The 123,626-nt window shown below is 30.0% G+C and overlaps 3 protein-coding genes across 5 annotated transcripts; 1 reads left to right on the top strand and 2 right to left on the bottom strand.

Moving 5' to 3' along the window:
• Nucleotides 1-2,701: 2,701 nt before the first annotated feature.
• On the bottom strand, nucleotides 2,702-31,995 carry LOC142323783 (CUE domain-containing protein 1). 2 transcript variants are annotated; one of them, XM_075363987.1, is made up of 7 exons: nucleotides 31,771-31,995; nucleotides 31,012-31,243; nucleotides 30,262-30,521; nucleotides 21,011-21,278; nucleotides 17,359-17,464; nucleotides 12,361-12,456; nucleotides 2,702-9,200 (listed from the first exon to the last, which is right to left on the bottom strand). In XM_075363987.1, exons 2-7 carry the CDS (start codon nucleotides 31,105-31,107, stop codon nucleotides 9,058-9,060), a joined length of 969 nt encoding a protein of 322 aa, XP_075220102.1. In that variant the 5' UTR covers nucleotides 31,108-31,243; nucleotides 31,771-31,995; the 3' UTR covers nucleotides 2,702-9,057. The 2 variants fall into 2 exon arrangements, with proteins under 2 accessions (XP_075220102.1, XP_075220103.1); XM_075363988.1 differs by lacking the exon at nucleotides 31,771-31,995 and adding an exon at nucleotides 31,486-31,672.
• A 508-nt stretch (nucleotides 31,996-32,503) lies between these two features.
• LOC142323782 (uncharacterized) lies at nucleotides 32,504-53,454 on the top strand. The gene is made up of 6 exons (XM_075363986.1): nucleotides 32,504-32,722; nucleotides 33,208-33,484; nucleotides 34,992-35,131; nucleotides 38,622-38,921; nucleotides 43,481-43,604; nucleotides 47,512-53,454. The coding sequence occupies exons 1-6, from the start codon at nucleotides 32,640-32,642 to the stop codon at nucleotides 47,659-47,661; spliced, it is 1,074 nt and encodes a 357-aa protein (XP_075220101.1). The 5' UTR covers nucleotides 32,504-32,639; the 3' UTR covers nucleotides 47,662-53,454.
• A 12,928-nt stretch (nucleotides 53,455-66,382) lies between these two features.
• Rnb (BTB/POZ domain-containing protein Rnb) lies at nucleotides 66,383-117,185 on the bottom strand. 2 transcript variants are annotated; one of them, XM_075363985.1, is made up of 10 exons: nucleotides 116,580-117,185; nucleotides 107,601-107,818; nucleotides 105,897-106,083; nucleotides 97,705-97,885; nucleotides 95,269-95,447; nucleotides 93,527-94,012; nucleotides 90,146-90,375; nucleotides 81,861-82,109; nucleotides 68,878-69,200; nucleotides 66,389-66,794 (listed from the first exon to the last, which is right to left on the bottom strand). In XM_075363985.1, the coding sequence occupies exons 1-10, from the start codon at nucleotides 116,850-116,852 to the stop codon at nucleotides 66,766-66,768; spliced, it is 2,355 nt and encodes a 784-aa protein (XP_075220100.1). In that variant the 5' UTR covers nucleotides 116,853-117,185; the 3' UTR covers nucleotides 66,389-66,765. The 2 variants fall into 2 exon arrangements, with proteins under 2 accessions (XP_075220099.1, XP_075220100.1); XM_075363984.1 differs by having other exon boundaries at nucleotides 66,383-69,200.
• Between the last annotated feature and the right edge of the window lie 6,441 nt (nucleotides 117,186-123,626).

Genomic DNA, 123,626 nt, shown 5'->3' with positions numbered 1-123,626 from the left:
ATATTTCTGGATTTATTAGTATGAATTGCAATCAGATTATAGCCTATCAGGCCTCTGATTACTTACCTCTTTTGAATAGCCCCCACTGAAATTGGATTAGTACATTACAACAAGATTATTCCAAAACTGACTTCAATTTTGTGGTAATAAAAAAAAAAACCCCTTAAATATATATAAGTTACTTAATTATCTACATTACTTCTCCAATACAATCCCTACCCACATTTAAGAACTTAGGATATGATGATAGCTTTAGCAGACTTCTGTCTGAGGAAATGTGTCACCAAGGTGCTGAGTAAAAATACTTGATATAGAGATGTTAATGTTAAGCTCGAGTTGTTGGGAGATGGTTGAACATTTTCTGTTTTAACTACTCAAGTAAGGCCGTCTATAAACTGTGGAATAAGGTCTTGCAAAAAACACTGACAGCAACCTTCTTTAGATTAACCTGTGAAGCTTCTTCAAAATTTCAAAAAAATTTAACTTCTAAGTTTTATAAATTTTGTGATAAAATCCCTTGCAGTTCCAAATTATTGTTATAATTTTTCAGTTAGATAGAGGCTACTTGAATTTTTTTGTTTTGTCGCCCTTCTGAATTTTTGTTTTTCATTTTTCATAATGCTGTCACTTATGAGGGCTATTTTTTTTCAAGGTCCGATCGGTTTCGAAATAAAAACCCGCGCAAAAATTGGATGAACCTTTGCGCATATGTGTTGCGCATATGTGTTGCGCAGTGTCTTTAGTTTGGCCGTCAATCATGTCGCGTCACTTCGTTTAGTTCTGAACACGCAGCTAGCACGTCAACATGTCTACAACAATAGCATCTCCCGCCAAGTGTGAAGTGCGTGCAGTAATTCGATTTCTTCAAGCTAGGGGTGTAATGCAGCTGAAATTCATCAACGAATAAGTAATGTGTACAGTGAAACTTCAATGAGTGACAGCAAAGTGCGACAATGGTGCAGGAACTTTAAAGCAGGACGTACAAATGTTCATGATGCAGGCGGTCAGGGAAGGAAGTGAGTGTCAACCGATGATCTTGTTGAGCGAGTGGATGAGGCAATTTGAGAAAATCGTCGGTTCACAATTTCTGTATTGAGTGATTCATTTCCTGAAATTTCAAGGTCAGCTCTCTACACCATTGTGATTGACAGACTTCAGTACCACAAAGTGTGTGTGAGATGGGTTCCCAAGATGCTGTCCGACCATCACAAAACAATGAGAATAGCAGCCTCCCTAACGTTTCTCCTCCGCTACCATAATGAAGGAGAAGATTTTTTGAAGAAAATTGTCACAGGGGACGGATACATGGGTCCACTTCAAAACTGAAGAAACAAAAGAACAATCCAAACAGTGGATGCATTCTTATTCTCCCAGTAAACCAAAGAAGTTCAAGCAAACCTTCTCCAACAGAAAGTGTATGACTACTATATTCTGGGACTGGAATGGAGTTCCCTTGGTGGAATTCATGGAATGTGGCATGCCCATCACTGCAGCCCCATACTGCGTGACTCTGCAATGTCTACGAAGGGCAATTCAGAATAAGTGGAGAGGAATGTTGTCATCAGGCATTGTCTTTCTCCATGACAATGCTCGGCCGCACATTGCAGCTGTAACAAAGAAGCTCCTACAGCGTTTTCGTTAGGAAGTGTTTGATCACCCACCAGACAGCCCGGACTTGGCTCCATCCGATTTTCACCTTTGCCCACATGAAACGCTGGCTAGGAGGACAGCATTTTGGCACAGACATCGAGCTGCAGACCAGTGTAGAAACATGGCTGAAAACACAGGTGGCTCCATTCTATGACGAGGGTATTGGAAAGTTGGTACCACGCTACAACAAATGTCTAAATCGGAGTAGCAACTATGTAGAGAAATAGTGTAACTATGTAAGTACTTGTTACAAATAAAAAATTTTTTATTTTCACTGTGGTTTTAATTTTGTGACCGATCGGACCTTGAAAAATAAATAACCCTCCTATAATAACAATAAAAACAGTGCAAGTATCAATTGACTTGATGATACATGCTTGTAAAAATCAAATCAGCTCACATACTTCACAGTCAGGAGGAATGTGACAATGACAGGATCCATATCTTATCAACCAGTATTTTACCACCACTGAATAGAATGGAGTAAATGGAAGTGTGGATACTGTAGGTAGCTTGTCTGCATCTTAAAGTAGTGAGACATCAGTTTATTTTAAATAGCTACTAAGAAGTCCTTGTATTTTATGACCAAAGGTGCTTGTTAAATTGATAAAATTTCCCTTCCTATACAGAATATTTTTTTTTTTAATCTTTCTATTTATATATCTACACCATGTAAACTATAAACATTAGGCTGAATTTCAATGCTTCCTTCTGTTAGTACCTTATTCCATAGGGCAGCCCCCAATTCTGATGTTATTTTATATGTCATAAAGCTACAGTTATTATAAATGTTAGAAAGAGATTGATTTTCATTACTTATGATATAGGAAAATTTTAACACCTCTATAATTATTAAAATTTCATGAAATTATTCTAAAATGTATATTAATTTACAAAAAATGATATGATTGGTAGCAGATCAGTGTCAATTGTCAGAAATAATTTATCAGCATCTTTCCTATAAAATAAAATTCCTCTTTACTTATGATACTTTCAGATCAATTAAGAAACTGAGTAAAAAAAAAAAATATATGTAATTAAAATCACAACAGGTTGGTACAAAAAAAATGTATTTCTTTATAATGGAAAGATAACACATGGATGACCTATATTAGGAATTAAATTCAGGTACAATTGATAAAATATAACATCCTGAGTACTAAATCAATTAATTTTTACAGTTTCAATAAAAAGTGTATATTCTTATATTAATAAATAATAATTATTTTACACAAAAATCATAGATGTAAATTATAATTATTTAGAAATATCTTAATAAATATCATAAAAACAAATTATACATCAATGTGCTAAATCAAAGCAATACTTTAAAAATATAATAAATAATATAAAGATTATATAATCAAAGTAACTATATATATTATCCCAAATACATTTACCATTAATGATGAGAGATAAATCTATGTACTATGTGAAAAATGCAAAGCCTGATAAAAATTCAAGACTAGAACTTTCTGGATGAAGGCAGAGATGCCAGCATTCCATCATGACGGTCAGAGAATTTGCATATATATACATGCATATTCTCTGTGTATAGCACAGAGAATACACACACAACTATCACTTACAAATTTAGACTTTTATGATTATTACCAGCAAAAATTTAATTGTTAGCTTCAGCTAACAATACTGTGTTAAGGATAGTTGTTCTAAGAATGAGTAAGACCAACTACTGCAAGTTAGGTTACAAGTGGTTATAAGACAGCATAATTACAATAAATCCTAAAATGTTTTCTTTATGTAAAAAAAAAACACAGTTCATACTTTAACGTAAAATCTCAGTTCCTATTAATCTTGAAAAAAAAAATTGTAAAATGTAAATATCATAAATAAAAATGTGGGGTGAAAATCATTATCCAATGAATGATTTATCTTGACCAACATGTATGTTCAAAATATTTTTTAATACGTTATTAAACGCATTGTGGAACACTGACTCAAATAATTTTATACAGTTAGTAATCTGAATCTATTTCTTTAAAGTAAATATAAATACTTATTTAGTTCCTCACGTTTAATTGGATTAACACCTGCAAAAGTCAATAGATGTGAGGCCTGGTGATTTTGATGGTATTTCTATGAAATCCTGTTGTACACCAAAGTGTTCATTTATGAATTCATGCACAGTAATGTTGGAAATACAAATTTTTTAAATTCATTTGTAATTGATTAACAGTAAAATAACCCAGCAGTGCCAGCCAGATATTTCTGTCCTATGAATGTTACCTTCAAATATTCTTTTCTGGATAACAGAAAGTACAATACTGGACTGCATAATTTAAAGGTTGCTTCATCAAAATAAAAAAATTTTGAGGATTTTGTTCAACTTAATTTAACACTTATTTGAAACGATACACTATGGTAGTATCATACACACAAAAGACTATACAATAACCACAGTAGGTAACGTTTAAATTTTTGTTTCTGTAGACTTTTTTAAACTGAATGTATGAACTTGCTTATTCGATAGTAAGTCTCCTTATTGGTTGTTTTTTTTTTAACTTTGAATAACTGCCTGTAAAACTGTTAATTTGTTTTCCTCACTTATTTTGTTTTACCTTGTTCTTAAGCAGCCTATAACAGAATCATATTTTTCAAAATGCTTGCTTAAGTTGTGGAGTGCCTGACAAGTTGGAGGAACTGACTGAAAGTGTTTAGTCTACTTGTTAATTATTACATTAAAATCATTTAAGTACAAAGTTAAAACAAAATTCTTCTTATGTTAACATTTTACAATGAATTACAACAGAACATATAAACTGCAAATGCATTGTAATAAGTTGTTGTAATGGGATGCAACATATTCTAATCATAAATTTAATTAGTAAAAATGTACAAGCAAAAATAATATAAAAAATACAATTTAATAACAATTTTAAAGGACTCCAGTTTTAACATTTCAGGGAAAAATCTTTGATATATAATGTTAAAATGTTTTTATGTCTTATGTTGATATACATAAGACAAACACAATGTCATAAATTTACATAAGTATGTCATTTTTTCAATTTTTTTTACTTACAATGGGTGAACAGGAACCAGGGATATACTGATTTAAATAGAAATAAGTTGATTAATACTAATTAAAAGATGGATGCGTAATTCAATTTGAATTCCGGTGAATCTTTGCATTTATAATTCAATGTTTATTCTCATCCTCATCATAAAAAAATAATTAATCAATTTATAATGAGTTGAATAAATAAATACCAGATAGTAAAAGTATTATAACATTTCAATAAGTACTTGACCAAAATTTCTATATTGATTGTTTATTTAACAAAAATCATCTGTTTATTTATAAATTATTAATAATTACTTCTATTTTTCACTAACACTAATAGCTAATCTACCAAATCATGAACCTGGATAAAACCTAGAGCAGAATTTAAATTTATGATAAATTTAAAAAAAAACATGATCATACCCACTTTCTTATTACATGCACATAAGTTTTTAATGAAAGTCCATAAGAACTGTACTGTACTAATGTTAAGAGGGTAATCAGAAAGTGTAATGATATGTGTATGTGTGTGTATTTGTTAGTCATCTACATATCCAGCAGAAAGAGGGGGGGGGGGGTATTACCAAGCTGTTTGGATAATATAGTACAAGAATGCTTTGACAATATTTTTTATAAATGCTTTAACATAGCTACAGCTAACCTATTCTTAGATTTGTTTAATTTCATATAAACAAATTTGTTTACAAGTAAAATTAAAATACCTAACCTGTTATGGTATTTTATTTTATTTTTTAACAAATAAAACAACTGTGTTTCTGATAATTAATTTTTAAATAAATAAAAATATATTTTAAACAATAATCAAATAAATATAAAAAAGTTATAATAAGCGTGAATTAATCACAATTAAACAGAATGGAATGCAACAAACTGTTAACTGAGAAAACTAAATGAAAGTAGCACAATATTTACAATGAAAGAAATTCCCTTTCATAGTCCATGAACATAAGGAAAAACAAGAATTCATTCAACTGCATCATAAAATGTGATATCATCTCATAATTAATATATATTAAATAACTTAACATAAAAATCTAATGGACCTTTTCTTCCAATGGCCTTTCACAGCTTATTGGTTCCTTACCCAGTAGAGTATCTGATATTATTGTTGCCAACAGCACCATACTTAAGAATATTAGGTGTGTAATTGAATAATACATTTCAGTTTTGTTATATTTGTTCATTAAACTCCTCTTTTTTATTGTTAATTTTAACTTGGGCCACTGCAAGGGTTGTTGTTTAGACTTTTACGAAATCTATGTTTCATCACCAGTTATGATGCAGGTAAATAATCTGTCTTCCTCTCTCTCTCTCGCTCTCTCTCGATCCAAATGTGCATATGTAGATGTCATCCTCTGATTTTTGTGAATTTCCTGGCCAAAACTTTCCTGGGCCTATCTTGCACACAGTTTATAATAGCCTAGTCTTGAAGAAACCAATCTGTACGCTGTACTCCACAAAATTTATAGAAATTTTGTTGCAAGAACACTAATTGTAAAGAATCAGAATTTCAAACTTTTGTATTTAGTTGTTAATAAAAACCATCTTTTTAAACATTAGGCCTTCTATGCATCTCTTTATTGTGAAGAAATAACATACTGAACTCATGACACCACTGCCTTATCTTTCTTTTACTCACAGCTGTAAGCTCATAAATTTCACACAGTTTATATTGAATTCCAATTTTAACTGGATTTTAAAACAGATGGGATTGTTTATTATCAAAACCATCATTAATTACTGCCAATGGTAAATAAATCAACAACAGATTGCTGAAAAGATGCTAGATAATTAAGCTACTGTGTATGTGATTGTCTTATAGCCAACCACTTTTTATAATTAACTCGTCCTAAATTTTTGAAAAAAGCTTCATAATTGGACCAAAAAGTGGTAGAAAGGCTTATAAGGAAAATATAGAGCATAATAAATAACTTTATTTATTTCATGTTACTTTATTTTACTTTTAAGTTTAAAAATTCTCAAATAAATCATCATATAATGTAAAAAATCAAGAAAAATATATTCATATATCTATTAAAAGGCTAAACTCAATAAGCATCAAGGTTAAGGATTCTTTTTTATACCTACTAGAAAGGAAATGGAGCCTATATAAAAGTCCATAAGTAGAACCATCACACTTAACTAAAGATTTATCAAGGATGTAGTAACTATGGTCCCCACAGTCACATAATGAATCCATTTGGCATGTAACCAAAATCCACAGAACATCTTAAGGAAGAAAGGACCAAGGTTAAGGGAACAGATATTAAGTATGAAAACAACTGTTTACCAAAAACAGAATTATAAGACAAGCCAAAGAAACACACCTAAAAGCGAAATTCCTTCAGAAGCAATATCCAGTCTGCCCAGAACTGATCAAAAGACCTGGGCTATCTCTATGTAGGATAAAAAAAATAAATTTTCCTTCTAATACTAAACAGCTACCTGAAAATATCCTCAAGCTTTTGTAAGAAAAAACCCTCACCCATTCCAAGCAATTACGAGATGTGTAGAAGTATCCAACTTAACCAAAAGCCATTCAACCAGATTCCCTCTGAAGAGAAAATCAAGATTAATGTGAAAGTACTACTCCATTATCTCAGTGAATGGTTAACTCAACTTTTATTAATCCTCTACTGGTTTTAAGAAAGGATTTGGCTCTAAAAATACCACCAAACCCCTTTTCTTAACAAATTAATTTGCAATTTTTTATTAAAAAAATAAAATAAATCTTACAATAATTTTATTTATCATTTAAAATAAAAAATAAAAATAAACATAGTTTAATGTAAATAAACTTTATAAAGATGTTATAAATAGAAATGTAACTAATAAATAAAATACTGACAAACACAGAATAGCACATTACAAATTAAGGATGCATAATGTCTAACTGGTACAAATTTGTGAACAATCAGTGACGTAACATGGCTGTATTGCAAAAACCTAAGCTCAGATGTGACTGCTAATTTAACACCTCAAAGCTGTGATTAACTAAGAAACCAATATCTATATTAAATTCTGGGTTTGAATTCCAGTCAGGTTTGGCATATTTTGCATTCTACAAAATTCATGTGTCACAAGCAAATGTAATCAAACAGTTATCCTGTAGTTGTTAAATTAAAATAGATTAAAGGAGATTTTTTATTTTAATCAACAAAAGACAAAGATAGGATTAAGAGAAAAAACACAAAATTACAACAAAAAAAAACTGAACTTAAACTGAAACGAATCAAAATGGGAATGAAAAGAATAAAAATAAACTGAGACAAATAAAAATACTGTTGTACAAGCCAACTAATATTCTGATAGCAATCGAATAGCTTTGAAAATATGAACAATTTATCTACTTTGGTTACATCATTACTAAGATACCTTTAATGATGTATGTTAGTTTGAACTTTTGCCACAATGCTACATAAGATACACAACTGGTGAGAATGTGATCAACCATTACATGAGTTCCTAGTTAGCATACTGGAGCATACCCAAAAGTCATGAGAAATCAATGTTTTAATTTAATGTTAACTACGAGTAACTAACAAAGGATTATTTCTTACATTATATTGTCTTAAATATACGAATAATTTTTTTTTAATAGCCAGTCACTCGCAACAATGAAAATAAAATAAAAAAACTTAACTTAAAAGTTGCTAAAAACTAAAAAAAAATACAATTGTTCTAATTCCTTTTTAAATGGTGCTGATTTCTAAAATGAATTTTTTTTAATATAATTTTTTAAGTTTTTATTGCAATTTTTATAATGATTGAATGAACAATTTTAAAAGAATGAATATCTTTTAAGTTTATTTTATTAAGATATTCAGTTTCTATACCTTTTTAAGGACTTGAAATGCTAAAATATAATGCTCTTTAATTTGGGAGAATTCAATAATGTCTGGAACTATAAAAGAATACCAGCCTTCAGAATATTCTGAATACTACACATAAAATAATTTCCAAAACCATTAACACTTAATTAGAATATAAATTTGAAATACAAACAATACACATTTCCCAAATTCCATTAATTTTTCCTTCTGTTCAAAGACCATAAATAACAAAACAAATACAATAATTATTATCTTCCTGCAGATTGTACAACTTATGGTTAATAGATCCAATAATAAAAAAATATAACAGTATAACAATAACAATAATAACATATAACAACAATAACAAAAAGTAATAATAATATACAGTTACTATAAACAAAATGATAGCTGAATATTTATACAAGTACATACATAATTCATAATATGCAAACATATATATATACACACAATGATAATAAATAATAAAGACTAGGTTAGGTTAAGTTATTGAGTTACATACTGTTGGGTGCAATATATGACTAGCAACTAAGTACCATCACTATCTTCTTCTTGTAATAAAAGATTATCCCTTGATGGTGCAGGACCTTGTGTTAAAATCTGTTTAGCTGAAGAACGTTTTTTACGACCAGTAAAAACTCTTGCCAATTGTGAAAATTTCTTACGTGACACTGAAAACAAATATAAATATCACAAACTCCTCAAATACTGGATGTTAATGACAGAATGAATGTTACAGAAATATAATATAATAGATGTAATATTACTGGAAAGAAAAACTAAGGATGGAATGGCATAAATTTTAGAACATTAAGATAAGCAATTATGACTACATGACAAGAATAAAAACGCAAAATATGCATATTTATGTAATTTAATGACAATATCAAAGTACAGTAGACAGACATTTAAAAATAAATTAATAAAAGGAGAAAGAATATAAAAAATCATAGTAATGAATAGAGGAACAAAAGGTTAATTCATAACAATGATTACACATGAAGTGGAAGTAACAAATTACAGAAAATTTCTCTAATGCAATAATTAACACTTTGAAGAAAATATTCCTGAAATATATACATCTTAGGTAAATAGTTATATTAGGATTTTTAGATAAAATATAACTGAGCATCTTGGCATCATGGACATCACAAAGATTATTCAGCGGCATCATAGTCACAAACAAAGATAAACTCTTATTTTATACAAGTTATTGTGACATAGCTTCTTAACATTTCAATTATGCACACAGTATAAATTTTATGTTCTGAGATCAGTATTTCTTCCTTTCTAGTTTCACATTTTTATCCTTTAGTAGCAATAATAATATGACTTCAAATTTAATATTTTATCTGGAAAATTCATATTATAAGCATTCAATTGTTAATTTGTACCCCATTCTTCTTAACACAGATGCTCCTTATGTTCAGAAACATATTTCTAAACATGTCTGCAGGGTTGATATACCAGCCAATTGCATATTTCGTGATCGTTCTGAAATACTCCAGCTTTATTATGTTTTAAATATTCCAGGGAATTCCAGCATTGTATACAAAACCCAGTTTAGCAGATTATCTTCATCCAGCTTAGTAACAGAAAAATACAGAAAATAGAGAACTATAAAAAATTATTTATTTATTTAGATTTCTGATGTAATTTAGATGTACTATTTACTGTCTTCTTTGGCAAAATAGTTCAAGCTTCAGTAGAAATATCAGTAGTAACATTCTAATTCAGTTCAACAAGCATTAAAATAGCACAAAAACACATTGAAATCATTTCAGTGAGTTAAAATTTTTATATTTAAAAAAAAAAATTGTTTCTCTAACTTATCATATAAATGAAGTTCATTAATTTGGTATAAAAATGAACTTTATTATATGAATAAAGTCATATTTATTATTAAATACAATTTTTATTTTAATTTATGTGCAGTTTAAGACTTGTACACATTTATATTTTATACTATACAATGACAAATATTTTGATTCTTTATACATACATATTAACTAACTGTATGTGGGTATTTTACCCATAATAAACTATTATATAAAATGAAAATACGTGTAAATGGGTCAGTAATATAAATACCTCACAGAACAAAACTTAGGTCTTGGCTTAACTTAAAAACAGCAGAACATTTGATCACTTAAAGGAAGCTTTCATTAAAAGAGAAATCTCTTTAATTAAATCTGTTACGCTAAAGGGTAACAATAATAATTTAAATTGGGAGTAGAATAGAATATAGCAACATTGTGCAATCTGAAAACTGCTACACTTGGAGCATTACAGTAATAGTTTCTTACAAAATCAACAGACATGAATTTAGGCTAAAATATCAATAATCAACATAATTTTAAAAAGTGATTTGTATAAGTAACTAATTATTGTACAGGGTCATTCACAGGAACCGGATGTTTTTGAAGTGGGTTGTACTCGGGCGTTCGTGGTGGGAGGGGCACGTGGCTGGTGTCTGACGTTTCCTTTGTTCATAGCATTTACATTTTAGTCGTTGAGATGGAGCCGTGGACGCTAGACCAATGCCTGTACGCATATGACAGTTTTGTGCGAGATGCCGAATCCGTAACTGCTGTTCAGCGAGATTTCCGCCGTCAGTTTAATATCCATCGTAATGCAAGTGTCCCTTCTCATAACACAATATTGCGATGGGTAAACAACCTTCGAACAAGTGGTTCAATATTGAAGAAAAACCAACCGGGTCCCTGATGAACTGCTAGCATTCAGGAGAACATCGAACGAGTAAGGGAAGCCATTGTCAGAAGCCCACGCCGCTCTATTCAGAGGCATTCAGCAGCGCTTCAAATGAGCACAAGTACGGTAAGATGAATTCTGCATACAGACCTGCATTTCCATCCTTACAAGACAGCCGTCGTGCAGCAGTTAAACGAGCAAGATTTCACGCAGCGATTACAATTTTGTCGACAAATGCTTACCATTTTAGAAGAAAATGAAAATTTATTATTGTTAATGAGTGACGAAGCCCATTTTCATCTGAATGGCTTCGTCAAAAAACAGAATTGCTGGTATTGGGCAGAAAGAAACCCACATCAGCTTCATGAGAGACCACTTCATAGCCCAAAGGTGACGGTCTGGTGTGGAATAGGAAAGGTTGGTGTTATTGGACCATATTTTTTTGAAGAAAATGACGCTGCCGTAACTGTAACAGCTGATCGTTACATTGGGATGTTGAATAAGTTTTTCATCCCTGAGTTACGAAACCGGGGAATCGATTTTCAAAGTGTGTTATTCCAGCAGGATGGAGCTACAGACCACACAGCGAGGGCAACAATGGCCGTTCTCCATAACTTGTTTCCGGGACAGATCGTTTCCAGATTCGGCGACATTCCTTGGCCCCCCTCGGCCCCCCGACTTAAGTAGTTGTGATTTTTTTCTGTGGGGGTTTCTGAAATCGCGTGTACAGCAATAAACCGCGTACATTGGAGGACCTAAAGATCGCAATTCGTCATCACGTCACCCAGATTGATGTAGACATGCTGCAAAGAATTGAGGCCAGTTACCGTGAAAGGCTACAACAATGTATTGCCCAAAATGGACATCACTTGCCAGACATAATTTTTCGTTCATGAGTAAGTAACAAATGCTTTGATTTAACAAGTGTTTCAGTACCAATAAAACTTTTTTAAAGTAAATATTCAATTTTTTATGATTATTTTAAAAACATCCGGTTCCCGTGAATGACCCTGTATAAGTAATTTGGTTGTAATAGTTGGATGTAATTGATATGTATTGGAGAGTAATGTAGAAACAATATTACTTAAAATTAAAAAAAATAATAAACAGCAATCTTACTTTTTCCCATATTTCTTAGTCTTTCTTTAAATACAGCATCATCATCCGTAGATCTGCTCTGTGGAAAACTTGACAATCTTTCTTCAGGTGGACTGTCTACAAAAATAATTAATTTCAAGAATCTTGTTGCAAATGTAGATTTAGTAATTCATACAATACATATATCTATTGTTTATGAAAGAAAAATGTTACAATGAAAAAGTAATATTTTCTTTTTAAAATTATATAGCCATTAATTAAACCCTAACTACCAAAGTATACTTTTAATAGAGAAATAAAAAATTATTAATAATAATGAATCTTGTAGAATCATACATAAATATCAGCATAAATATAATAACAAAAAATGAAAAACTACAATAACTTTCACAATAGTCTTTAAATATGTACTGCATGGAAAGTAAAAAAAGACAATTGTAAAACTAGATCTTTTAAGAATGAATTAAGTAAATTATACGAGGTGTGTTCAAAAAGTAACAAGAATTTTTGTTTTGGAAAAATTTTTTTTTATTAATCTAAAATTAATGTTATCCCCTTCAAAATAGTCCCCCATTAGATATTATATGCTTATGCCAGCACCTTTTCCAATCCCCGAAACTCAAATCTTTGGAACAGTGTTTAGCTCTTTCAGCTATTTGCTTTTACTCCCATCTATGCTTGTAAAATGACGCCCCTTTAAGGTTCTCTTTCTTTATTTTTGGGAATAGCAAAAAGTCATATGGGGTCATGTCTGGTGAATATGGCGGCTGGGGTATCATTACAGTGTTGTTTTTGGCTAAAAATTAACGAACAAGCAATAAAGTGTAAAGGAGGCACATTATTGTGGTGCAAAATCCATGAATTGTTTTGCCACAAATCTGGGCGCTTTTTTCAGATTGCTTCACGCAAACGATGTTGAACGTGTAGGTAATACTCCTTGTTGATCATCTGACCTTGTGGCAAGAACTCATAATGCACTATGCCGTTAAAATCAAAGAACACATTGAAACGTTCACATTCAATCGTACTTGTTGAGATTTTTTGTCTTGGTGATACAGAATGCCTTCACTGGGACGATTAAGCCTTAGTTTAGACATCATATCCATAAACCCATGTTTCATCACCTATTATGACATGTTTCAGTAGTTCTGCATCACTGCTGACTTCATTTACCAACTCCTGAGCAACTTCCATTTGCCACTGTTTTTGTTCAAAATTCAACAATTTTGGAACAAATTTTGCTGTCACATGTTTCATACCCAAAACACCCAAAAAAATTTCATGGCATGAGCCAATTGATATCCCAACATCATCAGCGACTTCTCTGATTGTAATTTGGCAATCATTCATAATCATTTCTTTCATTTTCTCCACGTTTTCATCAGCTGTTGATGTGCTGGGGCAATCATCATCTTCAATGTCTTCACGACCTTCTTGGAAACGCTTTTACCACTCATAAACCCTTGCTTTACTCACAGCAGACTCACCAAAAATAATATTTAACAGTTTTAAAAGATTGCTACCTACACTTTATTTCATTCTTATAGCAAAATTTAATACAAATTCTCTCATCCATTATTTATACAAATAAAAAATCGCCATTTGTATCAAAACACATGTTATCCTTTTGACAGCTGACAACAGACTAAACATCCAATATGGCTAAAAATGTACAGATACTTTTCAGACATGTTTACCAATACAACAACAAAAAAAAATCCCAAGAATCGGATTAATACAACCCGCAAAATTTAAAAATTCTCATTACTTTTTGAACACACCTCATATATGAATACTATTTTTAGAAAGTAAAGAACAAACATAATACATAGTGCTGATACAGGTGATTTCTCCTGAGTACAAAATTAATTAATTACTTATTGTATTAGATCACTGCAAACCAAGTTTTATGATTTGCAAACACACTGTTACTGTTTTCCTGAACATTTAAAATGTGAGAAAGAAATATAAGATGCTATCAAATATGAAATTTAGTTTGATATAATAATTAAGAACAAGAACAATTTAACGTCCTCAGATTTTGTCTTTCCAATATGAGACTGTGATATCTTGGGTTTAGAAAGAATTGTTGGGTTCCTTGACAACTATCTCATTAAGATAAAATATATAGAAATGGGAGCAATCCTGACATTTCTCAATCAACATAAGTGAGAGATTATGGAGTTTTTATTTATATTGTTATTGATTATGAAATATTAATCTGTTATAAAACTATTGAATAAAAATGTTAATTAATACAGCGAAATGCATTTTCTTTGGCACTGATTAAAATCAAGCATATTCTGAGCACATGGAAAGTAATAGCAAGTACATACTCAATGACTTGCTACTTACTTGGCAAAGTAAAGTCATAATCAATTAACACTTACTGTAAAACAGCAACTAACAAAAAAATGACATGGCCTATTGTAAAGCAACATTATTTTGTTAATAATACAGCAGTTTCCCTACACTTGGCTATAAAAAACTTGTTGGAGATATTTGAAAATAAAATTTTAACCATACTTCCAGTAATTTTTATTTACTGCCTAAATTAAAGAAATCTAACACCACAGCTGGATCGTAGGCAATGATAAGGTCAAAAATGCTGTTACTGAACTGCTGACAAAACTAGTGAAAATTTGTAAAATTTTGGAACAGTCATCTAGCAATGTAGCATTTTTATATTTAAATGATGAAACGAAAAATAAAGAGTTTCTTAAGTACCAAATGAATATTTAAAAAGTTATTATTTATTTTTAATTTATCAAATCCAACTTCTTTATTTCAGAATGAACCTCATCATTACATTTTCATCACTTAAGAAATAAATTATTAATTCAATAAAACTATGTTTTAATAGTTTACTAATTTTAAATTAATGAAATAATTCCAGCTGTTTTATTTAGGGTGTTCGATTTATGTGTAATGCTTGGAAACTTTATAATTTAAATATTATATTATGAAAGAATAGAATTTTTAAATTAAAATAGATACAACATAAACTTAGCCTATCACTCATACATTTCTAACTAAACCAATCAACAGCAGTATGATCATCCCTTTTATGTGAACATAATTGCTGTAGTTAATGAGTGTCCAGATAGACAGTGTTTACTGTACTCAAGTAAATATCTAAAATTGTATCTGACAGAGCTGAAATATGCGCAGAAAAAGTATAAATTTTAAAGTGAAATAAAAATTATCTTTCTCTGATTAGTACGGTATAGGCTAACTTTTTTAAAACTCCATTTTATAAATAAATAATTCATTTGCAGTTATAAACAAACTAAATAGGTAGATTAAATATAATTAAATGTAAAATTATCTTGCTGTTTAAATGTAAAAAAAAATGAAATTGATGAAAATTAGAAGATTTAGTTACAAGAAAAAAAAAGCTGATAACAAAGTTGTAATACTTTCCTGGTGTTGGTTATTTATTCTTATATAATGGTAAAATAATTATACATGAAAAAATTATTCGAAGATTTCTTTTTTTTTGGCATGACGGCCAATTTATGATTAGATGAAAAAAAAATTAAGAAGATGAAGTTTCATTGTAAAATTATTATTATATGTTTAAACAAAAAAAGTTTTGAAAAATTAAAAAAAATACCAATATTTTTAAATTTTGATCGGCTCCCCAACTCCCAATATATTGTCCCCAAATTATTATTTTTTGCGTGCTTGCACTATTACTAAGCTTAGGAAGACATTAAAAAAATTTGGTTAAAAAAATTTACAAAATAAAAAGATAGCATTTGCAATTTTTGAGGAAGGGGGAATTTTGGGGTAATTTTTTTTTAAAAAAGGTATGATAAACATGTACACATTTACTGAGCTTAATATGAAGTGGGGTTATGTTTGCCAAATTAACCCCCAAAAAAAGCCCCTCTACCCACTGGAGATATTGACCCAACAATTTTATCAACAAACTGGCTCGTATACAGAAGTCTCTTAACAAGATTTCATCAAAATTGGTATATCCAGTCAAAAGTTAAGTATCAACACACATACATAAGAACATACCTCCTTATTTGTTTCTTGGGGTTCCTGGGTCACAAAAAGTCAAGAAATGCAAAAAACCCCATATCCCATTTTTTGACTGATTATCATACTTTCCTTCTTGCACCATAGTTATAGAGCTATGATGCTGGGAAATTAAAAAAAAAAAAAAAAAATAGTAAATAAATTTTATAAATAAGTAAATGACAAAATAAGGTATTTAATACAAAACAGTTCTGTACAGTGTTTATCTAAAAGCCATAAACACAAGCCTAACACATTATATAGTTCCACTTAGTGATTTAGTTTGTAAACTGTAGTACAGTTTACAAATAAAAATATTAGTTTACAAGAGCAACACGTTTCATAAAAAAATTAGGTTGATTTCCCCCACATGTTTATATTATATGTCAAAATTAGCAATGGTGGCAAAGGGATCACCACCCAGACCAAAAAAACTCGCATGTTGAAGTCAAAAGTGAAATGCATGCTTATATGCTTTTTCTATTCCAAAGACATTGTTCATAAAGAGTGGGTGCCTCCTGGACAAACAGTTAATCAATATTTTTACAAAGCCTTTGAAAATGAGTGCTCCATGTCTGTTCAAACATTGGTACAAGTTGGATTCTTCATCACAATAATGTGCCATATCATACTGTATTGTCGGTAATACAGTTTTTAACCTCAAAACACATTTCAGTACTACCACAGCCACCTTATTCACCAGATTTCACCCCAAGTGACTTTTTTATTCCCAAGAGTCAAATTGGTGGTCAAAAGACACCATTTTTAAACAGCAAAAGATGTCTAAAATGCTGTGACATGGGTCTTAGACAACATTCCAGAAATTTTACCAGCAGTGGCAGAAGCATTGGAGTAAGTGTGGGCAAGTAAAAGTGAACTACTTTGAAGGAGATTACACTTCAGCTGACTAAAAACTTAAAAATTTTTATCACATCAGTCTCATTACTTTATTGTTGCATATTGTATACATTATAAGCTAAAATTACTTACCTTTATCAAGCATCAATAGAAAATCTTTATTCCATCTAAGTTCAGCCATAAATTCTTCATTTTGTAAAAATAATGCAATTCTTTCATCTTCAAGCTCACCTTCAGTCTGAAACAGTATCATAAAATATTGCGTAAATAATAAAATGATAGTGAAATTGCTGTAAGATAACTTTGGTTTATCCCATGACTATTTCCGTAACTTTTACACACATGCCAATTAAAAACTGCACAAAGTTTTATGAAAACTAGAACACATAATATAGTGGTAGCAAGAACACTATGTCTAAAAATCACGCAATTCAGTAGTACCATCATATATTTAGTGGTGGGGAGAGGGATACACTGACTACTTCTGGAAATAAAATGGGCATGCGATATACATATTTATTATTTCTATCTTTAGATAACATAACACATTTTCATAAACTTGGAAGATTTTTAATACCACTGGAATTTTTATTTAATTACTAAAACCAAATATTAAATGTTATCATACATATTTTTATATAAAAAATTTGTTCTTGTTTTGTTGTTTATTAGGTGGCATAACTGAAATGAGTCATAAGCAGCCTAATATAAGTCCCTTCATTAATAAATGTGAAGTTCTGATGAATAACCAGCATCCCATGCTGCATTATTAAGGAAAATAAGAAAAGGATTTTTTTTTTGTTATCTGCCTCAATAAGCTTTATGTATACATTTCCAATTAACTTGCTAGACCTAATTGGTATTCAGTAAAAGTGACACTTTCTGTTCATCACAGAGGCAAAGTGAACATTATTACTCTCAGAAAAAGAAAATCTGGCATTTTTAGGGTATCTCAGATGTTCTGGATGAAGCACACTCTAAAGAATGATTGGGACAAATAGTAGATAAAACAACCAATTCTTATACTTACATATTTGAATATAAATAATAAAACGTATTATAAAAACAGAAACATATGCAATTATATTTTTAATTAATAAACAAATAATAATACCTCTCCCAAACAGTAAATATGGCAAAAGTACAAATAACTTTATAAACATCCTGGGAGAAATAAATATAAACAATGTAAGAAAAATATCCGCCAAATAAAACATCTGCACAAATGACAACCAGTATCAAATAAAGGCAAGAAACATAAATATTTAAAATTATACTTTTAATTAATTTGTAATAAAAAAATCTTGTTTAAAGATGCAGAAATCTCTATGAAAGTACTCAATGGAGATTGTAAAAAAGAAAAGCTCTAAATTAAAAAATTGAAAATTAATTTTAACAAAATAATTTATAATAATAATAATAAATAATATTCTAATGCTAGAATGCAATTTGTTAAACTACTTAATTAAAAGAGTTAAAACATAACATTTACATCTGTAAGACTTTTTAAAAAAACTTACACTCTTGTAGGCTTGTTCAAAATAAAATCTTTGCAGTTCTCTTTTTTTCCATCTTCTTCGAATTCGGAATAAATTCCAAAAACATCTAAACCACATTTTTTTATATGATGCTTAGATGTCTATTTTATATATACAATGTACAAAGTATTTTAAACCAATCATTCATAATTAATTTTTAATACATAATTAATTACATACCTTAACACAAAAATACGTAACAAAATATATAAATAAAAATAACTTGTTCAACTATCTTCTAATTTTATTGAAGTGGTAAAGTCACTTATTTAAAAAAAATGAAATGAGTTATGTTAATATGAATAAACTCAAAATTCACTTTGTTTCTTTTGTTTTCGTTAAATAACATAAAACACAGATCACAAAAAAATTAATTGATTTAAAATTAATAGAACTGAAAGTTAAAAATTACTTTCCTGTTTAAAATTAGTAACATTATATATATATATATATATGTCATATTTCCACATATTAAATATTTGCTCTATATATTTAATAAATCTTATATCTATAACACTAAAATTACATCACATAAAAAAATTGCAGTTTTATAACAGCATTTCTTCTATTAAGTTATTTCATCTACAAAGAATAATGGTATTTGAAATTTTTCACCATGCACATTTTTTAATCTAAATTAAATTACAAGGATAACTTTTTTATAGTAAATCTGCATTTACTCTGCAACCAATTTCAGAGCTTAGTATTTAGTCTGTCATCTTCAAGCAATAATACTAATAATTACAAAACATTAAAAAAGTATATTATGCAGTATTAACACTTAGTATTCAATCTACATTAAATAATATTAACTACGCTGACATCATTATAAAAAATACAGTAAAAAATTACAGAGAAAACCATTACAATTACAGCATTTAACATTCATACAGTATAAGTAAAAACAAAGGTTTTGTGAGATAGATTATTTAAGCCAGTAATGTACAGAAACAATGAAATACATATGCAAGTTAAATTATGAGCAATTTTGTTAGTAAAATTATTTTACTCCTTTTGACTAGTTTTTATGCTGATATATATGTCTATTTCAGTATATTTAAAAGTGTATATTTTTAAATGTAAAATAAACTTTTAAAAACAATAAATGTAATTAATAAAACAAAATAAAAGAATAAAACAAATACTAGTGCTCTGAAACCTGCAACAGAATAAGAATGGAAGCTCCATATAAGATAATTATTCTTATTCATTTAATCAATAAACCAAATTTAACAATGATTAAGAATAAACATTCAGGGGTAATAAATCACAAATACCATTGTTCTTGGGAAAAATTTAAAACAGCAATTTTTATAAATGTAATGTTAAGTTACTGTTGTAAACAAGATAAATATTTATTTAAATAATGTATAATAATGATCACTTTATATGCAGAAGCATGAAAAAAACAGAAACAGCTATATTAAGACACTTCTGCTTTCATTAAAAAAAAAGTAGCAACTATTTTAAATTCATAGATATCACAACGAACATTGTAGAATTAGAATTAAACGATACATTTAGTCAATAATTTTTCTTTTTATAAAAATTTAGTTATATTCTTAAAATCTATATAATTTTTCCTCTTTTAATGAATTTAAACAGAATCTAGAAAAGACTGACATGTTAACAAAAAATAACAAAAGAAACCGTATTTTCAAAATAACAAAACATTTACAGTACACTTTACAATCTATCATTCCTACTCACTAAAAAATGTAAGGCTTAGATAGTAATTTTCCATTTCGATTTTCAATCTAATTTATGTGAAATTTATACAATTAGATTTGAACAAGCTGGCACAAGAAAAAAACAAACTAAAACTTCTCACTAAACTCGTACAATTGTTCTTTATAAAAATCAAATTTACAATAAATAAATATCTAAAATGTTGGTAAAAAGCAGTAAAATTAACATTAATTTTTTTAATTCTTTTCATGTAACAAACACAAAAACAAACTTTAAGTAAGATGTTATAATAAAACAAAAGTTAAAAACGCACATAACAATAATATGAGTACTCATCGCTCAATAATTAACATCACAAATAGTATAACATCACGAAACTAAAACTGGAAAAAAATGTATCTCATACAAATATCTTAATTAAGGTCAGTGAACTAATTTTAATTCAGGGTTGGCCTTTAAATAGTAATCTAAAATTTTACAGTAGTAGCTAGAATGAGTCACTAATATAAGTTAATAAAAATAAAACACGATGAGTAAAGGTCAATGAATGTACTGACCTGTGGTTTATTGAGACCAGCAACATAGGAAGGGGAACATGTTGTAGGTGTCAAACGTAAAAAATCATCTGGTAAAGGCCCTAACAGAGGGGGAACCCATCCTCTTCGTTGTCTTAATGGTGTTGAGTTATTAACATCACTAATTCCAGTGGCTACACTTGAAATTGATGATGTACCATTATCAACTGCTATTGTTACACCAGTTTCTGGAACCGAAATAGGTGATCCTGCTGTGTTATCTTTCAATCTCAAATTACCATCATCAACTCTGTGACAAAAAAAATTAATATTTGAATATCATTAAAAATGATTAGAAAAAAGCTTTTTAATAATTTACTGGTTTGTAAATAAATAAATAATATTAATAAAAGTTCTTTACTGAAGCTACTCTAAAAAAAAAGTGTTCAAACTGATTTTAAAACAAGTGATAACATAATACACTTGTTAAATAAATTATTAAAAATACATTATAAATTTATTTGTCGATACATTTTTATAAATAAATTCTGAAAAAATACTTGTAGTTTAAATAGGCATGGTTAAACCATCATTACAGTCATACATATGGTATAATATGTAATAATTTTGCTTAAGCAGTTTTCCCAGCAGCTTTGAATCATATCTCTTTTAAATACTTCCATGCAGTTCCATAAAATTTAATTTTGAAATAAAAAACATTTTCATTTAGGAGAAATAACATTTCATTTCAAGCAGGTAATCTGCTTATACATGAATCCAAGAGGTAAGTAGAAGCACTGTAATTATAATGAAAGAAGAGGAAGAGATCATTGATTTCTGATGGCAGGAACTCAAGGAGGCAATGGCTACAGGCTATCACAAATATAAAATATTAAAAACAATTTTTCCAAACCAGCATGTATCCAAGATCACTCACATAATATACAGAAAAATAGTTAATATCTTGTTCAAAAAATTTCAATTAAAATACTCTTAACTATACCTCGTATTTATTTATTAATTTATAGGTGGTCACTTTTCTTTCTATTTCAAGCATCAGTCTGCTCTGCCAAAACTAAAATTTTCTGCAGTGAGCTAACTCCATTTTCAAATTTCCCAATAATTCTAATACTAGTCACGCAAATGTGTAAATCATTTGATACCTGCTTCATGAGAATCATTGCAGTGCCATTTATAAACTATACTATAGTGTAATTGTACCACATAAACAGTATTTATATAAATATAAAAAGTCACATGATTTTTTAATTTAATTATTATTTTGAAGGATATTCTGAAAGTTTTAAGAATTTCAAGTTCTTCAATGGGGGCTGTAAGTTATCATAACATAAATTTAACATGTAAGCTCAATAAATAAATGTTATGCCCTCCAGGTACAACTTGTAAATCAAAGAGGTATACATGTACAGAGTATTTCAAAAGAAAAGGGAAAAAAATTTCAGGACATGTTCTAAAAGTGAAAACAAAAAAAAGCTAATATAAACATGGGTCCAGAAAAAGCTCTGTTTTTGAGTTATTATAGCTTGTAAAAAATTTCACCCTGATTTCTGCTCCAAGGGTAAAATAATGCCATATTGAAACCCTGAAACTTAAATTAGGAGGTAAATTTAATGGTATGCGTAGTTTCTGATCTGAAAAATTGAATAAAGCATTTCCCAGAATTGTAACTCTAGTAACATTTGAGAAAAGTATTATAAATTACAAAAAATTGGTATTGCAAAACAATTTTTAGGTTTAATTGTTGAACTTTTAATAAAGTTTAAATTTCTCTTGAAAAGAAAATCAAGAATTTGATTTTAACTAAAAATAAACAGACTGAAACTTGGCAGTCTGTTTATAATTTTAATTTAATTTTATTATAATTTTAAACTGAAACAACAATCATTTAAATATTTGAAACTAATTAAAAACAAAACAAATCATTAAAAATAAAAAAAATGAATAAATAAGATGACATGGTTTAATGATATTATTTAAATTTCATTATATGTTAAAAATATTATGAACAAAAGCTTAGTTTTAGCAAACAATTTTGAAAAATAAATTAAGAAATTTTTATTTTCCAAGTGGCCAGCATTAAGCAGATCAACATCTGGAATTTGTGCATTGCATTTGAATGCTTTCAAAATTGAAGAAAAAGATTGTGTTTTACAACTTTAATCTTTTATTAAATATAATAATTTTCTACAATATTATTATTAGAAAATATATTTTAAATAGTTCTGGGATCATTTTTTATTGAATAATAAAAATTATTTTCCGGTAAAAATCATATAAAACAAACTAATAATTTGCCTACTGTAATTAAGAATTTCAGTATGGCTGGCTTCATTTTATCCTTGGACCAGAAATCAGGGCAACACCTTTTGTCTTTGTTTTTCTCCGTAAAACTGACACAGCTGATAATGGGTACAAACTACACTTTTCCTTTAGTTTTATGGGAAAGGCAAAGATAGTATGAAAATAAAATCAATCTTTGGGCATAAATTAACAAGAAATAAAAACAACCAATAAACACATCAAAACAGCACGTGCAATAAATAAATCTTTTATTCTGATAGTACATAATATTTACGTCATATCAGGAAAAGGCAAAATTAATTATAAGACAAAAGACAGATGGTTAAAGTCCATATTAATTATTAAAAATATTAAGACGTGAAATAATGTTAAGGTAAATAATAAATAAATAAAAATATAAAAAATAACTACAAAATAATTCACAATTCAGAAAGACATTTTTTCAAAAAAATGCAGACTATTTTTGAAAATTATTTGAACACATATTTATGTACAGGTTCAAGATGAGAAAATTCAAATTTAAAAAAAATCTTTAATTAATATTATTTAAAAATTCATCAACAGAGTAATATTGTTTCTATAAAAGAAACTCTTTTAAATTTTATTTCAAATAAATTGTAGAGTAGAATTTTTAATGGTTCAGTAATTTATTAAAAATGACAACATAAACATAATAAGGCCCTTTCTCATATGCCAAAGTATAATGCTGAGTTACATGAAAACAGTTCTGCTGTCTGGTTTGCTAGAGGTGGATATCATTAATTTTTTTTAAGAATAAGAGTCTAATCTGTTTAGAAAAAAACTGCACATTCAAAAATACAAACACAGGGGTTTATTTAAGCTAACATATTTAAGTTTTTAAATATCTCAACACAGTTCATACTAATGGTTCAAATAATGATCTAACAGCCTATTTTTGAAACTTTAAAACTCAATTCTTATTTTTGAGGAAGCCCCAAGAGATGATATTGAACTTTAGACAGAAATATATTGAAGTATAATAAATATCTAAAAATGATGACAGGTTTGGTGTTTTATTAAGATACTTCAAAGTAAAACAATTCAGTGCGATTTTGTTGCAAATGCAATCAATTTGATCATCCCAAAGAGCAGTAGTTACCTAATAAAGCACCCAGAAACTTCACTTCATGGGCAACAGAAACACTATTGTTATCATTAATGGGAATACTGCCCACAGAATTAGCAGTTTTATGTCTACTTCAGAAGTACAATAAATGATTTATCCATATTTAAAGTTAGATGGTTACAATCAGTCCAATGAATAATTTTTTTGTATTGCTATCATAGAATTTTCAACTCCTTTTAAATAATTATCTTCAGATATAGGTACAGTTGTGTGATATAACGAGCGTTTCAAAAAAGATGCATCCCTAAGATTAAGAAGGTAGAAGTCATGCATAGGTACATGTCAGTTGCCAACACCGTTCAAGGTTAGCAGCTTGTAATAGTTGAAATGTCCTTCTTATATACTAGTGCTATACCAGAATAAATTCTTCTCTATTGTGTTAAGTGTCATTTTTCAAGAACGGATGTGTGTTTATTATTGAGACTTATTGCACAAACAAATAAAAGGCTAGTTTTAGATAAAATTTCACAATTCTTCAGTTAGTAATAAGTTGAAAATATTGTGTTTGATTAATAAATTTCATGAGACTGAAATTTACTATTTTTATTTCTTTTCATCAGAAAAGCACAGGTAAATCATCACTGATAACAGCAGAAGTTCTGGAAGATGTGAAAGAATGTTTGACTTGCTCACCCAGAAAACCGCTCAGAAAATTATCTTCACAGGCTGGACGATCACTACCTACAGCTTTCAGGGCTACTAAAAAAAGATAATTGCATGCTTATTGCATCAGTATCGTTTAAGAATTGAAAGAAGTAGACTATGGAAAATGCATATAGTACTGCAGTTGGTTTTGTTCTCTTGATGACAATGGTACTGAAATTTTGGATTGTGTTTATTTCAGCGACAAGGTATGGTTTCACTTGGATGGCTATGTTAACAACTAAAACTGCCAAATATGGAGCGCTGAAAATCCTCATGTTTGTAATGAACAACCATTACACATATGTAAAATTAGTGTTTAATTTGCAATCTCCTGGAGTCGTGTAATAGGGCCTATATTTTTTGACAATCTGCAGATGGTGTAGTTTAACTCAACTTAATCAAACAGTTTACTGCCATGTTAGATTTACAGGAACACAAATGTTAGTTCTAGCAGGATAACGCAACATGTGCTATGAAACACTGGATATGTTAGGAAGTTTTTGGCCTCCAAGATCCCCAGATCTTAAACCAGCAGACCTTTCCTTTGGGGATATTTAAAAAGTGTAGTTTTTAAAAACAATCCTCATACACTTGATGAATTAAAGGCTAACAATGAAAGTGATATTTCAAACATTACTGAGCAAATATTATAAAAAGTGGCTGCAAATGTAATGAAATGTACAAACCTGAATCAGGATCATAGAAAATCATTTTGAACATTTATTGTAAAGTTATTAAAGGTAATTTGATATTGTTGTATAAATATTTTATTAACATTAATTTTTTGTAATAAATTCACGTTGTCAAAAATGGGGTTGCGTCCTTTTTGAAACACTTATTATAATAACATACACATGAATTTATATAATAAGCTTAATATTATTGGTGGACTGAGTTATTAAATACTGTAATATTAGGTAAAGTTGTTATGAATTAGTTAAGACAACTTATCAGATTTCATTTGTAATGACGGGTAATGATAAAATTTGATGCTAATGATAAAACCAGATATTTTTTATTAATTATACAGAGTGATTTTTTAGTCCTGTTACCCAATTGTTAATGTTTGGTAATTTTTTTCTAAGAAAGGAAAATTTTGTTTTGTGACACGAAGTTGGTAGCGCTACTCAACCGATAGATACAGCAGTGTGACTTGATTCTCCTTGAGCTGTGTAAACTTTTGTGCCGTTTCTGGTCGTGTAATGAACAGAATGTCTTTTAACATAGAACAACGAGTTTTCATTCTTGAACAATATTTTGCTACGAAATCATACGCGAGTGTAAAAGAATCATTTCAAATTAAATTTATTGGTGTTTCATTGCCAGAAAAAATGTCAATTTCTAGGCTAGCAAACCGATTTCGAGAGACAGGTAGTGTTTGCAACAGAAAACATAGTGGTTGACCAACTCGCTTGACAGATGACATTTTAGAGAATGTGAAAACAAGATTGCTCAATTCTCCACACAAAAGTTTACGAAAACTTTCCACGCAAGTTGGTTTGTCATATTCGAGTGTTCAGAAAGCTGCTAAAAAATTGAAATTTTATCCGTATCGCGTACAATTAGTCCAAGAGTTTCAGCCTCCAGATATAAACAAGCGATTGCAATATTGCTGTTGGTTTAGGTCTCTCGTAAATGATAACGGAATCAAATTATTAAACATAGTGTTATTTAGTGATGAAGCTTAGATCCATCTCGATGGTTATGTGAACAGTCAAAACTGTCGAATTTGGGTGGTTGAAAATCCTAACGCTTTACAAGACAAATCTTTGCATCCTGAAAAAATTGGTGTATGGTGTGCGATACCTCGTATAGTCGGACCCATATTCTTCGAATAGACAGTAAATGGTGAAGTATACAGGAATATTGTGCGCCAATTTGTTTCTCTCCTGGAACCTCAAGAACGGTATTGCTGGTTTCAGCAAGATGGCACTACATGCCACACGTCTCGAGAAACCATGGATTTTCTGCAAGAGTTCTTTGATGATTGAACAATAAGCAAGGGCTTATGGCCTCCAATGTCCCAAGACCTCACATCTCCTGACTACTTTTTGTGGGGCTATTTTAAGTCCGAGGCCTTCAAAAACAATCCTCACACTTCTGATGAACTTAAAGTCAATATTACAGACTTAATCACGAATATTTCCAATGCAACTCTTAAAAAAGCTTTCTGCTAATATGCTGAAAAGAGTCCGTGCATGTATAACCACAAGGGGTGGGCATTTTGAGCATATTCTTTAACAATTATGTAAGTAATAGCTTTTTACTAAATCTCTTTTGTAAGTAACAAATACATTTTTTATTCCACCTAAATTTCCCTTTCTTAAATTACATTTAAAATTGGGTAACAGGCTAAAAAATAACTCTGTATTTCATAACTGATGATGAATCCATGGATTTGACAACCTGATTATATAAATTATGTTCACAGGTGGTTTTTATTAATTGTAAATTATGGAGTACAGACAATATTATCTATTAGAAAATTCAAAGTCATGTAATTTTTCATAACGAGTGCTACCTATGAAATTAATATTAAAAGCATTAAATTAATTTAATTTAAAATTAAATTAATAATTTTAAAATTAATTAATTAAAACTATTTTAATTAATTCAAATTTATTAATTTAATGTTTTTAATATTTATTTCACAGATAGCACTCGCTATGAAAACTATGAAAAGTTGTACAACAATACAATTTTTATTTAAACATTTATATTTCAATAATTTATCTGATAAATGAAATATTAAAATAAAATAAAAAATTTCATTTACAGGATCTGTATAGCTACTTCTCAAAGAATATGATTCAGTTGGCAAATTAAAATATTACTTCACAATAAATACTGTAAAAAACAACATGCTCTGAATTTAATTTAATTTTTTGATGGGTGAAATACATAACTGTCATAATCGCCTACAAAAGATGTTTTAAACAATAAAACATCGCAACCAATGTGGATTTAGAGATCTACAGGTGATATAATAATAATTTTATATATAAAAGCAAAAATGAGTGTAGAGTACCTTCTCATATAAATAATAAAAACAGAATTACCATTGGCAACTAGCATCAAACAATGAAATAATTATAATCTTATCTTAATCATTCATTGTATTAATCTTAAAAGAAACATTCAGATTGACAGCATTTTCAATTTAATTGAACATCAGTAGAATTAAATTCTAATTCATATGTAAAAATATAAGAAATGTACAAAATAAAAAAATGCCACACTCAACCATGAATGAACTTTGTACAGACAAGATCTTTATTGATTTTGCTTCATATCCAAAGTGGAATTCTAAAATTTTAGCATTTAACCTTTTTTCATCATTGAGTTAACAGAAATGCTTCTAAAAATACATACAGGTCATATCAGTAAAGAAGGACAATTTAATAGCTTAGTTATTCATTTGACATTTGGGTGAAGCTTCATCATGTTTTCTGGATTAAATTGTTTTTATAAAAATGGTGACTCTACAACAGCTATATGAAGATTATTTGGCAATAGGTTCAATATTCCAAAAGGTTTGAAGAAACTGTGACCACATTAAATTTAAAACAAAAGGAGCAGTGTTAGAATACCAGAAAACATTGATAGAGTTCGAACTACTATAACATAGAGTCTAAAATATTCAATGATTAAATGTGTATTAGCATTGAATATCAGGAAACACTGTTCCGCTGAACTTTACATAAGGACTTGTTCTCTCTCCAATAAAATTCAAAAAGTTCAGGAATTAAAAATTACTGATTTGGTTACTTGCATGAATTTTTGTCAAGAAATGTAGCAGCATTTGGATGGTGATGAAAACTTAATCTACCATATGCTTGTCAAATGAAGCTCAATTTCAGCCGAATGGCTAAATGAATAAGCGGAATAATCTAAAAGTCATAGTGTGGTGTACACTTTTGTCATCTGGTAATATTAGATCATTCTCTTTTAAGACAATTGAGGAAATTCTACAACCATTGTAGCATTGGTCACAACATTTTTGAGACAAGAATTAGTTGGCTTTCCACAAATTATGTAGTTCCAGCAAGATGGTGCTATAGTCATACTACTCATGTGTCAATTACCGCTTTAAGAGAACTCTTTCTGAACACTGTTTCTCAATTATCGTAACATAATTCCTGATTTATCAGCATGTCACTTTTTCCTTTGGAGTTTGTTCAAGAGCAAGGTGTACGTCGAGCGACTGCAAATATTAGTAGAACTAAAATTAAAAATTCAAGAGGTTGTATGCGTTGCACCTACCATATTAAAATAAGTAATGGAAATATTTCGATTAAGACTACAAAAATGCATAGTTTACAATGGTTGTCTCACCTGTTAAGTGTTACTTTTAAAAAATAAAATGTCTCTAACAGAAAACTATAGAGAAACATTCAGCTTAAAATAAAAAGTTATTAAAGACAGTAGTTTAAAATTTACCCGCTTCACTAATGTAACTTTATTAATGAGCAGAGCAAGAAAAATGAAATGATAATCAAGAAATTGCCAAATTTCACTTGCATTGAACATAAGACTAGCAGATTCTGAAGCTAAATAAACATAATTTTTTTTCAAATTACTAAAAACAAAGAAAACTTGAGCATTCATTTTTTTTCTATTAATTATTACAAAAAATAGCTGCTTTCGTCTCACTGAATAAACTAACAATTTAATTTTAATATACTAAACAAGGACTACAAAACACTATTATTTACAATACAGCTTTTGTATTTAGTTATAATAGGCTGGTTTAAAAGGAAATGAAATAACTACTATTTATTCATTTAAAACAATTTAAATTAAAATAATCACTGTATCAACACTACAAGCAATAAAATGTGTATTCGATGAAATATTAATTTTTAAGAGATAACAGTATGCATGTATATAGTAATAATCTAGTAAAACAGAGTAGTAGGTCAGTAGTAACCACAATGAAATATTATTATGATTTCTTATGTACTAATATCATAAACATAAACAGTAGAAATATATTAACATCAATGTCATTTATTGTAGTGATAATTATGAATATGCCTTAATATAAAGAATCAAAGATATTCATTTTAACAAAAATAAAAAATAAAATAGTTAATTGGGTGTGCCCTGAATTTTTATAATGGACTATAAAAATTAATAATAGACTATAATAACATTAATAAGTATAAATCATAAATACATTTTTGGAGAAGCAGAAGGTGAAGATATTTTAGAAGAAGGTGCGGGTAACTGTTTAACAGTAGTAGTTGAAATCATATTTGTCGACTGCTGATGTACAGACAAAGCATCAATGTCATCTTGACCATCATGTATCAATTGTTGATCACTATCAATAATATCAAGCTGATGTCTTATTTTATCATTCTCATTATCGGTAGTCATCGATAGCAACTGATCAATAGTCGCATCAACAGCACCCTGATTTGATCTCAGTACAGCCTAAAACAAACATAACTAAATCAAAATATCAATCATAATGTATATTTGCTGGGTTGCCAAAATCAAAATTAAGAAAGCCAATATGATAATAAAACAAATAAATAAATTTATATTATTCTTATGAATATTCTGGAAGTCCAGATATCATGCAGCTTTCTAGAGTTGGGGCTTCTAGGCAGCCATATTCCTTTTTGGTGATGTATGAATGATGTACAGTCTTGTAGACTCAGGCTGATCATACCTGAAACGTTTGGTTAACTGAAACCCACCACCAGTATCCATGATACAGTATTCAAATGAAAATAAAAGCAACTTCTTTATTAAGATTCAAACTTGAGAACTCTCAACTTCAAAGTCAGCTGATTAATAACAATGAATTTTAGACTAAACCCAGCAGGTTAATTTGTAACAAAATTATGAGTATTAATAAACTGATGTAATTAAAAGATAACAAATCATACACTGTTATTAATAATATTAAAAATATTACCTCAATAACATCATCATCCATGGCAGGAAACATTGTTTTAAAGTCAGCCATTGCCTGATGGAATTCTAATTGTGTTGTTTGCTGAACAGTTGCCATTTTTCTTAGAATTTATACCATAAATAACTTTTAAAATTGATATTTACTCCATTAAGAATTATTTATTTAAGTATATCATACTGCATTGGCAATGAGCAGAATCCATATTCTTCTTAGTTACATGTTTTATAACAACCTAGAATTAAATACAAATGATAAATTCTATATAAATATTACAGGTTTTATTTAAACAAATAATGTTTGGCACTATGAAGAACAAATTAATTTCTTTTAAAGACAAGTTCAATACATCAACTGCAATAACTCACAGAAAACTAATAAGACTTACTCAGTTTAATTACTCCTTAATGCTAAAAGAAAAGTGAATTCATTTTTATACTAACTAAAAAGACTACATATGAAAAGTTAACAACTTACTTTTTTCAAATTTGAGGATATGTAATTATGACTGACAAAAATGTATAATACACTTAATTATATAATTAAAACAAAAAAATCAGGTAGTATTAAGTGTTCATTAAAGCATAACAAATCACCGGAAAATGAAGAACATACGGTCAATTATTAATTACTAAGGGTCATAAATGAATCGAGGGAAATCTAACTTAACTTAGTATATATAAATAAAAAAAAAAAATTATTTGATATAAAACATGTAGTTTCAGGTAAAATTACTCTATAAAAATAGCAGAAAATGTATACCTATCACTGACAACTAAAACGTTGAAGTGAAGCCGTACAACAAAAATAAGAGGTAACATTAACATTTGTAATTAATAAAATAAATATTTCAATGAAACTTAATCACATATATTTAATGGTTTACATAAGACAATATTAAGTACAAATCAGAATAAAAATTATATGACAATTTTAATGCATTCAACCGGCTGCGAAATAATCACCCTACAACCTCCACTAATCACATAACAGCTGATCTAGACAAGCTAAACTAGATTTCAGGGTGCTAGTCAAGTTCTCTAGAAAGTAATGAGAATAATGAGAAAGCGCTCATCCGATAAGTGAAAGAATTACTAAGCTTCCTAACGAAATGTAGACTGTGCTACAGTTACAAAATATGCACATTTATTGGGTTTAATAACCAATTTTTATGGAAAATATTGGGATAGATGATTTTTTTGAAGTCATTTCAGTCTAGAAATATATTTTAAGCGGGTGTTTTGTGTTATATTTTATATAAACATAAGATGTCATATGTACCAAACAAATGTATTCTTGTAACGACAAAAAACAGTATTTTGCCATTTAATTTTTAAATTTAATTATTTTGAGATAATAATTTTGTTACATGTAAACACAAAAAAATTACTGATCAAAAACCAAGTCTACGGCTTTATCTAATTCATAAAGCAGTACAGGTTTATAGCGGCTCAAATCAGTATTAGAAAAATTGACTGTTTCAGGATCATATGTTGTATGTTTGGGTTCGAGGAGCGAGGCGTGGGGATTATTGTAGTTGGTGTTAATGTTATTGATGCGTGTTGTGTATCGGTTTTTTAAATGATTTGTGCGTTTAGTTGGAAAGTTGTGATCATATTTTTACTTGAATAATGTCAAATAACGAAGGATCTCATTTATGTGTTTTATGTAATAATAAATTAGAGTCAAAAGAAGCGTTAAAAGAACACTTCAGGTTTGTATTAGCTTGAATGTTTGAAATAAATTATCTTAAGTAATAAACTAAAAGGGTTATGTTAAGTTTAAATTGCGAAGCCTGTTGAAGTAAATTCTGTAGTTTACCTAAAAATCTTTGCTATTTTTTTAATAATTATCGATAATCCTTATATAAATTACAAAAAAAAACTAACGCTTCAATTGTTAATTGCTCGTCATTTAACTTTGATTATTATGTTTTCTTACAAAGTTCACGCTTTCAGAAACTGATGTACTGCCAATAATTTTCAAGCAATGAGAAACTCCCTAACATGACTAATTATGTTTCAAATGGTTTTACTTTATTTTTGGGATAATGTAACAATTGCTTTTTTGGTATATATTTTACTTTGTTTGGTATGAATCTAAAGCTACATATTTGGTCTTGTGAAACTGTTGATGTTCATTATATTCCTTTATATCACCGATATGTGATAAAAAGCTAATGATATATTATTGTTTTAGGAAACATGCTAATAATGAAATAGATGCTAAGGGGCATCCACGTGGTAAAAAGTTAGAATTACCATTGCAAACACCATCATCTAGTCAAAATCAGCAGGGAAAAGGAACATATGTAAAAGGCAGTGCTTCCAAATTTGTTAATGGTGACATAATATGTGATGTCTGTGGTGAATCATTCAAGTGTAATACATTAGCAATACAACATAAATTTAGAAAACATCCTAATAGTGGAATTAAACATTATTGCCCACAATGTGGCATGCAATTCCCTTTAAAGGTATGTATTGTTTTTATGTAGACGCTACAAGTAATATTGTGTAGTGGATTTATAAGTTGATAATATATATATTTTTTAATTTTCATAGTGAAATCTTTTTTATTTACAATTTATGCTACCTATATTTTTAGTGTGGGGAATGTTTGATAAGTCTGCAAAAAAAAGGCAGTTTTCAGAATTTTTTTTTATTTCTCATCACAATCTCCTTTCAATCTTACATACTTAGTCCAACAGTGGCTATGGTTTTTGATCCCATCCTTGCAGTATGATTATTGATATATTAAAAATAGATTGATTATTTAGCAATAACTTTGTAATTTTGAATAATACTCTTTCCATCAAGCCATTTCATCATGCAAGGAAGCTGATAATACTCCAAAAGTCCTAAATCTGGCAAGTAGGGAAACGTAAAAGAATTTTAGTGTTGTAAAATTCAAATAGTATTGTTACAATTGCATAAAAGTGAGCTTGTGCATTAGCTTGTAGAAAATAAACTGTCTTTTTCATCAAATGTAGTTAGTTGTGTTTTCTTCATTTAGAAATTTCAGTAAAGATGCATAATATTGTTACCCAGTGTTTGTTTTACCCTTCTCAGAAAGTCAATGAAGATTTTGCCATGAGCTTTCCAAGACTGGCCATCACCTTTTTCTGCTGATGGAACAGTTTTTTTAATTCTTTGTTATAAGTTCTCCGACTATAACCCAGTGTTCCTTGGTTGCAGGTTATTAGTATCCAAACTTCATCAGTTGTTATAAAACTACAAAAATTTCTCTTGGGTGCATTGAAACTGCCCAAACTATTCTGATTAATGTTTACTCATTTATGTTTTTGAAATTTTGAGTAAATGTGGTACCAATCGTATGGATAGTTTTGCATTTGTGAATATTTGCGCAAAATATAATGCAGCCCATTCATTTAAGATGCTTATTGTCTTAGCAATCTCATGTTGTTTAAATTTTCTAACCTCTATCACCACATCGTGGATTTTTTCAATATTCTCTGCAGATGTAACCTCAACAGGTGGTCTGGAACATTCACTGTCATTGTGCTCACATGAACACTGGAAACAACCAAACCACTTGTTCTAATTAATGGAGCCGATTCACTATAATTTTTATATCGTATGGCTTTAGTTTCTTATGTGATTTTGCCTTTAATCAAGAAGTAATGTTTGATGACTATTTAAAATTCTCTTTTATCCATTTTTCACAAATCATAATACTTGATGTATTTAAACTACTGCTAACAACAGAATTATGAATTTATCTAATTGAAACTTTGTGTATGCTCCTAGCAGAAATGCAGGAAACTAAGAATCTGTTACGAGTGCCATTTCTTGATTTTGCATGGACTTATCAAACATGTCATACTTAATGTAATAAAGTTTGTTGAAAATTAAACTTATAACTGATTTGTTCCTAGTACTTTTCTAACAAAAATATATAGTTTTTAGTAAAGTTTGATTTTTATTTACTCTTATATTAATTTTTCTGTATTGTTATTTTAGATTCATAGGGATAATCATTTAGATGGGCATAAAATACCAGATGATCAGATACCAGATATTCAACATCCGTGCGTTGTATGTGACGTCCAGTTTTATAATAGAGGAGCTTATGAATATCATTATAAATCTGTTCATAAAAGGTAAGTTGCTATTATTATAAATATTATAGCCTATTTGGTATGTTTTCAAAAATTTTAAAGTTTATTGGAAATAGAATACATGGTTTTCTGTGAAGTATTCAAAGTTTATTTGTCTACAAATGTGTTGTGCGTAACATTTGCATGATAAAACAATTAACCTGTAAATACTATTATACTTCATTTCTTCGGTTTATAATTCTATTATTTTGTACTTATGATGATAATTTATATAATAATAATATAATTTCTGTCTATTGAAAGTTGTTTTAATGTTCTGTTTTATTAGCAATTTCTCTTCTGATAATATATATATATACGTATTTATTATGTTTATGTTTCTAAAATCAATTCTTTCAAGACTTCTGCACTAATAATTTAAATATATAATATAAATCAACTTAATCCACTCAAGTACAGAAATAAGAAAACTCTTATTTTTATTTATCTTTATTTCTAAATAAAAAATAAGCTAAGAGTTTTATTATTTCTGTACTTGGATGGATTAAGTTGATTTATATTGTCTGTGCGTGTGTGTGTGTGTGCGTGCATGCATGCATGCACACACACATACACACATACACACACACACACACACATATATAATAAATTCAGCATTCAAATTTTTTTGATAATAGCTTAACTGCTATGATAATAATGGTAGTCATAGCAGTATGATATTTTTCTCATAATGTACAAATAGGATACTAAAGTTGAAAAAATAAATACTTAATATGCATTGTGAAAGAAAAATCTTGTTTTCAAAGAATTATATCGTATATAACAAATTGTTTTTGATAAAATTATTAAAATTTCATGTTTTTTAAAAAAGTAAGTATATCTTGATCTTTAAGCTCATTTTTGGCTTGTTGCAAAAAGATTGAATTTATATTAGATTGATTTTTCTGTATTGTAAGTTGCAATTGATTTGAAAAAGGATTAAAAAATACGGCATTTTTAAATACATAATTTTCCATAATACCTGTAAGTTTTCTTGTAAAAGTTCTATGTAAAAACTAAGTATTTTCAGATGTTTGGTATCAGTTTATGGCTATTTAAAAAAAAAACTATTTTGGCTCTATGAATATAGGAATTGATTTTTGCCCCAAACCAAGTGTTCTAACAACACATTAAAAGTTTCATTATTTCAATTAGCAGCATTTAGAAGGATTGGAAAAAACAATTTCTATAAAAAGGCTGGGATTCTTGACTATGTATTGCATTCTTTATTTACATGAATTCATTTCACTTGTTTCTAAGAGGTAGTCAATTTTCCTAACCATTTAATGGAAATTCTTCTTTTGATAATAATTCTTTTTCATGCTATTTTTAATTGATATTATCAAACTATTTACTTATCCATAATAATGTTTATAAAACACATAGTATATTAAAAAAAAAACCTTATTTTGCTGAGCAAAAGTAGAAATTTCTTTTTACCTATTTCTGAAAAAAAAAAAAAAAATATCTAATTGACGGATAACTCTAAAAAAATATTCTTCTTTCATGACTCATACAACATTAAAGTTTTCTCAGAAAATACTCAGCAAAAAGCCAATCAAAACTACCCAGTGCAGTTTAAAGTGTATTTTTATTTTACATTTTTTTAAAATAAATTGTGTGTAATAAATTAACCATAAAACAAACTGATTTGTGTTTTGTATGATTTGTATGAATTGATATTTGAACATAGAATTAAATATTAAATAAAATATTTTGTGTCAGTGTGGGGGGTGAACAGTATAGTAATTCCACTAAGAAAATAATTAGCTAGCACACCATTTATGGGCCCCATTCTATATCAGCAACTTGTATTGAATTGATTTTTACAATACAGTACTTTTTCCCTGTTTACAATGGTTAATTTATCAGTTATTTTAAAAGTTTTGTTTATACCATAACTTCCCACTGAATGGTTATTAAAATTATTATTTTCTTATTCACCATTTATTTGAAGCATGTTATTATTAAACTTCAAAATCATTGATATGTAAATAGTGTAACATTGTTAAAATTGTTACCAAAGTATTAAAAATATTTCTATTAATATAACTGAAATTTTCTATATCTGGAAGTTTTTTATGCTTTTTAATTTTTGATTATGAAAATTTCTGTTTGAGTTACATGCATTAGCATTGTCTAATTAAATAATATTAACAATTATTAAAATCCACCTTACCAGCACATGGAAATATCTTCTAGATCTTTCAGGTTGCTTGAAAGCCATCATCAGGAGTTAAATTATCAAAATATACTACTTCGAGTATACTGTTAGGACCGGACAATCATGACTGTTTACACATTTTAACATCGATTTTTACTTCCTTGTAAAAGGGAGTATTGTGATCACGAAAAATTTCAGATTTCAACAGAAATATCCATTTTGACTAGTTTCGGCATGACATCTGTACGTTTGTATGTGTTTATGTATGTACGTACGTACCTTGCATAACCCAAAAACGATTAACCGTAGTATGTTGAAATTTTGGATTTAGGACTGTTATAACATTTAGTTGTGCACCTCTTCTTTTGATTGCAATCGACTGAACCAAATTTGTCCAAAAAAGCCCAAAATAAAAACAAATCTGAACTTTGGACTTTTTCTTAACTGTAATTAGCTCTCACTGTGAGGTTTTCAGCAATATATCATAAGTGATACTTATCTTCATTGGTTCCAGAGTTTATAGCCAAATGAAATTTTAATTAATGAAATATTTAGATCTATAGGGGAAGGCACATCGGTTCGAATGAGTCTTTATCTCCTTTTTTATTTTTTTACAATAAATAATTATTCAATAATAACAATAAAAAAATAAAAATAAAAAATATGAAAAAAATCAAAGTTATTAGTGAAATAAAAATTTTATGTACTTTTAGAAATATGTATGTGTAATTTAATAGGCAATTATTACATATATGTATATATAATAGAGTTAGTGAAACAACTGATTATCTAATATTAATTGAAAATTATAATTTAGAATCATATTATTTTTGGATTTGCTAGTTTAATTTTATCTAAATTAAAGTTAACTACAGAATGACTGAAAAATAGGCCTTCACAAGAACAACATGTACTGAAGCATATGTGTCCAATCTGTAATAAATTGCAAAGAGTTCTTATCTTTTAGTTCATTACTCCTTTGATATTGTTGGACAATATTCTTCGTAAGTCATGAAAGTAAGTCATTTGGTGTCCACATCAGATTTTTAATTTTTGACTTCGATTTGATATTTTAACTAATGATGATGTCTTTCAAGTAAGCCGAAAGATCTAGAGGATATTTCAATGTGCTGTTAATGTTATTTCAATGTGGTGGATTTTATTAATTGTTAATTTATTTAATTAATTAACATATCAGCAGTACCAAGTTTGAGAAATTAATTAGCATTGTCATAAATATTTAAATTAGTATTTCTTTACTTGTAATATACTCATGAACTTCATTTAAAGGTTAAATTTTTTAATATTTTGCTTGTATTACTTTTTTAGGATTGTCTCTCTTTTTAAGCCAATAGTTACACCACCGCCCAGTAAAAAGATACGTATTAATAATGCTGGTGAACCACAGTCAGTATTTTATTGCCATTTGTGTGGAATTGAGTATATAGTCAAGTTTAATTTACAAAAACATTTAGAACGGCAACACAGTGTAGATGAACGAGATGGTAAACCCAATGATTTATTTAAATGTACAACTTGTGATGCTTTATTTTATAATGAAAAGGCATATAAAAACCATAATATGTATCACAAACCTGATGATTTATATGTTACCAGTGAAGAGCAGAGGTATTTATTTTTTTGTTATTCTTTTTACTTTATAGATTATATTTTTTTTATAGATTACTGAAATAAGCCTTGCACTTTTCTTTTGGTAATTATTATAGTTGTTTATTAAGGAAAATATTTTAAACTGCAAACTTAGCTATGATAAAAAATATTAATATATAATTATTGATAAACTGATACAGCACTTATACGAATAATTTAATAACTTTGATGTTAAAAATATGAGAGATAGGGAGAAGTTTGAATGTTATGAAATTGATTCATTTTGACCAATTGATTATGCTGCTACAGTAAACTCCATGTTTTTAAACCACTAATAGGATCAGATTGTTTTATTTAATCAAATTGGAAGTACAAATTTATTTACATAACACAGCACAAGAAATGTTCCTATACTGGAATATTTTTGTTTTATTATTACAATTTTGAGAAGTTTTGTTTAAAAAAGTGAGAAAATAACAAACTATTTAGTTACTGTTCTGTGTGTAACTGATAAATTTATTATCAGTGCACATGTCACAATAATGAGCTGTTTCCCAAGAATTAGGACCCAGGCAAAACTTTTAACTAGTAAAGTACGTGAAGCAAATGATAATCTGAATAATAAATGAGGAAATGAAGAAAAACAAATAGTATAGTAAAGAAACATCTTTTTTTTTAGTTGAAAAAAAGGAGCTTGTAGGAAGGAATTAATATTATTTATTTTTAAAAACTACTTTAAAAAGAAATTTACATTGCAGGAATAGAGGATGTTGTGATAACTGATATTTTGGAAGTTAAAGAAGATAATAAAAGAGTTTCAGTAGAATACCGTATTTATTCAAGTACCCCCTGCACTTTTTTTATTGGAATTGGAGAGAAAAAATAACGGTGCAGGGCTTACTTGAAACGTAGCCTTTAGCAGGATAATTTATGTAAAGTAAACGTTTTCTTAGAAGTACCTAAATTCAATCACATAAATATAGTTACATTAGGCTTTCGTTTATCAATACTGGATGCTGCTTATACAGAATACATCCTTAATTATTAACATCCTGTTCATATTATCGATGGGAACGAAGTTACCATATTTTTATAAAACTGATTCATTCTGTACAGGCTGTATCCGGTTCTAATGACACTACAGTTACAGTATCAGTTACACCATCTTACTGGTGTAAGAAGAAACAACTTCTGGTGAAAGGCACTGGTAATAAAAGGGCTTTTCGTGGCTTAAAACCAAAATACACAGACATAGAAAAAAAATTGTATGACTGTGTTATGGAAAAAAGGAAATGCGGTCATGACAGAAATGTGTCATTTATATGCTCGTGAAATCGCTAAATCATTGAATAAAGTTGATTTTAAAGCAAGCCATGGATGGATAACACGATATTTTGCACAAAATGATTTGTCAATAAGATGAAAGACGACCATTTCTCAACGACTTCCAGACGCTTATGAACAAAAAATATTACATTTTCATAAATACATAATAAATCTTAGAAAAGATAAAGAGTATTTGCCTTCTCAAATAGGAAACGGTGATCAAACCCCCATATATTTTGAAATGCCACTTGACAAATCCGTAAACAAAAAAAGATGAAAAAGGTTTTACGATTCGCACTGGTGATAATGAAAAACAAAGGTGTACTGTTATGCTTTGCGTTACTTCTGATGCATCAGAAGTAAAAACTCTTCCTACCGTACAGGTAAATGGAGTTATTATCAGAGCACAGGAATCAGGTTGGATGGACGAAACCTTAATTTTAGATTGGATCAGGTGTGTATGGCAAAAACGATCAGGAGATTTACTTAATTAAAAAAAATACCGGTATGCTAGTAATGGATAGTTATCGGGGGCATACAACTGATAAAGTGAAAGACATTTTAAAAAAGGTTATGACGGACCAAGTAATAATTCCAGGCGGATTGACATCCCTATTGCAACCACTAGATGTCTGCATTAATAAACCGTTCAAATCTGCATTAAAACAACTGTACAGTAAATGGATGGCTGATGAAAATTTCTTTCTCATGCCTATAGGAAGAATTAAACGCCCAGATTTTAACCGGATTTGTGTTTATATAAAAGATGCTTGGGAAGGTATTTCCATGGAATTAGTAAGGAAAATTTTTTAAAAATGCGGAATATCTAATGAACTTGATGGTAGTGAAGACCTTTGGCAGAGCGATGTGGAGACTACCGGTAACTCTTCTACAGACATTGACAGTGACAGTGATTAATTAAAAATAAAATCCTATATTAAAAAGTATATTGAAATGATCGTTTTACTGGCCTACTGATTCTGAACTAAGCTAGTACTTAAGTAACTAATTATTAATGTAATATTAATATTGTAATTTAAATGAACAAATTAAATGCTTTACTTTCTGAATATTTTTGTATTTACGTATTTTTTTATCATATCTGTTACACTTTAAAATACCAGTATATACTCAATTTTTTTTTTAGATTTTCGGTCTGGAAAATCACGGTGCAGGGCTTATTCGGGGGCGGAGGGTAGTCGAATAAATACGGTACTTACTATCATCTAATTTTACTTACTGCTCTGTCATAGTATTTATTTGAAGTTTTAACAGAAGAAATTTAGAATAATAAGTAAAATGTTGATGGTGGTGAGGATGATGAACCAGAAATGTTTTTACTAATGGTACCAATTTTAAAGGAAGTACATTCTCTGTTTTATATTGCAATTTATACGGAGTGAACTGTTCTTGCATTTAAAAGTGAGGGCATTCTTAAAATTTCAGTTTAGATTTCTATTTCTTTACTTAATTAAAAGCTTAAGAAAGTTATTTATGGTCATGAAACTGCTCAGATTGATCTTATATTACAGGAGCTAATTGGCTTAGCTTCATGGGTTGGGGGTTACAAATTATATATGCAAATGTTTTTTCCTTTCTGGATGACCCTTGTATGTAATGTGGTCACATCATGAAAAATTTCATGCTACTGGAAGCATGGTAGTAAGTAGTATGCTTCTCTCTGATAAACAGTTTTTGATTTAAAAAAAAATATATACACAAAAAATGATAGGTTTCAGCTAGATGCTGCTAGAAGAGTAGTAAATTATTTAATAGATCTGTACAGGGTGAGTACAAAACAAGAGTAGTACAAAATATGATTTAATCATCTATCAATGAATTACAAATAGCAATATCAGAAAAACTGTTTAATAGAATAAACTGCAACTGATATTCAAGTTGGCACTCCTGACAGAAAATCCGCTGTTAAAAAAGAATTTCCATTATAACATCTTTTGTCTATTTAAATGTTTCAGCTCTTGAGGCATATACTGTGGAAAAAGAATAGTGTGATATGATAAAAATTTCATTTTCTGAAGGTGTAAAACCCCTGAAATTTACTCTTGGATGTTAAACCAGTATGGTGAAAAGTGTATTAACCTTGCAAAAGTGTTTTTAAGTGAATTGAACAATTTAAATTCGGCAGAACAAGTATCACCAATTTTCAGTGTAGCAATTACCAGTGAAAGTTTCGATTTACACTTAACAAAATTGCATTTATGATCTTATTCTCAAAGAGCAGATGCATAAAAATTTAGAGAATTCTTGAAACTGTAGTGCTGGTATTGGCACTTTGAATCTATTATCCATAAAAAGGTGAATTATTGCAAAAGACTTTCAAGGTGGGTTTCAAGACAATTGACTCAAAATCAGGCATCCTAATTCACATTTGTATGAAACTTAAATGAAAGTTTTAGTAGAAAGTAGTGGTTTTTTAGGTTGCATAAACTTGTGATGAAATTTATTTATTATTTTGAACTGGCATCCAAGCATCAGATTATGGAATAGAAACGTCTGCCTTCACCTACCAAAACAAATTAAAAACCTACTCATCAGTACATAAAGTGATACTATCAGTGTTTTGGGGCTATAGTTGCCCAATCTATTGCAATTATTTGGAAGACCAATGTAAATTCAATATTTAGTAATATATTGTGAATACTAGAAGATAAAGTGAAACCTGCATTTAGGAGGAAACATCATAATTTTCTCTCAAAATGTAAAATTCTTCTGCTTGAAATGACTGCCCCATACTCTCAAAAGACATGGGAAATTCAAAAGTTGGGTTGGGAGATGTTTCCACACCCAACTTATAGTCCCAATCTTTTAACATCAAATTTGTTTTTATTTGGTCCTTTCAAAGAGTTTTTATGTGGCACTAAGTTTGGCAACTGTGAACAAGTCAAGAATGAGTTGGACACAGAGATGAAAATTTTTTACTACTGGAATAAGAAAGCTTAAAGACAAATGCTGAAATGTAGTCGAGAATTGTACTGAAAAATATTTTTTGTTTCATTATCATTGAATAAATAATAATTTTTTTATAGTCATTTGTATTTTTAATTATTAAACAACCCTCATACTCCGTATCACTGATGGTAATCGATATAGGATTCCTAGTTTAATCATAGTAAGTCCAATTTTAAAAAAAACATTCATGTTTAGATTAATATAAACTTATAGTGATTTTTATTATGTTGTATTTAATAATATTTTTAATTATAAATTTTATTAATATTGTTTTATTTTAGGTTGCAGACAGTGAGAAGAGTTGACCAAGATTTTGATATACGTAGAGTTCAGACTGCAGCAGAAAAATACATACCAATCTATAGGTGTAAGAGAAAAGTTCGGCCTCCTGCAAATTATAAACCGGTACAATTGTTATTTTATTAGTTATTGAATTATTTCTTTACTAATAAAAATCAAATTAAGCAAAATATTTATTGTTTTTTTAGCACTTAAGGAATAATATAATACAGAAATGCTTTCTCTCCGACAGGGAATCTTATTCTTTAAGACTTTGGGGGTTGGTGTCCCCATGGACCTAGCCTCTGCAGTTTTTCTTCCCACTACACACTGAGCTGCAGAACACTTTATATACACACTACACAATTTACAGCATATACCCTTACATAACTACATTACAACATTCTACACAATTTCTTCTTACACGTACACTCAGTAATGTTGTTACACCTTACGAAGCGCAACTATAACCTGAGGTGGAAACTATCATGCTAATGGGTGAATGGCTCTACATAATGAGCCTCAAACAATATCCTCTGGGCATCGGGGCGAACCCAGTTGTATTTAGCTCTAGCTCCAGTTCGCGCGAGCTCTGCTGGAGTGGTTCGTTATATTGCTGGTACTTGTGGGACCAAAATTTCAGTTCCAAAAATAAATCCTATGGCAGTTGGTGGTTCATCTGTAAAAACCACCGATTTTAGTCTACTGAAAAGACCTCGGTCAGCTTTGTCTGACAAGGATAATATTACTGCAGAAGAGAATATACTGAATTCTAATGAATTAAATCTAAAATATATGAATATTCATTATGTTATTCTTCGGAATAATCAGGAGGGTGGCTTCTTCCAAAAGGTCTTGCCTTTCCTGATTAACAAATGTGTAACCGTTTCTATTGGTTCTCTGAAGAACATCAGAAAACTACGAGACGGAACGATTCTGATATAAACTTTTAATGATGAGCAGTTGCAGCAATATGGGCGGCGTAAACATAAGTGCAATATGCCACAAGACACTAAATACCAGCAGGGGAGTAATTTTTTGCCGCGACCTTCTGGAGATTGATATAAATGAAATTGCTGATGAACTTTGTAACAAGGAAGTTGTGGAGGTGAAAACAATAAAGAAATGGCAGATCAGAGTGGAAGATATATTCCACTTATATCCTTCCCTTATATTAATTTTTAATCTTCCAGTACCACCAGAGAAGATTAAAGTGGGTTATCTGTCGGTTCTGGTGTGACCTTTTATCCCCAACCCACGAAGATGTTTCCAATGTCAAGGGTACGGTCATACCACAACTTCTTGTTCAAAGACTGCAATTTGTGCTTGATGTGCGAAAGAAGGTCACAACGTCACCAACTGCCAGGAAGAAGAAAAATATGCTAAGTGTGGTGGAACACATTTAGCTTGAGCTCAAGATTGCCCAACTTTTAAAGAAGAGAAGGCAATCATTAAAATATGTACTGAGCAAAAGATTTCTTTCCCAGCCGCCTGAAGAGAATGTAAAGATACTTAGCTCTCAGAACCTAATTAAACCAGATAATTTACAGGAGATAAAGCTCCTGTAAATTCAGGCAACCAACAGTGCAGATCCTGCAGTGAGCTGAAAAAGCTTGTTCAGGTGTTATCTGATCAGGTTGCTTCACTTCTGTAACTATTTCTGAGTTAATGAAGATGAATAAGAAGTCTGTAGTTACAGGTAGTGAAACTAACACTAGTGGAATCCTTCTGAAAGTTCCTGTCCCTAAAGTTTTTTATTTGTGAACAGGAGTAAATAAACTGGTGGTAAGCTCCCTGTTAAGAGAGTCCACATAACCATCTCCTCTGGGATGTCTGCAGCTTCCCATTTTTCAAAATCTCCCCCTCCAATACCACATCTACTGGAGGATATGGTAGAGAAACCGCCCGATCCCAGGACATCAGAGGTTTTTAAAACAAAAAATTTGAATCACTTACAACTAATTTTTTCATATATATTTATCTGTATTTCTATATCTAACTACCTTTATGAGCAATATTCAGTGGAACGTTAGAGGTCTTCGGTCCCGCATTGAAGATATTAGAATGTTGATGTGCACACATGAACCATTAATAATGTGCTTACAAGAAATGCATCTATTACAACAAGATGCGGTAACACTCTGAGACTATACTTGTGAGAGATACAATTGTTTTATAGTTAGTAGAGAGAGCAGTGGTGTTGCTATTTCTGTGCGGCATGAGATGTCAGCTACAAGGCTAACACTAGCTACCCTCATTCCTGCTGTAGCTGTAAAAATCTGAGTCCCCTTTAAATTGCATATCTGCAATTTCTATCTCTCCCTGAACTCTGAGTTCAGTGCTCTATAAATATAAAATCTCCTCATACAAATCCCATCGCCATCGTTAATAGTAGGAGACTTCAATGACCACCATATTTCTTGGGACTCATCTTTCTGCTCCTCTCAAGGAAATATAATGACCAGAGTGAGACGAGACTTGGACCTTTGTTTGCTGAATGATGGGTCATACACATTCATGTCCTCAATGTCTGGTACACTGTCAAACATCGACCTCTCCTTATGCTCATCAAATTTACTCCTTCGACTTAATTGGTCTTCTTGTGACGACCTTCATGGCAGTGACCACAGGCCAATTATTATAGCTTTTGGTGTCGACCGCAAGGTGAGTTAAAAGGCCATGGAGATGGATTGTTGAAAAAGCAGATTGAATTGGTTACCATAAAGCCTTCCCACCACAATGTGACAATGATGCAGAAGCGCTTGACTAACTTACCTCTTTTACGTCTCTGATACTTGAGAATGCTAATAGATATATCCCACAAACTTCAGGAAATCCAAGACGTCTTTCCGTTCCGTGGTGGATGATTGCTGAAACGCTCTTAGCAATCGACAACAAGCACTGTGCAAATTTAACCTCAGACCTACAAATGAAAATTTAGATTTGTACCGTAAGGCTAGAGCATTATGTCATCGGTTATGCTTGGATGCTAGGAGGAAGTCATGGAGGAAATACATGGATACCATCTCACGTACTACTTCCACATTTGCTGTGTGGGAAAAAGTCCATACAATCTGTGGATCATCAGTCCGTTCTTGGATTGATTCATGAAGGAGAACTCCTTACATCACCTTCTACAGTGGCAAGTATTTTGGCAGATTGTTTCTATTCAGTGTCCCTCACCTCATCATACAATAACTCTTTATTTAATTGGTTGCAAAGTTTTTTCTGTAAATTTTTGAAATTTACTTTCATGACAAAGACTTTTCTAACTACAGTGTGTTTTTAACAGCATTATAAAATATTATTTTCTATTGTACTGAATCATTTTTTTTTTTAGATATGATTTTTTCATTTTCTTGAAGTATAAGGTTTAAAATAATCTGTTTCTTATATAATTGCTGTCAACTTTTAACATTGCTGTCTTATCATAACGTTATAACTGGTGTCTCAAAATGAGTTAGCTAAAGTAAATATTTATCGCATTTGATGAAAATTATGTGTTGATAAAGTTAGAGTAGTTATAAGTATGGATTGCAGTCCATTTGTTACAAAAATACAGTAAATTTTACATTATGGTTTTTAGTGACTAACATGGAAATAATAGTAATAATAATATTTTATTATTTACACACAAAAAGGTTTTGAATACCTTGCCTACTAGAAGAAGAAGTTTCACCCAGTGTGTAAATATTTCACGGTAATATCAGTTTTATCAATTGTATTAGGTTTTTTGGAATGTTTTTGTGAGCTTTGCAGGAAAAAAATAAGGCCCATATATAGCTTAATAGATGGTATTAGTTTGAAGTATGAAGAAAAGTTATTTTGATGTTTGCGATCATAACAATTACGAATACTTAGAATAAATTGGTTAAAATAAATATCTTATTTTAGTTAGTTTGTTTAAAATGTTGTTGTTGAAGTTATTCCTGTGCAGTGATTTTCTGTTCATTAGTTAACAGAAATTGTCAAGGCTGTATACATATTTATTAGAATACATGAGTAAATGTTATTTATTTACTTTTAATTTCAGGTTAAAAAGCCAAAGGAAGACACATCTGATGAGGAACTTTCACCACCATCTGGTTATGATTCGAGTAGTGATGATTCAGATATTGAAAATAATAAAACAAAAAATAAAAGTCCAACAGCAGCTGCTCCAACGACCGCTGCTAGTTCATGACCTCAGAATTATGCAATATTTTTATATTAATACTTTAAACATAATGAGTATATGTATGTGTGAATGGATATGTGTCTATTTAGTTAGTTAGTTATTTATTTAAATGTAAAAATTAGAAAACTTGATGCCATATTCTTATTTATTTTTTAAGTTACATTATAAAGTAGCTCATTTTATGGTTGCAGATATTTTTTATGGATAGTAGAAGGCATGTTGATTTTATTCTAACAGATCTATTCATGTAATTAATTACTGGATTCAATTAATAAAAATTATTAAAATATAAAGGCTTTTCCCCCTATATTAGTGTGCTACTCCTCTTGTACTATATCTATGTGCATTCTGACCTTTACTTTTTTCCATTTAACTGATTCAAATAATAAATAATCAGTTAGTGCCCTAGAAATGTTAAGATTATTATATATATTAATTGCTGACCAAATTGGTGAGCTGTTAACCATTTAATGACATCATTAGCCAGTTAGTTGCTTTTTGTTATTGCTGTACCTCATTCAAAGCAGTTACTTTTAACTGGGTTTGAATCCCTAGGCACATTGATTATTAATGTTTAAGTCACTGTCTAAACATGATCAGCTGGAGATTGCATAGGTGTTACAAAAATGTTCTTCATAACTTTCTTTTTTACAAGTGAATAATAACTCTGTTTTTATCATTGATAAGGTTTAATGTCTCTGGTTAGGATGCCATTATACTCTGGCACACTCATTATGGATACGATCTATATCCATGGAACCTAAAGTAGGAAGAAGGACTGAGAGTAGAACAATTGGGTAGTGAATGATAAACAAATATTTTTATTGAGGCCTTAACATAAGCCTCAATGACCAATTTTTAACTGACTTCAAAAAAGGAATTTATATATTTGACCTGTATATATTTTTTTATGTTTGTTTGTGTATAACTTTTTTCCTATTAATCCGATCAAAATAAATCTTGAAATTGATGCAGCTGCTTATCATGATGATACCATGTTGTTAAAAAATATTTTTTAGACACAAAAAATGGTCTGAAAATTGACAAAAATCGATTTTTTCCATCCAGCAGGTAGATAGGGAATATCAGAATCCTGATATTCTATAAGAGTATGCGTCATGTTTGATGATGTTATATGGACTTCTGTAGGGCAGGTAATGCGAGTTTCTGCACAAGATGTGTAGCACCATTAAAACCCCTTACCAGTGAATATTAACCATTAACCACTTACTTTGACGGGATATTCCGACATAGCCAATGTGCATGATTAGGGCCTTTGTCAGAATATTCTGATGTTAGAATACTGAACCTTTTGTCTGGTTTTAATTCATTCTCTGTCATAATATTGTCATTTTACATACATTTGTTTTAGTAGTACTCTGCAATGATAGATAACGCTAGTTGTTAGTTTTAATTCAGTGTAAAGTGAGAATTTTCAAGTGTATTTGATTGTAATCAGCTGACCCATCTGTAATTATGAGTTGTTTATTTACGGTGTTCGATGTAGTCAGACTGTGAGCATTATATTTCTTATATCACAAAATTCTTTAAATATATCAGTATGCAAATGTATAATTATGTAAATATTTTTTGTGTAGGTAAAATTATAAAATTAATTGCATAAATATTTTGTATATATGTTTGACTGAAATTCTGTGAATATTGTGTGTGTGCACGCGCGTGTATGTGCATGCACACGTGTGTGTAATAAAATATATTTTGCATGCAAAAAAATTGTTTTTAAATTACAGATTATGTCATTTCATTATTAATCAAAATACATACATTAAACAAAAAAAAAAAAAACAAAAATAGACCAAGATGACATTAATTTCTGGATAAAAAAATAAACCAGTAAGGGGTTAATAAAATCATAAAAAATTGAGATATCTCATTTTAAACCTTTCAGATATATTTTATACATAATACAGACAATATACATTATATATAATACACAGTATCAGTAGGAATCTTATAATTCTATATACATGCATCACATTACATGGTCTTGATGTCGGTTCCATTTCTTTTTAAAATAATTATTGGGTTGGCAAGAAAGTAATTTCAGTTTTGTAGTGTGAAATAAAATTCAATTTTGTTTTTATAAAAAATAAAATATATTTTCCATTTTATCTGATAACCTTTTGTCACCTTTCTGACAACTTCATGATTCCACGCTCATAGAACTTCTGATCCTTATCAGCAAAAAACTGAACCAAGTGCGATCTCAGGTCATCATCATTAGTGAAAGTTTAACCATTCAAACAGTTTTGTGAACTATAAATAAATGGTAATCTGATTGTGTAAGATATGGGGAATGAGACATCACTTCTCAACCAAGCTCTAATAATATTCCATTAGTTACCAAAGATGTGTGAGATCTTGCATTATCTTAAGATTGCATTATTATAAGATTCTTTTGCGACTTGCCAGTTCTGGTTATTTTTCTTTGATTTCTTCCAGTTTCATTAGTTGTTTACAGTAAACATCTGAACTAATTGTTTGGTTCCTTGGAAGCAGCTTAAAAAACACATCTTTGTAATCCTACCAAATATACAGCGTGATGTTATTTTTATTATATTTCTATGTTGCATGACCAAGATCTTGCAACAGACTTTTCAATAAAGTCAGTTGATGAAATTATAATGAAGTCAGCCATCAGGGTAAAAAACAAAAGTAAACCTAGAAAGACTTTGATAAGTAGTGGTCTTATTAAGTCAACAAAAATAAAAGAAAGATTGTATAAAAAATGGAAAAATAACCCTAATAATAAAAAAAATTGAAAGATAGATGTAAAATGTATAAAACTAAACTATATAAACTACTTAGAATTGTTACATTTAATTACGAAAAAAATAATTAAAAAAATTGTTAGTGATTCTAGAAAAATATAGAAATTTTTAACAATAAAATTTGAAGGCCAAAAAAAACTAGAGCTGAAATAAATGTTATAATTAATAATAAAAACCACAATGTACATATATGATGAATAATAATGACTATCTAATTATTTTGGAAGTGTTGGTGAAGAAATTTCAAGCAAAATTTATAAGAACTCATCAGTCATCTAACTGAAAGTCAAAAAATGTTAACATATAGTATATTTTTAAAACCAGTACCTGCCAGTGAGATATTAAACACTTTTATAATTAAAAAATACATATGGAGTAATAGATAGTACAAATGCAAATGTATGGAAGTTGATTTTGCTATATATTGTTGAACCCCTAATGTATATAAATAAATTATAGCTGAAGTAACTCCTGTTTTTAAATCTAGAAATTATAAACTAGCAACTAATTACAGATCAGTCTTCTTAGTCTCTAATTTCACTAAAAGTTTTTAAAAACTATTGCTTGGTTGAATTGTTAAATATGTTGGATAAAAACAACATATTTTCTAATTTGCAATTTGGCTTCAGTAGAGAAACTCCTATAGGAATTGAAGCTACAAATGCAAAAATAGTACAGTATGTATTAAAAATTGAGATGGGAAAAAGTCTGTTGCTGCTGTGTTTATTGATCTTGCTAAGGCTTTTGACACAGTAAATCATTCGCTTTTACTTAAATTGATAAACTGGAAATAGAGGAGTTACTTTAAAAATGATAAAAGAGTATTAAAAATAAAAAAATACTAAAAGTGAGGTAATTATTACATTGAACATTGGAGTACCACAGAGTACTATGCTAGGATCACTGTTATTTATTATGTAAATAAATGACAATTTTAGTTGAAACTCGGATGATGATTCCACAATTATTTCCTGTGGAGATACACAGCAGTATTATGCTCATTTAACTGGAATAATGTAAAATATAAGTTACAACATCTCTTAAATAATATAAAAAATTGATTAGATTCGAATATGCTGTCTTTAAATGTAGATAAGACAGTTTGCATAACTTTTTCCGCTCTCCATGATCTTTTACCCATAGATTTTGAAAATAAAACTTAATAATGAAACTGTTAAAAGGGTTGAAAATACAAAGTATTAAGGCGTATTTTAATCAATATCTTAGAGGGATTTTCAAATCGTAATTTATTACAGAAGACAAATATGTATTATATAGCCTATATATTTTTATAATATTATATTTATTTTTATGTGTATATTTTTAGCCTATATATTATATAGGCTAAAAAAGATAATTAATAAAATAGTTTATGGTCATACACAAACTTTACTTAGCATTCATACAGTGTAATTGCATGGAAAAGTGCGAACAAATGACTTAAAAATTTTGTCATGTACACATCAAAATGATAAAAATAATAACTGAAATGAATACTGCCAGTAGGATTATTCCTTTAAATCTTAAACAAAAATATGCACTGAATCTTGTACCTACAAAATATTTAAGTTACAAGATGTAAATTTTACTGTTACCTAAAGTCTCTACTGAAAAAGCAACAAAAAAAAAACATTTGTACATGTCTGTTATATGTCATAAACTTCTGACTTATAAAACTTTGATATCAAGAATTGTTTAAAAAAATTTAGAAATTTGGTTCACAATAAATAAGGTATTGAAGAATAGTTTTCTTTTGTAAATTGGTAATAGATAATTCTCACATCCAACAATAACTATATAATGAACTAGAAAATCTAATTTTTATAATTTACTTATGTAGGTTAAGTATTAATCTAAGTCATTAATTGTTAAGTTACTAGAATTGTTTATGATGTTATTAAGTTTTTTATACATCAAGCTGTGTACAGATGCCCATGTGCATCTCTGCAGGATAAATATGAATGTAACTTTTTATGTATGTATATTATCTTTTATATATTTATGACCTGATTTAATAAATAAATAAAATAAAAATCAGCTTTAAATGCGGCTTGAGGTTCATCACATTTGAACTATCATTTTAAATTGATGTTATTGTAGATGATCCATCTTTCATCACCAGTGATAATTCATTTCAAAAAGGTTCGATTTCAGTGTATTTGAAATGCATATCACAAGTATTGATTCTTTGTGTTAAGTGAATCTCTTTAGTTCATGCAGAACCCAAATATCCAGCTTCTTAATGAATTCAAGACATTCGGTCCGATTTTCAATTGTTGTGTGTGATGCATTTAACCTCTCTTCAATCTCTTGCACTGTTATATGATAATCTGATTTAATTATGGCTTTGATTTGGTCTTTTACAACTTCAGTGGGTCAACCAAGACATTGGTCATCTTTGAGTGAAAAATCTCTAGAATGGAATTTTCTAAACAAATTTTGATGTGTGCATTCTGTTAGGCAATCAACACCATAAACTTCACTTACATCTTTGTGAGCCTCGCGCTTTCTTGTCTTACAGTAATAAAAAATAAAATGTGTTGAAAATGTTTGTTTTTGCACTCCATGTTAAAATTGACCATAAACTAACAGGTGCAAATAAAATAAAGTATCCTAAAAGTGAATGCCAAAAGAAAATATCAAAACATTAACAGAAGTTCCTTAAAACAAACATGAAGCTATGTATTTGTGAAAACTGAAATTACTTTCTTGCCAACCTCGATACAACAGTGCTACTTTTTTTATGCAAATTTTTACTCAATTTAAATTTCTTTTTTATTGAGATTATTCTATTTAGTGGTTTGTTAAGATTAAAATTTACCTTTGCGACTTGTAAAAACTTCTCAAAAATAATTTTTGAAATTTTATGCATGTGCTCTGCCTTTATCTGATTAATTTTTTTGTAACCAAACTGATTTTTTCACAATTTTTTTGTTGACTATATATTTACTGAAAATGTAAATTGTGAACCAAAAAAAATTCTACTTTTTTTGTTAATAATAATGAATTGTTTCCATAATTTGAGCTAATGTATTGTTTTAACTGATTTAAATACATTTATTATAATATAATAAGTGAATTTTATAATTGTGATTAATCACATTCATCTTTCTCATACACATAATTGCGTAAATGTTATTAAGTAATAAGATATTTTACAATATTCAGTATTTTTATTATTATAATTAGTAAATTGTGAATTACTTGAACATATATCTATGTGTACACATTGTAATCTTTATTAGTTTACGGAGCTACTTAAATATCCTTGATATAAGATTCCAAACCGTCTTGTATTATGTGTGAATTGTAAGAAATTAAAACTAAAAATGCAAAGCATTTATATCTTGAATCTATAAAATTGTTTCAACACTTAAGACCTGTGCAATTCTTAAACACAAAGTTATGGTTAAGAATGTGTTTTTCTTAGATTCCATAACTGAATGGTCATAGGTATCTCCATACACGTTGCTCCCAAAAGTAATATGAATACTCTTAATAATGTTAAGATTCAATGACAGATCTTATTAGTAAAGAAGAAATATGAAATAGTTTTATCCTCTATTGCTCTTTTCACTGTGACAGTTATAGTATATATATATATTAATATATATTACTTCTGTCTATTATAGGTACTGGCTTAATAGTAAACATCATTTATCGTAGAGAAAGGAATTCTGACCATTGCTTTCTATACAGTGTTAAGAAAGATTGAGACCAAATAATGTTAAGCAACAAATTAATGTTACATCTTTTTCTATTGTAAAACATTGTACGATATTAGATTGCTTCTACTCTATAAGAAATGTTTCATCTAATAGTAGATGAAAACTTTTGATGTGCATTAGGTTTGGTTTGGTGAGGAAGACAAACATCTAAGTGGATAACTTCATTCCTTATTTTCCCTTGTTAAGGGCTGATTTTAAATGCTTAATAGCTCTGAAGATGGTTATGCTGTTTTAGGAGTGCCATATGTAAAATTATATTTTTCTCTTACAGGCAAATGCTAAGGATATAAAGTGGATTTGATTTAAAACATTAGTACTTGATATTTTATCATGATTGTTATATTTTATTATATTTATATGTTTTAAGTATAAGAGTGTGCAAATTTTGGACTACTCAATGTTGTAGAATTTATGTAAGAATATCTGTGCCAATAACTTATCGGGTTCCGATAATTCATTGGTTTTTGTTGTGATAAGTAGTTACCATTCCAAGAATTCACTGCGACCTGTTCATGTCTCCTACTGTTAAAAATACGTACTGTACTGTTTAAGTTGAGTCTGCATGTAGTAATGTTGATCCCAGCTGTTGGCTACAAACTGATTTGCCTGCAACAAGTTGACTCTTGCACTTACTTCTCTAGCTGTAGAGCCCGAATTCACTAAGTTTTCTTCTGTTTCTAGAAGAATGTGGTTCACCAACTAAAGAGATTTCATATTTTTCATAATTCCCATATCCAATGATTGGATGAGGCTCATTGTATTGGGTGGTAAAAATTCAGTAGTAATGTTTTTTAAACAATTTGGTCGAGGATGAGCAGCACAATTGTCAATCAGTGGTATGATTTTTCTTAATTTTTTCTGCAACTCGTCATCCCACTCTGAAAAGATTGCACTTGTCATCCAAGCAGTTTTATTGGAAACGTAATGTACCAGCAAACTGTCCATTCTAAGCCGCTTAAAACAATGAGACTTGGCAGCCTTCTCAGTTACAAGTTTTTGTTTGTCACTTCTTAATATATTAAAACAACAAAGCACTGTAGTACGGTCCATAGATTTTTTTGGATCCAGACAAGACTTCATGTTTGTAGCACAAAGACCCATCTGGTGTAGCAAGATAATACAGTCCTGTTTTGTCTGCATTGTAAATGTCGGCAGAAAAATTCTGGAGAATTTCAGGGAGTTTGATAGATTTCCATGAAGCAGCATTTTTTGTATCGTCACTCAGTTCTTCACCATGAACCTTCTTGTATTTTATCTGATATCTTGTTTTCCAAAAAGATAACAAACCATCCGTTGCTTTAAATTCGTTATGATTAAACTTTTTAGCAAAATCTTCTGCCTTGTCTTTAAGCATTGGACCACTGATATTAACACCTTGCGAAGTTACAGTGGCGAACCATTTATTCAGAGCTTCCTCAACAAGTGGGTCCTTTTCATCATGTTTTCTTTTCTGATATGTTCCATGATCTTTTAAAGCTCATTCTTGGCATATTTTATCTTCTTGGAACATGATGCCAAGCTATTGTACTTTTTGGTACATCAGTTAGTTCTAATAGTTTTTGCTGGCTTAAGTTAGGTGAATATGTTTTTATTTTGTCAAGAAGCTAGCGTTATTCGTTCACTCAATGTCATATCATTAGGCAGAATTTTAACTCACAATTTTAATTAACTGTTAACAGGTAGATTATCAACAAAAATTGACAGTTTAAAGACATTGATACAGATATGCATAATGTGTTATAGACCTACACATAAAAATGTCAACAAAATGTTTGAAATGACTGGAAATAAAAAAAAATCAAAATCTATGACTGCAGATAACAAAACAATCAGACAGTAATAAAAATGTGTGGTACAGTACACCCTTTGTTGGCAAAATTAAATTATTCACACTCGTGACGTAAAAAACTAAAGAAAACTAAAGAGAAGCATGGAAATATGAACATTCAGCGTACACAATATGAAAGACAAGTGACAGCTAACCATAAATTGCAAAGGAGCTAGTGCTTTCAGCAGCTATGACTCACTGAAAATTGTAGAAACCATAATTTAGAAAGATTAGTTAAACATTAATCACATGCAGGTGATATCATGTGCAACTACAAACTCCTTTGTTATGATAATTATGTTTGTTATTTGTTATGAGTAATGGACTGAAGCATTATTACTGCAGTTTATCTGTTGGAATGTTTACTGCCTCTATCATACACCATTACCTAGCTGCATAATTCTCAGAACCACAAATTTTGTTGTTCACCGTTGGCCTGTGTATTCATTGTTAATTAGAACTATACATCAGATATTGGCTCGAATAAACGGCATTACAGACCGAATAAATTAAGCACTTATCAGTGTAAAATCTCATTTGTTTTTGTTCTTTAAAGAACTATCCCAAAAATCCGGCTTCCCAATTATCCAGTATCGGATATTAAAAAAAAAAATTAAGTATGGTAATCCATCCATAAAGGCTGTTTTGAACTATTCCGTACCATCATCAGCTACTTAAAAAATTGGCAAAAATGTATACTAAAAAATGTGTTCTAGAAATGCATACTTGAACAAGGTTGCAAGATTGTAGCCAGTATTTTTTTCTTTTAAAGAGATACACAAACTTGTATTATGGATTAGTTAAATAAAACCACAATTTTACTACATTCTAATCAGTTTTATCAGCTAATTTAATGATCAGATGGAAAATATTCACTTTCAAGAAAACTAGTTATGTTAATATAAAACTTTTAATACAGTATTTTAATTATTACACGACTGCCCAAAAAGGAGTGTAATGCATTTAGGGTGTATGTATGTGTTTCACCATAGCAGCTTAACAGCTGAACCAATTTAGATGTATGACCCTGCATTGGAATCCTTACTTTACTGGTAGTGTCACAGGCTATATAAATATGTATGCATACACGTGTGTGTGTGTGTGTTTAAAAATCATCTAATTTTTGACAAACAGGTTGTCTAATGATTAAGTTCTCACCTGGTCTTGCATCAGTAAGAAACTTCTGTCCTTTGATGAAAACTTTTAAATGTAGTCAGTGGGCTCTGAATAGTAATTATCCTATATTAAAGAGTGGGAGTGTCATAGGCTGTATAAGTATATGTTTAAGTGTAAACAATTTGAAAAAAGATTATGCTATGTACAAAATTGTCACCACATGCTCTTTAATTATCCTATATTAAAGAGCAATGTTCTTTTTTGGCAGTTGTGTTTTTAATATTTATCTCTTGTTTTAATCAGTATGTAATCAAGCTTTTCAATTTAGAAAAGATGTTAATTAAATATGCCTCTACTGTTATTTTTGTATTACACCTCACAATGCAGTTTGATTTCTTTTTCCCTTTTTCTTTGTGTCCATGCTTCACAAACATAAATAAGGTCATTCCATTTGTAAAACTTCACAAGATACTTCCTCAAATCTAACTCTGTCTCACTAAATAATAATTTTTTTTCCTATTAAGTAGATTTTTAGCCATTACTATTCTAGTTTGCAGTTTGCAGTTCTCACTTTGCAGTTTTTCAACATCATGCCTGAAAATACCTGAATTAATTACTTGATCAATTTTTCATTCTTTTATGAAGAAATTAATCAGTTTATTGTCTAATATCCAAATTAATTTTGGTTTCTTAACATTCCATATTCTGTTACGCCTTACAAATTTAAAATCATTGTTGAATATTCTGTGCTGCTTCTGAAAACACCTTGTTGTTACCTGCATGTTTTATACAGTTTATTTTCCTTTCTGCAGTGCTCATCCTTTCATCCCTTTTTTGAGTATTTAATCATTTCTTCCTATACTCATATTAAACAAGGATAGGGGATAAGCAGCACCCTAGCCTTACTCTTCCTAAGTCAAACCATTCAGTTCATTCCCAATTTACTTAACTGTATTTGGATTTGGGTATAATTCTGTAATTTATGTCCTATTATTCCAATACACTGTTTGGCTTTTTAATTTCTTTCTTTAATAATGTGTTTATTTATATATTTTCCTACTATAAATTTTTTATTTGTCTTTTTATTTATTGATATATGTTATTTATATATCTTATGGTAGTTTCAGTTGTTTTCTTCTAGTATCATGGTACGGGTTTGCTATTTGTCAATCACTACAGTTTTAGTAACAGAGATTTTGATTATAAAATGTATATTAGAATAATGAAATATCTGAATATGATATAATTGGTAGCATAATGTAACTGTAATAATAATAAACAAGCATAATGATAATAATATCTATTATTATTATTAGTTACCAGATTAATTTTTTATTTCAATATTAAAAAATGTTTACATATTGTAATGTATGTTTCAATTTTCACTGTCATAATATTATTACATGTATTGTTTAATGTTTTCAATTTAATGATGTAAAAATAAATTTAATGATGTCACCATTAAATAAAATGATGTCACCATTAAATAAAACATTTGATATGTTTTTGTGTATGTAATTATAATTCTTTTAACTTTCTCCAGCTATATTCATTTACTAATGATTCTATTTACAATCACTTAATAATGAATCACATGTTCATGTTTTTTACATTATATGATATTTATAATTTACATATGTAACTCTGGGAAACCAGTCACAATATTTAATAATAGCACTTTGTTGTGCTAACTTATTTATAGATTTTTCTGGGTTGGTAGAAATTTTTTGAATACTGGCTACATAATATTATTACATGTATTGTTTAATGTTTTCAATTTAATGATGTAAAAATAAATTTAATGATGATTTATTTAATGATGTCACCATTAAATAAAATGATGTCACCATTAAATAAAACATTTGATATGTTTTTGTGTATGTAATTATAATTCTTTTAACTTTCTCCAGCTATATTCATTTACTAATGATTCTATTTACAATCACTTAATAATGAATCACATGTTCATGTGATTTACATTATATGATATTTATAATTTACATATGTAACTCTGGGAAACCAGTCACAATATTTAATAATAGCACTTTGTTGTGCTAACTTATTTATAGATTTTTCTGGGTTGGTAGAAATTTTTTGAATACTGGCTATAGCCTCTGGAGTGCTAACAGAAGGTCGGTCTCCTATTTCATTTTGCATTTAAAACCATTACAGTTGTACTCCATTTTTTAACCAAACATAGTGTATGCTACTCTTTGCTGGGATACTGGCATTCACAAATTTTTCTTCAAATAATTGACATGTTTCTTGAAAGGATCCAAAATTTATATAAGCTTCCTCCACTACAGCAACCTTTTCCTCAATCAAAATATTTTAGAAAAACATAACTGCAAAGAGCAAAACTATACTAAAGCAAGAACATTTTACAACTGACAATAGTAGTAATACACACAACCAATAGTGGTACTAGTAGTGACAGTGGCAGTAGCAATGTTAAAGGTGACTTCAAATTGCAGTTTGAACTGGCTTGGTTCAGTTTTAAGTTGTGTGGGGTGGGCAGGAAGTCTCTTTACATTAGTAAATTCAGTTTAATTGGGCTCTACTGCTGCCAACTGTCATAGCTGATATTGCTCACTGCTGCTGGAAAAGGTGGGATCGTTTGGTATGTTCATTTGTGGTGGGATGACCTTAATTGTAGTCAAGTATTGAACGATGGCAGATACGAGTGCATTCACTCATATCTGCCATGTTAGTGTGTGTGTGTGTATCTGCAAACATCCACACACTGGTAAAACATTGGAGAACATCTTAAATGACTTGTTTCTGCATTTTGGGAAATTGTCACCATCATAGCAAATGTGTGCAAACCATCTCATTCAAGCTGAGAAGTGGGCTCCTGTGAAGTGTTCACTGATCACCAATGAAATCAACATGCAAACATTCTGCAAAGTTAGACATTCCAAGACTGACAACATGAGACCATATGCAGAAGGTCTTGAAAATTAAATGTTTTTGTCCAGCCACAGTTGCGTGACAATGACCTTGACTGACTTGTTTATGCATGTTAGTTATTGCTTGAAAGCTTTGCGAGAGCAAACGATAAAAAGAATGTCATGTTCTCTGAGTGCGATTTATTGAAGTTCTTGTAACTAAAATGCTTTTTTCTGGGCATTAGGCAATTCTCACTTTTTTGAGGAAATCGAACGAACACAATCTGCATATGTTACGATTTGGGCTGGGATGACAGTTGAATATCTTGCTTATTTTTTTTTTTTGATGGTGCAGTTAATAAACAAATGCTTCCAGAATTAACAGCAAAAAGAATCGCTGACATTACATTTCAGCAAGACAGTGCTTCAACGCATTTTGCTTTGAATGTCTGTAGATGCCTCAATGAAATTTTTCCAAATCACTGGATTGGTCAAGAGATTTACCAGCTCCATTTTCTTGGCCAGTAAAAAGCCCTAACCTCACCATACCTGACAATGCACTCTGGGGTTTTGTAAAAGAATAGATCTGAAAACACAGATACGTCACCAACGAACAGCTTCAAGATGTTTGATCAGCATTTGAAATGGTCACTTCTGATATGCTGTTGCAAATGAACAACTAGACATGGAGGTGCATACAGCTGTGTTTTGAACATGGTGGAACTCATACACACATTTTAGATACGTAGAAAGTAAGCTGCATCTATCCTAATAATTTCATAACTAGTGTAAAGGGACTTCCCACCCACCCACCCAGTATATTTATCATACTTGCAGTATAACTTTCTTCAACCACATTAAATGTGGTCTGCTAGGAAAATGAAAATCCAGATAATCTGGAAAAGTGATTATCTACCAAGATTACAATATAAAGTGTAAGATATAGTAACTTATTTGAAATTATTTTCAATGAATTTATAAATAATAACACCATTTACTCACAATTACATGATAGGTCTATGATCTTTAGCTTTTAATTCTAAAGGTCAAAAATAAAAATTAAATTTTCTGATTTTAATATACAGAATTTATTGTGTGCAGTTCAGAATATTATATCAACTGAAATTTAAATATTACAAAAGAAATGAAAAATTCTGAAGTTAAAGAAGTATGTTTTTAAAATATCATGATTTCAATAACTAAGGTGTTCAGATGTAAACGGGATTTTGGATGGTGTGGCAGCTGGATAAATGGGGTTTTATAAATACATAAAAACTAAGGAAACCACTTCATGTTCTCAATTTTTTTTTGGGGCTGTTGATACATCTCGTGCCACACTGCCTACAGCCATCAATTATGGCACCTAACGTACACATACATAACATCTTATATTTTTGCGTTGAAATTACTCAGGAAAATAAAATATCAGGTAATATTAAAATGAAAATGTACTGTAGAACAATGATAAGAACAGCTGTACCGTGTGGAAATGTGAAATAAAGCAGTTGTCCACTTAAAATAGTAAGGGGTATATACGCCCCTACCATATAAAACAAATCTGAACAATATGGTTGCCCTACCATTGAAAATGAATTTGAAGAATATGGTATAATGGAGAATTTATCACATTCAGGAAAATTAACTGGTTTGATTAGGCCATGTTTTAAGAATGGATTCATAGACTTCAGAAGCATATATTGAGTGGAGATATAGGTAGGGCAAGGTAAAGGTTACTAGAAGAGAGAACTGTCAAGATGAAGAGAAAATTTGAAGCAAATCTTCATGACTCACTGTAGCACCAGAGTGATTAATATAACCACAAATATATATTTAAAACCTTCCCCTGCTATACTGACATTGTTTTACAGAAAAATAACATTTTCTCTCCCATACATTGAGATATCAGTAAGAGTTTTTATTCTCATAGTAATGTTTACTACGCAGCAAGTCAGAGAAAAGGTTTAAGATGAAAGGCTGAATACAATTTGCATTTTGGTTGGACTAATTGAAACTGAAAGTGAAATTGCATATAGCAACAGAAAACCACTTCATTACCATCTCCAATAAACATGGTATGTAATGCTCTTTATTCTTGAAAACAGCTATGCCATTTTTGTAATGACTCATGTTAGTTATCTATTACAATCATGGTACTTAAAAAAACTTAGAATTAAAGTTATTAAAAAATTATATAAATTTGGTTTGCCAAAACATAATTTTAAAATTCAGCTTTTTTCAGGAACCAAATAGTTAAATTTCAATACTATTGATATTTTGAAAGCTTATTTATGAATAACAGAATGATAACCAAAGAAATACATAATAATGATTAGAATAGGAAATATGGGTAAAATTAATTAATTAAATTTCAATAAATTTTCATATTACTTTCTATTACAATTATACATATACACATAAAATACACAATATGCACAAATTTTTTACATAATATATTTTTACATAAATCACAATTAATTTATTTAAAAAAATTGTTTTATTTTTTTAAACTAAATCATAATTTTAAACCATGCAGTTGTACCATATAGCTGTATCATATTTTGATTAATTTTGACGACTAAATCTGAAATAGTTAGATAAAAATTGAGCAATCATCTTGCTGGAGCTAGAAAATACTTTTTTCATTCAGTTTACTATTACTACATCATGTATTTTATTTTATAAAATAAAAAAAGAAAAGCAATTTTTAAAAAAAGAACTCTAATATTAAAAAAATATATATACAGTCCTAGATGAGAATGTACACTTATCACAAAAAGCCTGAAGTATCCCAATAAAAACATATTCAAAATTAAAGGATACGAACTAATAAAATGCCAATAGTTGGACAAGTTTAGTACATTAGTTCAGATACAATAAACCCACCAGGTTGGTCTAGTGGTTAACGCGTCTTCCCAAATCAGCTGATTTGGAAGTCGAGAGTTACAGCGTACAAGTCCTAGTAAAGCCAGATATTTTTACATGGATTTGAATACTAGATCGTGGATACCGGTGTTCTTTGGTGGTTGGCATCGTCGTTTTTTGCAAACCCAACATTTATTGCAAAAATAATGTTTTTACTATTTTTATTGTTTTAAAAGTTAACTCTTGTAATTCCGAATTCAATGAGTGGTTACACAAGAAAATTGGTTTATTCATTGCTGAAATATTGTAATTTGTTTACAAATAGACTCTTCAGGTAACTGTTATTATTTTGGCTTCTAAGAACTTTTTCATGTCCATTTCAAGAGGAATCTATTCTTCAAGAATTGTACTTTCAAATGGTGAAATGTTTTAGACCAAAAATTAATGTAAAACTTGTTTAAACTTCTTTGAAAAATAGTGTTCTCACGCAGCAGTCATGGAGGAGGAAGCAGTTTGCGGCAGTTGTGCACAAATAAAGCAAAGCCAAATTTGTAACTTCAAATTGGCAGTGTGAAAAAAATTGCTCTCTCTCTCTGCTTCCCCCTCCACAACTACTGCATGAGCACGCTCATTTTTCAAAGAAGTTTAAACAAGTTCTACATTAATTTTTGGTCTAAATCTTTTTACCATATGAAAGTACACGTCTTGAAGAATAGACTGCACTTGAAAAGGACATGAAAAAGTTCTTATAAGCCAAAATAATTACAGTTGTCTGAAGTCTTTTTATAAACAAATTACAATATCGCTGCAACGAATAAACCAATTTTCTTGTGTAACCACTCATTGAATTTGGAATTCCAAAAGCTAACTTTTAAAACAATAAAAGAAGTAAAAAGGCCATTTTTGCAATAAATATTGGGCCTTGCAAAAGATGGCCAGTTTAATGGTTTTTCGGCTTTTTTGTAGTAACTAACAAAATTCAACGTTTAAGCACTTAAATTATAGGTACTGCAAATGCTCACAACCTTTATTGAGAACTTTTTTCACCAAGGAGTTTACCTTGGCCTACAAAACTGAAAACCGATTTCCATCACCTTCAAATGCCGCCCTCAAACTATACTTACCCTAATCTACAACCCCACGTAACTTCCTTAAATTCTGCTAATTTTCCTCAAAAATAGACTAAAATTAAAGAGTCTGAATCAATTTATTCTCACAATTAACATTTCTTAAACTGTAGCAACTTGAGGAACTGTACTCATTTATTTGAAAGTTACCATCCAAAACAACTACATATTTTTAACAATCACAACTACAAAGTGTTATTTGAATTTCATTGTAGTACTGAAATTTAGGTTAATAACTGATATTTATGTCGACTTAAATCATGTATGTAACTAAAAGCATATGCATATGTACACATATTTCATTTTTTGTATAGCATTTGAAAAATTTCTCAGTAAGATAAATATGGTTTAACATGACATTGTTTTCAAAAACTGAAGCACATGGACTTGTAGATAATATTCAAGTATGGGGCAGTTCAATGTTATCAGAAAGGCAAAATATGTGAATGTTTGCCTCATTATATGCCTACAGGACTTCAACTGAAATGTGGATATGATGAACAATTTTGTTACATTTGAACAGTGATTAGCTGTTTCGTATGTATGACATTACTTGTGCATATTATAATGTTTAAAATTAATTCAGATATGATCCTTTTATGTTTATATTTGCAGTGTCTAAATTATGGTTAATTGGTATATTTGTTTATATGAGAAAACTGGCAATTTGTTATTGAAGTATGCTTTTACATGTTCACCAATTCTTTGAAACTGCATCCTGTTTGCCCAATGTAGAACTTGTTGAAATTTCTATAAATTCAAAAATCCTAGAACAGTTTCAGGACACAGATATTAAACTTTTAATAAACAAATTATATTTAAAATTATTTTTTAACGGTTTTTCGTCTTTTTTGCAGTAACTAACAAAATTTAACATTTAAGGGCTTAAATTATAAGTACTGCAAATGCCAATAATTTTTATTCAGAACGTTTTTGCCTAAGAAGTTTACCTTGGCCTACAAAATTTAAAAACCAATTTTAACCACCTTTGAATGGCTAGTGAAACTTTTGTCCAGTTGCATATAAACAAGTTATACTTAACCCTAACTTACAACCCCAAGTACTTCCCTAAGCTACTAATTTTCTTAAAAAATAAACCTTTTTCCCCCATTGACTAGACTATATGGATTTAACATATAATTGCTGAAAGTAAATTCCAATCATTGACGGTACATGGTTCAAGAACTTACCAATAATTTAAAAAAAAGACCTGTACCTGAATTATACTTATAAAATTAAGGGAGATGGCCTAGTAACTGACAGAAATTATAAATATTTGTTTTTTCATCTACTTTGAGTTCTGTTTCATTATATTGGGTAGTTAATTTATTCACTCACACACACCATTCATACTTATAAAATTAAGGGAGATGGCCTAGTAACTGACAGAAATTATAAATATTTGTTTTTTCATCTACTTTGAGTTCTGTTTCATTATATTGGGTAGTTAATTTATTCACTCACACACACCATTCATTATATTAGTACTGTTACAAACTTGAGATATCCTAAAAACTTGTAAACTTAAACACAACTTAAAAATATATCTGATTAATGCTATAATAGAAACTAGGAGGAAACTAGTTACATATCATATATCAATCTTTTACAATTAGAACATTATAATTATAAATATTATCTTAAATTATTTTTCATAAAAGAATTTACAATCCTGTATGAAAAATTTTCAATTCATTATGCATCATTTTTAAAGCTATGTCATTAAATACATCATTTGATACAGCATATTTGTATTCCAAATCTTGAAAACAAATAAAATATACATGAAACAGTAAGTGTGCACAATATAGAATTAACACGTGTGAAATGTGCTGGATAATCTCATAAAATCATAACATAAATTCTTAAGACACAAAACAAAGGAAGAAATGGTGCCTAACATACATAAAATAGAATTAGCAGAATATTAACATTGAATAATTACATGCTGTGTGTGAAATAAGCAGTTAACATAGTTAATCACGACTTTATGTGATTATCAATATCAACACTGTAATATAAAAAATAATAGCTTGTTAATCAGCAGTAAGAAATTTACGCAACAGTTTCAGCTTTTGTACAAAGGTAAAACTTTTAAAATAACAAACATTTAATTAAAATTTATCAAAATTTTTCTTGCAATATTAGAAAATATCATTGTATTTTAATAGTTGTAATAATGGAGGAGCACTACTGTATACATGATTATACAATACAGTATTACCTTATACAGTTAGTTATATTTAGATTGAATTTTATTTACATAATTACCTATAAGAAATTAAGTTGCAAACAAAAATTATCAAAGCTAACCATTAGAAATCGTTAACAATAAATTTTACATGTGAATATTCTTCCGAAACTTGGAAAAAATTTAAATGAGCAAATTATTAAAAACAAAATGTTTTAAATAAGATAAATGCATAAGATGCATTTCTTTCAGATTTATTAAAGAAAAGAAAACTACAAAGTAATAGTTAAACGAATTTAAGAAATTTACAATCATTTTGTAAAATAAGTTAAAAAAATAATAAATGCAGGTTAAATAAACTAATAAAACAATTAGGTCCCATAAAAGCATCTGCCACATTTTATTAAAACTGCAAATTTTGTAATTAAACAATCTTTAAAAAAAATCCATCACAACTTTCAACATGTGTAAAAAATGGAAAAATGACAGCTTGACTGCAAGTAAAATACTTAACTGTAATGTGTCATCTTTGCATTTACAAGTCAGCACCATGAACAACACTGATTATCATATCTCTATCAAGTCATAATTGCTTTCTTGACCTGTCCTGTAAATTTAAGATAATTTCCCTTTTCTGATTAAAATAATTCCATTCAATCGTCTCATTACATTAACACAGAAATGTTAATACTCAAAAGATGTACAACAAATAGTCACTGTAAACTTTAACAAAAATTTAAGTGAAACATTAAAGTAATACTTTATTAAATCTGAAATTATTTCCATTCATTAACCATAAATATAAAATACAACAAATTTCAAAAATTTTACAATAACTAGTAGTAAACTTATATATATTTTAACATTTCTTTAAATGACATACATAATGAAAAAAAAAATCTCATAAACTAATCATTATTTTGAGAAGTATTTTGTAGAATTAATAATAGCAACATAAACAAGTAAATTTTAGAGAATGATTTTTTCTTTTTTTTCTGGTATTGAACAAGATCAGTCTTACTTAACAATGGCAAAAGTAAATTAATGACTGCCATCGTTAATAATACTTTTGGTAGTAACGACTATGTTAAAAAGCAATATGCATATATTATTTGGATATTCTATAATTTTGGTTTTGCCACCTTAAAAACTGTAATAAAAAAAATCACACACAATCCAAAAAGCAAATTATGAGTATACTACACATTGAAAATTATGAAATTACATTAGTAATTGTTATTTTCAGGCTGCAGTAAGCTGAAAATAACTAAAACTATAGATGTAATTGTTATTTTCAGGCTGCAGTAAGCTGAAAATAACTAAAACTATAGATGTAAAGGTTTTTATAATATATTTCACCCTCATTAGATCAGTAATTAGATGAAAGTAAAAAAAAAGTAATAAAAGAATTAGGTGAATTTCGGAAAATATATAAACAATATTTATGCTACCCAACTTTTCAAAACTAAAAAAAAGAAGGATTTTCTACTCAACATAAAAAAATAAAATTCCACACTTCTAAACCATTTTTTTTAATACTGGTTTTTATGTTTTTAATCGTTTAATATGAACTAGTAACAAATTTCAAGATTGTCAAAAAATTCAAACTACTCAGTCTTCAATACGAAACAAAAATAAAATAAATATTATTTGAAAAATTAAATAAACCTTTGTAATCTAGAAAATTATAAAAAGTCAGATGGAAGCCAGAAATTCATCCCGTAGCATAATTTTATTCATTAAAACACTTCTCTTTCTAAAAAGGAAAATCTTTAAAAATAAAAATGTTAATCTTAATCTACAGAAGAAGTATGATAATGGATATGAGAAGAGAGAGAGACTGATCAGTACTAACCCTGATGAGAATGTAAACTCCATACTCAGATGTTTCTACATCTGGAACAGTAATGGTCAGATGGTCAATAATCATAGCAACTTTTGAACACAACTTTAAAGATATAAAAATGAAGTTAATTACTTTTTAAAGATTTTTGAAAATTTTTCAAGAAAATTAGTAAAATTTTTCAAGAAAAGGAATCGGTAATTATAAACCTTTTTTCATAATTTTCTTTTAAAAACAACAATAGTAAAAAAAATATTTTAAAAATCTAAATAGGTAAAAATAAAATTTTAATAAATATATTATATTTTTATAATTTTTAATAAATATGCATAAGACCTTACATAACTTTTCATAACAAATGTTAAAACTGAAGATTAATATTTATATGCTTATACTGATTTCCATGACTTAATTTTCATTTCACGACAAATTGCAGATTCAATCAAATTGATCATTTCTTTAATAAACATATCTTTATATTCACAATCCATCATTGAAATAACTGCTTTCCTTAGCTGTTTACGAGTAATTTTCGAAGTAAAAATATATTTAATAACATCATTAGATATCTTTTCACCGAATGGTAATTTACATTCTTTGGCCCACTTAAAGATAATATGACAATTTTTATAATTTAATACATAATTCATGGTGTATAATAATATATCATCTTTTAATTTACTAACTAAATATCTATCAGAAATCGAAACTAATTCTAATAAAACATTAACATCATCAGGTAAAATACATTCACAATACGTATCAATTAATTTAACAAAATGTTGTAAACACTTCTCTGATACATCGCAAATTTTAACTTCATTCTGTTCTGATTCTTTAAAATTACCTGTCAACATGGCTTCAAAAACAGGTGAATTATTACATAATGATGTTTTATTTGCTGGAACAATTGAACCATCATCTAAACTAAACACAATCGATGATTCTTTACGCAATTTTCCAATATCACAACCAATACATCGATCAGTTGAATCTGCAATCGTTTCTTCTTGAGGATTTTCATATTTTAAATTTATAAACAATATTTTTAAACCATATGCAATATCTTCAACTGACTGTGATGTTAATTCCTTATAATTTAACAGCTTTTCAACAATTGTATCCATTGCTTTATATCTAAAAAGTAGTTTGAGAAGCAAGTTTGCATTCCTGAAACATAAAATCAAAAAGCTTTAGCTTAGATAACAAGTTCAGATAGCTATATACAAGTGGAGTCAATAGCTAGCCACTGTCACAGGTATTTAGAATGCTTATGCCAGCCACATGCTCACAAATTTGAAATGCAAAGGTCTAAGCATTTTATCACCCACAAATGGTTACTGAAATAAACATGCCAAGCTCACATACTTCACATTTTATACATTTAAGAATTCATGTTAATAATTCCATTCAGTTTAAAATACTAAATTGGCATCATGTATTTTTATTAGCTCTGATTTTAGCTTTGTACAGTAAGTAGGCTTGGTTGTGAAATAATACAAAAATTTAAGTAATACCATGAACTTACTAAGCAGTAAAAAAAAAACAGTATTTGCTATGACACATTTACAGCCAGCTGATGAAAATGAAAGTCAAAAGAAATGGTTAAACAAGCCAATGTTAAAGTAAAACCTATTCACCTATTTCACAAATTGATTGTTTTACCTTCTTAAATTCTTTCTGAAAACTACTATGTATCGCCTGAATATTTTCACAATAAATTTTTTGTGTTTATCATAATTTTTTACACAACCACCAATTCTTCATACATTGTCATTTTTAAATTATGCTTCATGTAATCTTTACTGCACAATTTCTATAAACATGGATGACATCTATAAAGTCCCGTCATACATTCTTTAATCCAATATCACATATCCATAATTGAAATTATATTTAGTATTGTTAAATACTACAAATTATATATTGAAAATATAAAATAATGAAACACGAAAAAGTAATACATTAGTATCTCCAAAAAGCACACACAATTTTCAAAATGTTATTGAAGATAATAATTGAATTTCAATTCAATAATTGAAAATAATAATCAGCATGATTAAAAATGATGGAAAAGACCATAAGAAGACATAAAAAAATAAAATGTGAGCAACTTTTAAAATAAGGAAGGATTTTTTATTCTCAATATTAAAAAATTCCACATTTTCATATTTTATTAATTTTTCATCAAAAAAACACTTTCTTTATATTTAAGTCAAATAAACTTTATTAGATCATCAATAAAATGAAAAAGATTAACAATAAATCTATAGAGAATTTAACTTTGAGAAAAGTGATGCAGATAAAAGTAAATGGAACTAATACATAAATTATATTCCTTTATTAGACAGTGCTATTAACTGAACAGAATTAGCAAAGAACTTCAATAGTAAGGTCATTCTACTCTAATTCAAAGAAGGTATACCTTTTACAGTACTAAACAAAAATCACACCTCTTGAAGGGTTTATTCATTGTGGGTTGATAATTTCAATCATACTCATGCACGTTGATTGGAATGATCTACCTAGTACTTGATCAATCTCTCCTTCCAGCCTTCTCCTTTTTTCATCTATTTATTCTGGAGAAGCTGTGAGCTTAGTCTGTGGAACAACACTTTCTACTGATAATACTGAAAACTATCCTTGCAGCAATAAAATTTAATCAAAAAACAGCTTCTATATTGCTAAACATACTTTTTTATACAAGAGAACTATTCAAATCAACAAATTAAAATGTAGCATTCATTTTATGCACACGAATTGTAAAAAAAAATCTAAGAAGGATTTGACAATGTGCAAGTATATTTTTTATTATATGTGTTATTTTTAATAAGAAGATTTAGTGTTGTTCAGATGTTTCTGAATGCAATAACTTTTTTTTTGTACAAAACCTAAATTTTTTTTAATTTTTAATATTATAAACTCCCAATTATCTGGGTGTGGGGATGGATTCACAAATAACCAAAATCATGGATAAACCATAAAATGTGTAAAAATGTATAGATTAACTTTTATATAAACACAAATAACTACAATAATGTATTTATGCACTTAATATTGATTTTATTTAATTTCAATTTACTAAGGAAATAAAAAATGAAATTAAAAATTTCTTTAATAAATAAAATAATATGACCAAAAATTAAATCTAACAAATAGAATTAGTGGAGATGTATTTGAAAAACACAAATTTCACATGACTATTTAAAATTGCCCATTTAAAAAAATTACATATTAAAATCTGTTTAAATAATTCTGTTAATAAATTTGTTTATTTTCTTTCTTTCTTTGCAGGTCTTCAGATAAACAAAAATGTCATATTATTCAATGCTCTACTATGCAGCATATTGGGCTGACTAGCCTCTACAACCATCAGTTTCATTTTTGATAAGTTTGCTTTAGTCCCACGACTTATTAATAATTTAATTTCCATTAGGAACTCATCATTCAATTTGTATTTAAACATTCATCGATATTTTCAGTAGTAACTTCCTTCATCATCACCTGAAACTCCATTTACTATTTACAGTTGAATAACCTTTGACTTTGTTTAAATATATCTTCATTCATAAGCAGATCACTGACCTCACTGCTATTCAGTAAAACCTTTTTCACTAATTTAATCATTGCAACAGCTTAAATGATTCCATAATTATAATAAAATAATATTGTTAACTATATGTAATGAGCAGTATAATTTTTATAATTTTTTTTTATGTTTCTGAAACAAATTTCAGCAGTACAATGAGGGGCAGCACACCTTTATAGAAGAAACTTATAGAAGAAATTGGTTAATGTCTGCATTGAAGGGGTCACATGTTAGGCAATAAACATTTTTTTTTTAAATTGATAGAAATGTTGAGAGGAAGTGTGTAGTCAATGATAAAATGCCTTTTTCTGGTAGACAAAATGTTTTCTGAGTAATTAGTTTTACGTTACTGGCTTAACAATGGACTATATTCTACATTAGCCTACTTTTGAATATGATTTTAGGCATATTTTTCATGCAAAACACTAGTGGCAATATCCAAGTGCTTTTTTCATCCTCCTCACCAGATAAACTATAAACCAATTAAAAATCTACCCATATAATTGGGGAAAGCCAACCAAACATATTACCAAGTAAATAATACAAGGGAGTTGGACACAAAAATGAAAGTAAGATTGTATCAAATTTCATATTGAATGGAAATGAAAGTTGACCAGTATAAAACAAACACATTAGCTGAGTAATAGCTGGAGAGATGATGAATAATAGAAGAATAATGGGAATAAACAACAGTGGGAGTCTGAATAAGGAGTAAATAATTCAAGAACTATTCAATGGAAGAAAAACTTTAGAAAGCAGGTAGGATGTCTTAATAGTTTATGGATGCAAGAACAGAAAGGAAAAATAGCATGGCAAAGAGTAACTTATAAAAGCAGAACAGAACTTTTGGGCTGCTGATGAAGAAAATGTATTGAGGAGATAAATACTTTCATGAATGATAGAATAGGAGTAAACGACTTGAAATCTCTAAAATTGAAAATTATAAAAGGGGGAAATAAAGAAAAAAGGATAAGTAAAAGTTTATTGTACATCAAAGTTTCTGTAAAATTGTGTATTCATAAATGTTACATCGTAAAAAAATATACACAATATCAATAAATATGATTTATTTTAACAAGGAACAATAAAAAGGATTAGCCTTATTAAAATACTAAAAACATATATCTATTTTGATACTTTGGGTACTGTACTCCAGCCTAGAACTTGTTAATCCTTGATTTATCCTTTCCCAGGCAAGTAAACTGCTATACTGGCTGAATCTACCAGTTGGGAAACCTGTTTCCTATCCAGGAGTTGGCCAAAGAATGTGAATAATGGATGAGGTACCTCTTTGGTAAAGCTAAGATTCTTACTAAGACAAACTTCTAAACAGCCTACATTATAAAGGGCAGAAAATATGACAACTATTAAGTTTCTGGAAGCCTGAGAAAAACTCAATCACAATTGTGATTAATAACAAAATTTGTTCTACACGATTCATCATTTCACTTTATTTTGAAAACGACTGAATATAATGAATTAAGAAATACAAAAGACAGTAGTAGGTTTACCATTTATGTATATAATGTGAAACACCATACACATACAGCAAAATTTTCATTTTAACATTCTTTTAAAAAATAACATAGCTATATCTATTATAACAGAAATAAAAAGTTTTGAAACTTGTGTATATGTATACACATGGTAACTGTGTGTGTGTGTGTGTTTTAAATTCAAATAATTCATTACATAATGACCACTGTGCTAATAGAATTTAATATTAAATGAAATTTAAACACCAAAACAGAGAAAGTGAAACCCCAGAATACACCAATGCATTAATCACTATTATAAGAAATATTTGTCTAAGTTTACTTTGAGTATGAGAATAAATTGTTATTCACAAACAGAAGGTTTACCAGTGGAAACATCTACATCTGTCATTATGTCTGAATTATTTATACAAGATTTTGAAAATAAAATAGTTAATGGTATAGTAAATACGTACACCAAATACTATTATGGGTAAGATGTGTAGATGATATTTTAGCCATATATAACCCAACTATAAATAATGAACCATCATTATCATTTTAAATAAATTTATAATTAGAATAAAAATTTAAAAATTACATACAAAACAGGCTATTTAGGACTATTCATTTTCAAGAAACAAAAATAAAACTCAATAAAAGAAATTATTTATAAAAAAAAAAATAAATAAATAAAAAATACCATGTTAATTATACAAAAATTCAAGAGCAGGAAAATAACACAAAACATTAACAATAGTTTTTACCTAAAATACAATTATACAAATAAAATAAAATAAAAAATTACTAACATATTTTATAAAAATAAATACAGTAGATGCCGCTTATTATCATTCCTTTTGTACATAACAGAAGTGAGTCAATAAAGCATCTGATTCAATTAAGCTTTGAAGGTCATTTTCCTATACTCACAAACATAACCTAATTTTATATAAAAAGGTCATAAAATATAATGTATGTAGTTTAATGACCTAACGCATTAGGTACAGTATTTAGTTAGATAACATGATACATTAAAACAAATTAACACTGAAAAACAAAAAGAAAAAATTATCTTTACTGTCATGTGTTTTTGTTTTAGTCAGTTCTATATAAATGAGTTCTAGAAAAAGTTCCATAGAGTACCGTATTATAAAAATATACAGTACAAATACTAAAAAATGGGGAACATTGTAAAATGTAAAATTATAAAAACATTTTATGCAATGAATTAAGAAAAACACATCTGTAACTTACATATACACTACACAAATTTCAGTTATTCTGTAATTCCATGAAACTGCTGAACTTTTTTTGAAGTAAATTTTTTTATTCCAAGGCATCGCATCATTTTCCACTTCAAAATCATGGAACTGTTCTGCTCTTCCTCAGTGTAATTCCAAATTTTTCCATATAACTGATAGCACATCTGTTATTTCTTTTAACGATGGTGCTTGCAGCCAAACTTATAGTGCTTCTTCAATCTCATTCTCTTCCAGCCCTTCATTCATAATCTATGACAAAATTTCATCATCAGTAACAGGAACACAAACAGGAATGTCTTCATCAATAGAGATCCACTGACTAATTTTGTCATCCACATCTTCAATTAAACTTATCAGCACAACGTCATCAAATTCAATAAAACCAGCTTTTTTGAAGCAGTTTTGAATGGTGTCAATTTTTAATTAGTTTCAAGCTTTGCACAACATTTGAGTAGCATCTAGAAGTGCAATTGTTAACAATCTTCTTACGTACAGCTTCATCTATCATTTGAGTTATCATCCTCCTCATATTTTTTCTATAAATAACTTTCAGGGTTTTTACAATTCTCTGATTCAAGGGCTGTATTAAAGCCGTTGTATTTCATGGAAAAAAAAATAATTCTATGCTTTTTAAATTACAATTTGCTGATGTACGAGAGCTGTACAATTGTCTAAAATAAAACTTTTTCTTTTCTGATTAATTTTTCATTCATTTAATCAAAAACTGAGAAAACAAATCAAATGTCATCTGTGAATTTTTGTTTGAACTGTGGTTTACAGACAAGGAAACATCTACAATTTATTGATTTGCCTATAACTAGGAGTTATTTTTATCACTACCACTCATGTTGCACGTAAGGAGAACTGTTTCTCAGGGTTTCTGGTTTTTACCACCTGAGTTGTCAATTTTTGTAAAATGTAATGAAAAATGAGTAAGTGCTCTGAAATACAATCGTAGTTCATCGCAATTGTAAATTCATCAGTTTGAAGTTTTTTTAAAATCTCAGGAATGCAGTTCTTACTCCAATTGTCTGCAGCAGATTCATTAGCATCCAATTTTTCACAGAATGATTTCGTGTAATATTGTTTCTCTCTTTACAAGAAATCCAACCACCTGTTGGTCTGAAATCATGATCACCATATTTTTCTGTAAATTGTTGGCTTTTACCATTCAGATTCCATGACTGATGGGTGTATTTAATGTTCATACCTCAATGAACACTTTAATAAAGCATGTTCAACATTTTCATTCTTACATCACATTTCTTCTTTCTGTTCATGTTCTTATTTAGGGTAAATGCAACCTCCCAATTCTTTGCAGCTTTTAATGATAAGAAAGTGAAGTCTGAGAAAGTTCCAGTGTCATTGCAGCTTCTCACTGACTACATTTAACAAGTTTATTATATATTTTTAAAACTTCTAATTTTTCATGTAAATTTAAATCCTTATGTTATGTGACATGGCTTCAAAATTCACAAAATTTTCAGTACACTACACAAAAAATAGACAGACAAAATCACAAATGATCACAATGAAACAATAGTAACATAACACTAAACATTAACAACAGTTGAAGCACAAAAAAGAAAACTAGATGATTTAAACAAACATACGAATCGAACCATATGTACAGTATAAAAAGATGAAACACACTTTTACCAACAGACGTCTGGCGCAGAGCTGCAACACAATGTGTTGTGCTACAACACATAATTCAGTGCAATAAACATAAATAATCCATTTTGTATTATAACAAATAAACATTTTAAATATTAAAATGTTGATTCAATAAACTGATTCTCGATTCTATTACATGAAGAAATTTATATAAATTTCCTGTATTTTGGTTTGGGTTTTAGAAAAATTATTCAATAATCCGGCTGATTATATTACCTAATGATTCTAATAAGTGGCATCTACTGAATAAAGAAGCATATAAACCAAATAACCTCGTTAAAAAATATCTAAAAAAAAATAACAAAAGTAATAGGATTTAAGAGGAATATACAAAATTAAATGCAATAAATGTAATAATATTTATATTGGTAAAACCAACAAATCGTTGAAAAAAAGATTTACAGACCATTACATAGCTTACATAAAAAAAAGAAAAAAAGAGGAATATGTAACTTACCATTTGTTAGAATATAAACAGTATTACCGATCGCAAAAATGATTTAGGAATTTTGGAAGTTTGTAATAATGATAAAAAAATGAATATACTCAAAAAATATTACATTTATAAATATAAACAAAAATATAAAATGATGAACCACCAAATCAAGTTTGAAGATGATTTAATTAAAACCATAATAGAATACAATCTAATGGTTGGCAGTAATGCCATTAATATAAAGGATAATACATTTTAAATATTACATCATTCCAGTACTGGACAACAGAATTTGCATATTAACTTATAATAAATCTTAAAATTTATAAAATGGTAAAAATTCATAAATTACAAAAAAAAATTATTTTAATGCAATTATAAAATTAAATACCAACTGAAGATGCAGGATCCTGTGAAAATCGATTCTTGGAATTATGCTTCAAGCTTATGTAGTTATATCATGCAAAAAAAAATATATATAGATATATAGTTTTATATACTATATATAGATAGTTTTCATAATTCAGCCAATAAATTGGTTTATTTTAATTCAATGAAAACTAAAAACAAGACTGCAATATAAGAGACTGAATTATTGAAGCACAACATTAATAATAAAATATCATGCCATTAGAAAACTGTGTTTGTCTTTTATCAATTCCAGATCCTCCTTTACAACATGCTTTAGTACGCAATGTTCATCTTTGGTGAATTACTGCAATCCAACCACATCTTGCCAAATTCCTTATTACTATTTGCATTGTATTGTAGGAGTGTAAATAACATCTTATCACCAATTTCTTCTAACATAGATTTCCATCAATTTTATAAAGCTTGTTTGATTCTACATTCTAAGTTAGACTACTATTTAAACCTGATCCACAAATGTTGATTTTTAAACTAAAATATTTCCTTTAAATCCTTGTTTTACGAAAAATTTTAATTTTAGTTTATCAAAAAGTTTTTTTTATTTTTACTATGGTCAAATTTGGCAATAACAGGTGATTATGTGATTGCATAAACAAAACTAAACCACGATATATGCATAAATTGCACAGTAAATCACATTATCCTCCATTTTCTATATAAGTAAATGGAGACTACACATCAATGTCAGCAATAAAAGCATAACTCATGAAAACAATATATTATCAGTTGGATTAAAGTTAAGTACAATGTTACAAATCATAAAAATTAAACACAAATAATTTTCTTATGAACATATTTTCTTAACCTTTGCTCAGAGTATCTTTATGAAAAATATTTTATTAAGAAAAACTTGTTCTAAGAGATTGAAGATTTTAAAGCTATCCATTCCTTAAAGTTTTCTGTAGCTATGTAAACAGACATTTCACTGTACTCAAAAAACAATACATTCAAATGATTTTAATCTACGTTTAGAAGAACTTAAGCTACTCCCATCATCTTAGTTTTTCAATGGTTTTTCCACAAATTTATTTATTTCCAATTTATCTTTAAAAACTATATCTTGAATCTTATTATTAAATATTATTAAAGAAGGAGGGTTATGAAAAAATCATGTAAATTACATTTGATGTTTTTGTTTTTCAGTTATAGCAACTGAAACACTTTACTCAAATTTTTACTGTAAATTATACTTCTGTTGGTACCAATTACAGGCAATTGTTATAGTATTACATGTATTCAGATCAGAAACATTTTCTAAATTTTTCCAAAAGCTATATCTTCAATATTACCCTGCGGTTTTAGTCCACAGACGCCACATGCATACGCGCGTTGTTCTTCATACAAACGTGATGGAGCAAACGTGTGTGCATGTGGAGCATCTGGGCACCGGTGTATCGGCTGGTTTCGGCTTATAGCAAGCCGAACGACGCGGTAACCGGCGCAGATCTGGATGCCGTGCTGGAAAATTGGGATGGGCCTGTGATACTCATGGGCGACCTCAATGCCAAACACGTGTCATGGAACAGCATTCTGACAAATCCGAATGGCAGATTGCTGTACGAAAGGGCGAGAGCCCGCCGCTTGGTCGTCGTAGGCCCTGAGGTGCCCACGTTCGTGCATCGCTCAGGCAGATCTAGGCCTGACGTGCTGGATATCGCAGTCATGAAGGGGGGTACCCTCCCATTCATGATTGAAACGATAGAAGACCTCAGCTCGGACCATTCCCCTGTCCTGTTGGAACTAGGTCAGGCAGGGGGTGGCCGAGATCCCCCGCCTATACCCCGAAGGTCAGTCAACTGGAAAAGGTTCTACGAGACCCTCCAGCGGGAGTACAGGCCGGTAAATCCTGAGCTCCTGAACACCCCGGAGGAAATCGACGACACTGTCGGGCGCGTCACGTCGTCAATGACCGAGGCCCTGGCAGGCAGCTCATCGGCCAAAACTCGAGCAGTTGTTCGAAACGACCTCCCTCCTCATATCTCCGAAGCCATAACGGAGAAACGACGACTGAGGAGGAGATATCGAATCACCCTGTCCCCCGCTGATAAGCGGGCCTTTTATAATCAAACGGACAGGGTAAAACAACTGCTGACAAGCCATCGAGAGGATTCGTGGAACGAATACCTCGCCTCGGTCTCTGACGACATCTCCTCGGTGTTCAGGTTGAACAGGAGACTGCGAGAAGGGAAGAAGCCTCGCCATCCGGTTGTGGGGCAGCGAGGTTTTCTTGCATACTCGGAGGCGGAGAGGGCCGAGGTATTCGCCGATACCTTGGAGGAGCAGTTCACTCCAAACCCCCCTCCCTCCCCGAACGACGAGCACACAACCGAGGTGGAATCCTTTCTTGTAGATTATTTCTCACAGGTGGAGGACGCCCCTCTAGAGATTGACCAAGTCACTGAAGCGGAAGTTTCCGCAGCCATTAAGGCCACAAGCCCCAACAAGGCCCCGGGTGTCGACGGGATCAGCGCCCGTGCATTCCGGAACATACCGGCCTCCGTGATTACAGCAATTTCGGTGATATTCACGTCCATTTTGTACGTTGGATATTTCCCGAATTGTTGGAAAACGGCCAAAGTCGTATTTTTACCCAAACCGGGGAAAAGTTTACTTTTCCCACGGAATTATAGGCCAATCTCCCTGTTACCGGTATTGTCTAAGTTGTTCGAGAGGATTTTTCTCGAAAAACTGAGGCGATACATGGAGGGAGAAGTGCGGCCCGAGCAATTTGGGTTCAGGGAGGGTCACTCAACTACCCTCCAACTGGTAAAAATAATAGACGACCTTGTCGGAGGCCTGAACAGGAAACGGGTGACTGCGGCCGTTTTTCTGGATGTGGCGCCTTTGACAAAGTTTGGCATAGCGGGCTGTTTTATAAGCTAGCGCGATCGGCGATCCCGTACCGCTATGTCAGACTGATGCGGTCATATCTGCTAGACCGACATTTTGTCGTGCGCGTAGGGGAAACGATTTCCTCTACCAGAGAAATAGCCGCTGGGGTTCCCCAAGGAGCAGTACTTTCCCCGTTCTTGTACACTTTGTACGTGAACGATATGCCGCTGTCGGAAGGGGTCACAAAACGGCCCTTTACGCAGACGACACGGCATATTTCTACGAATCCGCAAATGTGGATTACGCGGTCCGGAGGCTCCAAAGGCAGCTGGACTTAGTGGAACCGTGGCTCTACATGTGGAGAATCAGGGTCAACGGTGAAAAATCGGTGGCCGTGATGTTCACATGCAAGACACGAAAACCGACCAGAGAGCTGGAAATCTCAGGGGAGAAAATCCCTTTTGAGAAAACAGTTAAGTACCTGGGGGTGGTGTTGGACAGGCGGCTTACCTTCGGCGAACATGTAAATTATGCGACCCGGAGGGCTAAGGCCGCCAGAGCCTCGCTATACCCAGTGCTGAACAGTGCCAGCCCGTACCCACTGGCAACTAAGCTCCTCATTTTTCGGCTGTACGTACTGCCGATTCTAACATATGCTTACCCGGCATGGGGGGCAGTGTTGAGCTCCTCGCTTCAAAAGAAGATCGAGGCCGTCCAAAACATCGCGTTGCGGACGATCTTTGGAGCTCCGTGGTTCGTCAGGAACGCCACTCTCCGATCTGATGCGAGATTTCAATCCGTGTCCGAGGTGGGGGTGGCGCAGGCGCGCAGACTGTTCGGGAGAGCGGCAGTGTCCGAACACAGTCATCTTCGGGACATCTGCCGAGAGGACCCAACTCCGACAGTTGTAAGGAAGCGGCCTCACGCCGTACTGGACGAACCACCGTGATGGTGCGGTGCGGTACCCGAAAATCGACAAACCAGGCTTAGGGGCCTCCATATCGCATGAGCCATAAACGGAATAGTGCGTCAGACGCGTTTCCGGGGTCGCGAGTGAAAAGTTTTCGCGAGTTATATAGTTTGAAGACGTCAAACACGGTAAGTCGCGCATAAAACAAAAACGCGGTCTAAATTTAAAAAAAACTTACAGTAAGACAAAATATCCCAGCAATTGCGACTCCTCCGGAAAAGGGGACCCATTGCTCCCTCCTTATAGCTAGTGCCCCGTTGTGGCGTATTCCTGCTAGCCTATTAAAGAGTTAGCACCGAAAGGACTTCAGTGGACGGTCTGAAGGGGAATTACGTCGGGAGGACAGGCTTTATAAGCCTAGCCTTCCGCGGTCGGCCCATGAAATGGGTTCGATAACGCTGGTTTAACAACGGATTGGAATGCAATTAAATCCGTCTTAAATTCACTAAAATAATAATAGACAAAACTTGAAAAATTAGATCCGAGATTAAAAAAAAATAACCCTTTTAAAAACAAGCCCGATTAGAATGATCCAGCAGCAAGGGACTCTGTCCAGGTTCTGCGATAAAGTAGGGAGTAATAGACTCCTGCCAACTTTGCATTCCATTCCAATATTACCCATAATTTTATTTATAAAAATCAATAAATAAAAAAAGTAAACTATCAAGTTAAATTGTTAATAAACTTAAAAAAAGCTTAAGAAAAAATCTGTGAAGAATCTGAAAGAACTGATACAGATAAAGTACACATTTAAAAATTAACTTATAATGGAAAGGAAATACAAAGGAATAAATCAAAGAATCTCTTATATTCTTAAAATCAAATTATAATTATCACTAATTTCCTCTGTGTTTGGGAATATATATATATACTGACCTTTCCTCAGAGTATCTTTATGAAAAATATTTTATTAAGAAAAGCTTGTTCTAAGGGATTGAAGATTTTAAAGCTGTCCATTCCTTAAAGTTTTCTGTAGCTATGTAAATAGACTTCACTGTACTCAAAAAACAATACATTCATTTGCGTTTATATTATTAATACATTCAGTTCGTTTGGGAATATATTCCCAAACTAACTGAATTAAAACACAGAGGAAATTAGTGATACTTAATTATAACTTAAATGTTTTAAACTAATAAAATACAAAATATTCATACCTTATTACAAGTGGTATTGTAAGGGCAATTTGCATTTTAATATTATTTTTACCAGTCAATAATCTGTAGGCCATTTGACCTTCACCAAGACCAGCTTCTGATAATTTCAACATACTATTTAATATACGCCCACCAAATTCATTTAACTCATCACAACGATTACATTTTCTATGCAACGGCCTACATAAACTTCTATGTACTTCCATTGCAAACTGACTATCAAGTAATGCACAGTAATACTGGTCTTTTCTGAAACAAAAATAAATAAATAAATATCAGGAAATAATTTTTTTAAAATCCCTACAAAAAAGAACTATATCTGAAAAAAGCAAAAAGAATACACTTTTGCTTTAACATATTCAATGCAGATGACGTCTTACTGATGTCGTCATGGGTTCGGCCATAAGGCTGACGACGTCAAGTGGTAGAGGATCAAGCAGCAATACTTATCAGCAACGATTCATTCACTATTGCCTCAAGGAAGGTTTGAATTATGTATTGACAGCTTAACCATTTAAATAATTTTTTTACTAATTTTTTAATTTATTTTCTATACTATTCCAATTTTCTAACTACTTTTATTAGTTTTTATTTTATTACAGTTTTTTTTTTTTCAATTTTTTCTATTAGAATTTAATTTAAGTTGAACATAGGAATGCTGAATGAATGTAAGTTTATTGAAAACCCAGCAAATGACATCAAAAAGGATAAGTTCAAATTTTGATTGTATTTTTCTGATGATTATTTTAGTAAAGCTGATAAATTTTAATTTAGTAGCTGATAAATTTTGCACACATATTTGTAACATGAGAATGAAAAGAGATATTGGAATGAAATTAAAAATGAATAAAAGTACAATACCTTAGCTACAAAATGCAGTATTTATTTTTCAATATAATCCCCATTTAGATTGATACACTTTTCCCAACATGTGTCAAGTTTTTGCATTTTGTCACTGAAAAATTCTGGCGGTCTTTCTTGAATCCAAGTGGCCACAGCTTCCTTCAACTCATTGTCGGTGCTATAATGATTACCTCTGAGATCCCTCTTAAAATGAGGGAAGATGAAGTCGTACAGGGCCAAATCTGGTGAGTATGGCAGATGCAGAATAGGCTCAAAATTCAAATTGAGGAGAACCTCTGTGGTGGTGATGTGCAATGTGTAAGCCTGTACATTATCTTGTTGCAAGATTATGGGCATGGTCGTCGTTTAAATGCAACATACTCGTTGTCTGTGTCTTAACGTCTCAGTGTACCATTTGGAGTTCACAGTCATCCCACGTTCCAGATAATCAGTCACATAAATGTGTTTGGCATCCCAAAACACCGACAAAAGGAGCTTCTTTGCTGAGGCTTGAGTTTTGAAATCTTTGGGTTTTGGCGATTCATCATGTCTGTATTCCATGCTTTGCCTTTTTTCTTCTGGGTAATAATGATGTACCCAACTCTCATCCCCAGTTACAATATTGAAAAGGAAGTTGTTTCCTTCGGCATGATAGCACTGTAAAAGTTCTTCGCAATATTCAACATGACGATATTCAACAATATTCAACATTCAAATTGAGGAGAACCTCTGTGGTGGTGATGTGCAATGTGTAAGCCTGTACATTATCTTGTTGCAAGATTATGGGCATGGTCGTCTTTTAAATGCAACATACTCGTTGTCTGTGTCTTAACGTCTCAGTGTACCATTTGGAGTTCACAGTCATCCCACGTTCCAGATAATCAGTCACATAAATGTGTTTGGCATCCCAAAACACCGACAAAAGGAGCTTCTTTGCTGAGGCTTGAGTTTTGAATTCTTTGGGTTTTGGCGATTCATCATGTCTGTATTCCATGCTTTGCCTTTTTTCTTCTGGGTAATAATGATGTACCCAACTCTCATCCCCAGCTACAATATTGAAAAGGAAGTTGTTTCCTTCGGCATGATAGCACTGTAAAAGTTCTTCGCAATATTCAACATGACGCTGCTTGTGTTCGTCTATCAGTTTACGTGATACCCATCGTGCACAGATTTTACAGTAACCCAACTGCTCGATAGTATGGCCTACTCATTCTTTAGATATGCCCAACTGAATAACGATGCGTTCCTGAGTAATTCATTGGTCACTTCGCAAACTGTCCACCTCCTTTCGATGTTTCTTGTCAGTCACAGAAGCTGGTCATCCACTGCGAGGTATGTCCTCAATTGTTGCTTTACCAGCTTCACATTCAGGAAATTTCAATGCCTATCTATTCACAGTACTCATGTCAACAGTTTCACTACCATAAACCGCTTTATGATGAAAAATATTCATAGGATACAAATTTTCTGCTGTTAAAAATTTGATCACTACGTGCTGTTATACTAACTGTTATCACTAACCATGCTGACATACATATTGACCATACTCTACTCCATTTTAACTGCTACTGAAAACAAACCGGTAAACAGATTTCAACGCATTACCACAGGTTTGTAGAGGGGGCTTTTAGCTATTATGTGCTGCCACACCCAACTCAATAGTACCTTTTGTCTCTGTGTAGCATACTAGTGTCCAAAATTTATCAGCCAAACCTCATAATACTAAACAATTTTAATATGTAACATTTTTTAATACATAACTTCATATAATCACTAGTTATGTACAGTTTTGAAATTTATAAAAAATCGGACACATAATGAGAACAGTTCTTATTTTATGTCACATAATCGCGTACATGATTTCAATTTCTAAGAAAATATTGCTTTACCTTAACTGATTCATCACTTTTACATATTCTTTTTTGAATTCTTAAAATGTGTTTCACTTTTTTATAAAATCATTTATAAAAATGATTTTATAAATTTTGTAATCAATTAATTAATTTGTAATCAATCATTTCTTATAAAAATGTGTAAGATTTTTAATGTTACCATTCCTGATTATTTCAACTTCTTTATTTAAAAACATGAAGACAATTCTGAGCTACCAGGCCCTTAAGGAATAAATAAAAGAAACCTGTCCTTTACTGCAGAAGAAGAATCTTGTCATTGGAAGAAGAGTTTAATTTCCTAATGAATTCAGATATCAAAGATAATCAACTGGGTGACAAAGGCCATGTAGAAAAGATTGTAAAACACCTGCTCCAGGATTATTTAGACATAGGACAAATTGTATATACACAGATAGTTTTTATAATACCTCTGACTGATGAATTGTTGGGAAGAGTAACTTATGTAATTGGGACCCTGAAAGCAAACCATAAAGGAAATCCAGCCAACATAAAAGAATTTCAAATAAGAATTTTAATAAAAGAATTTCAAGGGGAGAAACTGAGCAAGGTTACACCAAGAAAGATGTAACTAACACCAAGAAAGGTGTCTATTTACGTGATTTGACAAACGCCAGATAATAATATTTCTTCTTAACATAGTGCACAAATGACAACAGTCAAAATCAGATCTGGAAAAGAAAAAGATAAGCCCGCTGAGGCTATCGCAAAATATAACGAAAGTATGGGTGGAATTGATCGAGCAGATCAACTTGTGGCTTACTACACCCCCCAGAAAGAAAAACTTTGCAATGGTAAGCAAAAGTTGCTATTCATATATTTCATATGATTATGAATAATGCATATCTACTGTATAAAACATATAGGCCTAACAAGAAAATGACATTGTTAAAATTTCAGGATGTGTTATTGAAAAATTAATCTATATTAACCAACAGAAAATAAGGCCATTTTTTTTTTGTCAGTTCAGTTTTTTTTTTTAATTTTTATTTTATTCTTTTTTTAATTCTGTCAAAGCTGAAATATGGGCAGGTCTGCAGAGCAGTTTATAGAGGCATTGGCAAGACCCAAATTCATATTCTACAGCAAATGGAAAAGACTGAATCTGGTAGAAAACCACAGAAGAAATGCAGAGCGTGCACTCAAAAACCGTTTAGAAGAGAATCCCAGTATTATTTGTTCATTGTGTCCTTTGCAAACAGCTCTTGTTTTGTCTCCTTATTCTGAAATTTACTATAAGTACATTTAATTTAGTTTACATTTAGAAGTTTTTTATTATTATTATTATTATTATTTCCATTTTAGTATTGTAATATATTTACTACTGTTTATGTTATAATAAAATTAATAATTATAATTTCTGATATTTTTATTCTTATTTTACGTCTCACCCAGTATAACAATTTACACTCTGTTTTGTCTATAAAGTTCATAATATCTAATATGCTTCTATTGCTGTAGATTGTGCAGTATGAATAAAACTAATAAAAATATAACACAATAATTTTTTTTTTTGCTACTTGTCACGTTCTACAAAATAACCAATAACATGAAAATTTATATTTAAATATAAACACGCCTATATTTTGATAAAGAATATAAATTATTTTGATGTGATAAATATTTCATTATTTACAAATAATAGCAGACTGTATGGCAGAAGAACAGATGATATTTAGCAGATGATGTATTAGGTCTGTATTCTACGGTGAGCAACGTAACTGTGGCGTCTTAAATATTTTGTGGGTTTCTGGCCAAAAAAGCATTATTAAATTTAAAAAAAAAACAAATATTGGCACTGAAGATGGTCTTAGATATGTGAATTTAAAAAAAAATCAACCATATTGATCGGTTTCTTGATACCCCATAGTAACACTGAACGTGTCAAAAGCAAATGTTACATAAATTGTTCCAAAAATTGTATAATTATACAGTCAATTAACCCATTAACTAATCCAAGGTCAACTTGGATATCTGACCTAGAAATTGGTTCTGACAGACTAGAGGTAATGACAAAGTATACTTCTTAGGAGTATGAGACCCCCCTAAGGTGGTTAAGATACCTTATGATTCTATGTTGGATTTAACATAAAAAATAATTCATAAATATTAAACACATAAGCTAATAAAATTCTTTTTTGAATGAAACAGACCCCCAAAAAAAATTATAAAAACTGCCCTGAAAAGAAAACAATATGTTTTTCAATATGCACTAAATACAATCTTTGAAATTCAAACAAATCTTTTGTACTTATAATTCATTCAAAGTTTGAGGCCAACTTCAAAAAATAAGTTTCAAAGATTGTATTGTGAGCACAGAAAAAAATTATTTTTTTCTTTTCAATGCTTTCTAATTCTTTTTTTATTTTTATTTTATTATTTTTAATTCTGTCCAGCTGAAATATGGGCAGGTCTGCAGAACGGACTGTTTGTAAAAGAAAACAACATTTTCTTAAAAGAAAACAGTCCATCTTTTACCCATTACTTTTTTCCATTGGTCTAATAAAATTAAATAATAGAACAGGACCACTGCTAGCAACTCATATATCGTTTAAAAAAGAAACATCAAAATTAGAGCTTCTGTTCAAAAGTTATGCCTGAAAAAAATAAAATGTCAAATGTGAAATATATATATATATATATATATACACACATTTATACACAAGTCAAATTGACAATCTCATCTTTTTGAAGTCAGTTAAAAAATTACAAAAACTTGTGTACTAAATGTCAAATGTATAATATTCAGCGATCAGTGTTTAGAGAAAATGATTCCTGAGGTTGGAGAGGATCATCCTTATTGTGTAACGATAAGGAGAGTATGGAAAAGTTTGTAAGGAGAGTTAGAAGGAAGAAATTTTCGCCTTAAGGATGCTCTGAGGTCAAGTTAATCATCTTCGTGGGCGATAAAAAAATTGCTGCATTACGAAAAAAAGCTTGAGACAGACAAGCGTGTGACCTACCTCTAAATAGAAGTATCCATAGGCATTAATTCACCAACAGTTCGTGCTATTCTGTGAGATAACCTTCAAGATAGAAAACTTTGTACCCTTTGGGTGCCGCATAAGTTGACTGACGATCAAATGGCATGTCAGGTATCATGGTACCACGAAATGCTGAAAAAATTTTTAAAATGGGAAATCTCCCTAAACGAACAGTATTGTGACAGTGACAAAATTCTGGTGTGCTATTATGATGTCTCGACCAAGTCTCTGTGGGTGTTTAAAGATGAGGAAACCCCAATGGCTGTTCAAAAATCCAGATCAATGAAGAAGAGGATGGTGACTGTATTTTTTAGTGTGAAAACTCACAAGACAGTTACAGGGAAGTAGTTTACTGAGGAATGCCTACCTAAAGTTGTCAAAGATCTCAAGCTGCACTTAAAACTCAAAGATGGACACATGGTTTCTTTAACAATATAGCGCTCCAGAACACCGTTCCAAAGTTTGTTCAGAGAATTTGGCCAGCACTGGAATAAAACTGTTAGAGCACCATCCCTACAATCCTGATCTTGCTCCATTTGACTTCATGTTTTCCCCAAGGTGAAGATCAGATTGAAAGGGAGGCATTTTATGAGCAATGATCTCCTAAGGGTTTGAGAGATCTAGACACACCAAAAAACATGATTGAGTTTTCAAAGAAACTCAATCATGTTTTTTGGTTTTGATGAAGAAGTTTATAATGTATGGTGGAAATTATTTTGAAAGATTATAAAAAACAAAGTTGTATTGCAAAACTTTCCTAGTGCTCAATGTATGAAAGAAAGCCACCAAATGACGTAATTCCAACAACTGTGGTGGTCTTCTACATGCAATAAAATTAGCTGAGTGGTTGCAAATAATGTTGCATCATAACAAATCAGTCAGTGATTGTCTCATAAACAGAGTTATGGGTTTAGTCAAGATATTCAGATAGCCACTTAGTAAAGACCAGTTACAAGATAGAGAATAGCCAGATGCTGTTTTATTTCAATTTAATGACAATACCTTTGGTATCATGTGAAAATTGCAAATAGCTACGTTTAAACTGTGCCTGTTTACTGGATTTTAAAGTTGTTAGAAATATATGTTAAACATCAAATGGTTCCATTAATTCTAAGCTGGTCCATGACAGTACACAAATTACAAGACACTACACTAAAGCTGTAATCAATCTTGGCAAGACTTTTCAAAAAGGCCATGTAGATGCTGCTCTAAGTTAAGTAAAAAGCTTGGAAGCATTAGCTTTGTTTGATTTGGAACCTAATAAAGTACTAAATAAACCACATGATGACAAATTTTGGCAGAGATTAGAAGAGCTGCCTACTTTATTAAAGTAACATATGTTTTTTTTTTATTTGTACGGATATAAACTGATTTACACTTTAGAACTCCATGATCAGAACCCAATAACAAATATTTATTTGATTTTTTGCCGAATTTTTAAAAAGTTCTCAACAGATTCTGATGAAATTTACATGGAACCACCAGGAAAACATTCCCTTTAGAAAAAAATAGCTGTTCAAATGTGATCAACCACTATGAAATTACACATGAACTCACCAAAAAATATAAACATAGGTAAGGGGTCGAATTGAAAATGTTCTTTTAAAAACGGTTAACACCTATATAATTTATAATTAAAATTATCAAATCCTGTTTGAACAGAGAGAGAAATCTTGAATGGTATAAATAGTATGCCTATTTATTCCATCGTTATTTTCTGATTCAACATTAAGGGACTTTTTAAAAGAGTAAAATCCCAGACATTTATCACTAAATATAAGAATTGGTAAAAAACTAAAGTTTTGCACAGATTATTAATAAAAACAATTCAACAGTTAGCAATGTCATCAAGTCTACTAATAGACAGGGAAAAGCAGAGCACCCAGTACCCTATTACAAATAATGAACACAATGTGAATTACGTAGTGTAACAAAGAAATAATGTCTTCAGCTGAGGAATAAACAATTAAGTCAGTGTAGTATGCACAACTGCCTTATCCAGTCATAGATAGTCAGCAGACAAAAAGCTCGTGGTAAGTTTATATTTTCTACATAAACTATATTTTTCTAACTGCATCTAAATATATACCATTAGGGTGTTATAAACTTCTAAAGGGGACAAAAGGAGTGTAATCATATTAAAAGATAAAAGGTAGATATAACCCTTACAGGACATCTGGGGGGTACAGGCTTCCAGCTCTACATGAAAACCCACCAGGTTGGTCTAGTGCTGAACTCTTCATCGCAAATCAGCTGATTTTGAAGTCAAGAGTTCTAAGGTAAAAATCCTACTAAAGGTAGTTACTTTTATACAGATTTGAATACTAGATTGTAGATACCGGTGTTCTTTGGTGGTTGGGTTTCAATTAACCACACATCTCAGGAATATTTGACCTGAGACTGTACAAGCCTACACTTCATTTACTTTCATACATATCATCTTCTGAAGTAATACCTTTACGATGGTTGCAAAAGCTAAAGAAAAAAAGAAAGAAGCTCTACAAGGAAGGCATACCAGTTTATATAAAAATAAAATAAAAATGCTTACGAGACAAGCGACGTAAAAAACTGTATGACATGTAAAACAGATCCAATGAATCTTATCTGCATAATATACTGTAATAATAACATGAATGTCTTTTTAGACGACAAATCAGTAACATTTGCAGAAATATGTGATAACTTGTACAGGATATATACAATACATGAACCTTCACTAATTGGTCCCAATTCATCTCTATTACTAATTTCTGCATTATCATTATCAGGATTTATTATCTGTAAAAAAAATATACAGTTCAGAAAATATTTTTAAAAGATACCCACATAACAAAGCACAAGTATAAAAAATTAATTAGAAATTACACAATGCTGAATCAAACAAGATTTGTTTTAACAAAAATATATAACTAAGAAGAGTTTTAAAAAAATGTATAACAGTAAAATAAAATCAATATACATGAATATTTTCCATACAATGTAGTTATAGATGTATCACATTTTTCCTATCAATTTATAAGCGTTTTATTTTTTCTTTAAAAAAATTTCTTAACACTGATTTCAAATGTCTGTAAAAGCTGATTTTCCCAGTACTATAAGTTTTCCTTTAACACACAGAAAAAGATGTTAATTAATTTTAATTGATGTGAGGTTTTGACTGTATGGAGGGCAATCAAAGGCTTTCCAGTGAAATCTCTGCAACTCTTAAACTGTTTGAGTTTTCACATGAGCTTGAACACAGTGAAAAATAGGATTGTCCTAGAGGCTGTCTAAAGCAGTAAAGAATAGCCAAAGGGTTTAGCTATATGTAACAGCTTAATGTATTGTGTATAGTATGTAATGGTTTACCTATGGTACATAAATCCCCACAGTCACCTATGGAAATTTTCATAATGAAAGGTAAAAATTAAAATAAAAAAACAATTTTTAAATTTAAAAATAAAAATATTGTATTTGAACTAAAACTGCTATTGTTAACATTACATAGTGATATTGGGATCACAATTATCTTATGTTTTTGTGAACCCCTCTAAAGAAAATGAATATAAAAGCTAATTTCATTATGTTTATTTGCATGATTTATGAACTGGGTGAATATTAGCTCATAGATAAATTTTTAAAACAAGTACATTGAAATATCTTAATTTCAGAAGCATATTTATGTACAATGCATTCAGCTCAATATGCTGCTGAATCATTTATATATAATAAACAATTTTATTATAATATAATAAAATCTAACTGGACAGTATGGAAAAAAAAGCATGCCTAAAACAGTCGTTGTAACAACAAGGAGCAATAAATAACAAAATGGCCCTACAGTAAAATATAACCAATTATTACTTCTTATGGCATTAAATCACTGGTCTTAAGTTTTTAAAAGAAAGATTTTTTTCTAAAGTTGACACAACCAAATAATTTTTAAAATAAAACATTAAATATGTGGACAAAATTATGGAAGTTGATTGGATTTAAAAAGTGTAGATTATATATCATGCTTTACATTTAATGTTAATTTTACAACCTCGGTTTGTTTAAAAGCAATACAGACAATGTAAGGTAGCAGAAAGTAGGTAATAGTTCATGTCGTAGGGGTGTATTAATAATAAACTTTACTTGAGGTGAAAATGCTAGATTAAATTTTTCTCTCGATTTAGTAAACATTTTTGTGAAATCTTCTGTTAAAATAAAAACAGCAGGGTTTGCTGTACTCTCTAACCAGAGAGTACAGCAAACCCTGTTCACCTGTCCTACCTAAGCCAGTTGATAGTTCAGTGGACAAAGACAGGGGCAAACCTTCAGCTCACTTAGTGTAATATAATACTAAAAATCCCATTTGTTTAAGTAATATTTGAAGTATACAAAGAAGAAATGTAAAATACAAGAAAAATAATATTTGTTTTAAATTTGTTATGTAATGAGCAAATTTATTATTTATCTTTCAAAAATCAATATAAAATTTAAGTTATTTCTAATAATTACAATTAGAATTTATTTATAAAAAAAAAATCATGTTATTTATCTTACTTAACCCCCATGGTTGGTCAAGCGATAAAATCACTGTCACAAATAAGCCCTTTTAACAGCTAATTTTTGAAGTTGATGGTTATAAGGTTTTAATCCCAGTAAAGGTAAGTTGCTTTTATATGTATTTGAATACTAGACATGGATACTGTGAACTTTGCTGGTAGGGATTAAATTAACCACCCTCTAAGGAACGTTGGCCTGAGTCTGTTCAAGACTACATTTCATTTGCATGTCAGACATATCTTCATCTCACTGGGCCATAGGGGTTGTTTATTGTTTACAAATAACAAAACTTAATCTGAACACAGATGTCATTTAGTAAAAAGTAATATTATTTAGAAAAAAATAATATCTGAATAATCTATGAATATCTAGTAATTAATGTCTCCCTTTATTCTTCACATACATGATTTGACATCAGTTCAACAAGTTAGTACTGGTTGTTAGATATGAGCTGGTGATACATTTTCATCTGATGCTTTTCTAATGCATGGAACCCTTTGCCCTTGGACATAAAATGTGACTCATCAGAAAACATAGCATTTTCAGACTGTTAATTCTGATTTAAATCTGCAGAAGATAATTTTGGATCAAGTTTACATTTTCTCTCTAATAATCAATCCTGTGTTGGTAATTTTTTCTTTTATGTCCATATTTGCCTTTCCTTTAAGGTGAAAAGGAACTAATTTCTTTAAATTGTTTTAAAATAACATTCACTGTCCCTAGTCAAAAACCAGAAGCTATCTGCCATTGTTAGATAAGCTCCTCAGAAAAAGAAACAAATTTTAAACACTTTCTTGGAGTTATGTCCATTATTATATATTTAAAATACACAGAACAAAAAACACGAAAATATGATTTTGTAATAAAAATGAAATAAACTTTCACAAAAATTATTTATAACATGAAAACTGCTAATTAACCAAAGAATAATAACCTCACATTACAGAGAAAACTTAAAGAATGGGTTTGTGTTAACATAAATGGTTAAGTAGTTAACTAGGTTGGTTAACTTAAGTAACTAAATTGGTTAAGTAGTTGACATAAATGGTTCATATATGGTTAAGTAGCTGCAACATAAAAATAAACAAACAATTTGCTGTGTTCAGATTAATTTGCACACTACTGCATATGAGAGATGGGATATTTAAGAGCACAATAATTAAAGATGAAATCTCTAAAGATGATGAAGTACAAAGGCAGTACACATATTAGTAAAATGATAGCAAATATGTTTTACAATGATCCAAAATAGAAAATATGATGAATCACTATTTACCACTTAAATGTAAATGGCAGTACTACTAAAATTACTGTGTGTAATGAAAAACAATTATATTATAACTTAAAAAATATGTTGTATATAATTTAATTTTAATCTGCACAAAAAATATTCACTTACATTATGCAGTAGATGATTTTCATCCATTCTTTCAGTTTTTGAAAGTAATTCAGTAAAATTATCAGTATTGCAATCATTCAATTCATCCTTATAATTGCCAATGATACTGTCATCATCACTATTAATACTACAAACAGGAGAATAAAATGCGTACGGCGAACCATCACTTAATGTAGGGCTACTGGGATTAACTGAACTTGTTGGACTCAAACTACCAAAACCAGATGAAGAAACAGGACTAGCAGCTGACTGTAACTGACTAAAATTACTATTAAATGTTTTATGTCTGCTATCAAATTTTGGAGTACTACTACTACTGCTTTGGCCAATTAATGATTCATCCCATTTACATTCATCAATTTGCTTCTGTTGATTTTTAACTGTGTCCTCTTTATTTTTAACACTTTGATGCTCCTTACCATATTTTGATATATACACTTCAAGTTTATCAGTTAAAATTTTAACTAATCCTAATTTAGTTAATTTCTGTTAAAAAAAAAAAAAAATTACTATAAAAAAACAAAATAATACATAAAGAGATGAATTATTATATTCTATTTTATGCATATACACACTAGAGTAATTCCAGTCCACTAAAATAACTTCATAATTTATAAAACATATACCTTTTTAAAATTAGAAGATCCCTTTCATTCTAATCTTTCAGAAAACAAACTTATTTCCATTCCTTATTACCGCATAGCAAAATTTAAAAAAAAGTTTACACATTTGCATTTTTACAGCTGTAATATTCTACAATTTTTTTACATTTATATATAAGTTTACAAAGCTTTACACACTTTTTTTATTTTAAATATAAATTTTTAAGTATAAAATAGTAATAATTATTATAATTATATGATTAAATGGTTTTTCTTTTATTACTATTTTAAGAAAATATAATACTGGTATTTGAAATTTTTTTTATACTGAATAAAAACCTTTACAAATATATAAATAAAAAAATTTAGCTTCAAGGACATGACTTTTAATATACAGTTTAAGAAGGGTTTTATATATATATATATATATATATATATATATATATATATATATATATATATATTTTTAAAACAATTATATATAATTTTGCCTTTATTATTGTCAAACAGGTAATACAATTATTTATTTAAAAAATGACATAGGACCATTTAAAAAAATAAGAAAAAAATATATTTGCAGTATTAAACATTTATTGAAAATATAAGTGTTTAGTACTCTGATAATAACCTTAACATTAATATCAGAAATGAAATATTGATAAGAAGTTAACAACATCTAAAAATGTTTACTGTGATCCAAATAAAGAAGCCAAAACACTAGGCTGTTTTCTCTTCCCAAATAAGGTTTTGATCATCAAAAATTACCAGATCAATTTTTATAAAGTTTCACTGAAACATTGTAGCTGTTGAAAAGCTACTAAGTTGATAGACTACTAAGTTCATTAAAGTTAACAATTAACTTTTAGGAGGTCTGAAATTCTGTTAAAACTTCATGAAATGCTTCTTACTTTATAACTTCTTGCTACAGCAAGTTGCTTGACTTTGGCAGCTAAATAATAAAATTACAGAAAAAAAACTATCTTTATATGAATGGCAGTTATAAAATCAAACAATAAATTTAATAATATCATCAACAGCTTTCGCTTTCTAACTAGCTTCCTCCTGATTCAAAACTAATCTCTCTTTCTCAATTTTACTTTTGTATAAAAGACAATATAAAATCAAATGTTGGAAACTTACCAGTAATATATGTGGCTCAAAAATGAACCTTAGGAGAACATGGTACAAACTACTTCTAATACAATAACTATTTGACTGTTCCAACAAACATAAGAAGACATCCAATCCATTTTTAGCAGTCAATAACTGCATACTGCCAGAAGAATCATTGCATAATAAACAAAGAGTATATATTAACACTGAAAAAAATTTTAAAAAATAAATATACAAACACCTCAACTGAGCTGAAAAACAATAACAATAATTTCTACTCTACTGAATAATAAGTACATATAATACACAGCTTCAAAACAAAAGGGTACATCAATTAATACATAGTACATCAACTTACTGTTTTATAATGTCTGTATTGGTTATGATGTATGCAAAGTGCCTGAGGTATACGAGACCAGCAGTCTGAGAAACACAGAGAGTAGCAATCTTCACTATAAGGACATTCCTTACGAACAAAGTATATATTATGTTACACCAGAAGAGAATCAGACATTTTAACGGGCTTAATATGCTAATATGAATTAGTATATTAGAGTAAACAACTTCAATCCTACTGTTTTTACTATAAAAAGACATGGTATATTTATTTATATGCCTGAGAATGGATATATCATCTTTTAGAAATAACTCTTATCTCTTACAGTTGTTCATCTACAATTAAAAAATTCAGTTTAGTTGTAGCATCCAGCCTATAGCAGAAACTACCACTATGTCTAACAACTATTAGTAAGTGATGTTTACGCCATAACAAAATTACATGATTAATATAAAAGCCTAAACCATCTTAGTAACGAAATCTTTAAATAACAAATGAAGAAATGATAAATTTTGCCATTTTGGCACAAAAATCTAACTACTAGCAAAGAACTATTTAAAGTGTAACCAATACAACGAATACTGTATAATGTAATCATTATATTTAAGTTTACAATTAGTGATAATAAGTTTCATTTGATAACACAAACAGTGTTATCAGTAAAATAACACTTTCATACATCAAGTTTAGTTAATGTTCCTCACAAAAAATTAAAGTATTTTATAATCACCAGTTATTGGGCATTTAGTTATACATAAAACTGCGTCAGTCATCGAATTAATTTTATTATGTGTTGCATTAATTTTATTCCGTATGAAAAATTATTTTTATTAAATTGTAATTAAATATTTTCAGAACGGAACAGTATATTTTAGTCATTAGATTTACAAAAACAAGAATACTAGTGATAAAAATAAGGTGTGTTAGTAGTTTAATTTTTAATGAAAAATAAAGATACAAGAATAATTAGGCAATATAACCAATATTTAAAACAAGAGTTGAAGCACACTGGTTTTAGACTTCATTTGTGTTTTATTTGTTAGTTAATTAATGAATTAAGTACATTTGTCAAAACTTATGACCAAAAATAGCCTGCAAGTTATGTTACGGTTTTTTAATGATATTCTTAGCTGTAAACCATTCATAAAATATGTCAATATACATTACATCACAGTTTAAGATTTCAAATAACATTTATATTTTTGTTATAATAAAAATCTGTGACTCCTACTTCATCTTGGTATATAGTAGAAAATAATTTAAAAAAAAAAACACTATTTTTTCACTTTGGCAAATGAAAATTTAATATTAATTATTCATCTGTTTCAAAATTATTCACCAATTTAATGTTTTAGCAAAACCAATTCATTCAAATGAATCACTCTAACAGTCTAAATCATTTAATAGTAGATGGTAGATTCATGAAGCACTGGATTACTCAGTATCACAAAGAATGTCAAAAGTATTCTCATATCCAACGTTCTAACCTCATTTCTCATCACAAATCCAATAATCTAACTTCACTCTTGAATAAAATAGCCCACTAAAAAATGTACTCAGAACATAGTGACACAATTGATTTAAAAACTCAAGACTAAGTTACCATACATATAAATTAAAAGCTTCTAAATAATGTTATCTGAATTGTTTATGATCAGTTGGATTAATAAAAATAGTGGAAAATACTGAATAGAAAAATAATATGGACTAAGTGGAAGCAATCTGGATCATTTTACAGTTCACATTCTGCCATTTAGAAAATTAAGAAAATGTAAAATTATATTGAATTCAAATTCCATTATTTATAAAACCAAGAAACACTGATTTTCACATTTTATACTTAATAACTTTTTTCCACTAATGGCAACTCCATAGTGGAGTGGTAACATCTCAGCCTTTTATCCAGAATATCTGGGTTTGAATCCCAGTCAGACATGGCATCTTTCATATGCTACAAAATCAAAGCTTCAAATTCCCATTTTACAAGCTTTGAGCTTATGAGGTGAATTACTCATCAACAAAAAACTAAATACTTCTCTTCATTTCCATAAATTTCCATTACAAAAGTTTTATAGTTTTTAAATGTATTACTTATAATCAATTGAAATAATAACTAAATTACTTACATTTCTGTTTTTGATTTTCAACATCTGATAACAATTCAATAATAGTTTTTACAGCATGACATTCATTGAAATAATAAGCCCCAGGATGGCTCTTGGATAAATTGTACATAATTTGGTATACCATTGAATCCGGGAGTTTGGATAACAGCAAAGCAAAACCATTGCCTTCAACAGACTTCAACTAAATTTAAAACAAAAACATTTAAAAATATCTTACTACATGTTTACATTACGATTGTGATAAGATTTATCAACTAAAAATATTAATTTTAACATGGTGGATCATGAGTTGTCATCACTTCATTCTGACAGCAACAAATAAATTTCTTTCATTTTTTTAATCGTCATATGAATGTTACAAGTGTGTGTATGTGTTTTCCACACATACACACTTGTAATGTTCATATAAAAATTATAAGAATAAAGAAATTTATTTGTTGCTATCAGAATAAAGTGATGACTACTCATGACTACCCGTGTTGAAGGTAATATGATAATTAACTTCACACGCGCATGCACGCACACACACAAACATTTACACATATGTTATTATCAGTAACAGATAAAATAAAAATATCACTTACTGCTTAAGCAGTAAATGATTTATAAATCATACACTGCCAGGATGCTAAACTATTAATTCATGAATGTATATATATTCATCAGAATATATCTATGTACATAAAAGTAAAAACTGAAAATATATTCCTAATAGCAGTAAATAATAGAATAATTTTTACCCTACATTTACTTATATAAAAGGAACATTTTTGAAGTACTGCCACCTGCAGTGTTTTTTGTTTTCTATTAGAGATAATATGTAAAATTATTTTAATTTTGTTAAAATTAGCCACAAAGACTTTGTCATTATTACTTTTAAAATGCCAAATACTACATATATCTATATGATTTATTATTTATAATGAAATCTAATTCAGTTAGATTATAGTGTTGAAGTAAACAAACTGTGCATACGAGTGTTCAGGCGGCCAAGTCACAAGCATCTCCTGTAAATCCATATAAAAGAAACTACATGATGTTAATGGTTTCAGTAACCACATTTATAATAATAATTTAAATAAATTAAGACATGTTAGATGTTCAATAAATACTTCTTACCTTGTTCAACACAACTGATAACCCAAGAGTATTTTATTTATTAAAATTGTTTATTGTTACGTAGCTTCCTTGAGTATTTTAAGAATTATGAAATTGTCAATTGTCTACTAATAGTAAATATTCACTAATATTTTAGATAAAATCTCTATGATAATAAATAAATAATAAATTCAATTTAGTTATAGTCATCTTTTTGCAAGAAATCTTTAGTGCTACACCTACTGTATTAAGAGGAAAAATTATAGGCTCAATTTTGTTTCCTATTATGTTATCCAGTTTCCAATAATTTGGTTCTACAGCATCACTTACATGTTTTATACAGTTTTTCCATTCCTGCTAGCCCGTTTTATTGATGGCTTTTAGCCCGTTACTGGTTTCTTTTTTTTTACAGAAATGAATGTTCTATTTTTTTGTTTAATAAATTTTTTGCATGCTAAACACATTTTAATACACATATGCACGCGCATATTCACAGAATTTCAATCACACATATAAACAAAATATCCACGCAATTAGTTTTATAATTTTACCTACACACAAAAACTTTACCCAATTATACACTTATATATTGATATATTTATAGAATTCCACGATATAATAGGAAATATAGTGCTCACAGGCTGACTACACAGAACACTGTAAATAAACAACTCGCCATTACAGCGAGTCAGCTGATTATAATCAAATACATGTGAAAATCCCTTACTTTACACTGTATTAAAACTAATAACTAGCATTATCTATTACTGCAGAACACCACTAAAAAAAACTACATAAAACAACTAAATATTATGACGACGAATTAAAACCAGACAAAAAGTTGATGCCAGAATATTCCGACAAAGGCCCTAATCAAGCACATTGGCTCCATCGGAATAATCCAGCAAAGATCAGTAAGGGATTAGGGATTAAGCATAAATTTTTAACATCAGATATAAAAAAATTACATTATATTAACTTTAAACAATATTAGAGTAAATAAATAAATAACAGAAACACAAAAATTAACACGAGAACAAAAGAGTGACCATATGAAAAGATCAAGGGTTTTAATAGAACTGAGAAATATCATATAAATGTTTCATTACATAACTAATTATACAATGACTTAGTGTTGTATATAGATGTCATGTTATGAATTAGCACTGATACATGAGACGTGACTCAACAGAATCATGATGAACTAACTCACACAAATGTAATGTTTATCTATTCTTCACTCTATCAGCTAATTGAATACAGTATAAGACATTGATTCTCAAAATTTTTCGCCCACTGCCCACATTAAGAATCAAAAGTTTTCTAGCAGCCCTCAAAATCTTTAAGCTTACAATCTGTTAAAAATAATAATTGCAATTTCTGTTTTTAAGATGCCCTCTTAAAAACTTTCAGAAAATTGCTATCAAAAATTAAAATTGCTTTCAAAAAAATTACTATTGTATCTGTTCTGTTCCACGTCGAGCTGTCCAGTGCTGCAATCTAGTGGGTGCTAGCGTTCACTGGCGAGTTAAGCTCGTACGATCATTCTATGTCAGAATCCCGCAAGTGTGGTTGTGTTTTCATTTCAGTCCAAAGGGACTCATAGTTTCTTGATAATGTTCAAGTTCAAATATGACTAAAGTCATACACTCAAGTTATACTCATAGTTACAAGTTTAGTGTAACTATTGTAATTCAATCAAAATGTCAAGGGTAACAAGAAATTAAATATGATTCAAGAACGAAGCATTGCTTCATTTCATCATCTACCATCTCATCAAAAATACAGTCCACACTAGCTCTATATTTCACCAGTATCTATACAGTTATACAACAATAGTAACATGCAGCCGATTTCTCTTTTTGGTTAGCAACGTTGCTACAGCACTAAATCCACGTTCAGACAAATACAATGATGGGAATGCTATCAGAAATCATTGAACAATCGACCATAATCCAGGGTACAGTTGCAGGATTGGCTTTTGCAGCCAAAATTCTTGGTAGTCATTCTTGAATTTTATTTTTATTTCTTCGTTTGTTGTCAGTTCTATAAGTTGTTCTAACTGGGATGATCCTGTTGTGGTGATATTTGAAAAAGGATCCAACACCCAATCTGGTATGTCCATATTTAAAATGTCCTGGAATTGGCAGTAAACAAGCAAGCCATTGTTATTGAAGGATGCTGCTGATAAATTAGGGAAGTTATAGCAATTGACATAATATTCTTCAAAAAAATTTCCTTTTCATCAGAAAACATTTTCAGTGTATTACATATGGTTTTCCCTTTGCAGCTGTCTCTAAATTTCTAGCAAATAATAGTTCTTGACATATTTTCTCATCTTTGATAAACCTCACATATGACAACAACACTTCATTAGTTGGTAAAGTGGACTCATCCAACTGAATTGAAAATTGGCAAGTCTTCAGATGATTGCATAATGATCCTTCAATGTTTTCAGGCATCTCATCAATTCATCTGCACAGAACTATTGCTCAAAGGAATTTTTCGGATAATATCTGCTGCTGGTTTATGGAACATAGTGGTTATTGCTTATTTAACTGCCAGTAAAATTATATCTTCCCTAATAGTTTGTGGTTTGCCTGTTTTAGCAATTAACAATGAGATATTGTACGAAGCTTGAACTCTGTTGTCGTCTTGCTTGGAAGCCGCTGAAAGAAGTTTTGATATAGTTGGCTGAGCTACGTACTTCTTTTTCAGGTCTTGAAAATAGGCGACATTTTTGTCTTTCTTATCAGATTGTATTTTATTAAAATGATCTTGTAGCCTGGAAATCTTCATCGCTTCATTTGAAAAAGTTTTTTTGACAAATAAGGCACATTGGAATGATGGATTTGTGGTATTTTCAATAAATCCATATTTAATATATTCCGCACTGTACTGCCGTTTCTTTTTTTCTGCTTCTTACATGGTTTTGACTTCACAAATACGTGAATAATAGATTGACTTTAAAAAACCTGCTACCAATTGCACATGAAAAATGCTAATGAAAATAAAAGAAACAATTACTGCCTTTATATAGGTTTGAAATGCAACACGCACTGACAAGAATAAACATGCAATTACTCGCTTACTGTGTGTGACAGAATTCATACTGAGCAAGTAAGAACAAGCACCAATAATCCTGTCAATTCATACAGGATTGGACAAATCATGTTTTTTAACTCATACGAACCTAAAGTCATTTAAAATTTGACTAAAGCATTGATGACTTAATCATTTTAATACATGTTTTAGAAATGCTGCAGGATTCATAAACTAAACAGCATTTTAAACAGGATGACATAAGCTCTAATTTGGTATAAAAAAAAATCTAATAATTGGTTTGTTTATAATTCATGTTCAAAAATTAAAAATACTGAGGTCTGTAAATACAAGTAATGAGACTAGTTTTTTTTTGGTGGCCAAAGTGGCTACACTGTAAAGTTACTAGTAAAGATATGGTTATATGAACAGCTGATTTATATCAGATATTAATATTTTTAGTCTATTGTTTGTAAACAAACTTCTTGTGAAATGAGTTTTTGGTGTGCGTTACAAAGATGAGTGTTTGTGTTAAACTCTGTGAGAACGCTAATGAAACTTTTTCAAAATTGAAAAGGGCGTATGAAGATGACACTCTGTCATGAGCCGAAGTTTTTACGAGGTTTATAGGATATTCAGATGGCCAGGAATCAGTGGTGGAAGACCCATGCTCTGGAAGACCGTTAACGTCAAAAAGTGACAACAATGTTGAGCGAACCAGGGACTTGATATGGTACTACTGGCGATTAACTGTCAGAATGATTGCAGAACAACTGAATTTGAACCATACCACATTCAATCAAATTTTGACAAATGAATTGGACATGAAAAAAATTGTGCAAAGTTGGTCCCAAAAAATCTCACTGTTGAACAAAAACAGCAGGGTGGAAGTGTGCCATGATGTTCTAGGGCAAAATTGAAACTGATCTTGATTTTCTAAAAAATATTATTACTGGTGATGAATCTTGGATATTTGAGTATGACCCAGAAACAAAATGCCAGAGCAAAGAGTGGCACATTTCAAACTAATCACATCTCAAAAAAAGCAAAAATGAGCAATCAAAAATCAAAACCATGCTAATTTGTTTCTTCGATAGTAATGGCATTGTCCATAAGGAGTTTTTGCCTACAGGACAAACTGTAAATCAATATGTTTACTGAGAAATTCTTGAAGGACTGCAGAATAGAGTTGCCTGCATGAGAACAGCCATCAAAGACAACTGGATGCTGCATCATGACAATGCACCTTGTCACACTGCTCTCTCAATTAATGAGTTATTGGCAAAGAAAAACATTCCTGTAGTTCCGCAACCATCATATTCACCTGACTTGAGTCCTGTAACTTTTCCCTGTTCCCAATTTTAAAACAACTCCTCAAAGGACACTATTTTGGAACAGAAGAAAACATTAAAAAAAAATGTAACCGACGATTTGAAGGATATTCCAATTTCTGAGTTCCAACACTGCTATGAAGAATGGGGAAACCGTTTGAAGCATTCTGTGGCTTCCCAAGGGAACTATTTCAAAGGTGAAAGAGTCCATGTATAGATTATAAATAAAGATTTTTTTTGAGCCAGCCTCATTACTTTATTTACAGACCTCATATGTTTGTTTAATTTTTTTTCTACTTCGATTTTATTTTGTGTTGTATATTGTATTTCCTGTCACTTTTTCTTCATTTTTTCGTTGATAATTGAATAATAATGCTTATATATAATAAATACTCATTTGTTTTGAAATATTTATTATAAATATTATAAGTCATCAAAATGACACATTTGGCGACTGCTGCATAGAACAAAGAAAGGTTCGAACTTGCATTAATAAAGTGGCTATATAACAAAGAATATAAATTCGTTTTAGTTTTTTATTTCATACTACTGATACATTACACACTGGTACAAAAAATTAAAGGGACACCAATATATTATGATAAAAAATGATTGTATTCAAACTCTTTTAACTTTGCAACCAAAGGGCTTAGAGACAAATAAAAACAGAAATTAAAGCTTAGTGCACTTCAGATTTCAAAAATCATCAAATTAAAAAAAAATCAGTGAGAAGAAAAGCTTTAAAAATTTGAACGTTTTTCTTCATAATTGACCAAGCACATGGGAAACAAAATTTTTACATAAACTGAATTAAAATTGTTTGAAAGTTTAGGATTTTAGCTTTAATTTCTTTTTTGTTTATATCTCTATGATTTTTTTGAACTGAAATATTCTACTTTAAAGAGAAAAGGCCACTTTTGTCTTTAATGTTGCATATTTCCCAATCTAAGCAATGTATTGATACCAATAAATATGGAAATTAAGGGGTTATTATAATATAAAAACCTGGCAAAACAAATCTGTACACTTAAGTAGGCCAAATTCTAACATCATAAAATTTACTTTACTTTAATTTTAAAGGAGGAAAATGTTGATACCTCTTGCAATGAATCCTGAATACAAAACACAAAATTAGTAAAAAGTTAAGTTTTCTTCAAGAAGAATATACAAAGTGAACACAAATTATTCAGCACATTTCAGGAGTTAATTAAAAACGAACAAAGCAAGGTAGCATGAATTAATTTTTTTTCAAATAGTGTGGATACTAAGAGTTACTGATGACCTTGAATGAACATTCCGGCGTAATGTAACAACTGGGGGGGCTAGTCAGTTGAGTAATGGCTACCATGTAGAAAAACATAATAAGTATACTATGGTTTCATGAAAGTAGACCTGTAATTAGTTTGTAGATGTTTTCATTTAGAATAATGCCATGATCCTCCTTATAAACACTGTATTATATGTTGGTATGAGCAGTTCAAGGATACAGAAAAGGTAACACAAAGGTGCTGGCAGACCTCCCATCTCCAAGGAAGTTGTGGATTGAGTAAAGAAACTTTTCAGAGAAGCCTGGGTAAATTGACTCGTGTGAATTTAGAACTTGGAATACTACAATAGACAATGATGAAGGTTTTACAAAAGCGCCTAAAACTTCAGCATACAAAAAATTTAGCAGGTCATGCAATTAAAGATAATGATGAATCACGCCATTATAATTTGCCAGGAACATTCTTAATAAAGTGAATGAATATAATTCATTATTAGAAAAAGCAATCTCCTCTAATGAAGCTACCTTCCATGTTAGTGTTCACATTAACTGTCAGATTTGGGGTAACAAGAACCAGAACCCTCATGCTGTGTGCTTGCGTTTGAACAACACAACGTGGGCCTGAAAATTAATGTTTGGTGTGTGTCGACTGCTTATAAAGTGATCAGACCATTCTTCTTTACCAAGCCAACAGTTACCTATATATGTTACTGGAGTATGAAGTACCACACACTGAACATCAGCAACCCATTATTTATCTAACAAGATGGCACACCACCACACTGGGATTTACATGTAGGGATTATCTATATGAAAAATTTCCCCAATGTTGGATCAGCCATGATGTATCAATTCCCTGGTCACCTCGTTCCCTTGATGTTATGCCATTCAATTTCTTTCTTTGGGGTTTGTCAAAGACAGGGTGTATGCAACAAAGGTTGTCCACATCAATGAACTAAAAAGACGAATCAAAAGTGTAATTAATTTTAATACAGCAGTAGTTACAATTAATGTAACTAATGTAATGTAATAAACTCCAGATAATCTTTCTAACATGCAATGTGAAACGGAATACCATCTAAACATTTTATATGCCACAAAAGGAGCTCATGTGGAATTTGTTTGAATTAATAAGCATAGTTAACAGAATTGTTTAAAATTCCTTGTTCAACAATAAAGCATGAATATATGTACAATGCTTTGTTATTTTTTTATGAACACCTAAAATGCTCTGAATAATTTATGATCACCCTGTAAAATATTAATTAATTTTCAAATATTTCCCACAAAATCAAAAATTTTGGCAACTATAACTGGTGCTCAATTGCACATTCTATCCACAGAATAGCATGTGAAGTATTACATAAATAATATCCGATACTTGCTATTCTATACTTCTCAAAAGCAATAAATTACTTTATAAAACAACAAGGAAAATATAAATTAGAACTTACCTGATCTGCACAACTAGCAGGGTTGTACTCCGTAAAAAGAGCAATAGCTTGTAAAACATTTTGAGTAACTCCATTAACATTTGATGTTAATTTCTGAGCAACAGTTTTAACAACATTTTCAGCCATCATTGAATCTTTGATGTTTATAGAACATTCATTATTATTTCGGCTTGATTCCCAAAGTATCCTAGATATTAAAATAAAATTTTTAAAATTATTTAATATATATTTAAAAATAAAATGAAAAAACTTTCCAACATTTCAAAAAAATATGCACATTTTGGATGAGCATAAAGAGGCAATATAGAAGTTGTAAATGCATTTACAAGTTTCTGAAAACTAAAACAAAAAGACTAAATATTTTAAACTGAAGTTGTACATAGTAACTTCAAAGCAAATTTTTTGTTTTCAACTTTTAATCATGCCAATTGTTTTGAAATTTTGATTTTCATTAAAAGTTTTATTTTAAATCTCTCCAGATTGGTTAAAATATTCTCACTGATTCACATCTATCACATTTACACAAAACTGATCTGAGTCATATATTTATGTTTTTATCTAACATTTTTGTACACAGTAAAATAATCATTACTTTCAAGTATAAATTACAAAAGTTCATTTTTTAAAAGATACTACAACTAAAATTGCTTCAACTTTTTTTGTTTAGAAAAATAGTGCTAAATTATATTTTTTGAATATATGCAACAGCATTTCTCTTTTCTCTTTATCCTTCCTACAAACAATTAAAATACTGTAAAAATAACTATTTTACTATTTTACAAGTCGTGTTAATGCACAAATGATGAAAACAATTATCAAAATCTCTGATTATCTGAAACTTCCAGTCTGGTATGTCTCTGGTTGTACTTAATATATTCAAAGGGTTACAAAGGGATTATGAACAGGCATTAATTTTTGAGTTATCGTTCAGTTGACTGTTCTGATTCAATTCATTACTTTTAGTTCTGTGCTAATCTTTTAACAATCAATATAAATACTACATCCCCATTTATCTATTTATATGTTCAATATCTGCTTTCCTCTTCGGAGTATATTTTCTACACATTTCTCTGTTATATGGATGTCTAAACAGAGAAATAAATTAAAATTAACTATACCTGGATGTCTTAAGAGATTGTCCACCATCCTAGTTTGTCTCTTTACGAGACTGTAGAGCCTAACTATACAAGACTGAATTTTAGTTTTATTCATTTCAAATTAAATTTCTTTTCCTGTCAAAAGAACAATGACATCAATGCATCTTAAAATTGCTATTTTTTTCCTTGGATATATACTCCACTCTCAAATTTTTCTTTCAATTTCTACTTATATTGCTTCTTTTAAGTACAAACCAAAATGTGGCATGGATGAACCTGTAGCCTTATCTCACTTCTTTCTGAATCAGAGCTAGCTTCCTTCATCTTTTGTTCTTATAACTGCTACCCGATTGTTCTACTGATCACAAATAATTTCTTTCATTATATGAATTACATTTTACTCCATTCTACATTATAAAATATATTCTACAGCAGTAGAGTGTGTGTAAGTACCACTATAATAAAAAAAAAACAAAAGCCACCATTCTGATATCATTTAAAATTTACTACTATCAAAACAAAGTTCAATACAATCTTATCAACCATCATAATACTACACAAAAATAAAGAAATTATTGAACAATAAAATGAAATATTTTATCATTACCTAAGTGCTCTAATAGCAGATTGCTGTGTACAAGGGCAGTTACTTGAATTAATTACATTAATTATCGAAGATACTGCTTTATGCTCATACAAATCATAAGCAATATTTTTTGACAATGCTAAATTTGCAGCAAGTCGACAGGCCCTGTTCTGAATAGAATCTTGCACTATATGCTTTAATATTGAAACCAGTGGGGGCACTACACCTGACTCTCCAATCTACAAAAAAAAAAGAAAGTTATTTACATAAAAAAATACTTACAGAGGTAATTATTTATAAAGATCCATTAAATAAATATGAAAAAAATGATTAGCAACACTACACTATTACTGGACTTCACAGTGACTATTCTACAAAGACAGAGATCATGTCTTCTTCCTTCTATATAGTGTAGCCACAAAATAGAAATAAAAAAAATTACTGTGTCTGGATGAATTTGCACACTATTTTTATAAGCAGAATACACAGCAGCATTTTACCTTTGAAAATTATTTCGTAGACACTGGACACACATACAAATATATTAACCACAAAACCCAAATTTGCGCATACCTACATAAAAGTAATGAACTAACACATTTGAACAGTCTGAAATTTACAAATAAATTACATTTGACAAAAAAAAAAAATTCTAATTAAACTAACATAGAACAAATCAATTGGCAACTATTGAACCCACATGATATAGATTTCCTAATCACTTTTCTTAAATCTGACAAAAAAAATAGTTGAACAAAAATAAAACAAATCAAATGGCAAATATTTCAACAAGCACAATACATTTCCTGATCACTTGCAGACAAGTATCACTAATATTAGTTATGGTGGACAACAGTTTTGAAGAAAGATACGCTGTACATTTCTGAAAGCGATTTCCAGATATTTAAATAATGACTTGAATTAAATCTGTTACTTTATAAAAGTCATATTTCTTGCTACCATCAGCAAATTATGCCATACTCACATTTCACCTTAAATTATGCACGACATAACACAACAATCAATATATTAAACCTTACCTACCCAAAGAAGACAACAAACACATTCTGAAAATAAACAAAAACTATAGCTAAACACATTTATCTAAAATAATAAATGAATAAACAAACCATATTAAATATACTATTCAACCACATATTAAAGGGTCTTGTTACCACTTCAACATAAAGGACATTAAAAATAGCATCTAGCCTGTAATATTATTGATGAGGGAGCTACACAATAGCTTTAAAAGATGCTTCAGTATAAAATCATGTACATAGGAAGTGAGCCATCTTTTTTACTTACTTTTTTAATAAAATGCTATATGTAAAGGGTAGCTGAAATTTAATGCACAGCCACACATAACTCACAAATAAAACAAATATGACAAAATAGCATTTTATTTGCTATAAAAATATAGCTATTTTTTCACTTAATCACTGTTTACAGCTACCAATTGCTCCCAATTTTTAACCAGTTTTCTCATTTCGTCAATGAAGAATGCTGGTGGTATTTTTTTGATCCACAACTTCACTGCATCCTTCAGTTCATTATTGATGGTAAAATGAATACTATAAGAAGAATTACAAAATAAGCTATGCCTGATAGAAAGAAACCACTGTCCAGTGTTATTATATTTTTAACTATAATTTTTGCTTAAATTTAATAACATAACACTTGTACAATGAAAAAAATTTTTAATTAAAAAAAAAAATTCAATACCAGAAATTATTTAATACTAATATAGCAAACAACTATATGACTTTTCTAAATTCGAATGAATCATGGAAACCAATAAGATATGTAAAGGATGGAGGCTATTGGTTTTCTAATCTATAGCAGTGTTCGAATGCTTATTTTCTTATGCATACTCTGCTTTGCGAGTATGTATAAAAAAATTAAGAATATTACACTTCAGAGTCTGCCCTATGATGTTTAAAATATTGAATATGTAAAATATTTTATTATTATTATAAAATTGATACTTGCTAATTGGTAGTGCTACTGAACTTCATGAAGTTTGTAGTTTACTTGTGGTAAAGTTTAAAGTAGTAAATATTTGAACTCCCTTCCTTTTTAAATTGAAGAATTTAAATTTGCTATATGTTATCATATTCTTTGTATTTTTTATCTCTAATAATTATTTTTTTTTTTATTGTAGTAGACTAACATTGATTTCATTATGTTTTATTACAAATTCATTTAACTTTTTCTCTGCTAAAATAATGACTGTATTTTTTTTGTCTTCAGTCATTTGACTGGTTTGATGCAGCTCTCCAAGATTTCCTATCTAGTGCCAGTCGTTTCATTTTGATATACCCCCTACATCCTGCATCCCTAGCAATTTGTTTTACATAATCCACACATTGCCTGCCTGCACAATTTTTCCTATTTACCTGTCCCTCCAGTATTAAAGCGACTATTCCAGGATGCCTTAATATGTGGCCTATAATTCTGTCTCTTCTTTTAACTATATTTTTCGAAATCCTTCTTTTATCAATTTGTTGCAACACTTCTTCATTTGTCACTTTATCCACCAATCTGATTTTTAGCATTCTCCACAGCACCACATTTCAAAAGCTTCTAATCTTTTCTCTCAGGTAGTCCGATCATCCAAGTTTCACTTCCATATAAAGCTATGCTCTATACATATACTTTCAAGAATGCTTTCCTGATGTTTAATTAATTTTTGATGTAAGCAAATTATATTTCTGACTGAAAGCTTGCTTTGCTTGTGCTAATCAGCATTTTATATTGTTCCTGCTTTGTCCATCTTTAATAATTCTACTTCCTAAATAACATAATTCTTCTTCTTCCATAATCTTTTCTCTTCCTATTTTTATATTCAGTGGTCCATCTACATTTCAATATTACTTTCATTTTCTTCTTGTTTATTTTCATGCTGAAGTTTTTGTGTAGAACTACATTCATGCCGTTCATTGTTTCTTCTAAATCTTTTTTACTCTCTCTCGGCTAGAATTACTATATCATCAGCAAATCGTAGCATCTTTATCTTTTCACCTTGCACTGTTACTCCAGATCTAAATTGTTTTTAAACATTGTTAACTGCTTGTTTTATGTAAAGATTAAAAAGTAACTGAGATAGGGAACCTTGTCGGACTCCCTTTTTTTATTATGGCTTCTTTCTTATGTTCTTTGATTATTAATGTTGCCGTTTGGTTCCTGTAAATGTTAGCAGTTTTTCTTCTATCTCTATACTTGAACATTTTATTCCAGTCTACTTTATCAAATGTCTTTTCTAAGTCTGTAAATGATATGCATGTTGGTTTGTTTTCCTTAATCTTCTTTCCACTATTAATCTGAGTGCTAAAATTGCTTCCCTTGTCCCTTTACTTTTCCTGAAACCAAATTGGTCTTCTCCTAACACTTCTTCCACTCTCCTCTCAATTTTTCTGTACAGAATTCTAGTTAAGATTTTTTATGCGTGAGTAGTTCAGCTAATTGTTCTGTATTCTTCACATTTATCTGCTCCTGCTTTCTTTGGTATCATGACTATAACACTCTTTTTGAAGTCTGATGGAACTTCCCTTTTTCATAAATATTACACACCAATTTGTATAATCTATCTATTGCTTCCTCACCTGCACTGCGCAGTAATTCTGCAGGTATTCAGTCTATTCCAAGAGCCTTTCTGGCATTCAAATTTTTTAATGCTCTCTTAAATTCAGATCTCAGTATTGTTTCTCTCCTTTCATCCTTTTCGACTTCCTCTTCTTCTTCTATTACACCAGTTTCTAATTCATTTCTTCTGTCTAACTCTTCAATATATTCCACCCACCTATCGACCTTTCCTTTTGCATTATATATCAGTGTACCATCTTTGTTTAACACATTATTAGATTTTAATTTATGTACCACAAAATTTTCCTTAACTTTCCTTTATGCTCTGTCTATTTTACCAATGATCATTTCTCTTTCCACTTCTGAACACTTTTCTTTAATCCACTCTTCTTTTGCTAGTTTGCACTCCCTGTTTGTAGTATTTCTTTAATTGTCGACAGTTCCTTTTACTTTCTTCATTATTAGCATTCTTATATTTTCTATGTTCAAAAATACTAAATTATACTTCAGTCTCCTCTTTCATTCCTTTTGCCCAGCCCGTATTCACCAACAATATTTCTTCCTTGCCTTTTCCAATGCTTGCATTTCAATCTCCAATTATTAATAAATTTTCATCTCCCTTAATATGTTTAATTGCTTCATCAATTTCTTCGTATGCACACTCTACCTCATCATCATCATGGACATTTGTAGGGATATTGACGTTAACAATCGTTGTCGGCTTAGTTTTTGATTTTATTCTTATTACAATAATTCTATTGCTACGCTTTTTGAAATACTCTACTCTCTTCCCTATCTTCTTGTTCATTATGTAACCTACTCCTGCCTGTCCTTTATTTGATGCTGAGTTAATTATTCTAAAGTCATCTGACCAGTAGTTGTTTTCCTTTTTCTTTTTCCTGTTAACCTCCGGTAACTACCGTTTAGATAATTCTTCAGAGGATGAATGAGGATGATATATATGAGTGTAAATGAAGTGTAGTCTTGTACATTCTCAGTTCGACCATTCCTGAGATGTGTGGTTAATTGAAACCCAACCACCAAAGAACACCGGTATCCACGATCTAGTATTCAAATCCATGTAAAAATAACTCGCTTTACTAGGACTTGAACGCTGTAACTCTCGACTTCCAAATCAGCTGATTTGGGAAGACGCGTTAACCACTAGACCAACCCGGTGGGTTAGTAGTTGTTTTCCTGATCCCACCGAACCTCACCAATTCCTACATCTACATTTAACCTATCTACTTCCCTCCTTTAAATTTTCTAACCTACCAACCTTTTTTGACCTCTAACATTCCATGCTCTGATTCGTAGAATGTTATATTTTAATTTTCTGGTGACCCCTTCCTTAGTAGTCCCTACCCAGGCATCCTAACGGGGGGCTAGTTTTCCTCCGAAATATTTTACCAAGGAAGGCACCTGCATCTGTTACATGAAAATGCAGAGTTACACTTTCTTGGGGAAAAAAGGCAGCTGTAGTTTTTCATTGCTTTCAGCTGCGTAGTACTCAGAAGATTGAGTGATGTCGATATGGCCGTTTAAGTCCTCCAGACCTACGTCCTTAACTACTACTGAAAAAACTGCTGCCCCCTTTCAGGAATCATTCCTTAGTTTGGCTCTCTACAGATACCTCTCCGATATGGTTATTCTTATATGGCTATTCTATATCACTGAGCACTCAAGCCCCCTGAAGGTCTCATAATTCATAGGTGCAAGTAATAAATCTTACAAGGTTTTTTTTTTAATACTGCAATTAATGTGCCAATGGTAGTTAACCATTAAATGCCTAATTTATGTGTTTATATTATTACTTTGTGTATAATAAAAATTTGTAGTAAAGTGTTTTCTATGTATAAGGTTACATAAAATGCAGATAATCAAAAATTTAAATAGTAATGCAGATGTAATAATCCCACAATCTAGATTTACTTGAATCAGTTAAAAATAAAACTGTACATATATACTGAATGTTAAATCTCTGCCACAAATTAGATAGTGAATTAAAGCTTCATACCTTCCACAACAATCAGCATTTAATTTATATACACTGCTTTTTAAATGAATAAACAATCTATACATATAATAAAATGATAACTAGGATCATGTCTGTGCGCTCATCATCCAAAAACTACAAAGGGATTTTAATAAAACTTTGCAGATTTATACCTTAGAGGCTTGATCATTATCTCCAATTAGAATTATCACAATATTCTTCATGGGGGGTTAAAATATTAAAGATACTCTCTTGCCTTTTCTTGTGGCAACAATGGCATCGAGTGCATTCTCTTCCCACAAACAAGAGGGGTGAGTGACATTGTGTGCATGCATGGAAGTAGGGAAGGAGTTGCTTCTGTTTTTGCCTCATGGTAAAGTGAATTACAGCCATGCATCTTTTAGACGAGCGACCTGATGCTTTGAAATGCTAAAACTGTCCCACGAATGTTCAGTTATAGATGCTTAATTGTCAGTAATTTATATATATTAAACTATTAACTATTAAATATATTTTAATAAAGTTGTAAAAGATCAGTTTCAAACAATATTTAAGTACAGAATTTTTTTCATAGCAATGAATAAGTGTAAAGCAAAAAGCTTACAACATCATAAAATGGTGATTGTGATGATTATTCAAATATTATATCAAAAGAATGCTGTTGGGTAATTCAATCATTAAAGTAAAATTGTGTAATTTTGGTGTTATCTACATCAACTATAACAATTCTTAAAATATAACTATATTTTGATAACAAGTGCATGAAAATGCATAAACCTGTTTAATTTTTCCATTTTTTTTTTTTTAATACAATTATACAATCATTTTTCACAAAACATAATGTCCACATTGTGAATAGCCTTCTTTTACTACTTTAAGGAAAATCAGTAGTGCTTTTAAGTAAATCAACATGTAAAGTGCAAAATCTAGACAACATTTTAACAATTTTTCCAATGATTTGAAAGGACAATTAAACTTTAATATGCAGTATAGCAGCATACTTCCCACATACTAACTACTTTTTCTAGGAGGATCATTCAGTGATTAGACAAACAGAACCAGTGCAAATATTGATTTATTGGAATAAACTGAGGTTGTCTGACATACAAATTGGCACTCCTATTATAAAAAATACCAGGTGCTTGAAAAGAATTTCCATTATTATACCTCTTTTGTTTATTCCAAAATGTTTAGCTCCGCTTGAAACATTACATGGAAAAAAATCATGCTATGATACAATCTTAATTTTCTGATGTTATAAAATCAGCTGAAATTCACTTGCAGATATTAATTTAGTGTGGAAAAGGATATTAACCATGTAAATTTTTTTTAAGTGAGTTGAACAGTTTAAATCTGGCTAACAGTGTTAGTGATTTTCATTGTAACAAAGGCTAATGGATGTTCTGAATGGAGCTTCACAAATCGCATTAATGATCTAATTCACATGGACATAACCATAAAAATTTGGTAATTGTTGAAATTTGTATGCAAGTATTGGCACTATCTATTCCATTATGTATGAATTATTACAAAATGTTTCAAGGTGGATTCAGAGACAGTTGACTCAAAATCTCAAAGAAATCTTATTTATATTTGTGCAGAACTTGATTGCAGTTTTTAGGAAAAAGTAATACTTTTTTTAGATTGCAATGAAACTTCAATTCATTATTTTGAGCCAGAATCCAAATGTAACTATAGAATTTAAATATCAGTTTGCCTGCCAGAAAAAATTCAAAACCTATGCTTCAGCCAGTAAAATGATGCTCATGGCGTTTTTCAATTAAGTTAATGACTGCTAATGAAAGCCCAATTTATTCCAATTATTTGGAAGAACATTGCTGATATTCTTGGAAAATATCCTGATTCTCTCAAAATTCTTCTGCATGATAACACCCATCCATACCATTCTAAAGACATAGGAAGCTGTTCAAACATTGGATTGGGTGATATTGCCACATCTACCTTAGCATCCAATCTTGCACACTCAGATTTATTTTTGTTTTACTCTCTGAGTTTTAAGTGGCACCAAGTTCAGCAATAATGGGCAGGTAGTACAAGGACAGCTCAGATACCAAGGAGAAGAATTTAAAGGTGAACAGTTTCGGCCAGAAATTATGTTATAACTTGTCATAAGTTTCATTATCATTAAATTAATAATTTTTTTGTTGTCATTTGTTTCTTTAATTATTGAACGACCCTTGCAATAACAATTCTGATAATATTAGGTACCCCCTTAACCATAATCAAAGTTGCCATTTAAAACAATATTATAATTTATATGATCTAAAATTTTCTTTATAAACTAACATCTTAAACAGTTAAGACATCTTAAACAGTTGTTTTTGGGATAAAACAAACAATAATGAAAGGATAATAGTTTTACCAAAAGTATATAAATCGGATAAGATTTTGTTTTTTCATTTATAATAATGTTTGCGTCTTTGACAATGCTTCTTAACACTGAAAAGATTGATTGATTTGTTTTTAAAGAAAACAAAAAAGAACTGCGTTTAATAAAATGTTAACTGCAACAGCAAAATTACAAAGCCTTAAAGGAGTCATAATAAATAATGTTTAAGTAAGAAAAATTTTTCATCCCACTATAAGTATCAAATTTTGGTTTCAGTTTAACCATTACTCTCTTTTTTCCTATAAAAGTATATAATTACTCTCTGCTCATAATTCTTTTTTTTAAATTAAAATAACCAAACAATAAATATAGTACCAAAATGTATTTGTTTCATTAATATAAACTACAATAATGTCACTATTAAAAATAAATTTATAATACCAAAATGCTGTTGCAAATCTTTTGATGTGAAAAGTAAAAGTTGTTACTTAATGAATAAACAGATAAAAACTGGCCTCAAAGAGTAAGTAGTCATTTCAGAGGACCTGTAGAATCTAACTAGTAATTCGACTATTATTTTTTAAACAATAGCTCTTTTTTTTAACACTAACAAAATTTTGATAACAATTTTTTTCATTCTCATTAATAAAGGTTGATTTATATCAAATAAGGCTGATATTTGTCAAGCCTTAAGTGAAGTGGGTAGATTGGTTACTGTGTAAGACCAGAGATAGTTTCATTGGTTAATCTCTAGATCAAGTGCATTCTATTTAATAATTAGTTGCATAAAAACATCCCACGGTGTGTTATTACAATTTATGAAATCTAAATACATAAAATCGTTAGTAAAATATATATATACGATGACATAATCATAGACTAGAAGAGAGATTATAGTTGTATAACAAAAATTTTAAATTATAATTACAAAAAAAATTATTTACATCAGATAATACACCATTGATAAAACCATGAACATCTACCACCATAATAAATTAGTTATGACGAATATAAAAAAAAATCTAATGCAACCCAAATAAATACATACGTAATAGAAAAATTAACTCACTTGCTTCCTTGAACACTCATTTAAAGAACTATTTGCTAACAAGCTAAGCGTAATGTTTAATATTTTATCATTTGGAAGTTGAAGAAATTTTACCAAGATTTTAAAAGCATTAATTTCACATAAATATTTATAAGCCAATTTATTTTTTTCAGTGTCAATCCTCAACTGGCTAAGGGCTTTATAAATAGTATTACTTGAATCATTACGTAGAGCCGATACTAGTTTAATAAAATGTTTTCTTAACTGATCATTAATTTCAGTTATTTCTGCCATTACAACAGTTTCTTCTAAAAAAAAATACAATATGTACTCAAAAAATTATCACATCTGTTTTAGAATCGGTAATCGTTACGTATTTGTCTTCTCGCTATCAGTAAAAAAAATTGATCAAAATCACAGTACTTTGAAAGTAACAGAAAGAACACAATGTTTTACACAATAACAATCAAAAAACATCTTGCCAGTAACATATATTGCGCAAATAAAACACAAAACATACAACCACACATAACCTCATCTATAAGCAGCGGAAGATAAATCATGAATAACACTAATAACACGCTGCAGCCATATTTTGTCTACAAAGCAGGTCTAACAATCATTGACCAATTTGATTAGTAGGGATTTTTAATTAAAGAACCTCAAACTGAAATCGATTTCATCACTTGTTACCGTTAAAATGTATAAAAAAAACAAATTACAGCTGAACTACAAATAATAAATTTATATAATTGTTATATTTAGTTACATTCAGAAAGTGCACTCGATAACAACTTTATTGTATTGTTCTGGCGTGTTTAGCCATACTTTAGATACACTGAATTACAAATATATTAAAAATACCACTTTTAACACATTTCTTACTACCAACAAAATAAGAAAATAAATCATCAGTATTAAAAAATTTATGAACTAAATTTAAGCAGCGTCTATTCTTGTATCAATATCATGTTTCGGCAACATACACCTTTTTGTAGTACATTATAAGGATTACATAGACGGAAATCTGTCTATATAATCAGTACATAAAATTACGCCAAAATAAAGAAGAATGAAATAGTCCACATTTTTAAACAAAGAAAAGTAGATATAACTGTGATTCACCTTCTCGTGCAAAGGAATTTTTTCCCCATTAACAGCCAAATTATCATTGTGATCTCTGTATATAGAAAAAATAAATTTTAAATTGTTCCTATCAAAGAAAATTTGTCATAATAATAACGACTAATTGGTCGTAACCCAGTCATTACCCTATAGCAACAAAGTAAGATAATAGAGGAATCTCTTCACAGGCTTGTCACAAATACTTGAGGGAGTAATACTCCATCTATGATATCAAACTCTGCTGTATGATTACTTATACATTAAAAATAATTAGTAATTATTACTTGGTTTGTTGAAAAATTGCATTTTGGGCTAAAGAAATGGAGATGAAAAAAGGTGGGTATTGTGAAATTAAACTTCACTTACCTTACAGAATAGAAAATGAGTTAAAAAAAACTGAAAGATTATTATATCTTCCAGAAAAGATTATGGGAGTTTTTTTTGGACTGATGAGTAACATATTTAATAGTCTATCATCTAATACTGGAATATTTATATAAATTAGAAGAAACATTAATAGTTTAGCTTTGTTTAAATTATATTTGGAGACTCAAGTTCAGTGTAGTGAAGTTCAGTTTAAAATAAATAAAACCCTGTCTAATTTTGGATTGAAAACTGAAAGCTTGTCTCTTAAAATTCTATATTATGCTGAACTTCATTAAATGAAGTTTATAAATTAACTTAATGATCAGAAGTGATTACATAGGGCTACCTGCTGTCTGCTGATGATATTTAGTATGCTGGAGAAAGCATTATGGTGAATTGCATGCTCTGTAAGAGAGTTGTTGAAAAAAACAATTTCTTTAATAGGAATAATTAAAAGTTAATTTAGAAAAAAATGTTTTGGTTTAATTTTCAAACAGATAAAGGTCACAATGATAATTTGGCTGTTAGCATGGATTAAAATGTTTAAATTTAAGTTCTAATTTTAATCATAAAATTATATACTCTAAATCTGGGAATCTGAAAAAGGAAACCTGATTAAAATGCTTTTACTTAAAAAAAAGGGTTTAAAAAGCTTATGATTATAAATACAATGTAACCTTCAGAATAGAAAAAAGAAAAAAAATATTACGTCTGGAACACTGTTTCAGCTGCACATTGTTTTACATTAGTCAAACAGAAAGCAGTTTTAAACTAAGTTACAGTAAAAGTTAAAAATCCTCCTCAGACTTAAAACATTTTCTAAAAATCTTACAGAAACAAGTCACAAATCCATCAACATTGGCAATATTGCCATGCATTAGTTTATTGCTGATTTTATACATACTTTTTCAAGATATCAGATGCAACTTATAATACTAAATTTAAAATTAAACTTGTGAAATATTAAAATTTTATGTTGTCCCTTAATACTCCAGTTGTTTTAGAGAAAATTAGTTCTTAATAATTGTAGAGCTATAAACAACTTAGCTTCATGCTAGTTTGTTGCAAAGATTTGTTGACAATTAGTTTTTATGCCTCCATCACTGTGTACCACAGAGATAACATTGATTTACTGAGTAATTTTACTAAAATAATTCAATCAATCATAGAAACGAATAAGATCTTTTTGAATTCCTGACATGGTAAATTTGTCATTTAACTTTTCTTTTTTTTTTAATCAATATTAAAAATACGTATACAGTGGTGAACAAATTAATCCGAATACAGAATTCTTAACAAAAACTTTATTTTTAAAAGAAAAAGATGATTTCAAACTTACTAAAATTTAATAGTTTATGTGTCCTCATTTGTTTTTTATTATCTCATTAATCCTCTTTGGCATTGATTCCAGTAAAGTAGAGGAATGATTTTTAATTTCTTCATCTCAAAACCAAACCTGTATCACTGAACTAATAAGGTAAGTTTTTGTGCTACAATTCATTTTCCCAAGTCTTCTTATTAGAATGGCCCATACATTTTCAATGGGATTCTGGTCGGGGGAGTTCCGAGGCCACAAGAGCACTCAAATGTTTTGGTTTTTGAAGAACTCTTTTGCTTTCTTTGATGTGTGACATGGTGCAAGGTACTGTTGGAAAATTAGTTCTGGGTTCTGCATAAGTGGGAATATTTTTGCTTTGGCATATGTTAATATAATGGTCCAATTTCATCATCCCATCCACAGACATAAGTGCTCCTGGCCCTTCATGGGTAAAACATCCCCAAAACACCTTTTTGGCTGGGTGTTTGGAAGCATGTTGCAGGTGTATTAGCATAGTAGTTAGTCTTCTCATCTGCTGACTTATGAATGTAGGCTACTGTCTCCCCTTGGACAAAGAAATGAGTCTCATCTGAAAAATAACTTTTTTCCACATCTCAATAGTCCATTCATTATGCTCTTTTACCCATTGAAGTCTTTTTGTCTTCATAACCTATGTCAGTAACTGCTTCTTTTTAAGTTTCTGAGCAATCATTCCCACTGCCAACAATGTTCTACAAACTGTCATATCAGAAACATTAGTCCCACTGGCTCTCAAGTTCCTATTAAGGTCAACAGCTGACAATTGTGGATTAATTTTGCTTTTTCTTATTAATAATCACTCCCCAACAATGAAATTGTTTTGTGCTCAAAAATAGCTTATTCTTATGTATTTCTATCTGCTGAATTAAAAAATCACCAAAAAATGACCAATTAGCTTGGCTTTGGAGCTACAATGACATGTCATTTTTTACCCAATCTACATTTTTAGTTTGGGGATAATTTTGTTTTTGAAGTTGTCACACCTGTTAAATGACAAAACACAACATTCTGTCTGTAGGTTATAAATATTATTACCGCTGCTGTGACTGTGAGTTTCATATTGTTTGTGTTATAATTAGTGCAGAATTTCTGGTTTTCGGGTGCTTTTGAAGTGAAAAATTTGTTAAATGAAAATGTGTAAATTCAGTGAATAACTTTTGTTACATTTGTGGTGAAATAACATTTTTGTAACAGAAATGCAATCTGACACCTCTTGTGAAGTTTGCCTATCAGAATTATTTTGGTATGAAGGTAGGGGACCAGGATAAGTCATGGACTCCACAAATATTTTCAGTTATACTATGAGAAAGGCTGAAAAATAAAAAATGATGTATGGCTTTTGCTGTTCTTATAGTTTGGCAGGAGACTAAAAACCATACAGATAACTGCTATTTCTGCTTCATTCCACCTAAAAAGGCAGGATTGTCAATAAAGAAAAGAGGAACAGTTCAATACCCTTAGCTTCCATCTGCTAGTAGTTCCATCTGATAGTTTATCAGTTCCTACTCCACCCCAAAGCTATGAGCTTGAAGTAGAAAATGAAGACAGTGTGGAAGAAGAAGAACCGAACAAGCCTTCCACATCCCATGACTCTGATTTTGACGAAAAAGATGATAAACCACACAGACTGAATCAAGCGGAACGTAGTGATCTCATTCAAGACCTTGATTTGTTGAAGGAGAAGGCAGAACTTCAAGGGTCAAGACTACAGCAACGGAACCTTCTGCAACATGATGTCAGGGTCTCACAGTACAGACATCGTCATAGGAATCTGCTTTCTTTTTTGAGAAGAAAACAATCTTGTTATTTGCTGCAACTTTAATGGCTTGATGAAATGTTTGAATTTGAATCATGATCCAACTGATTAGAGACCATTCATAGATTCCTCCAAGCTTAGTTTAACCATCTTCCTTCTATTCCTGTTGGTCCTGCAGTTTACATGAAAGACACACACAAACATGGCAATCCTCGTAGACTCAATCAAATATGCTGAACACGAGTGGAAAATCTATGGCGATCTAAAAGTCATTGCTGTACTCTTAGGAATGCAACTGGGATACACTTAATACTGCTGTTTTTTATGTATGTGGGACAGTAGGGATGGGAATTCACATTATATTCAAGGAGACTGACCTGCAAGAAATCTTAACTCTAATGAGAAAAATGTCATTGCCGAGCCTCTTGTGGACCCAAAAGATGTTCTTCTTCCATTCCTTCATATAAAGCTGGGTTTGATGAAAAATTTTGTCAAAACTATGAACTGAGAAGGACAGACCTTTAAGTGTTTAAGAGACAAATTTCCTACATTAAGTGATGCAAAAGTTAAGGAAAGTACTTTTGTTGGGCCACAAAATCGATAACTTGTAAAGGATGCTGTGTCTGACTGAATTTAGGAGGGGAAAGAAAAGGAAGCCTTAAAGGGAGTTATTCATGGATTTTTAGGCAACAAAAGAGATGAAAACTACAGTCAGTTGATGACAGTACCTCTGTGAAAATACCATCAACTCTGATGCAACATGTCCCTTAAAATTCTCCACTCACACCTGGACTCTTTCCCTCCTAGTTGTAGAGTTGTCAGTGATGAACATGGAGAAAGATTTCATCAGAATATTTCTGTAATGGAACAAAGATATCAGGGCCGTTGGAATGAAGCAATGCTTGCGGGTTACTGCTGGTCTGTGTGCAGGGATGCTCCGAACTCACTTAAAAGAAGAAAGCCAAAAGACAACTATCTCATGAAGCCAGCACACGATTCTCTTCAGAACCAACCAACTGCCAGGTATTTATCCAACAATTAAGAACTCTTAGAATGTAAATGTCAAATGGAGTTTCTGTGTTGTTGGTATATGTAATTAAAATGTATTGTTTTCTCTTAATCCGTTAAAATAAAATACTTCCACGAATTGTATATTGCAGAAACTAGAACTAATAAAACTTTTTCTTTGCCATATTTGTTTTTCTTAACCCAAAAGATTAGTAAGATGTGAATCATGAAGTAAAGCAAACATTCAAGAAAAGGTTTTTTGTTAGGCAGTGTAATCAATTCTGTGTAGGTGCAGTTTTTTCCATTCACATTTTACTTTTCTCTTTGGAGAGACGGAACCTGTTTCCTTAAACCTTTTCACAATTTCATTTACAGAAACTAACCCCACACTACACTCACTGGCAATCTGTCTTTTAGTCATATGTGTGTGTTGGGACAGTGCAACAATTTTTAACTGCTTTCATGGTGTTGTATTAACTAGAAACAAATAACAAACTTATAACAGAAACTCACAAGATCACCAAAAACTAATTGACAACGAATTGTAAAAGTATAAAAACCATTAATTCTGTTTGTATATGAACTAACAACATAACCTGAAACACCAAACAGCAAGCAGTCTACCACAGAATGAAAATTCCTTACTACAGAACAAAAATTTCCTTTGTTTGGATCAATTTGTTCGCTATTATATATATAAAAATACCCAGTTATTGAGTAACATCACAGTGACATGATGTCAGCAGTAGTTTGCAGAGATGCCAAGGAACTGGTGTGCAGTCTGGTGTGTAAGTGTAAATGTATAGTCTTGAGCAGACTCAGGCTGACCACTCTTGAGATATGTGTTTAATTGAAACCCAACCACCAAAGAACACCAGTATCCACAGTCTAGCATTCAAATCCATAAAAAAGCAACTGCTTTTACAAGAACTCTAACCTTAGAACTCTTGACTTTGAAAATCAGCTGATTTTGTGATGATGCATTTAATCACTAGACTAACCTGCTAAATATATATTTCTATATATAGTTAGTCCCCTGTTAGGATGCCCGGGTAGGGACTACTAAGGAAAGGGTCACCAGAAAATTAAAATACAACATTGTACGAGTCAGAGCATGGAATATTAGAGGTCAAAAAAAGGTTGGTAGGTTAGAAAATTTAAAGAGGGAAATAGATAGGTTAAATGTAGATGTAGGAATTGGCGAGGTTCGGTGGGAACAGGAAAACAACTACTGGTTAGATGATTTTAGAATAATTAACTCAGCAACAAATAAAGGACAGGCAGGAGTAGTTTACATAATGAACAAGAAGATAGGGAAGACAGTAGAGTATTTCAAAAAGCTTAGCAATAGAATTATTGTAGAATTTTATGTTTACTGACTAGTCACATTTTTATGTGCAGGAGCATAGGGTTCCATACATTAGAAAAGCATCAGATGAAAATACATCACTGGCTC

This window comes from Lycorma delicatula, chromosome 4 (genome assembly GCF_047948215.1).
Source record: "Lycorma delicatula isolate Av1 chromosome 4, ASM4794821v1, whole genome shotgun sequence".
In the NCBI taxonomy this organism is placed as follows: domain Eukaryota; kingdom Metazoa; phylum Arthropoda; class Insecta; order Hemiptera; family Fulgoridae; genus Lycorma; species Lycorma delicatula.
The sequence above is the reverse complement of the archived record's forward strand: the minus strand, read 5'-3'. Positions and strand labels throughout refer to the sequence as shown.

What these genes read in the sequence shown, in the direction of transcription:
- Rnb (XM_075363984.1), bottom strand. Translation starts at nt 116,852, where the DNA reads ATGGCAGAAATAACTGAAATTAATGATCAGTTAAGAAAACATTTTATT. An exon ending in ATGAGTGTTCAAGGAAGCAA is followed by an intron (nt 107,819 to 116,579) that starts GTGAGTTAATTT and finishes TTTTTTTTGTAG; the next exon opens with ATTGGAGAGTCAGGTGTAGT. An exon ending in TTTTTTACGTCGCTTGTCTC is followed by an intron (nt 82,110 to 90,145) that starts GTAAGCATTTTT and finishes TTTTTGTTTCAG; the next exon opens with AAAAGACCAGTATTACTGTG.
- LOC142323783 (XM_075363987.1), bottom strand. Translation starts at nt 31,107, where the DNA reads ATGGCAACTGTTCAGCAAACAACACAATTAGAATTCCATCAGGCAATG. An exon ending in TGGATGATGATGTTATTGAG is followed by an intron (nt 30,522 to 31,011) that starts GTAATATTTTTA and finishes TGTTTGTTTTAG; the next exon opens with GCTGTACTGAGATCAAATCA. An exon ending in CTGGTCTCAATAAACCACAG is followed by an intron (nt 17,465 to 21,010) that starts GTCAGTACATTC and finishes ATACTGTTTCAG; the next exon opens with ACTGAAGGTGAGCTTGAAGA.
- LOC142323782 (XM_075363986.1), top strand. Translation starts at nt 32,640, where the DNA reads ATGTCAAATAACGAAGGATCTCATTTATGTGTTTTATGTAATAATAAA. An exon ending in TATAAATCTGTTCATAAAAG is followed by an intron (nt 35,132 to 38,621) that starts GTAAGTTGCTAT and finishes TTACTTTTTTAG; the next exon opens with GATTGTCTCTCTTTTTAAGC. An exon ending in GTTACCAGTGAAGAGCAGAG is followed by an intron (nt 38,922 to 43,480) that starts GTATTTATTTTT and finishes GTTTTATTTTAG; the next exon opens with GTTGCAGACAGTGAGAAGAG.